The sequence below is a fragment of the Lactuca saligna genome, chromosome 7, assembly GCF_052625555.1.
Source record: "Lactuca saligna cultivar CGN05327 chromosome 7, ASM5262555v1, whole genome shotgun sequence".
Taxonomy (NCBI): domain Eukaryota; kingdom Viridiplantae; phylum Streptophyta; class Magnoliopsida; order Asterales; family Asteraceae; genus Lactuca; species Lactuca saligna.
Genome location: NC_136423.1, coordinates 94,877,135 through 95,021,313, shown reverse-complemented (window position 1 = coordinate 95,021,313; position 144,179 = coordinate 94,877,135). Strand labels below are relative to the sequence as shown.

Here is a 144,179-nt window from a genome sequence, read left to right as displayed (position 1 = left end):
CCCAATCAAAGTCAAAGTCACTGGTCAATAGTCAACATTCCATGTTGACCTATTGTTGAGCGTAACTTCCCCCATTGAGTCCTTACTGATTCAAGAATTACCCGACTTGACTCGTCGAGTCTCTAACAGACTCGTCGAGTCAATACGTGACCCAATGCTTGAAAACCCAAACTGACTCACAGAGTCATCTCCCAGACTCGCCAAGTCCACATGGGACCAATTCAGACGAAAACTCTATTCGACTCGTCGAGTCATCTCCGAGACTCGCCTAGTCCATATGATTATTCCTATGATCAAGCGATACAGAACCATTTTTTCATTCCAACTAGTAGATCTAGGTCCCTAGAGTGTATTAGCAACGTAAAGTTGCTACCTTTACGTATTTTTATGCCTCTAAATCCGAATCCAAACTTGAAATGAAGCTCTACTCATAAGGGAGGGTTCTTTAATGGCCATACAAGGATCTTTATGAACTTAGGACCCAAGGGAGGTTTAGATCTAAAGTTTCAACTTCAGATCTAGCTCATACACCACACTCCCTTCATGAATATGCAAAAGAAAACCCTAACTCCATCCATGAACGGTTCTAAGAAGAAAGAGATCGAAATATCAGTTGGTTACCTCCAAAACGTGTCGAAAGTGAGATGTATTCAAGATCTACACGAATTTCCTTGATGCTAGCTGCTTTATCTTCAAGTTTCCTTCACTAAATCACTTCCCAAAGCTGCAAAACACTCACAAAGCTCACAAACACGAAATTAGGGTTTCTGGCTCTCAAGGGGTGATAAGGGACAGTGGGAGGCGCTAATGGTCCAATATATAGGGTGGAAAAACCCTGAAATTTAGGGTTTCCTTTGCTAGCTCCTACTCGTCGAGTCCCCTTCCCGACTGGTCGAGTCAAATCATTAAATGATGTGTCCCAACCCGCTTCTACTCGACGAGTCATAGCATCAACTTGTCGAGTAAGTCTTAAAACATAAAATTTAAATTGAACCATTATGATACCTAACAATTGGGGACTTACAATTCTCCCCCACTTACTATAGACTTCATCCTCGAAGTCTGCTGCAACGAACATCTCTGGGTAATCCTCCCGCATCTCCGCATTCGGCTCCCACGTCCACTCGGATCCCCTCCGACGCTCCCACTATACCTTCACCAAAGGTATATCCTTGTTCCGCGAAACTTTCATCTTCCTCTCCATAATAGCCACCGGTATCTCTATATAATTCAAATTATCATCAACCTGAATGTCATCTAGTGGTATAACCGCCTCCTGATCCATAATGCATTTTCGCAGCTGCAAAACGTGAAAAGTGTTGTGAATGTGAGTAAGCTCATTTGGTAGATCTAGATTGTACGCTACCTTGCCGACCCTGGCAATGAACATGAACGACCCAATATATCTGGGGACCAATTTTCCCCTTTTTATGAAACGAATCATGCACTTCCATGGTGAGACCTTCAAGAGCACCATATCATCAATCTGAAACTCCAAATCCGATCAGCGTCTGTCAGGGTAACTCATTTGCCGACTCTGAGTAGTCTGCAGCCGTTTTATTATCTGCTGAATCTTTTCGGTAGTCTACAAAACTACCTCCGTCTGACCCATTACCATGTGCCCCACCTGACCCCAACAGATTAGGGTTCTACATCTCCGACCATACAACAACTCAAAAGGAAGGGTGCCTATACTGGAATGATTGTTGTTGTTGTAAGTAAATTCTGCAAGAGGTAGGTGGGAATCCCAACTCCCTCCAAATTCGATGACACTCACCCTCAACATATCCTTGGGGGTCTGAATGGTCCGCTCACTTTGCCTGTCGATCTGAGGATGAAATGTTGCACTAAGGTGCAACCGCATGCCCAGTTCCTTGTGGAAGTTTTGCCAGAAACAAGAAGTAAAACTGAAATCCCGGTCAGAAACAATGGAAACTAGTACTCCGTGCCGAGCAACGATCTCCCGGACATACACATCGGCCAATTTCTCGGCTGAAGAACTTTCCCGAACAGCCAAGAAGTAAGCACTCTTGGTCACTCGATCAACAATAACCCATATAGTATCAAATCCCTTCGCCGACTTCGGCAACCTAGTAATGAAATCCATCGATATTTGCTCCCATTTCCATATGGGAATCTTCGAGGGTTGTAACAGACCATGTAGTCTTTGATTCTCGGCCTTGACCATCCTACAAGTCAGGCACCTATTGATATACCCAACGATTTCTCGCTTCATATACGTCCACCAGTAACTCAAAGTAAGGTCTCTGAACATCTTAATGGCCCCTGGGTGAATGGAGAAATGAGACTTATGAGCCTCCTCCAAAACAATCTGTCTGACTCCCCCAGACATCGGGACCCATACACGACCATAACGGGTCATCAATCATCGTCCATCCTGCACAAATCGGTTGCTTTCACCTTTAATCATTTCCTTATTCCAATTCTGTGGTCTCATACCCTGAACCTGCGCATCCCTGATCAAACTCACAATCGGAGGATCCATGGCAATCCTCATACATCTCGCTGGGGTGGAAGACCCCACTACCTTGTGGCTCAAAGCGTCCACTACCACATTTGCTTTACCAGGGTGGTAAAGGATCTCACAATCATAGTCCTTGAGTACATCCAGCCACATGCGCTGCCTCATGTTCAGGTTGGGCCGATCCATGATGTGCCTCAAACTCTTGTGATCTGTATATATATATATATATACATATATATATATATATATATATATATATATATATATATATATATATATATGATACAATGGACCCCATATAGATAATGTCTCCATAACTTGAGGGAAAAAACTACCACCCCCAACTCCAAATCATGGGTAGGATACCTAGTCTCATGCGACTTCAACTTCTGTGATGCATATGCAATCACCCATCCCCTCTGCATGAGGACCGCTCCCAACCCTGTGATGGACGCATCACAGAATACCATAAAGTCTTCAACTCCTTCAGGGAGGGTCAACACTGGAGCTTCACACAACCGCTGCTTGAGGGTCTCAAATGCACTCTACTGCTCGGGGTCCCACTGGAAATCCACCCCCTTCCTCGTTAGATGAGTGAGATGTACTGCAATATTACAAAAATCCTGTATAAACCTACGGTAGTACCCTGCCAATCCTAAGAAACGTCTGATATCTGAGGGAGATTTCGGAATCTCCCACTGCATAACTGCCTTGATTTTGGATGGATCGACCAAAATCCCTTCCCGATTAATGAGGTGTCCAAGAAAATAGACCTCTCACAACCAAAACTCACACTTAGAGAACTTGGCATAAAGCTGCTCTTGCCTCAAAACTCCCAATAACTCCCGCAGATGCTCTTCGTGCTGATCCCTGGTCTTGGAATACAAGAATATATCATCTATGAATCCAATAACCGATCGATCGAGCATCGAACTGCATACTCGGTTCATCAGATCCATAAACACTGCTGGCGCGTTGGTGAGCCCAAACGGCATAACCACAAACTCGTAATGACCATAACGAGTCTGAAACGGGTTCTTCTCCACGTCTTCCTCTCTCACCCTGACCTGGTGATATCTGGATCTCAAGTTGATCTTGGAAAACCAAGATGCACCTTGCAACTGATCTAAGAGATCATCTGTCCTTGGGAGTGGATAACGGTTTTTCACCATTAACTTGTTCAACTCTATATAATCGATGCACATCCGGTGTGAACCGTCCTTCTTCCCGATGAAAAGGATCGGTGCTCCCCATGGAGAACTACTCGGATGACTAAACTGCTTACCTAATAGCTCCTGCAATTGATATGACAACTCCTGCATCTTTGGCGGTGCCAAACGATATGGCGCCTTAGCGATAGGGGCCGCACCCGACACAAGATCAATCCTGGACTCAACCTGTCTCTTCGAAGGCACTCCGGGTAACTCCTTCAGAAACACGTCAACGAATTCTCTAACCACTGGGATCTCTGAAACTGAATTTTGGTCCTTGACCTGCATATCCACCGCATACGTTAAGTAAGCAGAGCACCCGTGCTGAATATACTACCGAGCTCAGGCTGCTGAACAAAACCCTGATCCTACTCTGGAGCCCTCACCATATACCACCAGTTCTCCCCTACTTGGGGTTCGAACTACAACACACTGGCCTTCACAATCAATCGTGGCACCAAAACGGCTGAGCTAATCCATCCCCACAATCACACATACTTCTTCTATGGGAATAGGAATCAAAGCTATCGGGAAAGATACCCCTAAAATCTCGAACTCACATCCCCAGTAGACTGAAGAAGCAGAAACCCCGAGTCCGTTGGCGATAGAAACTCGCAACCGACACTCAAGGTCACCTACTGGCACACTGAACCCCCTACTGAAAGTCTGAGATACGAACGACCAATTCGCCCCCAAGTCGAATAAAACCGATGCAGGCAAGGAGTTTACTAAAAACGTACCTAAACATAGGTATAACAGATAAGCATAACACATATATAATGACTGAAATAAGAGATAGAAACATTCTAGCAACCACATCCGGTGCTGCCTTGGCCTCCTCGGCCGTGAGCTCGAAAACACGCCCCTGAGCCTTCGGAGGCTCGGCCCTGACCAAACTCCCTTCTACAATCCTCAAAGTAGCTAGCGTGGAAACATGCGCTGGTTTGGCGGCGAGCTGCGGACAATTGGTCTTTATATGACCAACCTGATCACAACGATAACATATCCTCATTTCTTCTGGAGGGGCGGACTCGCAACAATCCCTGGCATTGTTCCTCTCCTTACCATATTTGTGGCACCCACCACCTGCTCGACAAACCCCTGAATGACCCCTATCGCACTTTCCACAAACGCGACTCTACTGACCCCCGGTCCTAGAATCAGCGGTCTTAGACCGCTGCGGTGCCGATTGAGACTATGCCGGAACCTGACGTTGCTCCTTCAACTGCAACTCTAACTCCAACTCATGCCGCCTACCGAATTCCTGAAGTTCCAGAAGAGTATCACAACGTTGCATGGCAACAAACTGATGAATATCGGTCTTGAGCATGCTCGGATAACGAGTCATCTGAGACTGCTCGGAAGCAAACTCCGTACAAAACATAGCTGTAACATCCGGATTTTTACCAGGTATCTTGTAAATTTAATTTTGTGGTATTATGAGGGGGACTCGGCAAGTTGGAGCTCAGACTCGCCGAGTAGGGACGCGGATTTGGACAATGGAGCGCGCCTGGACTCGGCGAGTCCAGGATATGGACTCGGCGAGTCTGCGCTGTGTAATGAAACCCTAAATTTCCGGGTTTGAGGCCTATTTAAGGGGCCTTATGGCCGTCATTTGTGCTCACCCAACCCTCAGTGAGAGACCCTTGTGTTCTTGAGCGATTTGTGAAGAGAAAGGAGCATTTCTTAACCTTGTGTGTGTGTTATTTAGCAAGAAGAAGGAGACTCTAGGCAAGAGGAAGCAAAGGAGGTTGCTATTTCATGGATTTGGGGCTTAGATCATCACTCTAGAGGTATGATCTCGGACTATTTTCTATTTGGTGAAGCATTATGCAATTTAGGGCTCATGATGGTCATTTATGGGATGATTTGGTGCCCATTGGTTCCCTCTTTGAGTTGAGGTTATGGATCTGGACCCATAGAGGTCCAGAGAGTCTCACTCATCAAGCTTTATGTATGGCAATGGAGTCCATGACCTTGTGTTGTAGTAAATGAGTCAAAAACATCATATATGGCCATATAGAGGTTGTATGTGCATCAAGATTGTAACTTTACGTGCTAAATAAGCTTGGAGGGACTGGATCTATGGATTAATGGACTGGATCTGACCTTTAGAGCAAGATTGAGTCAGTGCATGGCACGGACTCGCCGAGTCCGAAGAACAGACTCGGCGAGTAGCATGAATGTTGCCCGACCACACAGTGAGTGGCCTCGCCGAATTGGGGAGGGTGGACTCAGTGAGTCAAGGGGGAGTCAGAATGGACCGGTGGATTGAGTCAAACTGGACTCGCCGAGTTGTTTTGAGACTCGGCGAGTTGAGTCGTGGTGGCCCCACAACTCATGCCAGGTGGAACTCGTCGAGTTGAGTGAATGATCGACGTGTCAAGGGAGGATTCCAGGGAAATTGGTGTATATGCCCAGACTCGCCGAGTCGCCTTGGTACTCGCCGAGTCCGGTCAGAGTTGACCGTTGACCGTTGACCAGAGTTGACCAGTGTTGACTCCTTTGATAGTCAACCTTAGAGATATAAAGTGTTAATTAGAAGCATATAATGTTATAGGAGGATTAGAGCTCGGAGGATCGAGTACGAGGGATTTCCAGGATTCGTGAGATACCGAGATACGCGAGGTGAGTCTTCTCACTATACTTTACCTTGAGTAGGTAACCAGAGTTATGTGATAGAGTATTTGTATGCTATGTATGTTATGTGTTGTACTGCATGATTTCTATGTGATTTATGTGGTGCATGTTTATCAGAGCCAGAACCTGAGGGTTCACAGAGTTTGGGTGCACGGACCCACAGAGTTATAGCCTAGAGTGGCTAATATGTGTTATATGTGGTATTTTGGGGAACTCACTAAGCCTTGTGCTTACAGTGTTGATGTTATTTGTTTCAGGTACTAGTGATGACCGCCGCGGGAAGGCGCCGGCTTGATCCGTATACACACACGTTCGGAGCTTGATATTATGATCTTGGGATTTTGTACTGTTTTGTTGGATAATTAAAATGGTTGTTTTTATGAATATCGATGGAATTATGTTTTATAAAAATTGAATTTTTTTTTTGAAATTTTCGGTGTTACAAATTGGTATCAGAGCCTTGGTTTGAGGGATTCGGGTACACCTTCGGGGGTATTTGAACTCAAACTGAGGAATTGAAGAGATATTTCAAAATAAAACCAAAATTTTCTAAGAGTAAAAGATTTTCCAGGAAGAAACGTGTGTATGATCAGCCAGCGCCCGAACGGTGAATTCCCAAAATACCTTTATATTATGTGATAATTATTATTAATGTGATGTGTTTGCATGCTAGAGTAGGCTAGGTGTTGCTAATAGGACTAGAGTGGCCTGTTTTGTGATGCCTTAGCCTAGGGAGGGGTGAGCTGCTATGAGATGCTGAGAGTAATTAGGTAGCAGCTAGGGCTTTGTGAGAGATCTATTTCAAAGTGATTTAAGTATAATAGAGTACTTGGGGATTGGGATCCGAAGAGGACGATTTTGGGGTGTGTACTGTAACGGTGCGGACAGTAGTATTGGGCCCGTACTACTGAAAGCACCGGTGCGGTACACAATCCAAATAAGAATCTTGGGATGCCAAGAATCAAGGAGGGGTGGATTGTCGAATGTAAGAGTGTTCGAGTGAATTCTAATTATCGCATGTTGTATTTCAGAGGTTGATCATGGTAAGGACACGTCACATGCCGGAGAATGCCGGAGCTAGTGATGAGGAGATTCGACAGATCATTCATGAGGAGGTGGCTGCGGTCATCAGAGCTGAGATACCCGAGATGTTCGGGTCTATTAAGACCGCGTTGATTGAGACATTTGACGAGCGCTATGCCGCTCTTTCTGAGGCTGCGGTTGCAGCGGCTACCGCAGCGATTGCTGCGGCAAGACCCCAGGGAGGTGATGCGACATTGTTTAGGGAGTTCAGCAACACCAAGCCACCAGAGTTTGATGGTACGCAGGATCCGGTGGCAGCTATGAGGTGGATATCTGATATGGAGGGATGCTTCTTCACTTGCTCGTCCCCTGAGCATTTGAAGGTTCGGTTCGCGCTGAACCAGCTTCGCTTGGGAGCGAAGGACTGGTGGAAGTTTGTGACGGCGCACTTCACACCTACTGAGCTTTCGGCAGTGACCTGGGAGAGGTTCACTACCATGTTTCGAGATGAGTACGTTCCTCAGGTGGAGAGGGAGCGTCTGATACAGGAGTTTCTGACCCTCAAGCAGGGTACCGAGTAAGTTACAGCGATTACGAGGATGTTTCATGAGAGGGCGATGTTCTGCCCTGAGCACGTGTCCACCGAGCAGGCACGTATGAGCCGTTACCTGAGCATTCTGAGACGGGATATTCGGGAGTTCGCTGCGAACTCCTCGTATCGGACATTTGCCGAGCTTCAGGCAAATGCTCGGAAGAGGGAGATTGAGCTTAAGACTCAGGCCAGGGAGGAGGCGGAGTCTCTAGGGAGGGATCGGCGGCCGGCACAGTCCCAGTCGGCAGCCAAGCGGGCCAAGCCTGCTGATCCCAGACCCGGGAGCTAGAAGGGCCGCACTTGTGGAAAGTGCGGCAAGGGTCACGATGGAGTCTGTCGAACAGGGTCTTGCTACAAATGTGGCAAGGAGGGGCATATGGCCAAGGACTGCCCCAAGGGATTTGCAGTGTGCTTCCACTGCAACCAGACCGGACACCGGAAGGCAGAGTGTCCACTGCTGCGCGGAGCATCTCAGGGGTCTGCTCCCGCCGCCATCAGAACTACTGCTACTGAGAGTCGGCCCGTGAAGGCCGAGGCACCGAGGGCTCGGGGGAGAGCCTTTCAGCTGACTGCGGAATAGGTCCGCACTGCACCCGATGTTGTGGCTGGTACGCTTCCTTTTCATTATTTATTTATGGTGTTGAGATATTATGCTTATATTATGCTATGCATAGGTACCTTCCTTGTGAACTCTGTACCCGCTTTAGTGTTATTTGACTCGGGTGCGAGTCGATCTTTTGTATCTTTGATATTTAGTCAGCATATCAGTGTTAGTCGTGGGGCACTGAGTCGGCCCCTGCGGGTTTCCATAGCCGCCGACAGAGTGATTTGTGTCACGGAGGTCCTCCGGGGATGTGTATTGGAGATTTTTGGGGTTGAGTTCCCGATCGACCTGATTCCTATTGCGATGGGTGATGTCTGTGTTATAGTAGGCATGGACTGGTTGAGCCGATTCGGTGCGGTTATCGATTGCGAGCGTCAGCTGGTGACTATACGAGATCCTAGTGGGGGTGTTCTTTCGGTTTACGGCGAGAGTACACGTTCTGGATAAGCCTTTTGTTCGGCTGCTAGGGCGAGGCAGTGTTTACAGTAGGGCTGTAAGGGTTTTGTGGCGTATGTGATGGATACGCGAGTGATCTCTGAGAGACCGAGTTCGGTGGATGAAGTTCCGGTGGTGCATGAGTTTCCAGATGTCTTTCCCGAAGAGTTACCAGGTGTGCCTCCCGTGAGGCAAGTGGAGTTTGGTATCGATTTGTTTCCGGGAGCCGCGCCTATCGCTAAGGTGCCGTATCGCCTTGTGCCTCCAGAGATGCAAGAGTTATCCTCGCAGCTTCAGGAGCTGCTGGGGAAGGGGTTTATTCGGCCGAGTAGCTCGCCGTGGGGAGCACCCATCCTGTTCGTGAAAAAGAAAGATGGCTCGCATCGCATGTGTATTGATTACCGGGAATTGAATAAGCTGACGGTCAAGAACCGTTACCCATTGCCGAGGATCGACGATTTATTCGATCAGTTACAGGGAGCATCTTGGTTCTCCAAGATTGATTTGAGGTCGGGCTATCATCAGGTGAGAGTGCGGGACGAGGACGTCCAGAAGACAGCATTCAGGACGCGTTATGGTCATTATGAGTTTGTGGTGATGCCTTTTGGTCTCACCAATGCCCCGGCTGTGTTCATGGACCTCATGAACAGGGTATGTCGGCCGATGTTGGATCGGTCGGTGATTGTGTTCATTGATGATATTCTGGTATATTCGAGATCTAGAGAGCAACACGAGGAGCATTTGAGGGAGGTTCTTGGAGTTTTGAGATCGGAGAAACTTTATGCAAAGTTTTCCAAGTGCGATTTCTGGTTGCGGGAGGTCCAGTTTCTGGGACATCTCGTTAACCAGAAGGGGATATTGGTCGATCCGGCCAAGGTTGACGCAGTGATGAGGTGGGAGGTGCCAAGGTCACCTTCTGAGATCCGGAGTTTCCTTGGGTTGGCAGGGTATTATCGGAGATTTATTAAGGATTTCTCCAAGATTGCGGTTCCACTCACCAGATTGACCCGGAAGGGTGTTACATTTTTATGGGGTCCCGAGCAGCAGGCCTCCTTTGAGACGCTTCGCCAGAGGTTGTGTGAAGCTCCGGTATTAGCTCTTTCGGAAGGGATGGAAGGTTTTGTGGTATTCTGTGATGCATCGATTTTAGGACTGGGAGCGGTGCTGATGCAGAAGGGACATGTGATAGCATATGCATCGAGGCAGTTGAAGCCTCACGAGACGAGGTACCCCACACATGATTTGGAGTTGGGGGCAGTGGTGTTCGCCCTCAAGATTTGGCAGCACTACTTGTATGGGGTTCGTTGTACGATTTACATGGACCATAAGAGCTTGAAGTACTTGATGGATCAGCCTAACCTTAATATGCGGCAAAGGAGGTGGTTAGATGTGGTCAAGGATTATGATTGCAAGATCTTGTACCACCCGGGCAAGGCTAATGTGGTAGCCGACGCGTTGAGTCGCAGGGTGGAGAGTACTCCACTGCGAAATGTATGTTTGAGATTGACCGTTATAGCTCCAGTTCTGGACGCCATTCGTGGGGCACAGGCCGAGGCTGTGCGTCCGGAGATGCAGAAGAGAGAGCGGGTCGTTGGGTTGGTTTCTGAGTTTGTATCGGATAGTCGAGGGCTTATGACTCATCAGGGCCGGATCTGGGTACCGTTTGTGGGCGGTACGCGTACTACATTGATGGAGGAGGCTCATAGATCGAAATTCTCGATCCATCCCGGGGCTACAAAGATGTATTTGGACTTAAGAAAGGAGTATTGGTGGCCTTGTATGAAGAGGGATGTCGCATGGTTTGTCGAGAGGTGTTTGACCTGTCGAAGGGTAAAGGCCGAACACCAGAGACCGCATGGCAAGTTGCAGCCATTGGAGGTTCCTGAGTGGAAATGGGAACAGATCACTATGGATTTTATCACCAAATTGCCGAGGACTGCCAGAGGAGTCGATGCAATTTGGGTGATTGTGGATAGGTTGACAAAGAGCGCTCACTTTCTTGCCATCAGTGAGAGTTCTTCAGCGGAGAAGATGGCGGAGATTTATGTGAGAGAGGTTGTATCTCGGCATGGAGTGCCGATCTCGATTGTTTCAGATCGCGATGTGCGTTTCACTTCCCGTTTCTGGAAGAAATTTCATGAGGAGTTGGGTACTAAGTTGCATTTTAGTACCGCATACCACCCCCATACCGACGGCCAGAGTGAGCGGACGATTCAGACACTTGAGGACATGCTTCGAGCATGTGTATTAGACTTTGGGGGTAGTTGGGACACGTATTTGCCCTTGGCAGAGTTTTCCTACAATAACAGTCATCATTCGAGCATCGGCATGCCGCCCTTTGAGCTGTTGTATGGTAGGAGGTGTCGGACTCCCATATGTTGGGGAGAGGTTGGGCAAAGGGTAATGGGTAGTACAGAGATCGTGAATCAGATGACAGAGCAGATACAGCTGGTCAGACAGAGGTTATTGACCGCTCAGAGCCGACAAAAGAGTTATGCGGATAGGCGCCGGTCCGAGCTGGAATTTCAGGTCGGCGACTTCGTTCTCCTGAAGGTTTCTCCTTGGAACGGAGTGATCCGGTTCAGGAAGAGGGGCAAATTGGGGCCCCGGTTTATAGGTCCGTTTCGTGTGATTGCAAGGCTAGGCCGGGTAGCCTATCGGCTGGAGTTACCAGCAGAGTTGGGGCAGATTCACAGCACTTTTCATGTATCGCAGTTGAGGAAATGTATAGCCGATGAGTCGGCAGTGGTGCCATTAGAGGATATTCAGGTGGATGCAAGCCTGAATTATGCTGAGAGACCAGTGGCTATTAGGGATCGGAAGATCAAGGTTTTGAGGAAGAAGGAGGTACCTCTGGTTTTGGTTCAGTGGCAACATCGAAGGGGATCAAAAATGACCTGGGAGCCGGAGGGTATGATGCGGGAGCAGCATCCGGAGCTGTTTTAGAGCAAGACTTCGAGGGCGAAGTCTAGTTCTAGTGGGGGAGAGTTGTAACATCCGGATTTTTACCAGGTATCTTGTAAATTGAATTTTGTGGTATTATGAGGGGGACTCGGCGAGTTGGAGCTCGGACTCGCCGAGTAGGGACGCGAATTTGGACAATGGAGCGCGCCTGGACTCGGCGAGTCCAGGATATGGACTTGGCGAGTCTACGCTGTGTAATGAAACCCTAAATTTCCGGGTTTGAGGCCTATTTAAGGGGCCTTATGGCCGTCATTTGTGCTCACCCAACCCTCAGTGAGAGACCCTTGTGTTCTTGAGCGATTTGTGAAGAGAAAGGAGCATTTCTTAACCTTGTGTGTGTGTTATTTAGCAAGAAGAAGGAGACTCTAGGCAAGAGGAAGCAAAGGAGGTTGCTATTTCGTGGATTTGGGGCTTAGATCATCACTCTAGAGGTATGATCTCGGACTATTTTCTGTTTCGTGAAGCATTATGCAATTTAGGGCTCATGATGGTCATTTATGGGATGATTTGGTGCCCATTGGTTCCCTCTTTGAGTTGAGGTTATGGATCTGGACCCATAGAGGTCCAGAGAGTCTCACTCATCAAGCTTTATGTATGGCAATGGAGTCCATGACCTTGTGTTGTAGTAAATGAGTCAAAAACATCATATATGGCCATATAGAGGTTGTATGTGCATCAAGATTGTAACTTTACGTGCTAAATAAGCTTGGAGGGACTGGATCTATGGATTAATGGACTGGATCTGACCTTTAGAGCAAGATTGAGTCAGTGCATGGCACGGACTCGCCGAGTCCGAAGAACAGACTCGGCGAGTAGCATGAATGTTGCCCGACCACACAGTGAGTGGCCTCGCCGAGTTGGGGAGGGTGGACTCAGTGAGTCAAGGGGGAGTCAGAATGGACCGGTGGATTGAGTCAAACTGGACTCGCCGAGTTGTTTTGAGACTCGGCGAGTTGAGTTGTGGTGGCCCCACAACTCATGCCAGGTGGAACTCGTCGAGTTGAGTGAATGCTCGACGTGTCAAGGGAGGATTCCAGGGAAATTGGTGTATACGCCCAGACTCGCCGAGTCGCCTTGGTACTCGCCGAGTCTGGTCAGAGTTGACCGTTGACCGTTGACCAGAGTTGACCAGTGTTGACTCCTTTGATAGTCAACCTTAGAGATATAAAGTGTTAATTAGAAGCATATAATGTTATAGGAGGATTAGAGCTCGGAGGATCGAGTACGAGGGATTTCCAGGATTCGTGAGATACCGAGATACGCGAGGTGAGTCTTCTCACTATACTTTACCTTGAGTAGGTAACCAGAGTTATGTGATAGAGTATTTGTATGCTATGTATGTTATGTGTTGTACTGCATGATTTCTATGTGATTTATGTGGTGCATGTTTATCAGAGCCAGAACCTGAGGGTTCACAGAGTTTGGGTGCACGGACCCACAGAGTTATAGCCTAGAGTGGCTAATATGTGTTATATGTGGTATTTTAGGGAACTCACTAAGCCTTGTGCTTACAGTGTTGATGTTATTTGTTTCAGGTACTAGTGATGACCGCGGGAAGGCGCCGGCTTGATCCGTATACACACACGTTCGGAGCTTGATATTATGATCTTGGGATTTTGTACTGTTTTGTTGGATAATTAAAATGGTTGTTTTTATGAATATCGATGGAATTATGTTTTATAAAAATTGAAAATTTTGTTTGAAATTTTCGGTGTTACAAATTGGTATCAGAGCCTTGGTTTGAGGGATTCGGGTACACCTTCGGGGGTATTTGAACTCAAACTGAGGAATTGAAGAGATATTTCAAAATAAAACCAAAATTTTCTAAGAGTAAAAGATTTTCCAGGAAGAAACGTGTGTACGATCAGCCAGCGCCCGAACGGTGAATTCCCAAAATACCTTTATATTATGTGATAATTATTATTAATGTGATGTGTTTGCATGCTAGAGTAGGCTAGGTATTGCTAATAGGACTAGAGTGGCCTGTTTTGTGATGCCTTAGCCTAGGGAGGGGTGAGCTGCTATGAGATGCTGAGAGTAATTAGGTAGCAGCTAGGGCTTTGTGAGAGATCTATTTCAAAGTGATTTAAGTATAATAGAGTACTTGGGGATTGGGATCTGAAGAGGACGATTTTGGGGTGTGTACTGTAACGGTGCGGACAGTAGTATTGGGCCCATACTACTGAAAGCACCGGTGCGGTACACAGTCCAAATAAGAATCTTGGGATGCCAAGAATCAAGGAGGGGTGGATTGTCGAATGTAAGAGTGTTCGAGTGAATTCTAATTATCGCATGTTGTATTTCAGAGGTTGATCATGGTAAGGACACGTCACATGCCGGAGAATGCCGGAGCTAGTGATGAGGAGATTCGACAGATCATTCATGAGGAGGTGGCTGCGGTCATCAGAGCTGAGATACCAGAGATGTTCGGGTCTATTAAGACCGCGTTGATTGAGACATTTGACGAGCGCTATGCCGCTCTTTCTGAGGCTGCGGTTGCAGCGGCTACCGCAGCGATTGCTGCGGCAAGACCCCAGGGAGGTGATGCGACATTGTTTAGGGAGTTCAGCAACACCAAGCCACCAGAGTTTGATGGTACGCAGGATCCGGTGGCAGCTATGAGGTGGATATCTGATATGGAGGGATGCTTCTTCACTTGCTCGTCCCCTGAGCATTTGAAGGTTCGGTTCGCGCTGAACCAGCTTCGCTTGGGAGCGAAGGACTGGTGGAAGTTTGTGACGGCGCACTTCACACCTACTGAGCTTTCGGCAGTGACCTGGGAGAGGTTCACTACCATGTTTCGAGATGAGTACGTTCCTCAGGTGGAGAGGGAGCGTCTGACACAGGAGTTTCTGACCCTCAAGCAGGGTACCGAGTCAGTTACAGCGATTACGAGGATGTTTCATGAGAGGGCGATGTTCTGCCCTGAGCACGTGTCCACCGAGCAGGCACGTATGAGCCGTTACCTGAGCATTCTGAGACGGGATATTCGGGAGTTCGCTGCGAACTCCTCGTATCGGACATTTTCCGAGCTTCAGGCAAATGCTCGGAAGAGGGAGATTGAGCTTGAGACTCAGGCCAGGGAGGAGGCGGAGTCTCTAGGGAGGGATCGGCGGCCGGCACAGTCCCAGCCGGCAGCCAAGCGGGCCAAGCCCGCTGATCCCAGACCCGGGAGCCAGAAGGGCCGCACTTGTGGAAAGTGCGGCAAGGGTCACGATGGAGTCTGTCGAGCAGGGTCTTGCTACAAATGTGGCAAGGAGGGGCATATGGCCAAGGACTGCCCCAAGGGATTTGCAGTGTGCTTCCACTGCAACCAGACCGGACACCGGAAGGCAGAGTGTCCGCTGCTGCGCGGAGCATCTCAGGGGTCTGCTCCCGCCGCCATCAGAGCTACTGCTACATAAAGTCGGCCCGTGAAGGCCGGGGCACCGAGGGCTCGGGGGAGAGCCTTTCAGCTGACTGCGGAAGAGGTCCGCACTACACCCGATGTTGTGGCTGGTACGCTTCCTTTTCATTATTTATTTATGGTGTTGAGATATTATGCTTATATTATGCTATGCATAGGTACCTTCCTTGTGAACTCTGTACCCGCTTTAGTGTTATTTGACTCGGGTGCGAGTCGATCTTTTGTATCTTTGACATTTAGTCAGCATATCAGTGTTAGTCGTGGGGCACTGAGTCGGCCCCTGCGGGTTTCCATAGCCGCCGACAGAGTGATTTGTGTCACGGAGGTCCTCCGGGGATGTGTATTGGAGATTTTTGGGGTTGAGTTCCCGATCGACCTGATTCCTATTGCGATGGGTGATGTCTGTGTTATAGTAGGCATGGACTGGTTGAGCCGATTCGGCGCGATTATTGTAGGAGGATTAGAGCTCGGAGGATCGAGTACGAGGGATTTCCAGGATTCGTGAGATACCGAGATACGCGAGGTGAGTCTTCTCACTATACTTTACCTTGAGTAGGTAACCAGAGTTATGTGATAGAGTATTTGTATGCTATGTATGTTGTGTGTTGTACTGCATGATTTCTATGTGATTTATGTGGTGCATGTTTATCAGAGCCAGAACCTGAGGGTTCACAGAGTTTGGGTGCACGGACCCACAGAGTTATAGCCTAGAGTGGCTAATATGTGTTATATGTGGTATTTTGGGGAACTCACTAAGCCTTGTGCTTACAGTGTTGATGTTATTTGTTTCAGGTACTAGTGATGACCGCGGGAAGGCACCGGCTTGATCCGTATACACACACGTTCGGAGCTTGATATTATGATCTTGGGATTTTGTACTGTTTTTTTGGATAATTAAAATGGTTGTTTTTATGAATATCGATGGAATTATGTTTTATAAAAATTGAAAAATTTGTTTGAAATTTTCGGTGTTACAATAGCCATCTCTATAAACATGCAGTTGTTCTCCATCACCGACTCTCCATCCTGCTTTAAAGTTAAAAACTACTGAGCAAGCCGCTCCCGCTCCACACGTGGAGCGTAGCGAGCGCGGAACATATCCCCGAACTGCTCTCAAGAAGTAGTTGCTCTCTGATCATCAGTATACGACCCAGTCATCAGCCTCCACCAGTCCTTGGCCCCAAGCCTCAGCAGGTTCAGGGCGCACCTGAACTTTTGGTTAGTAGGACATGAGCACGTGAAGAAAAAACCCTCCACGTCAGATAACCACCTCATATCCTTGATCGCATCCTAGGTACCATCAAATGTCGGGGGCTTTGTATTATCGAAGTCCCGGTACAAAAAAGCTCGGCTGGCTCCTCCTCCACCCCCTGCCGTGGTTACAACCGATGTGGTTGTAGCGGCGGCCGTCTCTAATAAGGCTGCATAGCACTCATCAATGTACTCGACCATAGTAGTCTTAATTGACCCAGGCATCTCTGGTAGTTGTGGTCAAAACACCATGACAATCTCATCATGCAAGATCTCCCGAATATTGGCATACAACTCCCCTGTCCCTATCTGCACCACCGGCTCAGGTGCTACGGGCACACCCTAACCTCCATCTCCTGATCCTGATCCTGATCCTGACCTGGATCCAGTCGCAAAACATCTCTTCACCACCATACTGAAAATATACCAAAGACGTCAGATAAACAACTTAAGATTGGGAGACCAATTCCCACAAACTCTAGGAGTTGTGACTTCCTTGCTACGCGTATGGGTCATGCGCTTTTAGTGGCCCATACTACCTTCCACACTTACCCATATTTTTCCCAAGTATCATCACAAACCCTAATAATATACATAATCATAATGAACTCCCCATCCTCACCTCTAGAGGAATACTAAACATCTCACTACTGATCTACTAACCGTTCATAACCCCACCATCCATGAGACTGTCATAAACCCTGTAGCACAAGTGTATGCTAGCTATACATAATGCTAGACCTCATAGACTTTCGAATATCCAACGTGGCCCTAATCATAAGACCAAATCAAACATTCTCAGACTATAAGATCTTAATTATATACAGCCATGATACATACATAAGGAACTATAGTAATGATGTCAATCTCCTACAAAGAAGACCCTAGGCTAGTAGGCATCAAGTAATCAAGAAATTTCTATCGTGCGATCCCTGAAGATCCCTAGCCTAGTACTACCATGCTGTCCGAACATATCGTAATATCAAATAACTGTATGGTATTTTGGGGTCTACTAACTGGCTCCGACTGATCATACACTTCACATCCTCCATCCTTTATTTTGAAAACCATTTAAGAATTTATCATTAAAAATTTCCTTGATTTGAGACTGGATTCACACGAGTCTTCCTCCAATTCACTAAAACGAAGGCTCTGATACCAACTTGTAACATCCAAAAGTCTAAGCCAAATTTAAACTTTTCCAACCATTAAAAACCAAATAGTGTTATACAAATTGTTTTCAAAATATTATTCATCAGAGTGTCCCAGAAACTAACATCATAAGGATGAGGAGCGGTATGGTCACGCCTTTTCCTTTCCACGATCTCCTAATGTACCTGAAACTATAAACTGAAACTGTAAGCCCGAGAGCTTAGTGAGATACCCCCAAAATACCAATACTACACCGATAATACCATATCAATAACAGATTACAACAACATGCATACTTGACCTTTAGCGTGACTGGATCGCCTTGCAAGGCCTACAATCTAACTATATCTATCCTGAGCCTTCTGTATAACTGGACCGTCATGCAGGGCCCACAGTCTATCCGGACCACTCATCGAGTGTGTTGACCTTCAGCACAAAGCAGGACCGCCTCAACCTAATCATCAAACAAATAATCATGTGCACATAAATGACATAAACTGGCATACATATATCAGATATGACTATCTCACAGGTCATCTAGCATAGCAATCACTTATAAACAGAATACAAACCTAACCAGGTCACTAACATACCGATCCTAACGACTCACAATGCATAACAACATCCTGTCTATTCGGATCATAACCATATACATCATACTATAATTAGAATAACAACCTAAAGTGACGGCCTTGGTGCCTTAGAACCTAGTGATATAGTGAGGATAACTCACCTCGCTAGTTCCTCGGAATAATACCATCCACTCTTCCAGATATAGCTCCAGCAGCCTCGCCTCTACCCATGAGTGACCCACTAAATAATTACTCAATTACCAAAATGTCATTGGAAGGCACAAGATAATCCCCAATCAAAGTCAAAGTCAAAGTCACTGGTCAATGGTCAACAATCCATGTTGTCCTATTGCTGAGCGTAACATCCCCTCATTGAGTCCCTACTGATTCAAGAATTACCCGACTCGACTTGTCGAGTCTCTAATAGACTCGTCGAGTCAATACGTGACCCAATGCTTAAAAACCCAAACCGACTCACTGAGTCATCTCCCAGACTCGCCGAGTCCACACGGGAACAATTCGGGCGAAAACTCTATTCGACTCGCCAAGTCATTTCCCAGACTCACCGAGTCCATATGATTATTCCCATAATCAAGCGATACATCACCATTCATTCGTTCCAACCAGTAGATATAGGTCCCTAGAGTGTATTAGCAACGTAAAGTTGCTACCTTTACGTATTTTCATGCCTCAAAATCAGAATCCAAGCTTGAAATGAAGCTCTACTCATAAGGGAGGGTTCTTTAAAGGCTATAACAAGGAGCTTTATGAACTTAGGACCCAAGGGAGGTTCAGATCTGAAGTTTCAACTTCAGATCTAGCTCATACACCACACTCCCTTCATGAATATGCTATAGAAAACCCTAACTCCATCCATGATTGGTTCTAAGAAGAAAGAGATCAAAATATCAGTTGGTTACCTCCAAAACGTGTCGAAAGTGAGATGTATTCAAGATCTACACGAATTTCTTTGATGCTAGCTGCTTGATCTACAAGTTTCCTTCACTAAATCACTTCCCAAAGCTCCAAAACACTCACAAAGCTCACACACACAAAATTAGGGTTTCTGGCTCTCATGGGGTGATAAGGGACAGTGGGAGGCGCTAATGGTCCAATATATAGGGTGAAAAACCCTGAAATTTAGGGTTTCCTCTGCCAGCTCCTACTCGTCGAGTCAACTCAATAAATGACGTGTCCTAACCCACTTCTACTCGACGAGTCATAGCATCAAACCGTCGAGTAAGTCTTAAAACATGAAATTTAAATGGAACCATTATGATACTTGACAATTGGGGCCTTACATTTAAAAAAAGAAAAAAAAACGTTGAATATAATATGATCCAAAATGGAATGATTAAAAATATTTATGATTTATAAAAGTTTTGATTCAAACATGTTGAACAAGAATATATGTATATATATATATATATATATATATATATATATCTATATCTATATATATATATATATATATATATATATATATATATATGTATAGACACACACACACAGACACACTAAGTGTAAGACCCGTGTATTACACAAGTTTCTTAAAATAAATAATATAAAATTTTGAACATCAAGAAATTATTAAAATAATACAACATATATAAGTGAAGACTTTATTGAATAAGTATGTAATTGAACCCAAAATACAAAAAAAATCATTAATGAAATATTCTAAATAAGTTTTAGAAATCATAAATTTCCAAATACTTATTTGAATACAACATTAGATGTCTTATTGGTAGGGTTTCCTTCGTTGTCTAAAATTAATTTTTTCAATCTGTCTCCGGTTTTAACTCTAGACAATGCAACATACAACTGTCCATGAGTAAACAATGGTTGTCTAAAAAACAAACCAACATTTGATAGCGATTGTCCTTGACTTTTGTTTATTGTCATCGCAATGCATACATCAAGTGGAAACTGTCTTAGCTGAAAGGTGAAAGGAATCCTTTTATTCGACGGGGTCAGTGATATTCTTGGAATAAACGTATGTTTTCCTATATTATTTCCAGAAATTATCTCTGATTCTATTACATGCTTACCCAATGCTATAACTCGCAACCTTGTTCCATTACACAAATCGTATTTCTGGTCAATATTCCTCAATAACATAACCGGAACACCGACTTTTAATACCAATTTATGAATTGGCAAACCTAAAGGTCTAAGGCCATTTAGAACATCATGAGAGTATAAAGATTCATCAAAGTCATCTTTTACAAAATTCGATTGACAAATACTGTCCGAACTTAAGTATTCTTTTTCATCTCTAGGAAATTGTAACAACCCGAAATTTCCGTATCATTCTTGTAACTCTCTTGTAGTACAATTCACGCAACCAATCGTCGTTTCCAAATTCGATTTCCGATCTTCCGTTTAATTAAGTCATTAACTAGTACGTATTTAAAATGACTTAATGGGTGTCTTAATACATTTAGAAATCATTTTAACACCCAACTTTAGTGATCAGAATATTTCTAGAAATTACCGTATCGGGTTACGGCAACCTAATCGGGTACGACCAAAAGCCTCGTCTAATGCCGGTATCGGGTAGAATTCCACCGTGTTCAAAACTTAAACACTATATAATGTGTCTTAAGCCTCCATTTGAAGCATTTGGCCATTTTCTCATAGAACTCTCAGGACCTCTCTCCTCATCCATAATCAAAGGTCCAAAACAAAGATTTAAGGCTTCCAATCAAAGAGGTAACACCCCTAACTTGTTATTCAACCTCTTTAGCCTTCAAATTGATGTTTAAATTATGTTTTGGGACCAAGAACATGAGTTTACAGCCAAGGATCATGCTTGGGCCGTAAACTCCTCAAAATGGGGTTTTTGAGCCAAATTACCCTTCCAAATCATAGTTGGGACTTAGATATGACCCTAAGGCTTGCTAATTGGGACTTGGAACACATTAAATTTACATTTTGGGGGACAAACAAGAGTTTATGGCCAAGGCATGTGCTTGGGCCGTAAACTCCATTGAATTGGGGATTTAGAGCCTTAAAACATGTCAAAATGCTTTGAAACTCAACCAATGGCCTTGTGGTAGAATCTAGATACATCTAAAAATAGTTTAAGGGTTTGTAACACATCAAAAATGTCACTTATAGGAGTTTACGGCCTAGGAACATACCCTTGGCCGTAAACTCATAAAACCTAGTCAAATGATGCTTTAAACCACCCCAAAGGCTTGGATAAATTCCTAGAATCACATGTGATTGTTCTTAGCATCAAAAAACTAATTTTTCTTACTAATATTGGAGTTTACGGCCAGAGATTATGTATTTGGGCCGTAAACTCATATAAATGTGTTATTTGAAGCCTAAAACTGATACCAAACCTTAGAAAATTAGTTAGAATCACATGTGATTGCTCCTTAGGCCTTAAAACAATTTCTCTTGACCATGGGTAGTTTAGGGCTGTAAACTCCAAGGTGATGGCCGTAAACTCCCTTCTTTGTGGTATAATTACATTTAATTCATTCCAAGGCATTTTAGAAATCCATTCCAACGATCACCATGTCCATTTAAGCCATTAAACCCTCCAATTGACACCAACATGAGTTTATGGCCGTAAACTCATGTGTGTGTGTGTGTGTGTGTTTTATGGCTATAAACTCCTTATAATGTTTACTCTTAGGGAGTAAACTCAAGTCCCAAGTCCCTAGTTCCATTACACGTCCGAAGATGTCACCCGTGTCACTCCAAACACTCGTTTTTCAGGTGTTTAACCTCGTTGGAGTGTAATGTTCCATATGATTAGTGAATGTATCCCTAACTGTATATATATGGACATTATTTTATTTTACATAGGGACATCGCGAGTAATCAAACCCTTAACCAACATCTAGTATCCAAAACCGATGCATTTCTGAGTCCGGTGAGTTCATACCCCTACCCTTTTTCATTGTTTTCACTGTTTTCAGGGGGGGGGGGGGAACACAAGCAAAGTACAAGGGAATTCTTGTACTCAAAACATGTTTTCAAATGCGTGTTTCATATTTCATATGCTTTTATTACTGATTACCACAACTGATAACCATTTGAACATGCAGATCACGTAACATATATTTGTGAAATAGGTATTTAAACTGTTATGTTTTACATATATTTCACAAATGGTTTTCCACATTTTATCAGTTAAAAGCATGACATTAGACATTTGAATATAATACCTGTACACTGTTTTGTCCTCGGTAACATTCCACATATATACGCGAGTGGAGGACTATCATATTATTACTAGTAAATTTGTTAATCCTGTATGATTGGAGACAGGTTCTCGGTGAACACTCCACAGAGATACGTGAGTGGAGGACTACACCCATAACCAGAATCTCTGGTATTTAGAGAGCGTGACTTGAGTGTATAGATCTATACGGGGATGACTACCCCACACCTGGCTGCTAGCTACAGCCGAACCGAAATGGTTCAAGGGTGACGAAAGTCATAAGTATGTGGACTACTTATTGCCACATGTGGACTACTTATTGCCACAGGTTTTAGTCTATCGTATGGTTATGGAACTTGCAATTAGGATAACAGAGATTTACTTATAGTAATAATAACCCACTTATACATCTTTTACATCTTTTACATCTTTTACATCTTTTACATCTTTCACGTACAGTAATCAACATTCAGGAAAGTATGGGACTTTCCTGGGGAAAACATGGAACTTAACCACGTTTACATCTTTTACATCTTTTACATCACTCACATTGGAAACCAACATGCAGGAAAGCATGGGGCTTTCCTGGGTAACTCTTACATAACTAGAAAGAGTAACAAATTGGATAACATTACATCTTTTACAATTGGTAATATACAATAAGGAAAGTATGGGACTTTCCTAGGAATACATGATAAGTAAACAGAACAATTTAACAAGTCGGATAACCAACTATACATTTTCACATGAGCAGACATGTTTTCAGTGTACAAACTTACTATACTTTACATTTGTGAAACAATAACCAACTTTTAAGAAAATACAGGATTTTCTTGGTGTACATAACATTTCAGAAATAGAAAGGAAACTTGAAACATTTTTCACAAACAAAAACTGCTTATGAACTCACCAGCTTTATGCTGATTTTTAAACCGCTTGTGTTCTCAGGTCAGTGTTAGAACAGGTACCTGAAGATCCCTTTTGCTTGAAGACGGTGTACATGAAGATCCGTTTCATTTTATTTTTATATACTATGTATCACAATTGTACAAACTTTACTTGTGAAACAACTGTAAAACTTTTCTTATGTAATGTAATGGTTGTTTTACTTTACTTACTATGTGCATTGGATTTGATACTCAACGTGGAGTCAACCCCGGAAATGTTTCCACCTTCGGTTTTTGGGGTGTGATAGATTGGTATCAGAGCCCTTGTTTATAGTGAATGAAGTATACCAAACCTTACATGGTATAAAACTATAAACACTAAAGGGCCTTAGTGCTCTGAATTAAAAGTATCTTCAAACTACAAGTATTTTGAAAAGTATACAAGTATACCAAACCGTCATCATCCGTAACCAAAAGTAGAACAAAACATAAGTAATTGGGTGTTGTGTGCTATGGTTAAACCTGGGCAGTTATGTAGTCGTGTCTAGGGTAAATATAGCCTGGCCAACTATATTCATTCGAGACACGGCCAACATGTGCTTGGGAGTGACTATGGTATACGGCATGCCTAAAACTTACCCTAATATCCCGAACATCGAATCATTGTCGTAAACAATTCATGAAATACTATGGGAGTATTTCCCGATCCCAATCCTCTGTAGAAATCCTTATTCGAGTGGCTATCTTTGATTATTATGAATGATAAATTATCTGTTTCGATAACTCTTTCCTGCTTTATCGCTTATTCGAATCATATAACTGCCATATCTATCGATTCAATGTAGAGGACTTACCATCCTCTCTTTCTTGATCTTATTAGATCAAGATGCCTCCCCGAAAGAGACCCAGCTCAAAGAGCAACAACAATCCTTCTTCGCCGCCACCTCCTCCCCAATTTGACCTAGCGTCACTCCAGACGGTCATGACAGCTGCAATGGTGGTAGCCATGTCACAAATGAACCCTAGTGGTTTAGGAGGTGGTCCTCAATCATCAAAACCCCGAGGTTAGCCAGGGACACCAAAGTGGGGGTTCCTACAAGGATTTCATGAACGCGAAACCAACATCTTTCAGTGGCGCTGGAGGTGTCATTTCCTTATCTCGATGGTTCGAGAAAATCGAGTCCATCTTTGAAATCTGTGCTTGTGCGGAGTCCGATAAAGTTAAATTCGCGGCCTGTACCTTCGTTGATAAAGCCTTGACTTGGTGGAATGGCCGAGTCAAATCTCCGACCTTACCCGTAGCCAATGCCATGGGCTGGGAAGCCATGAAAGAACTCCTCATTGCTGAGTACTGCCCCCATGGTGAAATGCAGAAACTAGAGCACGAGCTCTGGAACCTGAAGATGAAAGGTTCCGACATTGTTGCATACACTTCCCGATTCGATGATCTCGCATTTCTCTGCCCAGGATTAGTCACTCCTGAAAACAAGAAGATAGAAAGGTTCATTTGGGGGTTATCCCAACCGACAAAAAGTCCTGTTTTGGCTGCTCGTCCGGATACTTATGATAGTGCCAAGACTTTAGCTCAAACTCTAATTGATCACAGCGATGACGTTAAGGAAATCACTACCACTTCTGAACTGACTCAAAGGAGTGGCGAAAAGAGAAAATTCTGGAAGAAAAAGAAGGGTCAATCTTCTCAAGGATCTTCCAAGAAACAGCAGACGGTAGCAGTCCATGCTGCTACTACCCCTGTTGCTGCTGCTTCTGTCATGGGATCCACAGCTCCAACTCCTACCAGTAAATATGCTGGTAATCTCCCTCTATGTGACAAGTGTAAATACCATCATCATCCTGGTCCCTGCCGAGAACTATCCTGTACCAACTGTGGTAAGAAAGGGCACACAGTTCGATTCTGCAAAACTCCTACCCAATCAGCCAACCAATCATCTGGAGCAGGTGTTAGCCAAGCCTGCTACAACTGTGGAGAAGTTGGGCACTTTAAAAGGAATTGTCCCAAGAAGTCAACTGGTGATAACACTGGAAGGGTTCTAACCATGGGACGGGAGGAAGCAGTCGCTGATCCCACTGTTGTTTCGGGTACGTTCCTTCTCGACAACTCATATGCTAGTATTCTTTTTGATTCGGGTGCTGAAAAGAGTTTTGTTAGTCATGCATTCAAACATAATCTAAAACGTAATCCCCAACCACTAACTGAAACGTTTACCATCGAGATGGCTAACGGTGAGAAAGAAAGCGCTAACAATGTATTCATAGGCTGTACGCTTACCTTGAATGATCACTCATTTCCTATAGATCTCATGCCCGTTTCCATTAAGAGCTTTGATGTTATCATTGGCATGGATTGGTTGAGTCCCAATCATGCTGATATTCTATGTTACGAAAAAGCCATCCGTCTCAATCTTCCTTCAGATCAAGCTCTCGTAATCTATGGCGATAAACCCAGTTCCAATCTTCGTATCATTTCTTGCATCAAAGCTCGAAAGCTCCTACGAAAGGAGTGCATTGCATTCTTAGCCCATGTGATCAACAAGAAACAAGAAGTTAGAGACCTCGCGAGCATCCCCGAAGTCTGTAACTTTCCTGATGTGTTTCCCGAAGAGCTTCCAGGAATCCCTCCCGAACGTCAGGTCGAGTTTCGTATTGACCTAATTCCTAGAGCTACCACCGTAGCAAAGTCTCCGTATCGCTTAGCTCCAGCAGAAATGAAGGAGTTATCCAATCAACTCAATGAGTTGCTCAGTAAAGGATTCATTAGACCGAGTTCCTCACCTTGGGGAGCTCCGATACTGTTTGTCAAGAAGAAAGATGGATCCTTTCGTATGTGTATCGACTACCGCGAACTGAACAAGTTGACCGTTAAGAACCGATATCCTCTTCCACGAATTGATGACCTCTTCGATCAACTCCAGGGAGCCAGCTACTTTTCAAAGATAGACCTTCGGTCAGGGTACCATCAGTTACGAGTCCAGGAAAATGATGTTTCCAAAACAGCTTTTAGGACTCGGTATGGACACTACGAGTTCGTAGTGATGCCCTTCGGTCCAACCAACGCACCGGCTGTGTTCATGGACATGATGAACCGGGTGTGCCGTCCCTTCTTAGACAAATTTGTCATCGTGTTCATTGATGACATCCTCGTCTACTCTCGAAACGAAGAAGACCACAAACAACACTTGAGGTTAGTGTCGGAGACCCTCAGATCCGAAAAGCTTTACGCGAAATTTTCCAAGTGCGAATTTTGGATACGCAAGGTAATTTTCCTCGGTCACGTGGTAAGCGAGGAGGGTATTCACGTAGATCCTTCCAAGATTAAAGTGATAGAGAACTGGTCGACATCGAAGACACCCACAGAAATTCGTCAATTTTTGGGTCTCGCCGGCTACTATCGGAGATTCATTCAGAATTTCTCCAAAATCGCCAAACCTTTAACCACTCTAACACAGAAGGGTGTACCCTTTTGTTGGAGTGATAAACAAGAAACTGCATTCCAAACATTGAAGAAAGCCCTATGCAGCGCACCTGTTCTGTCTTTGCCCGAAGGAACAGAGGACTTCGTTGTCTACTACGATGCGTCTAACCAAGGTTTAGGCTGTGTGGTTATGCAAAGAGGAAAGGTGATTGCCTATGCCTCAAGACAGCTGAAAGCACACGAGGTCAACTATACTACACATGATTTGGAACTAGGAGCCGTAGTCTTTGCATTGAAGATTTGGAGACATTATCTCTACGGAACCAAGTGCACAATCTTCACTGATCACAAGAGCCTGCAACATATCTTTGATCAGAAAGACTTAAACATGAGGCAACGGCGATGGGTAGAATTACTCAGTGATTATGAGTGTGAAATCCATTACCACCCCGGCAAGGCCAATGTGGTAGCAGATGCCCTTAGCCGAAAGGATAGTACAGGCCACAAAGTGAAGAACCAGACGATGACCATCCATTCCAACTTACCCATACAAATCCGAGAAGCTCAGTTAACAGCCCTCAAACCCGAGAACATGTTGAATGAAGCCTTGAGAGGAATGGAAAAGAAACTTGAGATCGGAGGTGACAGAGTTCACTGTTTCATGGATCGAATCTGGATTCCCAAGTCCGGAGGATTCAGGGAAATAGTCATGGAGGAAGCGCACAGAACCAAATACTCTGTTCACCCAGGTTCTGACAAGATGTACCTGGATATCAAGAAACAATACTGGTGGCCAAACATGAAAGGTGAGATAGCTACATTCGTGGGCAAGTGTCTGACTTGCGCCAAAGTCAAAGTTGAACATCAGAAACCCTCAGGTCTGCTCCAACAGCCTGAGATTCCCGAGTGGAAATGGGAGATGATTACCATGGACTTCATCACCAAACTACCCAAGTGTTCTAGTGGGTACGATACCATTTGGGTAATTGTCGATCGTTTGACAAAATCCGCTCACTTCATTCCTATCAAAGAATCATACAAGATGGAAAGACTCGCGCAAATTTACATCCAGGTGGTAGTACGTTTACACGGTGTACCTGTATCCATTATCTCTGATCGAGATAGCAGGTTTACCTCCAGATTCTGGCAGTTCCTTCAGAAAGCCCTTGGAACCAAACTAGATATGAGCACAACATATCATCCTCAGACCGATGGACAGAGTGAGAGAACAATCCAAACCCTGGAGGACATGCTTAGGGCATGTGTCAATGACTTTGGAAAGGCGTGGGACACACATCTATCCTTGATCGAATTCTCATACAGCAACAGTTACCACACCAGCATTAGGGCTGCTCCGTTTGAAGCCCTATACGGTCGTAAGTGTAGATCCCCTCTATGCTGGACCGAGGTGGGGGATACACAGTTAGTCAGGAGTCGAGTCCCCGACAGTGCTCTCACTGGTCCTGAAATCATCCGCGAAACCACCGAAAAGATCATTCAAATCCGTAACCGACTGAAAGCCTCACGTGATTGCCAAAAGAGTTACGCTAGTAATCGTCGGAAACCACTAGAATTCCAGGTTGGAGACCGTGTCCTATTGAAAGTCTCGCCCTGGAAAGGCACTGTACGCTTTGGTAAGTGTGGGAAACTTAATCCAAGGTACATTGGACCCTTCGAGATCCTCTCCAGGATCGGTCCAGTTGCCTATAAACTTTGTTTACCTCACGAACTCAGTAACATTCATCCTGTCTTCCATGTTTCAAATCTCAAAAAGTGCCTATCCGATGAAACCTTAATGATTCCCATAGACGAGATTGAGATCAATGAAAACCTCAACTTTGTGGAGGAACCGATCGAAATCATGGATCAAGAAGTCAAACGTACAAAACAAAGTCGCATCCCGTTAGTGAAGGTTTGCTGGAATGCCAAGCGGGGACCGGAATTCACTTGGGAACGGGAAGATTCAATGAAACAGAAGTATCCACAACTCTTTCCAGATCCATGATTTGTATCTTGTCTTGCATTTTTAAACTTTGAATTTCGGGATGAAATTCCCTTTAACGGGAAGGATAATGTAACAACCCGAAATTTCCGTATCATTCTTGTAACTCACTTGTAGTACAATTCACGCAACCAATCGTCGTTTCCAAATTCGATTTCCGATCTTCCGTTTAATTAAGTCATTAACTAGTACGTATTTAAAATGACTTAATGGATGTCTTAATACATTTAGAAATCATTTGAACACCCAACTTTAGTGATCGGAATATTTCTAGAAATTACCGTATCGGGTTACGGCAACCTAATCGAGTACGACCAAAAGCCTCGTCTAATGCCGGTATCGGGTAGAATTCCACCGTGTTCAAATCTTAAACACTATATAATGTGTCTTAAGCCTCCATTTGAAGCCTTTGGCCATTTTCTCATAGAACTCTCAGAACCTCTCTCCTCATCCATAATCAAAGGTCCAAAACAAAGATTTAAGGCTTCCAATCAAAGAGGTAACACCCCTAACTTATTATTCAACCTCTTTAGCTTCAAATTCATGTTTAAATTATGTTTTGGGACCAAGAACATGATTTTACGGCCAAGGATCATGCTTGGGCCGTAAACTCCTCAAAATGGGGTTTTTGAGCCAAAGTACCCTTCCAAATCATAGTTGGGACTTAGATATGACCCTAAGGCTTGCTAATTGGGACTTGGAACACATTAAATTTACATTTTGGGGGACAAACAAGAGTTTACGGCCAAGGCATGTGCTTGGGCCGTAAACTCCATTGAATTGGGGATTTAGAGCCTTAAAACATGTCAAAATGCTTTGAAACTCAACCAATGGCCTTGTGGTAAAATCTAGATACATCTAATTAAGGGTTTGTAACACATCAAAAATGTCACTTATAGGAGTTTACAGCCTAGGAACATACCCTTGGCCGTAAACTCATAAAACCTAGTCAAATGATGCTTTAAACCACCCCAAAGGCTTGGATAAATTCCTAGAATCACATGTGATTGTTCTTAGCATCAAAAAACTAATTTTTCTTACTCATATTGGAGTTTATGGCTAGAGAGTATGTATTTGGGCCGTAAACTCATATAAATGTGTTATCTGAAGCCACCTTCTCGGTGAAGTATTAATGGGAGACCAACTCCGGGTACTAGTAATAGACTTTCTTACAGGTCTTATATCCGAAGCTCGAGTCAAAGTGGGAGGAATTGCTTTCTAGTTCGACGAGAGCTAGATATTTGTTATATCCATGTTTATCTTACTATACCACTTGATATTAGATATTCAAAGATGGTCACTCTATTCTTTTTGCTATTCACTCACTACACACTAATAGAATCTAAACACTTTCAAAGTGTGGTGGATTTATAAAGGTAGGTTGGCTGTGTTTGGGTCTCCTTCTCTTGTGTGTGTCTTAACTATTATTGAAGGGACAGGATCAGTATGACCTCTGGCTCAAGGCCTTTAGGCTGAGCCCATTCATTCCATTCGATCGATCTGACCTATTAAGCGATAATAGTAGAGGAGGATTTTTTTGAATTGAATAAAGCAAGACTTTCCCTGAGTCGCCTATAGTAAGGAGCTCTGAAGCCCCTAGGAAAAAGCTTTGCCCAAGCTCGTCGCAGAAGCCATGACCCAGTTTATATTATAGGGTAGGCAGAAGCCCATAAGGCCCCATGTCCACGGTCCAGCGCCCGCAATGGTTTCTTTGAGAGCAGTTCTAATAGAGAAAGTAGGCGTGGAGGAATACCAAAGGTAGCTAAAGGCGTTGAAAAAGCCTGACTCTCTTCTTCAGCAGCACTTCAAGCTTCTCTTCCGTCTACCGATCCGCGGTTTGATCAATGGTGTGCCATGAGATGCTTCGCCCGGAGGATCATTCATGGTGAAGATCCCAACATGATCTACTCGGTCAAGTCTGATTAAAGCACTCCAACCAACCCAACAAAAGAAGCAACGGGTACTACTGGAATGAAATCGGCATCTAATTTCATTTCTTAGGTCTGGGTCGGGATCCAATTCTCTTATAGAAGAAATGGATTTATATGGATTTTTCCCAGCCGCATTGTCATCATCTCACTTCCTCTTCATGACAGAAAAGGAGAAGTTGCTTGACTCAGTGTACGAGGTTAATGAGGGGCTACTTAATGAAAAGATAAACCCGCCACTAAAGCGGAAGAAGGATTCTATACTCTATTTGACGATACCAGCAAGTCCGTCTTCTCGGCTGACATGACGGCTGAATGGATTGATGATTCATCAACGGGCACAGGCCAATTCAAAGCGGCTTAGAAGCATCAAGGGAAAAACTGGGTGAAAGTCTCCCAGGTTAGTGTGCAGATAGAGGACTTCTTTCACAAGGGGGAGCATACCAACCAAGACAAAAGCAATCAGACAAGACGAACATCGTGAGATGAGCCTCAAGCCCCAAAGGAAGGGCACTCACAAAAGATCTTGCTGCGCGAGAATCAGGTCTGATACAAGCAGTTCCTCGCCTGGGACAATAACTGACGATAGATAGCAAGGGGGGGGGGTACGAGTTCCAACTAGGACTATCATAGGAGCGTCAAGCCACTCAAGTTAGAGGAGCAGTTTTCCACTCTTAACCGTTGCACACGAAAGAGGATCGGAGGCCCCCTCAACCTCTTAATCAAGGCGCCCCATCTACATCTATGTCAGCAGCATCAACCGAGACTCTACCCATTTACTATTCATACTAGGTCAAAGGAAAATCGAAAAGACCAACGACTTGTCTAAAAGAATCAAAGATCCACAAGCTGAGCTTGATCTTACAAACGCAATTTATTGATTAGTGATTTTTATCAGTCTACCAAAAAGAAAGCGAGTCCTCTGCTCGGTAAAGGAGCATTCAGGCATTGGGGGAAGAGCTCAAAGCCGAGGAGAGCCCTGTGTCCCGCTGATAGAATGGAAAGGGAAGGGCCAGCATCGATAGACGCTCGAAAACCATCGGCGGAGGGGGTCCCCCTTTTCACCAAGGAAGGGACGAGCCGCATTGACGATGAAGAAAAGGTAACACGAAAATAGAACAGCGGGTCTTTCTTTTCGGTCTTTACTGAAACAGATACACGAGCTTCATCTCATGCATGATCTTTTCAGAGCACGGGTCGGGAGGACATTGCAAAAATGCCAGTGGAGGTCTGGTCTCAAAGTCTAGTCTTTCTTCTCCTATCCAAAATTGATACCAAACCTTAGAAAATTAGTTAGAATCACATGTGATTGCTCCTCAGGCCTTAAAACAATTTCTCTTCACCATGGGTAGTTTACGGCCATAAACTCCAAGGTGATGGCCGTAAACTCCCTTCTTTGTGGTATAATTACATTTACTTCATTCCAAGGCATTTTAGAAATCCATTCCAACAATCCCCATGTCCATTTAAGCCATTAAACCCTCCAATTGACACCAACATGAGTTTACGGCCGTAAACTCATGTGTGTGTGTGTTTTATGGCTGTAAAATCCTTATAATGTTTACTCTTGGGGAGTAAAGTCAAGTCCCAAGTCCTTAGTGCCATTACACGTCCGAAGATGTCACCCGGGTCACTCCAAACGCTCGTTTTTGAGGTGTTTAACCTCGTTGGAGTGTAATGTTCCATATGATTAGTGAATGTATCCCTAATTGTATATATATGGACATTATTTTATTTTACATAGGGACATCGCGAGTAATCAAACCCTTAACCAACGTCTAGTATCCAAAACCGATGCATTTTTGAGTCCGGTGAGTTCATACCCCTACCCTTTTTCACTGTTTTCAGGGGGGGGGAACACAAGCAAAGTACAAGGGAATTCTTGTACTCAAAACATGTTTTCAAATGCGTGTTTCATATTTCATATGCTTTTATTACTGATTACCACAACTGATAACCATTTGAACATGCAGATCACGTAACATATATTTGTGAAATAGGTCTTTAAACTGTTATGTTTTACATATATTTCACAAATGGTTTTCCACATTTTATCAGTTAAAAGCATGACATTAGACATTTGAATATAATACCTGTACACTGTTTTGTCCTCGGTAACATTCCACATATATACGCGAGTGGAGGACTATCATATTATTACTAGTAAATTTGTTAATCCTGTATGATTGGAGACAGGTTCTCGGTGAACACTCCACAGAGATATGTGAGTGGAGGACTACACCCATAACCAGAATCTCTGTTATTTAGAGAGTGTGACTTGAGTGTATAGATCTATACGGGGATGACTACCCCACATCTGGCTGCTAGCTACAGCCGAACCGAAATGGTTCAAGGGTGACGAAAGTCATAAGTATGTGGACTACTTATTGCCACATGTGGACTACTTATTGCCACAGGTTTTAGTCTATCGTATGGTTATGGAACTCGCAATTAGGATAACAGAGATTTACTTATAGTAATAATAACCCACTTATACATCTTTTACATCTTTTACATCTTTTACATCTTTTACATCTTTCACGTAGAGTAATCAACATTCAGGAAAGTATGGGACTTTCCTGGGGAAAACATGGAACTTAACCACGTTTACATCTTTTACATCTTTTACATCACTCACATTGGAAACCAACATGCAGGAAAGCATGGGGATTTCCTGGGTAACTCTTACATAGGGACATCGCGAGTAATCAAACCCTGAACCAACGTCTAGTATCCTAAACCGACGCATTTCTGAGTCCGGTGAGTTCATACCCCTACCATTTTTCACTGTTTTCACTGTTTTCAGGGGAGGGGGGGAACACAAGCAAAGTACAAGGGAATTCTTGTACTCAAAACATGTTTTCAAATGCGTGTTTCATATTTCATATGCTTTTATTACTGATTACCACAACTGATAACCATTTGAACATGCAGATCACGTAACATACATTTGTGAAATAGGTCTTTAAACTGTTATGTTTTACATATATTTCACAAATGGTTTTCCACATTTTATCAGTTAAAAGCATGACATTAGACATTTGAATATAATATATGTACACTGTTTTGTCCTCGGTAACACTCCACATGTATACGCGAGTGGAGGACTATCATATTATTACTAGTAAATTTGTTAATCCTGTATGATTGTGTATGATTGGAGACAGGTTCTCGGTGAACACTCCACAAAGATACGCAAGTGGAGGACTAAACCCATAACCAGAATCTTTGGTATTTAGAGAGCGTGACTTGAGTGTATAGATCTATACGGGGATGACTACCCCACACCTGGCTGCTAGCTACAGCCGAACCGAAATGGTTCAAAGGTGATAAAAGTCATAAGTATGTGGACTACTTATTGCCACATGTGGACTACTTATTGCCACAGGTTTTAGTCTATCGTATGGTTATGGAACTCGCAATTAGGATAACAGAGATTTACTTATAGTAATAATAACCCACTTATACATCTTTTACATCTTTCACGTATAGTAATCAACATTCAGGAAAGTATGGGACTTTCCTGGGGAAAACAAGGAACCTAACCACGTTTACATCTTTTACATCTTTTACATCACTCACATTGGAAACCAACATGCAGGAAAGCATGGGGCTTTCCTGGGTAACACTTACATAACTAGAAAGAGTAACAAACTGTATAACATTACATCTTTTACAATTGGTAATATACAATAAGGAAAGTATGGGACTTTCCTGGGAATACATGATAAACAGAACAATTTAACAAGTCGGATAACCAACTATACATTTTCACATGAGCAGACATGTTTTCAGTGTACAAACTTACTATACTTTACATTTGTGAAACAATAACCAACTTTTAAGAAAATACGGGATTTTCTTGGTGTACATAACATTTCAAAAACAGAAAGGAAACTTGAAACATTTTTCACAAACAAAAACTGCTTATGAACTCACCAACTTTATGCTGATTTTTAAACCGCTTGTGTTCTCAGGTCAGCGTTAGAACAGGTACCCGAAGATCCTTTTTGCTTGAAGACGGTGTACATGAAGATCCGTTTCATTTTATTTTTATATACTATGTATCACAATTGTACAAACTTTACTTTTGAAACAACTGTAAAACTTTTCTTATGTAATGTAATGGTTGTTTTACTTTACTTACTATGTGCATTGGATTTGATACTCAACATGGAGTCAACCCCGGGAATGTTTCCGCCTTCGGTTTTTGGGGTGTGACAGAAATAATGATAACAAATGATTGTTTATATCTTGAACAACTTCATTTTTCGATGTAAGGATTGCTCTTTCTTGAAAAAACATCAGATTATTGGCATTTTCAACAATAGAAGGATAGACAAATGTAATTAATGAGCTAATAGGATCCGATGAATCTATAATGAGAATATCATCTGGTATATCAATAATTGTGTCGCCTTCATTTAAGCCACCAACCTTTCCTTCACCTATATTCAAAATCCAGTTTGCAAATGTGGCTGTTTCTTCAATATTAGATGTTTGAAGACTTAACCTCATGTTTTTTTGTTAATCTTAAGACCTTGCAATTTGACCAAATATAGGAGGAACTTATTGAAGCATTGATGATGTCTTGTCTACTTCCATTAGGAACAACAGGTAGAATTTGTCTGAAATCACCTCAAAAAACAATTGGTTTTCCTCCAAATGACAATTTTGAGTTGCTATGAAGATGACAACCCAATATATCCTTCAAAGATCTATCCAAAGCTTCAAAGGCATGCTTATAAATCATGGGTGCCTCGTCCCATATAATCAATGATGTTTTTTTTAACAATTCAGCAACATCACTTTCCGGCGTTATAGAACAAAATGAATCCTCGGTAATATTTAAAGGGGTTATAAATAAAGAGTGCACTGTCCTACCTCCTTTCAATAATAAGGAAGCAATACCGCTTGAAGCAACATTTAACACGATTTTACCCTCCGATCTTAAAGCGGCGGATAATGTTTTCTAGAGAAATGATTTCATTGTACCTCCATAAGCGTAAACAAAAAAGACACCTCATTTCTTTTTTAACATTTGTGATAATATCATCGAAACACCTCTTTGTTCATCTGTTAATGAACCAAGTAGCTAATAAAACTCTTGTCATAGAGTCGTCCTGTCAAAATCTAACTCCTCAGTAATCAATCGATTATTTGAAGAAGATATAGACTCATGATCCGGGTAAGGCATTCCATCAAAATCTTTGAGGCTTGAATTGTTTTGGAGTAAAATTTTTTCAATCTCATAAAGTGTCAAGTTCTTAACTTGAGCCTCATCAAGCGATAAACCTGTAGAAATTTGCAAGTCAATTTTTATAGATATATAACTATATAAAATTAAAGTTTACCGATAATAATAAGGTTAATAAGATTTAGTTAAATAGATAAAAAATATATAATATATTTTGTTGAATAAATATAATATATTATGAAAGAATTTTTATGTAAAACATTAATTTAAATAATGAAAATTAGCATATTACCTGGTGCCTTTAATCATAGTTGTTGATTGTAGAGAATTCGATCTGATAAGTATTGCCAAGTTTTTTCCAAGACAAAGTATGGTCTCGACAAACTATTAGACTTCAGCATAGTTGCAAATAAATAACGCAAATAATATCCAGAACCTGAATGACTTGCTTCCTCAATTGCATCAATATATTTCCTATCATCTTCCAAAAGTCCAAGAGCATAACATGCCTCTCTAAAGGTAGCACATGTAAACAGAAGAAGATTAGATAGGAACATAATATTCAAATATTTAAATGTTGTATAGATAACTTATATTTCTTGGGATTATCTTTGTATGTAACCTCTCTCTCTGTGTGTGTGTGTGTGTGTGTGTATATATATATATATATATATATATATATATATATATCAGATAGACCTACAGGTCTTTTGTGTGGCAAATACATTTGTTAATTTGGTATCAGAGCTAATCCTAGGGCTTTCATTCCCATTTCTTCTTTCATCTTCGGCTGCTGGTAACCCCTTCCCAATCTTGCCATGTCTACTTCTGTTTCAAACATCAACTCCTATAAGATCGCCACAGCTATCACATGTAAGCTAAATCGATAAAATTTTTGCTTTGGAAAGCACAAGTGGTGCCCATTCTTAAGGGTGTTCAACTATTTGATTATCTCGATGGCTCAATTAAATCTTCCCCTGCCAAAGTAGCCTTAGGGATGGCATTGAAGTACGGGAAATAGATAATCCTGAGTATAACTCGTGGATGGGGATAATCTTCTTTGGTGCTATACAACCGGCTTTGCTCCTTCTTACAGATTTATCTTGTGAGAGCAATAAGAGGGGCTTATTCCCTTGATGTCGGTGATGCTCCATGCTATAGCCCGCTTTTGCTTCTTCAAAACTTGCACTAGTTCTTCCTTTTCATATTTGGAAAGGTCGTAGGCTATGATTACTGGCTTTTGATGGCCATCTTCAAGGATGGCATACTCCAAATGTTCTGTAACTTTTTGAGCTCAGTTTTTGGGTTCTGTTTGTAGTACTCGCCGAGTGCAGGTAAGGGACTCGGCGACTTGGTAGTTGAATTTACGAATTCTGTCTTTTCCAAGCATGAACTCGGCTAGTAGATTGGCCCTACTCGGTGAGTAGAGCTGTAAGATTGCTTCACCAATTCTTCATTAAGTCTTTTTCTGCATCAAATTCTTCATCAAAAATTTTGGACTTGTTGGAATCTTCATTTATGCATTCCTCCATTAATTCATTAAGCATGTCAATTGAGAATGTCGTGTCGTCACTGTTCCTTGCATACTTCATGGGTTGATCAACCCCAAAAGTGACTGAATCTTCTCCTACCTGCAAAGTGAGCTTTGAGTCCCTCATGTCTACTATAGAACTCGCAGTGTTGAGGAAGGGTCTTCCGAGGATGATTAGGACTTGAGGATCCGCCTCCATATCTAGAATTATGAAATCAGCGGGAAATACAAATTTGTCCACCTTGACCAGTAAGTCTTCACATATGCCTCTTGGGAAAGTGACTGTCTTGTTTGCTAAATGAATCGCCATACGAATTGGTCTTGGTCCCGGGAGATCCAGCTTCTTGAAGAATGAATATGGCATGAGGTTTACATTTTCTCCCGAATCGGCCAAAGCATGAATGGTAGCCAAATTACCAAATTGGCAAGGTAAAGTTAAGCTCCCTGGGTCACCCTTCTTCTTTGGTAGCTTATTTAGCATAGCAACTGAGCAGTTTTCATTAAGGACTACCTTTTTCACTTCCTCCATCTTTTTTTCTATTAGTGAGAAGTTCTTTAAGGAATTTTGCATATTTGGGCATTTGTACGACATCTTTGATGAAGGGTATGTCGATTTGAAGAGCTTTGATATGATCTAGAAACTTCTGGTACTCCTCTTCATGATTCTCTTTCTTAGCTCGGGCTGGGTATGGCAATGGAGGCTGGTAAAGCTTTTCAGGGGTCTGCTCCTTCGGATTTGGCAGTGGACTCGCCGAGTGCAGGTTCTGGACTCGGCGAGTAGGCTTTGTATCTTGAAGATTTTGATTTTGGTCTTGATTTTCTGCTTCCTCCTTCTGTGATTCTTTGGGTGCTTCATTCTGAATAGGGGCCAGAGGAGTGATTATTTTCCCACTTCTTGTTGTGACTATATTTATGTGCGCGCTTCGTGGGTTATTTTCGGTTTTACTAGGAAGTTCGCCCGGTGATCTTTGGTTTATTTGTTGAGCAAGTTGCCCTAGCTGCGTTTCTATGTTGTGGATAGATGCTTGCTGGTTTCTAAGGATAGTTCTTGTTTCTTGAATTGCAGCATCATGATCACTATGTCTCTTTTCTAAAGCAGCTACAAATTTGGTAAGCATCTCTTCCAAACTTGGTTTTCTTTCTTGTGCCGGCTCCTCCTTTTGGTAAAAACCTCTTCCTTTCTGCTTGTACTTCTCGTCCTTAGCCTTCTTGTACTCTTCATACGGGAGCCACTCTTTCTTTGGTTTTTTCCAATCTTCATCATATCGGTCCCCACTTGAGTAACACACTTGCACCTTTTTGTTGCCATTTTCATCCAAGTCGCAGTCTCTAGTAAGATGAGGTCCATTAAAATTTTCACAACCCACCCGAATAGCATGGATCGTTTGATCCGTTTTATCCATCCTCCTATCCATGGTTTTTAGTATAGCCATGACCGCGGACAAGTCTTCAGTAGCTGCATATGCGGCTCCCCTAGTAACATCATTTCTTGGATTATGGTATTCTCTAGAGTGCTTAGAGAATTCTTCAATCAATTCCTTGATCACCGGGGCTGGCTTCTTTGTGAGCAGGCCTTGCGACTCAAGTAATTTCCTAGTTGTGACATTGACTCCATCATAGAAAATGGAGACTTCTTGCTGGCTATTAAGGTCATGGTGTGGGCAGTTTCTTAGCAAGCTCTTGTACCTCTCCCAAGCTTCATATAGCGATTCTCCATCTTGTTGTTTAAAGTTAGAAATGGCCTTCTTCAACTTGGCTATTTTGGAAGGTGGGTAAAAGTGATCAATGAATTCTTCTTTCATCTTGGCCTATGTGATGACTGACCCGGGGGGAAGTGACTTGAGCCAGTCTTTTGCAACACCTTTGAATGTCACTGGAAGCATGCGAAGTAGTTGAGTCTCACGAGGCACATTTGGAACATTAAAGTAATCAGCTACATCATTGACTTCATCCAAATACTTGTAGGCATCTTTGTGGTCTTTTCCATAGAAAGGAATTTCCTTTAGCTGGGCGAGTATGTGGCCCTTTAGCTCGAAAGTGGCAGTAGCGGGAATTGCGGGTTGCACAAGTCCCGGGCCGGTGTCATCGCGGATCCTCTTCTTCCACTCTCCCATGGGGATTTCATCAATGCTAGCCATGGTAAGTGCTAACTTGTTTCCGGAATCGGAGTCATGCCCATATGTAGGTTCTTCTTCTTCCTCGGTGTCGTACTTGGTGTCTTCCTTGATCGGGTCTTCGCTTGCTAAAGATGCGCTGCATGCACCTGCTTTGCTGCTCTTTTTCTTCCTAAAAACAGTCTTCAAATTGGACAAAGGTGACTTCTTAGGTGTATTCGAGCTCTCCACGTCCTTTCCTCTATTCCTTCTCAATGCGGATTTGGGATCTTCAAACGGGGGTATCAACGGAGTGTTTGATCCTCTAGTCATGAAAGCCCTACAATAAAACAAGATAAAAACGTAAAAAGAACAAAAAAATGAAACTAAAAAAAACGAAAATCAAAGGCAAAATACCGCTCTACTCGCCAAGTAGGTGTGAATGCACTCGACAAGTAGCAGTGTAATTTTGAAAGAAAACTAAGCTTAATATAAAAACTAAAACAGATGCTAAAACCTAACTACTAATTATTAAACTCCAATAAATTAACTTTGTGCCAGTAAACTCACACAAAGGATCGAAAAAATTAGGAATTAGATTAATTATTTAGAACCGTTCCCCGGCAACGGCGCCAAAAACTTGATGTGTGTGAAACGAGCAAGTTTTAATCCTACTTTTAGTTAATAAATTAAGCACACAAGGGCAGTGAACCCGTCTTTTAGTGGTATAGTTGGATAAGTACGGTGTCGAACTCAGGGAACGAAAATTAATCTAATAACTAGTTTTAACTAAGCAAGTAATAAGAGTAAAAGGGTTTTTCTCTAGTTTTACAAGACTAGAAACTTAAACACATCACTTAAGCACTTAACTTACTAAACAATTAAAGCAAATGACAAATTCACCAAATTTAATAAAAGGTTTCTATTTAGGTTTAACCAATTCACTCCTATGGTTATTTAAATGATAAATCAATTATTATTGGTTACCAACTATAGTGGTTAGGTTCATGTTCCTTACTCCTAACCCTTAGTCAATTAATCAATTCAAGCAGTGGCCAATTATTTAATCTAATTAAATCCCTAGTTCAATTGTTTAGATTAAATAAGATTTGTAATTGGTTAATCAAGTTGGTGTTTCAATTAACCTCTTGTTTGTTGGTTTCTCAAACAAGCTCACACATTAATTTACCCATTCTCTAATTAATCCTATTTTCATATTCATTATTCCTAAGCATATGATAAAGTGTTCCCATAACATATGAGGTTAATAATTAAGAGATGTTCATACAACTTAATTACCTTCCAATTAACAGAAAATATATCCAAGAAATGGTCAAGAAGGAAGTGGTCAAACTTTTAGATGCGGGAATTATATATTCCATTTCCGACAGTCCGTGGGTGAGTCCAGTCCAAGTGGTGCCCAAGAAAGGAGGGATTGTTGGAATAGTGTCTAAGGCTATAACTAGATTCGGTGGTGCATGGTCCTTTTGGGTTGCCTTCACCATAGCAACTTGAAGGATGATTTGTTAAGAGAGAGTAAATATTATAAGGAATAATATTTAGCTATTTGATTAATATAAGTCATAAATTAATTGGTATTAATTTGGTGACTTAAAGAGATTAATTAAATAAGAGGGTATAAACTGTCAATTGTTTGATAGTTAGACTTTAGACTATAAATCCATTAGGTTACACCTTGGATGGATTCTAAGAGCTTTAGGATAGCTCAAAATCGTCCATAGGGTTATCTATGGAATGGATTTGGATAGCCTTAAGAGAAGATTATCCAATTAGGGTTTAGGGTGAAGCCCTTAAGTAGTCTAATAGTATAAATAGACCCTATGGATGAGGGAGTTCGACACACAACCTTAAGCAAGGAACCTCTGGTCGAATTCCTCCCCTCTCCTCTCTCCTAAATCATCTTATTTGCTATTGGTGTTTGTAAGCCATTAGAGGAGTGACAATTGTGACTCTAGAAGCTCCAAGACAAACAAGATCAACAAGGGATTCAAAGGTATGATTCTAGATCTGTTTTAATATTGTTGTTTAACCTAATTAGCCATTAGAAGTCTTGGATTCAAAAGCATGTTTATTAGAAAGCCTAGATCCAAGCATTAGGGTTTTGCATGCGCACATAGGAAAGTTCTTATGGCTAAAACCCATCAGTGGTATCAGAGCCTAGATTGGTTTTCTTTAAATTGTTGCTTGAATAACTGAAACAAACCTGCAAAATTTATTTTTTTGGGTTTTGAGTCACTGACTCGGTGAGTTCCAAGGTGGACTCGTCGAGTAGGCCTGACTCGGTGAGTCCCCTTGTGCACTCGGCGAGTCCAGGCGTCAGGAAGGGCTAGATTCGGGATTTTTTCATAATTATCTTATGGAAACTTACCTTAATCATATTAGATCAATGTAAATCCGATTTTTTGATAAATATGACTATTATCTTGATCTAATTAAAGATATTTATCATCCAATAAAATATTTAATTTCCTTATATAATAATGATTAATTATTTTGGTAATTATCTTCAAAGAAATCAAGATAAATCAAATAAAGATAATTAGAATATTAATTGTTAATTGGAATTATTTGTTATTTGATCCTTCATGTTTTAAATGTTTAAAACCTACCCTAATGTTTTGAAATTTATATTTGTGATTAAAAGTTTTAATTTAGACAACTTAAATTTCAAACCCTAGATTTTGAAAAAAATTTAAAATGCAGCCCTATACTTATATGATATTACTAGAATAATATATATATGTATAACTAAATGCTAGTCTTACCGCTAGTAGGCCTCATTCACGAAGCCGATCTATAAGGTGGGTATAAGGTTGCGGCCTATAAAATGGTGCTTAATGGGTGTACACTCACACCCACCGCTTGCTTGATTGGTGGAGGGTCGTTAGCCGAACGGGTAGGATAGGGCAACCTCATCCTCGCATTAAAAGTATAATAAGAAATACGAAGTAACTAAATTTTTTTTAAAATTTCCCAATCTTAGTTACTTTAAGAAAAGTGAATTGATGCAATCCCATGAAATTACACTTTGCACCTTGCTAAGATGTTAGTGGAGCGTGTGTGGTTTACTGGCACACTAATTGGTTCTAAGCGAAGGTGGCAAAGGGTGATTCATTGTTCATCATAGTTCGATGGAGCGTGTGTGGTTTACCGGCACATCGAATAGGTGATCGTTACAATGAAGGCACCATGTGAATTTGCATGGTAATTCACACCCGCTTTGTGATCCTCGGCATCCCAGTCACAAACAAGAGGGGCATATCGAGATTTAAACATGCCATTGAATAGTTCAATGAATCTCATCCAAACCTAGGAATTCTAGAAAACACTTAGGACTAATAGTTTAAGTTTTGTGATGGAGAATTAGTGAATCGTCATTCACTTACCTTCAATTTATTTGCATGTTAGATTATGGCATCCCTTTTCTAGTATCTAAATGTTATTGTTGGATCCTAGCCCTAATTTTTCTTATTGGGTGATAATTAGGGATTCTTATTCTAATCAATCTTTGTCCTTTCTATAGATGTCAAACGCAAACAATGCTGCTGCTAGTTCTTTCACGTTGATGAGCCTTTGCCAAAAGGTCACCTTCGATGGAACGAACTTTAGCGAATGGATAAGATACATTTGCACCATTGCTCGCTATGAGGATAAAGAGTATGTCCTCGATGAGAAGCTCGAGAAAATCAACCCCGTAGTTGCTACTCCCGAAGAAATCACCACCTTTGAAACTCATGAGTGAGATGCAACGAAAGTACATTGCATCATGATCGCCACCATGAACTCCGAATTCCAAAAGTCCTACGAGGACATGTATCCATACGAGATGCATCAAGACTTGTTGGAGAGGTACCACCAAAACGCGAGACAAGAGCGTTACGAGATTTTCACTAACATGATTTCCGCTAAGATGGGTCATGGAGAATCTCTTACCGTGCACTTGCAAAAGATGCAAAGGTATGTCGACCGCCTTCGCAAGTTAAATGTTGACTTCGGCGAAGACTTGGCGATCGACATGGTGCTTCACTCTTTGCCTCCGATGTATAATCAATTTAGGATGACCTACCACATGAACAAAGAGGAGGTCACTCTAAGTAAACTCCAAGGTCTCTTGAGGGTTGCTGAGAGCAATTTCAAGGACAAGTCTGTTGCACCAACTCCCAATCCATCCGCTGCTCCTGTCTTGGCTATTGGTCAAGGGAAGGGAAAGAAGAGGAAAGCTTCTTCGAACAACTATCGCAAGGTGAAAGCCCGAGATGGTTCCTCTTCTAGTGGGACCAAAGTTGATCCCTCTAAACCCTGCTCTAACCCGAAGGAGGCAGAGTGCCACCACTGCCACAAGATAGGACATTGGAAGAGAAGCTGCCCGGATTACCTGCAAGCCATCAAGGAAGGAAAGATCAAGCCATCTTTCGCAGGTATATATGCAATCAAATCTAACGATTCTAATCATGCTATTTCTTGGGTTCTTGACACCGGTTGTGGTTATCACATTTGTTCTAATGTGCAGGGACTAAGAAGAAGTAGGGATGTGGAGCAAGGAAGGATCAATCTAATCATGGGGAACAGAAGATCGTCGCCTGTGACCAAGATTGGAGTGTATCTTTAGTGCTTAAGAATAGTTTAGTTTTAGATTTGAACAATTGTTGCTATTCGCCAGAAATGGCTAGAAACATCATATCATTTCATGGTTTATATAGACAAGGATTTAGATTTTCTTTTAATAATGAGAATGGTTCTATTTTCTCTTATCTAAATGGTGTCTTTTACTTTGAAGCTATACCATGTAATGGAATATATGAAACTGTTATGATTGTTGATAACTTAGGAAATGATGTTTTGAATATTGATTCTTCCACTAGTATGGATAAAGCATCCTTGTGGCATTGTCGTCTTGGACATGTCAACAAGAAACGCATAGCCCAACTCCAAAAGGATGGAGTGTTGGAGTCATTCGACCTTAGGGAAGATGACACATGCGAGTCTTGTTTACTTGGAAAGATGACTAAGTCACCCTTCATGAGTACTTGTGAAAGGGGTGAGGGACTATTAGACCTAATACATACCGATGTATGTGGACCTTTTAGATCAACCACGAAGGATGGGAACCGCTTCTATGTGACTTTTACCGATGATTATAGTAGATATGGGTATATCTATTTAATCAAGCAAAAGTCAGAAACCTTTGAAAAGTTCAAAGAGTTCAAGAATGAAGTGGAGAATCAATTGGGCAGGAAAATCAAGATGCTTCGATCCGATCGAGGAGGAGAGTACCTAAGTCTTGAATTCCACGATTATCTCAAGGAGTGTGGAATAGTTTCGCAATTGACGCCTCCTAGGACACCGCAGTTGAATGGTATGGCAGAAAGGCGTAATCGAACCTTATTGGATATGGTTCGATCTATGATGAGTCGTGCTTCACTACCTATCTTCTTTTGGGGGTATGCCTTAGAGACTGCCGCCCATATCCTTAACCGAGTCCCTACTAAGAAGGTTGCCAAAACACCTCACGAGATGTGGACGGGGAAAGCTCCCTCGTTGGCACATATCAAGGTTTGGGGTTGCGAGGCTTTCGTAAGACGAGATACTCACGACAACCTTGAACCTCGAAGTGAGCGATGTATTTTCATCGGCTACCCGCAAACTTCCTTTGGATATCTCTTCTATAGACCGAAAGATAATGTTATCTTTGTTGCGAGGAGAGGAGTTTTCCGAGAGCGAGAACTCATAAGCCAAGGAGACAGTGGGAGGCAAATCGAACTTGAAGAGATTCAAGAGTCGATAGATGAAGGAACCTCTACCGCTGGCATTCAACCCGAGGAGGAAACTCCGGTTGAACCGATTGACGAATCCTTACCTCTTAGACGTTCCGATAGAGTTAGAGTTCATCCCCAGTTTTATGGTTTTCATATTACTACCGAAGGGGACACGTATATTAGTGATGGTACACTAGTAAATCTTGATGAACCTAATAGCTATAAGGAAGCCATGGCAGGCCCGGAGTCTGCGAAATGGAAAGAGGCGATGGATAGCGAGATCCAATCCATGTACGATAACCAAGTTTGGAATTTGGTTGATTACGTGCCCGAACGTAAGACCGTAGGGTGCAAGTGGATCTTCAAGAAGAAGACCGACGTGGATGGGAACGTACACACATATAAAGCGCGATTGGTTGCGAAGGGCTTTACTCAAACTCCCGGAGTTGACTATGATGAGACCTTCTCACCAGTTGCGAAGATTAAATCTATTAGAGTGATGCTAGCAATTGCCGCACTTCATGATTATGAGATTTGGCAAATGGATGTCAAGACCGCTTTCCTTAACGGAAAGTTGGCTGAGGATGTTTACATGGCTCAGCCAGAGGGGTTTGTGGATCCAAAGCATCCGAATAGAGTGTGTAAGCTTGAGAAGTCCATTTATGGACTTAAGCAAGCGTCTCGCAAATGGAATCTTTGCTTCGATGAGAAAGTCAAAGAGTTTGGATTTGTACGAAGCGAAGACGAATCTTGTGTATATGTCAAAGCCAGTGGGAGTATAGTAAGCTTCCTCGTTCTATATGTCGATGACATATTACTCATAGGAAACGACATCCCGACTCTGCAGGAGGTTAAGTCCTGGCTCGGGAAGTGCTTCGCTATGAATGACCTCGGAGAGGCTTCTTACATTTTGGGAATAAGGATAGCAAGAGAAAGAAGTAAGAAACTAATTGGACTTAGTCAGAATACTTACTTGGAGAAGGTACTAAAACGTTTTAGTATGGAAAACTCAAAGAAGGGAGAACTACCGATACAAGGAAATGCCAAGTTGACTAAGACTCAAAGTCCGAGTACCGAAGCTGAGATAGCAGAAATGAGCCGAGTACCATACGCTTCCGCAGTTGGCTCAATCATGTACGCTATGACTTGTACTCGCCCTGATGTAGCCTTCGCTTTGAGCATGGTTAGCAGATATCAAGGGAACCCTGGCAAAGCACATTGGATTGCGGTGAAGAACATCCTTAAGTATCTTCGGAGGACGAAGGAATGGTTCTTAGTCCTTGGAGGGAGTGATGACTTGAAGGTGCGAGGGTATAGTGACACCAGCTTTCAGACCGACAGGGACAACTACCGTTCGCAGTCGGGCTGGGTCTTTACCCTAAATGGAGGAGCAGTGACATGGAAAAGTTCCAAGCAAGAAACCGTAGCTGATTCAATGTGCGAATCAGAGTACATCGTAGCGAGCGAAGCGTCGAAGGAGGCAATATGGCTGAAGAACTTCATTGGTGATCTTGGAGTTGTACCGGCCATAAAGGAGCCCATGGAGATTTTCTGTGATAACGAAGGTGCGGTTGCCTTGACCAAGGAACCGAGGGATCATGGTAGATCTCGACATATCGACAGAAAATATCACTTCATTAGACATCGTGTAGAAGAAGGACAACTCGTAGTGAAGAGGATATCATCAGAAGATAACCCAGCAGATCCGCTTACGAAGGGACTGAGTAGGGTTAAGCACTTGCAGCATGCTAGGAGTATTGGGCTGAAGGATGATATTAGTATAGATTAGATAGTATTAGAAACGTATAATAGATAAATGTAATTAACATTTGATGATTAAATAAAGGAGTTTTATTTATGAGTAAAGTTACTGTCACATGTTAATTGTTTAACTATTGTTTCACTTTGCATGTTTTGACTTCCACAATAATTGAGTTTATTAGGAATAATCGAATTATTCAAATGGTCCACAATCGTTCATATGTTGGGAGTAGGTATGAATGAAGATTGTCATGAATTGGTGTGTAGAATGTCTAAATGGTGTTAGACATAGCAAAGGTTGCTGCAACGTTCATGAGTGCTTATGAACTGGTTTTGAGCATTGGAATAAACCCGCGCTTGCTGGAATCACCTTATGGGATACGATATAAAAGGTGATCGCAAGACGATAATATCATATGGTCTTAAAACCTAGATATATAGTTTATTATTTGTTAATTGATTGTGCATTGTGTCACACCCCCGAACCAGACGGCGGAAACGTCCGAGGGCTTGCCGTGACTCAATTGTATATCATAACATTGAGTATATATGAAACATAACAACATTCGTTACCATTCATCAACATAGTACAACCAGTAGTGTTTACATATCAAACATTGTTTAAACAGTACATTCCCAAAAATTAAATTGTTTGATTCGTACATAAATAAACTGCAACCTTCACTGAATGCGATTTCCTTTGATTCACTGGTTCCCTGAGAATACAAGTATTTTGAAAAACGTCAACATATGAAATGTTGGTGAGTTCATAAGTAGTGTTTAAAATCGAATGTTTGTATTGTTTGAAAAATCACCAGAAAATCCGATATTTCCTGAAAAGAAAAGTTTTTAAAAGATTTGTGAAGATCCATAGGTATGCTTTGTTTGTTTCTATACTTGTAAAGAAAACGTTCATTGAAGTTGTATGCTTTTCAAATTTGTGTGTATTGAAAACCCTAGGAAAACCCGATGTTCTCCTGGTTCCTTGAATTACGTGATGTTACATTGAAGCCATTACATAGCGTATAGTGTCAGTCCCGGGCGACGTTGGAAGGTTCTCGAGCATTGATTATTTACTACAAACCCGCGTTACACAAACACCCAGTTTGTAGTTATACTAACGACTCCGAAGGTGTCGTCGGTACTAATCACGTTATCCAATCGCCCTGACTATGAGTGGTCCCACATCCGAAGAGTAAGAGGTCACGAAGACCCCGGTAACTCCGTTAGCCGGTTGGGGATAAAATGTACGAGGGGTCCCAGACCCGCCTCGCATAAAATGTAGACCTTACTAGCAAGACCAAAGGACCCTTGGGGACCGGTGGTAAACAAGCCATTGAAAGTCCATTTACGTTGTGTCGGATCGGTAAAACCCAACACTCCGTAAAAAAAATGTCTTCGGGCCTTAAGATCAGGTCATTGAGCTAGCTAGGCTCAACGAACAAGATTTTACACTTGTGGGGCCCAAAGATGGTGCATAGACGTCTGCGCACACTCGTATGTGTATGTATAACCAAACGTTACTTGTATGAGTTGTAGTGTTAGTAGTTGTAGATTTTTATTGGCTCGAGACCGAGCCAATTCGTTTAACAACGACTTTTGGTATTGTAATGTTTTGTATTTCGTTGATAGTCACGATGCCATTATTTGATCAAATTGTGTATATTGAACTAGCCTTGAAATATTTCTGTTTTCAGCCCCTCATCATTTGTAAAAATTACATTTTTAACCCTTTATATAAAATACTTCCCGGTTTAGTCCTCAAACTATTTTTCTTGACATTTTAATACCAAAAATTATTGAAATTAATATTTTTCAACATATTTTTCATAAAAACAGTTTAAGTTCCTGGAAATGCAGTTTTTACGGTTTTAACCCCTTCTTTTCGCAACTTTTACAATTTTGGCCCAATTTGGAAAATTTTTGCAATTTTGGTCCTTTTTAAAATTTAAAAAAAAAAAAAAAAAACATTTTTAACCTTTGAAAAGGAGTTGGAACACTTATAGTCCACTGTTTTACAGAAGGTTACAGTTTTGGCCCTCCAAAACAGAAAAATTTGCATAATGGGCCTTATTGGGCCGAAAATTTCAATTTTAGCCCATTAAGCTTAAAATTTATGATTTTAGTCCACTAAATGAGTATATTTCCAGGAATTTACTTATGAAAACTGTTTTAGCACACTTCATCCATCAGAATCTGTGAAATGTCGTTTTGGACCCTTATTTTTGCATTTTTCACATTTTAGGCCCAAAATTTGTGTTTTTAACCCAAAGAAATTATCATTAACTACTTAGCCAATTTTTCTTGAAGCACTTAGTGTTTAGAAATATATTTGAAGTTAAAATCATGTAGCACAAGTTACATCTCGGTTTTGATGAGTTTTGAGGCTAGATCCAACATAAAAACACATAAAAGCATACATATAAGCATAAAAATCATACAAGGCACACAAATACATATAGATCTACACATATGACTTGTATTCTCCCCCCAAAAACAAGTGAAAACAGAAAAGAGGGGGTATGAAGCTCACCTTGGGGTGTTGGTTCGGTTTTTGCAAGGGAATGGAAGGAAAAATGAAGTGCTTTTGGCCTTGGTTCCCTTTGATGAAGATCTCGAGTTTGAGATGGTTCTAGGATGCTAGATCACGATTTTTGCATAGATTAGGGAAGGATTTTGATAATAAAAGAATTTAAACCATAGGTCTATGCATAATCTTACCTTAGGAGATGATTTACTTGCAAAATCCCTTTGGAAAGCCTCTAAATTTCGAGATCTTTGGAGAGGGGAAGGAGAGAGCTTCTTGAGTGAGTCTAGAGAGAAATGAGAATATTTTGTGTGTGTGTGGTGATGCTCTCGGCCGAACAAGGAGAGAAGAGGGAGAAGAAGTGATTTTGATATGATGTTTGCTTGGAAACATGTGTGGCATGCATGGGAATCCAACATGTAAAAGTGAGGTGTCAACCCAAGGTCAACTCCCCCTTTTTCCTTGGGCTTGGGCCGAGAATGGAGAGAGGAGAAGGAAAAATTTGGGCTTTTGCCCCTAAGCCCAACATTAGAGGTAGTTTAGGGTATTTATTGGACTTATAAAATAAAATTGTGATTTTTATGCTTTATTAAGCTAGGTTAGGTTAAATTATGGATCAAAACTTGTGTTTTATTTCATCCTAGGTTCTACCTAGCCCAAATTATTGAAATAAACGAGTGTGGGTCTAATTAGAGCCCAATTAGGGTCCTAAACCCATGATAGTCCAATTGGAAGGTCATTGGTCCATTTGGATCCAATAAGGAAGTCTTAGTCCAAAATGGACTTAACAAGAGCTTCTAGAGTCTCCAATTGTTTGATGACTACTTATAGTACTTGTATTTGATTGAAGTTTTTGATTCACATTAGGTTGAATGCATAGATTACACGGCTCAAAATTTACAGTTGTGACATCATCCCCCCGTTAGAGGGAATTTCGTCCCGAAATTCTGTTTGAAAGCTAGATTTGAGAAAACTAGAATAGGTGAGGGTACTTTTGCTTCATTTGATCTTCGCGTTCCCACGTGAATTCTGGCCCACGCTTTGCGTTCCACCGTACCTTCACGATCGGGATGCGACTCTGCTTAGTACGCTTCACCTCCCTGTCCATAACCTCGATTGGTTCTTCGACGAACAGGAGATTCTCATTGATTTCGATTTCGTCGAGAGGGATGACAAGGGTTTCATCCGACAGGCACTTTTTCAGATTAGAAACATGAAACACGGGGTGCACACCATTTAGCTCTGGGGGTAGTTGTAGTCTGTATGCTACTGGACCTACTCGGGCGACGATTTCGAAAGGTCCAACGTATCGCGGGTTCAGCTTTCCCCGTTTTCCGAAACGTATAACCCCTTTCCAGGGTGAGACCTTCAACATTACTCGATCACCGACCTGGAACTCTAAGGGCTTTCGCCGTTTATCAGCGTAGCTCTTTTGCCGGTCACGCGATGCCTGTAGTCGAGCTTTGATCTGGACAATCTTTTCTGTAGTCTCGCGAATGATTTCCGGTCCCGTTAATGCTCCGTTCGACGTATGTGTTCCTGCCAGCTGGGTGTCACCTACTTCGGCCCAACATAACGGTGATCTACATTTACGCCCGTACAGTGCTTCGAAAGGGGCCACCTTAATGCTCGAATGATAACTATTGTTATATGAAAACTCGATCAACGGTAGGTGGGTATCCCAAGACTTTCCGAAGTCTATCACACATGCACGAAGCATGTCTTCAAGCGTCTGAATGGTTCGTTCGCTTTGCCCGTCCGTTTGTGGGTGATACGCCGTACTCATATCGAGATGAGTTCCCATTGCCTTGTGGAGCGACTGCCAAAAGCGTGACGTGAACCTACTGTCCCTATCCGAGATGATAGATTTTGGTACTCCATGAAGTCTTACAATCTCTCGTAGGTACAACCGCGTCAGCCTTTCCATCTTGTAAGACTCTTTGATTGGCAGGAAATGGGCAGATTTCGTCAGTCGGTCGATTATTACCCATATGGTGTCCAAACCGTCTGACGTCTTAGGCAGCTTGGTCACGAAGTCCATAGAAATCCCCTCCCATTTCCACTCAGGGATTTACGGTTGTTGTAACAATCCGGAAGGTTTCTGGTATTCCACTTTTACTTTGGCACACGTAAGGCACTTACTAACATAAGTTGCGATTTCCGCCTTCATGTTAGGCCACCAATAGTGCTGCTTAATGTCCAAATACATCTTGTCCGAACCAGGATGAATGGAGTATCGTGTCTTGTGGGCTTCCTTCATAACGATCTCCCTGAATCCTCCGATTTTTGGAACCCAAATACGGTTCATGAAGTAGTATACCCCATTCTCTCTGACTTCCAGGTTCTTCTCCATTCCGCGTAATGCCTCGCTGGTTCTATTTTCCGTTTCCATAGCCTCGGCCTGGACTGATGCAATTTGAGCGGTCAGATGAGACTGGATGGTTATCGAGTGCGTTTTCGTACGGCGATTTGTGTACTCCTTCCGACTTAATGCGTCAGCTACCACGTTGGCCTTGCCTGGATGGTACTTGATCTCGCATTCGTAGTCGTTTAACAACTCCACCCATCTTCGTTGTCTCATGTTCAGCTCCTTCTGATTCAAGATGTGCTGGAGACTTTTGTGGTCCGTGAAGATGGTGCACTTTGTACCGTACAGGTAGTGCCTCCAAATTTTTAGAGCGAAGACCACAGCTCCCAGTTCTAGGTCGTGGGTGGTGTAGTTTACTTCGTGCGTCTTTAGTTGGCGGGACGCATATGCTATCACTTTTCCACGTTGCATGAGAACGCAACCTAAGCCTTGGTTCGACGCGTCGCAGTAAACTACAAAATCTTCCGTTCCTTCGGGTAGAGATAATACAGGAGCGCTACAAAGAGCTTGCTTCAGGGCTTGAAACGCAAATTCTTGCCGGTCTGTCCACTTGAATGGCACACTCCTTTGCGTAAGTAAGGTAAGTGGCTTGGCGATTTTTGAGAAGTTTTGGATGAATCTCCTATAGTAGCCTGCTAGGCCTAAGAACTGACGAATCTCTGTGGGCGTAGTCGGAGTTGCCCATCCTTCCACCGCTTTGACCTTAGAAGGATCCACATGAATTCCGTCTTGGCTTACTACGTGGCCTAGGAAATTCACACTCCGGAGCCAGAACTCGCACTTGGAGAGTTTGGCGTACAGCTTTTCCATTCGCAGGGTCTCTAGGATTTGTCGGAGATGTTGGCCATGCTCCTCTTTGCTTCGAGAGTAGACGAGGATGTCATCGATAAACACAATGACGAAGTTGTCCAAGAACGGTCTACAGATTCGATTCATTAGGTCCATAAATGCGGCGGGTGCATTTGTTAGACCGAAGGGCATTACGACGAATTCATAATGTCCATAGCGGGTTCGGAAAGCGGTTTTTGGGATATCTTCTTCTCGGACCTTGAGTTGATGGTATCCGGACCGTAGATCAATTTTAGAAAAATAGCTAGCTCCTTGGAGCTGGTCGAATAGATCATCGATTCGTGGAAGTGGGTAGCGGTTTTTAACAGTGAGTTTATTCAACTCTCTGTAATCGATGCACATTCTGAAAGATCCGTCCTTCTTTTTGACAAAGAGCACCGGAGCTCCCCATGGCGAGTAACTAGGTCGGATAAATCCCTTGTCCAGAAGCTCACTGAGTTGGCTGGACAATTCCTGCATTTCAGCAGGTGCCAATCGATATGGTGACTTAGCGAGAGGAGTTGCTCCTGGGACGAGGTCTATTCGGAACTCAACCTGTCTCTCTGGGGGTACTCCTGGAAGATCTTCAGGAAACACGTCCGGGAATTCGCACGCTACCGGAATGTCTTGGATGTTAATTTCTTCTTTGGCCTTGTCCACTATGTGGGCCAAGAACGCTAGGTTGTTCTTTCGCAGTTGTTTTTGTGCTTTGATGCACGAGATAAGACGAAGATTCGTGCTAGGTTTGTCTCCGTAAATTACTAGGGTTTCGTGATTCGGGAGACGAAGGCGAACGGCCTTCTCGTGGCACAAAACCTCAGCATGGTGGGGACTTAACCAATCCATGCCGATAATCACATCGAAACTCCTAATTGACACTGGCATCAGATCTACTCGTAAGACGTGTTGGTTAAGGGTTAGGGTACATCCAGTGTAGATTTCCCTAGTGGATTCGGTCTTCCCATTGGCCATTTCCACCGTATAGGTTTCATTTAACTTTTGGGGTTGTTGTTTTAATAAGTGTTTAAACTTATCGCTTACGAAACTCCGCTCCGCTCCGGTATCAAATAAGATGCATGCATAAGTGTGGTTTAGGAGGAACGTACCGGTCACAACTGCGGGGTCCTGAACTGCATCACTCTGACCCATAGTCAACATTCTTCCTGCTCCTCTGTTTCCTGAGTTGTTGTTGTTAGGGCAATCTCGGCGGACGTGTCCAGTTTTCCCGCATCCGTAGCAGGTGTAACTAGGTCCTGCGCTGTTGCCGCTGGCATGAGGGTTGTTGTTGTGGCGAGGGTTATTGTTGTTCTGGTTGTTTCCTTGGCTCTGGTTCTGAGAAGGATAAGTCCTGCAGTACTTTGCAGTGTGTCCCCTTCGGTTGCAACTGGTGCAATGGAACTCCCTACATTCTCCTTGGTGATGGAAACCGCACTTGTTGCATTTGGGATGAGTACCGGAATAGGGTCTTGAAGCATTTGCAGCAGCTGAGGCTGGAGCATGTGGTGTGGCTGGAACCGGTGCAGTGACAGCGTTAACTGCCACTGTTTGCTGCTTTTTAGAGGCCTCGGGGCCCTGACGCCCCTTTCTCTTGTTGTTCCATCCTTTCTTACCATCACCCTCCTTTTTCTTCTCAGTCTCTACCGGTTTCTCGCCCTTCTTGTGGTTATGATCATATAGCCTCTTTGCCAGTCTCTTCGCACTGTCAAAAGTTTCAGGATTCGCAGCTATCACATTTCCTTGGATGGGGGATGTCAGTCCCCAAATGAATCGTTCAATCTTCTTTCCCTCTGATGTGATCATACCCGGGCACAAAAGAGATAGTTCGCTGAATCTCGATATGTAAGCATCGATGTTCCCATTCTGCACCGTGAGATTCCATAGTTCCTGCTCCATCTTCTGTATTTCGCCTCGGGGGCAGTACTCAGCCGTCAGCATCTCTTTCATCTCTGCCCAGGGAATAGAGTTGGCTATAGGGAGTGTCATAGCTTCCACATGACCATTCCACCAAGTGAGTGCTTGGTCCACCAAAGTGCAGGCCGCGAACTTCACTTTCATCTGCTCGGGGCACTCGCATATCTCGAATACCGATTCTACCTTCTCGATCCATCGCTTTAGGGCGATCACTCCTCCGGTACCGTTGAAAGTTCGGGGTTTGGCGTTCGCAAAATCCTTGTAGGTGCATGCTCTAGTGAGTCCTTGGTTCGTCCCGTTGTTCGAACTTCCAGATCCTTGCCCGTTACCTCCTCCGTTGTTCCCTCGGTGGAGTTGTGCCATCTTTCGCAGGTATATATGCAATCAAATCTAACGATTCTAATCATGCTATTTCTTGGGTTCTTGACACCGGTTGTGGTTATCACATTTGTTCTAATGTGCAGGGACTAAGAAGAAGTAGGGATGTGGAGCAAGGAAGGATCAATCTAATCATGGGGAACAGAAGATCGTCGCCTGTGACCAAGATTGGAGTGTATCTTTAGTGCTTAAGAATAGTTTAGTTTTAGATTTGAACAATTGTTGCTATTCGCCAGAAATGGCTAGAAACATCATATCATTTCATGGTTTATATAGACAAGGATTTAGATTTTCTTTTAATAATGAGAATGGTTCTATTTTCTCTTATCTAAATGGTGTCTTTTACTTTGAAGCTATACCATGTAATGGAATATATGAAACTGTTATGATTGTTGATAACTTAGGAAATGATGTTTTGAATATTGATTCTTCCACTAGTATGGATAAAGCATCCTTGTGGCATTGTCGTCTTGGACATGTCAACAAGAAACGCATAGCCCAACTCCAAAAGGATGGAGTGTTGGAGTCATTCGACCTTAGGGAAGATGACACATGCGAGTCTTGTTTACTTGGAAAGATGACTAAGTCACCCTTCATGAGTACTTGTGAAAGGGGTGAGGGACTATTAGACCTAATACATACCGATGTATGTGGACCTTTTAGATCAACCACGAAGGATGGGAACCGCTTCTATGTGACTTTTACCGATGATTATAGTAGATATGGGTATATCTATTTAATCAAGCAAAAGTCAGAAACCTTTGAAAAGTTCAAAGAGTTCAAGAATGAAGTGGAGAATCAATTGGGCAGGAAAATCAAGATGCTTCGATCCGATCGAGGAGGAGAGTACCTAAGTCTTGAATTCCACGATTATCTCAAGGAGTGTGGAATAGTTTCGCAATTGACGCCTCCTAGGACACCGCAGTTGAATGGTATGGCAGAAAGGCGTAATCGAACCTTATTGGATATGGTTCGATCTATGATGAGTCGTGCTTCACTACCTATCTTCTTTTGGGGGTATGCCTTAGAGACTGCCGCCCATATCCTTAACCGAGTCCCTACTAAGAAGGTTGCCAAAACACCTCACGAGATGTGGACGGGGAAAGCTCCCTCGTTGGCACATATCAAGGTTTGGGGTTGCGAGGCTTTCGTAAGACGAGATACTCACGACAACCTTGAACCTCGAAGTGAGCGATGTATTTTCATCGGCTACCCGCAAACTTCCTTTGGATATCTCTTCTATAGACCGAAAGATAATGTTATCTTTGTTGCGAGGAGAGGAGTTTTCCGAGAGCGAGAACTCATAAGCCAAGGAGACAGTGGGAGGCAAATCGAACTTGAAGAGATTCAAGAGTCGATAGATGAAGGAACCTCTACCGCTGGCATTCAACCCGAGGAGGAAACTCCGGTTGAACCGATTGACGAATCCTTACCTCTTAGACGTTCCGATAGAGTTAGAGTTCATCCCCAGTTTTATGGTTTTCATATTACTACCGAAGGGGACACGTATATTAGTGATGGTACACTAGTAAATCTTGATGAACCTAATAGCTATAAGGAAGCCATGGCAGGCCCGGAGTCTGCGAAATGGAAAGAGGCGATGGATAGCGAGATCCAATCCATGTACGATAACCAAGTTTGGAATTTGGTTGATTACGTGCCCGAACGTAAGACCGTAGGGTGCAAGTGGATCTTCAAGAAGAAGACCGACGTGGATGGGAACGTACACACATATAAAGCGCGATTGGTTGCGAAGGGCTTTACTCAAACTCCCGGAGTTGACTATGATGAGACCTTCTCACCAGTTGCGAAGATTAAATCTATTAGAGTGATGCTAGCAATTGCCGCACTTCATGATTATGAGATTTGGCAAATGGATGTCAAGACCGCTTTCCTTAACGGAAAGTTGGCTGAGGATGTTTACATGGCTCAGCCAGAGGGGTTTGTGGATCCAAAGCATCCGAATAGAGTGTGTAAGCTTGAGAAGTCCATTTATGGACTTAAGCAAGCGTCTCGCAAATGGAATCTTTGCTTCGATGAGAAAGTCAAAGAGTTTGGATTTGTACGAAGCGAAGACGAATCTTGTGTATATGTCAAAGCCAGTGGGAGTATAGTAAGCTTCCTCGTTCTATATGTCGATGACATATTACTCATAGGAAACGACATCCCGACTCTGCAGGAGGTTAAGTCCTGGCTCGGGAAGTGCTTCGCTATGAATGACCTCGGAGAGGCTTCTTACATTTTGGGAATAAGGATAGCAAGAGAAAGAAGTAAGAAACTAATTGGACTTAGTCAGAATACTTACTTGGAGAAGGTACTAAAACGTTTTAGTATGGAAAACTCAAAGAAGGGAGAACTACCGATACAAGGAAATGCCAAGTTGACTAAGACTCAAAGTCCGAGTACCGAAGCTGAGATAGCAGAAATGAGCCGAGTACCATACGCTTCCGCAGTTGGCTCAATCATGTACGCTATGACTTGTACTCGCCCTGATGTAGCCTTCGCTTTGAGCATGGTTAGCAGATATCAAGGGAACCCTGGCAAAGCACATTGGATTGCGGTGAAGAACATCCTTAAGTATCTTCGGAGGACGAAGGAATGGTTCTTAGTCCTTGGAGGGAGTGATGACTTGAAGGTGCGAGGGTATAGTGACACCAGCTTTCAGACCGACAGGGACAACTACCGTTCGCAGTCGGGCTGGGTCTTTACCCTAAATGGAGGAGCAGTGACATGGAAAAGTTCCAAGCAAGAAACCGTAGCTGATTCAATGTGCGAATCAGAGTACATCGTAGCGAGCGAAGCGTCGAAGGAGGCAATATGGCTGAAGAACTTCATTGGTGATCTTGGAGTTGTACCGGCCATAAAGGAGCCCATGGAGATTTTCTGTGATAACGAAGGTGCGGTTGCCTTGACCAAGGAACCGAGGGATCATGGTAGATCTCGACATATCGACAGAAAATATCACTTCATTAGACATCGTGTAGAAGAAGGACAACTCGTAGTGAAGAGGATATCATCAGAAGATAACCCAGCAGATCCGCTTACGAAGGGACTGAGTAGGGTTAAGCACTTGCAGCATGCTAGGAGTATTGGGCTGAAGGATGATATTAGTATAGATTAGATAGTATTAGAAACGTATAATAGATAAATGTAATTAACATTTGATGATTAAATAAAGGAGTTTTATTTATGAGTAAAGTTACTGTCACATGTTAATTGTTTAACTATTGTTTCACTTTGCATGTTTTGACTTCCACAATAATTGAGTTTATTAGGAATAATCGAATTATTCAAATGGTCCACAATCGTTCATATGTTGGGAGTAGGTATGAATGAAGATTGTCATGAATTGGTGTGTAGAATGTCTAAATGGTGTTAGACATAGCAAAGGTTGCTGCAACGTTCATGAGTGCTTATGAACTGGTTTTGAGCATTGGAATAAACCCGCGCTTGCTGGAATCACCTTATGGGATACGATATAAAAGGTGATCGCAAGACGATAATATCATATGGTCTTAAAACCTAGATATATAGTTTATTATTTGTTAATTGATTGTGCATTGTGTCACACCCCCGAACCAGACGGCGGAAACGTCCGAGGGCTTGCCGTGACTCAATTGTATATCATAACATTGAGTATATATGAAACATAACAACATTCGTTACCATTCATCAACATAGTACAACCAGTAGTGTTTACATATCAAACATTGTTTAAACAGTACATTCCCAAAAATTAAATTGTTTGATTCGTACATAAATAAACTGCAACCTTCACTGAATGCGATTTCCTTTGATTCACTGGTTCCCTGAGAATACAAGTATTTTGAAAAACGTCAACATATGAAATGTTGGTGAGTTCATAAGTAGTGTTTAAAATCGAATGTTTGTATTGTTTGAAAAATCACCAGAAAATCCGATATTTCCTGAAAAGAAAAGTTTTTAAAAGATTTGTGAAGATCCATAGGTATGCTTTGTTTGTTTCTATACTTGTAAAGAAAACGTTCATTGAAGTTGTATGCTTTTCAAATTTGTGTGTATTGAAAACCCTAGGAAAACCCGATGTTCTCCTGGTTCCTTGAATTACGTGATGTTACATTGAAGCCATTACATAGCGTATAGTGTCAGTCCCGGGCGACGTTGGAAGGTTCTCGAGCATTGATTATTTACTACAAACCCGCGTTACACAAACACCCAGTTTGTAGTTATACTAACGACTCCGAAGGTGTCGTCGGTACTAATCACGTTATCCAATCGCCCTGACTATGAGTGGTCCCACATCCGAAGAGTAAGAGGTCACGAAGACCCCGGTAACTCCGTTAGCCGGTTGGGGATAAAATGTACGAGGGGTCCCAGACCCGCCTCGCATAAAATGTAGACCTTACTAGCAAGACCAAAGGACCCTTGGGGACCGGTGGTAAACAAGCCATTGAAAGTCCATTTACGTTGTGTCGGATCGGTAAAACCCAACACTCCGTAAAAAAAATGTCTTCGGGCCTTAAGATCAGGTCATTGAGCTAGCTAGGCTCAACGAACAAGATTTTACACTTGTGGGGCCCAAAGATGGTGCATAGACGTCTGCGCACACTCGTATGTGTATGTATAACCAAACGTTACTTGTATGAGTTGTAGTGTTAGTAGTTGTAGATTTTTATTGGCTCGAGACCGAGCCAATTCGTTTAACAACGACTTTTGGTATTGTAATGTTTTGTATTTCGTTGATAGTCACGATGCCATTATTTGATCAAATTGTGTATATTGAACTAGCCTTGAAATATTTCTGTTTTCAGCCCCTCATCATTTGTAAAAATTACATTTTTAACCCTTTATATAAAATACTTCCCGGTTTAGTCCTCAAACTATTTTTCTTGACATTTTAATACCAAAAATTATTGAAATTAATATTTTTCAACATATTTTTCATAAAAACAGTTTAAGTTCCTGGAAATGCAGTTTTTACGGTTTTAACCCCTTCTTTTCGCAACTTTTACAATTTTGGCCCAATTTGGAAAATTTTTGCAATTTTGGTCCTTTTTAAAATTTAAAAAAAAAAAAAAAAAACATTTTTAACCTTTGAAAAGGAGTTGGAACACTTATAGTCCACTGTTTTACAGAAGGTTACAGTTTTGGCCCTCCAAAACAGAAAAATTTGCATAATGGGCCTTATTGGGCCGAAAATTTCAATTTTAGCCCATTAAGCTTAAAATTTATGATTTTAGTCCACTAAATGAGTATATTTCCAGGAATTTACTTATGAAAACTGTTTTAGCACACTTCATCCATCAGAATCTGTGAAATGTCGTTTTGGACCCTTATTTTTGCATTTTTCACATTTTAGGCCCAAAATTTGTGTTTTTAACCCAAAGAAATTATCATTAACTACTTAGCCAATTTTTCTTGAAGCACTTAGTGTTTAGAAATATATTTGAAGTTAAAATCATGTAGCACAAGTTACATCTCGGTTTTGATGAGTTTTGAGGCTAGATCCAACATAAAAACACATAAAAGCATACATATAAGCATAAAAATCATACAAGGCACACAAATACATATAGATCTACACATATGACTTGTATTCTCCCCCCAAAAACAAGTGAAAACAGAAAAGAGGGGGTATGAAGCTCACCTTGGGGTGTTGGTTCGGTTTTTGCAAGGGAATGGAAGGAAAAATGAAGTGCTTTTGGCCTTGGTTCCCTTTGATGAAGATCTCGAGTTTGAGATGGTTCTAGGATGCTAGATCACGATTTTTGCATAGATTAGGGAAGGATTTTGATAATAAAAGAATTTAAACCATAGGTCTATGCATAATCTTACCTTAGGAGATGATTTACTTGCAAAATCCCTTTGGAAAGCCTCTAAATTTCGAGATCTTTGGAGAGGGGAAGGAGAGAGCTTCTTGAGTGAGTCTAGAGAGAAATGAGAATATTTTGTGTGTGTGTGGTGATGCTCTCGGCCGAACAAGGAGAGAAGAGGGAGAAGAAGTGATTTTGATATGATGTTTGCTTGGAAACATGTGTGGCATGCATGGGAATCCAACATGTAAAAGTGAGGTGTCAACCCAAGGTCAACTCCCCCTTTTTCCTTGGGCTTGGGCCGAGAATGGAGAGAGGAGAAGGAAAAATTTGGGCTTTTGCCCCTAAGCCCAACATTAGAGGTAGTTTAGGGTATTTATTGGACTTATAAAATAAAATTGTGATTTTTATGCTTTATTAAGCTAGGTTAGGTTAAATTATGGATCAAAACTTGTGTTTTATTTCATCCTAGGTTCTACCTAGCCCAAATTATTGAAATAAACGAGTGTGGGTCTAATTAGAGCCCAATTAGGGTCCTAAACCCATGATAGTCCAATTGGAAGGTCATTGGTCCATTTGGATCCAATAAGGAAGTCTTAGTCCAAAATGGACTTAACAAGAGCTTCTAGAGTCTCCAATTGTTTGATGACTACTTATAGTACTTGTATTTGATTGAAGTTTTTGATTCACATTAGGTTGAATGCATAGATTACACGGCTCAAAATTTACAGTTGTGACACATTGATAATGCGAAAACGCATCAGTAACTTGATGTTATAAAACGCATTGTTGTGTATAGTTGGTTAATGAATAAGTAAATGCATATAAGTCGAAGTTTATCTGTAAATTTTATCCTAAGAGGGTAGAAGAGATATCTTGGCCACTCGATGATTTGATTTGACTTATGTGCCGGGCCCGGTCAGAACTGAATTGATGTGTTCGATTAAGTTCTATGTCAAATAAATCGGAGATCGAGAAATCTAAATGCTAGACTAACCATTCCATAGGATTGTCAACATGATATCTAACAGAGGACTGTACGTTCCCTTATCTAAAGGACAAGATTGATTAGATCAGAGTTGACAGCGTCTTTGAGAGCTACGATTGCAAACCGTATTGTACTTGTATAGTTACTAGACTTATCCAAGTGGGAGACTGTTGGAATAGTGTCTAAGGCTATAACTATATTCGGTGGTGCATGGTCCTTTTGGGTTGCCTTCACCATAGCAACTTGAAGGATGATTTGTTAAGAGAGAGTAAATATTATAAGGAATAATATTTAGCTATTTGATTAATATAAGTCATAAATTAATTGGTATTAATTTGGTGAATTAAAGAGATTAATTAAATAAGAGGGTATAAACTGTCAATTGTTTGATAGTTAGACTTTAGACTATAAATCCATTAGGATACACCTTGGACGGATTCTAAGAGCTTTAGGATAGCTCAAAATCGTCCATAGGGTTATCTATGGAATGGATTTGGATAGCCTTAAGAGAAGATTATCCAATTAGGGTTTAGGGTGAAGCCCTTAAGTAGTCTAATAGTATAAATAGACCCTATGGATGAGGGAGTTCGACACATAACCTTAAGCAAGGAACCTCTGGTCGAATTCCTCCCCTCTCCTCTCTCCTAAATCATCTTGCTTGCTATTGGTGTTTGTAAGCCATTAGAGGAGTGACAATTGTGACTCTAGAAGCTCCAAGACAAACAAGATCAACAAGGGATTCAAAGGTATGATTCTAGATCTGTTTTAATATTGTTGTTTAACCTAATTAGCCATTAGAAGTCTTGGATTCAAAAGCATCTTTATTAGAAATCCTAGATCCAAGCATTAGGGTTTTGCATGCGCACATAGGAAAGTTCTTATGGCTAAAACCCATCAGGGATGACGGTCATAACCAACGAAAAGAATGAGCTTATTCCGACACGAACGGTAACCGGTTGGAGAGTGTGCATCGATTATCGAAAGCCAAAGGATGCCACTCGTAAAGACCATTTTCCCTTACCTTTTATTGATCAAATGTTATAAAGATTATCGGGCCATAGTTATTATTGCTTTCTAGACAGATTCTCGGGTTATTTCCAAATACCCATAGATCCAATGGACCAAGAAAAGACCACATTTACTTGCCCAATTGAGACTTTTGCTTATCGATGCATGCCCTTTGGGCTATGCAATGCACCCGCGACATTTCAAAGGTGTATGACAGCTATATTCCACGATATGGTGGAAAAATTCATGGAAGTTTTTATGGACGATTTTTCTGTTTTTGGATGTTCCTTCCATAATTGTCTCACAAATCTTGACTTAATGCTTGCTAGGTGTGACAAAACCGACTTGGTCCTCAACTGGGAGAAATGTCACTTTATGGTCAAGAAGGGTATAGTTTTATGCCATAAGGTTTCCAAATTGGGAATTGAAGTGGATCGGGCAAAGATTGACACCATTGCCAAATTACCCCCCACCAACTAATGTGAAGGGCATTAGAAGTTTTCTAGGTCACGCGGGTTTTTACCGGCGTTTTATAAAAGATTTTTCTAAAATAACTAGACCTTTAACACAATTACTCTTAAAAGATGCAACATTTAATTTCACTAAAGAGTGTTTAGAGGCATTTGAATTTTTAAAGGAAAAATTAACTAATTCCCCGATCATTATTGCACCAAATTGGAATTTACCATTTGAAATAATGTGTGATGCTAGTGACTTTGCATTAGGAGCTGTCCTTGGTCAAAGGTTTGATAAGCACTTTCGACCCATATATTATGCTAGCAAGACTTTAAATCTGACCCAAGAAAATTACACCACCACGGAAAAGGAATTATTAGCTGTGGTGTATGCTTTTGATAAATTCCGTCCTTATTTAGTTTTATCTAACACAACAGTTTTTACTGACCACTCTGCTATCAAGTATTTGTTTGCCAAATAGGATGCCAAGCCAAGATTGATACGATGGGTTCTACTTCTTCAAGAGTTTGACATAGAGATACGAGACAAAAAAGGAATGGAGAATTTAGCAGCTGACCACTTGTCAAGGCTTGAAAACTCGCGATTGCAAGAAGATAGAGTTGGAGATGATTTTCCGGACGAGTATATTATGGTGACCGTGGGAGAAGAACCATGATTTGCAAATATAGCTAATTACTTTGCTAGCAAATACATCCCAAAAGATCTCACAAGTCAACAAAAGAAGAAATTCTTTTCCGAGATAAAGTATTACTTTTGGGATGAACCATATCTTTTCCGAAGCTGCGCGGATGAAATCATACGAAGATGCGTGTTCGGGAATGAAAGTCGGAAAATATTGGAGCATTGTCATAGCGGGCCTACGGGTGGACATCATGGAGCACATTACACTTCTAAGAAGATATTTGACATTGGGTTTTACTGGCCCACAATTTTTAAAGATGCAGCCCAATTTGTCAAAGAATGTGATGCATGTCAAAGAGTGGGAAACATTTCATCTCGAAATGAAATGCCACAACATAGTATCCAAGTGTGCGAAGTATTTGATGTGTGGGGGATCGATTTCATGGGACCATTTCCCATGTCCAAAGGAAAAATACATATTGGTGGTGGTGGATTATGTATCCAAGTGGGCGGAGGCACAAGCTTTGCCAACTAATGATGGTCGGGTGGTGGTGCGGGTTTTAAAGAAGTTATTTTCAAGACTTGGGGTCTCGAAAGCTCTTATAAGTGACCGAGGCACTCATTTTGCCAATGATCAACTAGAGAAGGTGCTAAGGAAATATGGGGTAAACCATAAATTTTCTACATCCTATCATCCACAAACTAGTGGACAAACCGAAGTGACAAATCGAGCTTTAAAGAGAATCTTGGAGAAACCGGTGGGGAGCAATCGAAAAGAATGGTCGGATAAGCTAGACGATGAACTGTGGGCCTTTCGTACAACTTTCAAAACACCTATTGGTACTACACCATATAGGTTAGTTTATGGAAATCAATGTCATTTACCGGTGGAGATAGAGCATAAAGCTTTTTGGACTATTAGAAAACAACCCTTTAATGACGCGCAAACAATGACACACGCTGATAGAGGACGCGCATTTGTACGTGCCCTAAAAAATAATGTCAGTTTCATAAAATTTGAAGGATAGAGGATGCGTATTTGTGCGTACCCTAAAATTAGTGTCCAATAAAAAAAATTACAAACACGGAAGGAGCTTTTATTTTAAGTGTGTGTCGTCTGCAGATGTTGCTTTATAAGTTTTACTCAAACGCGTGTTTCTTATTACACTATTAATTTCTAGGGTTTTTTTGAAGAACATCTGAACACTCACTCACACGTTACGTGCTCTCTATAATCGATTCGCCGTCGACAACCTCAGGCTCACTTCTTCCCCTTCTCCGACGATCTTAAGTAAATAGAGAACATTTCAGAGCTTATCATCAGAATAGGAAAGTAGGGAGAAAGAGGGGAAAAAAAAGTACAAAATCCACTCTCTTCTCGCCCCTCTAGTCTCTCTATTTTATTCTCTTATATCTCCTTTCAATCCATGTCTCTGTCTCTGCGTTCCTCATCCACATCCACCGCCTCCAACCATCACTGCCAGAGCCGACAAAGAAGATGAAGAAATGCATTTCCTAACTTCTATCCATTTAGGTGTGAGTTGAGAACGACAGAAACTAGGTCAAATGAAACGCATCGGGTTCTAATGAGATGCATGGATACATTGAGAAGGTAGTCACATTGGGGTATTACTGCCGTGAACCAGATCGATTTGCCACAACATCCCAAAATTCTCATGTGAGAGAATCTGAACTAGGGTTTCTCGTTCACAAAATCTCACCTCACGCTCTTATAGTTCTCTGTTTTTTGTGACTCGTTTCAAGGAGGCTCTTTTGCTAGTAATGATGACGTCTTTCAGTTGATGTGTATTAATGCTTATTTGAAGAGTAGAAGTGTACACTTCTACTCTTCAATTTCATCATCAATTACTATTCTATTTCTACACTTTCTACTCCTCAATTTCATGTTTTTTTTGTTAGTTGTAACTGATTCTTGCTTTAGAAATTTTGAAGTACTCTCAAGGTTTGTCTAATTTGACTTTTTAATATCTTGTATACAGAGATTTGTGAAAGTTTATCTATCCAGTAATCGGAAAGAAAAGAAATAGATGAGGTCGGAGTCAAGATTCTGTATACAGAGATTTGTGAAAGTTTATCTATCCAGTAAAAGACGAGATTCAAGATTCCGTAAGTTGGCTTCTCCATTGAAGTGAAGTTTTATTGTTGCTTCTCCTAGAGCTCTTAATAAATAGGCTTTGTTTTTTTGAGGATGCGTAGAGAAAACATTATTGTCCTTTACATCAAGACACGGTAAAGATCCTGGCCTCTATTATCACACCAACTTTATGCCCATCAGCACTTTCATCAAAATTCAGGTTTGCTGTTCTTTTGTTTGGTTTACCTAGGTGTGGGAAGAGGACTTTTGTGAAGCATGTTGCTTCTCAACTTGGGCTGCATGTGGTTGAGTATAGTTGTCATGATTTACTTGCATCTTCAGAGAGGAAGGGTTCTTCCATGTTGGCTCAAGCTTTCAGAACAACTCGTAGGTATTTACAACCATTATGATGTGAAATGATCTACTTTCTTATTATGTGTTTCATAGTAATAATTAATTCATGATAATATGTGTATGACTGTGTTTGTGTTATTGCAGATATGCACCAACTATTCTTCTGCTACACCATTTTGATGCTTTCAGCAATTTGAGCTCTAATGATGGTTCACAAAATGATCAAGTTGGTATGAATTCTGAAGTTGCATCTGTCATTAGGGAATTCACCAAGACATTTAGACAAGATGATGATTATGAAGATGAAGAAGAAGAAGCAGAGGTTGATGTTTTGAGATGCTGATTTCTGCCATAAAAATATGTCAATTATCCATTGCTTACTCACTGTTTTACTCTCATTATGCAGCATATGAACACGATTAAAACCCATCCTGTGCTGCTAGTTGCAGCTGCTGATAACTCTGAAGGGTTGCCACCTACAATTAGGCGTTGTTTCAGCTATGAAATGAAAATGGAAGGTTTCACCGAAGACCAGAGAGTGGAAATGCTATCCCAGTCACTTCACCTTGTCCCTGAATTGGTTCCAGATGTAAGTAAAAATAAGAATAAGAATATTTTATTGTATACATATATTTATCTTAAAATCTAATGAATGATGTATGCTCCTTGCAGACTTGTACAGAGGATGTTGTAAAAGATATGGTTGGACAGACATCTGGTTTCATGCCAAGGGATATTAGGGCTTTGGTTGCTGATGGTAGTTCAAGTTTGATACCTATTAATGGCAGTACCTTTGAGAAGTTGGGTGACAACAAAGAATTCATGGTCAAAGCTTTGGAGCGGTCAAAGAAAAGGAATGCATCGACTTTGGGGACTCCCAAGGTGTGTAAAATAAAAATGGTTGGTGGCATTACATCTATTCTACAGGGTACTAAGTTTGAGTTGTTTGTGTGTGTGTGTGTAGGTCCCTAATGTTAAGTGGGAGGATGTTGGTGGGCTGGAAGATGTGAAAAAATCTATTCTCGATATAGTTCAGGTACATACTACATAGGAATGGAATCTTGAATTCCAGTTGGTTGTTTTAAGCTTTGGCATAAGTTGTGACATATTGGTAATGCATTTACAGCTCCCCCTTCTGCATAAAGATTTGGTTTCATCTGGGCTACGTAAGCGCTCTGGTGTTCTTCTATACGGTCCTCCTGATACAAGGAAAGTATGTTAATGTTTTTATCATCTTATAATCATTTATTTTGTGATTGATAGCCTCCAGGGTAGCTTTCATGAATGGGAACGCGACAGCGGGGAACAATACAGGCTGACAAAGGAACTCCTTTACAATTGCGAGAGCATTGAATGGCAGGTATGTATCTGAAATACAAGACAAATTAAGAAAGATGAAACCTCTTTAATTTGAGTTCTGAAAATGAATTTTTGTGATAGGTAAGGTGGATGAGCTAGAAAAGACTATTTTTGTAGCTGCTAGAGACCCTTCTTTGTATGGTATAAAACAAGTTGAGCTTGAAAAGCGAAGGAAGTGGACCACTACTGCTCCGATTCAGGTACAATACAAATCTTTTAATTTATTACTTTGGTAAATATGGATATGAGTCTTATTTTCTATGTGTGGTATGTAACCACTAACCAATCAGGTGGGAAATATTAAGAAAGTAGTGACTGTGACCAGAAGCAGTTCAAACTTTGGTGGGATGCACCAAGAATTAATGCGGATGCCAAAGTCTCATCAGCAGCAGGATAAGGACAGGACCAGAACCGGATCATATGCTGTTGTAGATAATGATGATTTTATTTCTTTAGAATCAGACACACGGATGCTTCTCATTAGGTAAGCTTTTTCTTTTATAATTTCTTTAGATATATCATTTTAAAGAGTGTCTTGTCTTATTTACTAGCCCTAAATGAATTGTTTTTTATACTCATATTTTATTGATAGATATACCTAAAAAAGCAGGTCCAATGGGTTGATCTAGCATAGATTTACTGATGGGTTTTAGCCATAAGAACTTTCCTATGTGCGCATGCAAAACCCTAATGCTCGGATCTAGGCTTTCTAATCAAACATGGTTTGAATCCAAGACTTCTAATGACTATTTAGGTGTAATAACAATATTGAAACAGATCTAGAATCATACCTTTGAGTTCTTTGTTGATCTTGTTGTCTTGGAGCTTCTAGAGTCACAATTGTCACTCCTCTAATGGCTTACAAACACCAAATAGCAAGGAGGATGATTTGGGAGAGAGGAGAGGGGAGGAATTCGGCCAGAGTATCTTTACTTCGGATGGGTTGTTGAATTCCCTCAACCATAGGGTCTATTTATACTTGTAGACTCCTTAAGGGTTACAACTTAAACCCTAACTGGATAACTTAGACTTTAAGTTAATCCATATCCTTATCTTAGATACCCTTTGGACGATTTTGGCTTATCTAAGCCCTAGAAATCGTCCAACCTATCTTCCATAAGGATATACAGTCTAAATTGCAACTATCAAGCAATTGACAGTTTATACCCTCTTATTTAATTAATCTCCTTAAGTCACCAAATTAATACTAATTAATCTATGACTTGTATTAATCAAACAACTATATATTATTCTTTATATTATTCTCATAATATACTAATAATATTTACTCTCTCTTAATAAATCATCCTATCAAGTTGCTATGGTGAAGGCAACCCAAAAGGACCATGCACAATCATGTCAAATACTTGCCTAATATAGTTGCAGGCTTAGACACTATTCCAATAGTTTCCCACTTGGATAAGTCTAGTAACTATATGCGCAGGTACATTCGTATTTGCAATCGTAGCTCTCAAAAACGCTGTCGAACTCTGATCTAATCAATCTTGTCCTTTAGATAAGGGATCGTATAGTCCTCTGTTAGATATCGTGCTGACAATACTATGGAATAGTTAGTCTAGCATTTGGTTTCTCGATCTCCGATTTATTTGACATAGAACTTAATCGAACACATCAATTCAGTTCTGACCGGGCCCGACACATAAGTCAAATCAAATCATCGAGCGGCCGAGATATCTCTTTTTCCTTCTTAGGATAAAAGTTACAGATAAACTTCGACTTATATGCATTTACTTATTCATTAAACAACTACACACAACAATGCGTTTTATAACATCGACTTACCAATGCGTTTTTGCATTATCAATGTACAATCATTTAACCAATAACAAACCATATATCTAGGTTTTAAGACTATATGATAGTATCATCTCGCGATCACCCTTTTATATCATATTCCATAAGGTGATTCCAGCAAGCGCGGGTTTGTTCCAATGCTCAAACCTAGTTCATAAGCACTCATGAACGTTGCAATAATCTTTTGCTATGTCTAACACCATTTAGACACTCTGCACACCTATTCATGACAATCTTCATTCATATCTACTTCCGACATATGAACGATTGTGGACTATTTGAACAATTCGATTATTGTTAATAAACTCAATTATTCTGTAAGTCAAAACATGCAAAGTGAAACAATAGTTAAACAATTAACATAAGACAGTAACATTACTTATAAATAAAACTCCTTTATTTAATCATCAGATGTTAATTACATTTATCTATTACACGTTTCTAATACTATCTAATCTATACTAATATCATCCTTTAGCCCAATACTCCTAGCATGCTACAAATGCTTAACCCTACTCAGTCCCTTCGTAAGCGGGTCTGCTGGGTTATCTTCTGATGATATTCTCTTCACTACGAGTTGTCCTTCTTCTACACGATGTCTAATAAAGTGATATTTTCTGTCGATATGTCGTGATCTACCATGATCTCTCGGTTCCTTGGTCAAGGCAACCGCACCTTCATTATCACAGAAAATCTCCATGGGCTCCTTTATGGCAGGTACAACTCCAAGATCTCCAATGAAGTTCTTTAGCCATATTGCCTCCTTCGACGCTTCGCTTGCTGCGATGTACTCTGATTCTCACGTTGAATCAGCTACGGTTTCCTGCTTTGAACTCTTCCAAGTCACTGCTCCTCCATTCAGGGTAAAGACCCAGCCCGACTGCGAACGGTAGTTGTCCCTGTCGGTCTGAAAATTAGCGTCACTATACCCTCGCACCTTTAAGTCATCACTCCCTCCAAGGACTAAGAACCATTCCTTCGTCCTCCGAAGGTACTTAAGGATATTCTTCACCGCATCCCAATGGGCTCTGCCAGGATTCCCTTGATATCTACTAACCATGCTCAAAGCAAAGGCTACATCAGGGAGAGTACAAGTTATAGCGTACATGATTGAGCCAACTACGGAAGCGTATGGTACTCGGCTCATTTCAGCTATCTCGGCTTCGGTACTCGGACTTTGAGTCTTACTCAACTTGGCATTGTTTTGTATTGGTAATTCTCCCTTCTTCGAGTTTTCCATAGTAAAACGTTTTAGTACCTTCTCTAAGTAAGTGTTCTGACTAAATCCTATTAGTCTCTTACTTCTTTCTCTTACTATACTTATTCCCAAAATATAGGAAGCCTCTCCGAGGTCCTTCATAGTGAAGCACTTCCCGAGCCAGGACTTAACTTCCTGCAGAGTCGGGATGTCGTTTCCTATAAGTAATATGTCATCGACATATAGAACGAGGAAGCTTACCACACTCCCACTGGCTTCGACATATACACACGACTCATCTTCGCTTCGTACAAATCCAAACTCTTTGACTTTCTCATCGAAGCAAAGATTCCATCTGCGACATGCTTGCTTTAGTCCATAAATGGACTTCTCAAGCTTACACGCTCTAATCGGATGCTTCGGATCCACAAACCCTTATGGCTGAGCCATGTAAACATCCTCAGCCAACTTCCTGTTAAGGAAAGCGGTCTTGACATCCATTTGCCAAATCTCATAATCATGAAATGCGGCAATAGCTAGCATCACTCTAATAGATTTTATCTTTGCAACTCGTGAAAAGGTCTCTTCATAGTCAACTCCGGGAGTTTGAGTAAAGCCCTTTGTAACTAGTCGTGCTTTAAACGTGTGTACTTTTCCATCCACGTCAGTCTTCTTATTGAAGATCCATTTGCACCCAAAGGTCTTACGTCCAGGCACATTATCAACCAAATTCCAAACTTGGTTATCATACATGGATTGGATCTCGCTATCCATTGCCTCTTTCCATTTCGCAGACTCCGGGCCTACCATGGCTTCCTTATAGCTATTAGGTTCATCAAGATTTATTAGTGTACTATCACTAATATACATGTCCCCTTTGGTAGTAATATGAAAACCATATAACTGGGGTTGAAACCTAAGTCTTTCGGAACGTCTAAGAGGTAATGATATGTCAATCGGTTCAACCGTAGTTTCCTCCTCGGGTTGAGTGCCAGTGGTAGAGGTTCCTTCATCCATCGACTCTTGAATCTCTTCAAGATCGATTTGTCTCCCACTGTCTCCATGGCCTATGAGTTCTCGCTCTCGGAAAACTCCTCTCCTCGCAACAAAGACAACATTTTCCTTCGGTCTATAGAAGAGATATCCAAAGGATTTCTGTGGGTAGCCGATGAAAATACATTGCTCACTACAAGGTTCGAGCTTGTCGTGAGTATCTCGTCTTACGAAAGCCTCGCAACCCCAAAACTTGATATGTGCTAACGAAGGAGATTTCCCCGTCCACATCTCGTGAGGTGTTTTGGCAACCTTCTTAGAGGGACTCAGTTAAGAATATGGGCGGCAGTCTCTAAGGCATACCCCTAAAAAGAGATAGATAGCGAAGCACGACTCATCATAGAGCGAACCATGTCCAACAAGGTTCGATTACGCCTTTCTGCCACACCATTCAATTTTGGTGTCCTAGGTGGCGTCAATTGTGAAACTATTCCACACTCCTTGAGATAATAGTGGAATTCAAGACTTAGGTACTCTCCTCCTCGATCGGATCGAAACATCTTGATCTTCCTGCCCAATTGATTCTCCACTTCATTCTTAAACTCTTTGAACCTTTCAAAAATTTCTGACTTTTGCTTGATTAAGTAGATATACCCATATCTACTATAGTCATTGGTAAAAGTCACGTAGAAGCGGTTACCATCCTTCGTGGTAGATCTAAATGGTCCACACACATCGGTATGTATGAGGTCCAATAGACCCTCACCCCTTTCGCACGTACCAGCGAAGGGTGACTTAGTCATCTTTCCAAGTAAATAAGACTCGCATGTGTCATCTTCCCTAAGGTCGAATGACTCCAACACTCCATCCTTTTGGAGTTGGGCTATGCGTTTCTTGTTGACATGTCCAAGACGACAATGCCATACGGATGCCTTATCCATACTATTGGAAGAATCCAAGTACAAAACATCATTTCCCAAGTTATCAACAATCATAACAGTTTCATAAATTCCATTACATGGTATAGCTTCAAAGTAAAAGACACCATTTAGATAAGCTAAAATAGAACCATTCTCATTATTAAAAGAAAATCTAAAATCTTGTCTAAACAAACCATGAAAAGAAATGATGTTTCTAGCCATTTCTGTTACAACTAGAAATTTTGTGTCTTGTAATCACTACACTCAAGTAAAATGTAGAATCAAAAACTTAAGAGCATGTATGATGCTTACTCTATGACAACAAAACTTCAATCCAATACACCATACAAGTACTACAAATAGTCAACAAGCAGCTGGAAACCCTAGAAGTTCTTGTTAGGTCCATTTTGGGCTAGGACTTCCTTATTGGACTCAATGGACCAATAAGCTTCCAATTTGACTATCATGTGATTAGAACCTTTAAATGGGCTCTAATTGGATCCACATTCATTTATTTCAACATTTTGGGCCATAATGGGCCTAGAATGAAATAAATTAAATATTATGAACCATAATTAACCTAAACTAGCCCAACGAAGTATAAAAATCTCACTTATATTTTATAGGACCAACAATCATTCAACTTAACTCCTATATGGGCTTAGGGGCAATAAAGCCCAAAAATCTCTTCTCCCCTCTCCAATCTCGGCCCAAGCCCAAAGAAAAGGAAGAGTTGACCTTTGTTGCCACCTCACAATTATTCAAGGATCTTCCATGCATCTTGTCCCATATATCCATGCAGACATTACTTCAAGATCTCTCTTCTTCTCCATCTCTCTCATTCTCGGCCGAACACACACACATACACTCACAAAAATTCATTTCATCCTCTCTAAGTTTTGAAGAACATCTCCTCCCTCCTTCTTCTAAATTTTCGAGATTTAAGGTTATTCCAAGGAGATTTTTCACAAGGACTACCATCCAAGGTAAGTTTATACTTAAATCAATGATCTAGGTTCCTTGATTTATCAAACCTCTCATCTTAACTCATAAAAATTTATGGTCTAACTCCCTAGAACCATCTGAGTCCGAAAATCTCCTCAAGAAGTTGCTAGGGCCGAAAACAACATCAAACTTCTTCCATTCTCCTCCAAAACGAAAACCACACCCAAAGGTGAGCTTCATACCCCCTATTTTTCGGTTTTTATAAGTTTTGTGTGTGTGGGGGGGGGGGGATACAAGCAAATGTGTAGATCTATGAGTATATGTATGCTTTGTATGATTTCTATGTTTGTTTACATGTTCTTATGTGATTATGGTGTTGAAACAAGTCAAAAAGTCCTTAAAATCAGGATTTGCATTATGATGTATGAAACAAGTGTTAAACATATTATTACACACAAATCATTTCTATAAAAGTAACCAAGTTGGTTAATATGAACTCATTGGGCTAAAAATCCCATTTTTAGACTAAAAATGTTAAAAATATAAGGTTAAAGGGCCCAAAATGACAAAATACAAATTCTGATGGATGAAATGAGTCAAAACAGTTTAAATAAGGTATTTTTCTGGAAATATTCTCTTTGAAGGATTAAATGTGAAATTTTTAAGCATTATGGGCCAAAAATGAATTTTTCGGCCCAATAAAGCCCAATACGCGAGATTTTCAAATTAGAGGGGCTGATACTGTGATTTTCGGTAAAACAGGGGACTACTAATTCTCCAAGTCCATTTCAAGGGTTAAAAATGCTTTTCATATTTAAAAGGGACCAAAAATGCAAAAAATTTCTATTTTGGGCCAAAAGTGTAAAAACTACGAACATAAAGGTTTCAGCCGAGAAAATTTTCAATTGGTGGACTAAAACTATTTTTTAAATAACTTTGAGCTGAAAAATAACTTTTCTACAAGTTTTGATACTAAAGTGTCAAGAAAAATGGTTTGAGGACTAAAATAGAAATTTATTTTATACAAAGGGTTAAATGTGTAAGTTATCCAAAAGAAAGGGGCTGCAATAATGAAACATCCTAAGGTTTTAAACAATAAATCCGTCCTAATGAAATACTAGCACCTCGACTATCGGCAAATTATAATACACCTTCAACACCAAAAATCGTATCCAAACGAATTGATTCGGTCTCGAATCAATAATGAATCCGAAATTACTAACACGACAAACTTCAATACACACGCAGAAATTTCGGGAAGTCAATACACACGTGAGAATACACCAGACGTTGATTCACCGTCTTTGGGCCCAAAAGTTTCAAATTGTGTTTGTCGGGCCTAGCTAGCCCAATGACATGATCTTTAGGCCCGAAGGAAACTCGCTTACATGTAGTTGGGCCTTATATGACCTAATTTCGTGTAAAAGGACTTTTACAGGCTTTATGCTGTTGGACCCCAAGGGCCCTCTGGTGCTGCTAGTAAAGTCAAGAATTCACCAAATGCAAGTCGGGCTAAGGGCCCTTCGCATTCACGATAGCCTTGAACGACTTACGAAAAATATCGGGGCTTCACACCCCCTTTTCATCCTTGGTTGTGGGGCTACACGAAGTCCAGGTGTTTGGATTAAGTGAATAGTGCGAGCGATGCCTAAGGGATCGTTTGTATGGTTATAAACTAGTCATTTTCATTAATGTGTGTTTATAACAATTCACAATCCATAATTAATCCAACGTTACCGGGACTCAACGAATACACCTGTCGTAACGAAATAACAAGACTTAAATCATTTGATGCAAAGTATTAGGAAAACATCGGGTTTTCCTAGGGTTTTCAATTAATACACCTACGAGTTACATACCGAGTTTTACAAACCGTACTTTTACATTTATAGAAACAAATAAGCATACTTACGGATCTTCACACTTTTTATACTAAGTTCTTTTCAGAAAATATCGGATTTTCTGGTGACTTTCAAAGCAATACAAACCACTATATTTCAAACATTACTTATGAACTCACCAACATTTCATATGTTGACGTTTTTCAAAATACTTGTATTCTCAGGTAACAGGTAAATCTAAAAGGAAAAATGTACTCAGTAACGTCTTCCTGTTGTCTTAATTAGTACCGAACAATTTACTTTTGAGCATGTAATATTATGGATCAATGTACTGAATGTAAACGCTACCAGTTGTAATATTCCAATGCTTGGTATTGTATGATGTTATGTTTCATGTATATTCATTGTGATGGTATTCAATTGAGTCACAATAGCCCTCGGACATTTTCGCCGTCTGGTTCGGGGGTGTGACAGGTTGATATCAGAGCTCTATTTATAGTGAACTAGCATATCTAACCATACATTGATATGCAACTATAAACCAAAAGAGGGACTAACATAACTCTGAACAAAACAAGTAAAATACAACAATAAAACACCTTTGCTTGCATTAGGGATAAGGAACATAACGCCGAACCAAACAAAATAATGCTAGTATCTCGGTTAATTCAGGACTGTTCTTAGTGTTACCAAGGAGTGGATGTACCCTGATCAACTACATTCTCTCCAAAGTACAACTAACACACGTTCTGATGTGATCAGGATAGCTAGGGAACCTAAAACTATGCCCCTTTATCACCAAAAAGAGAACATCTGTTTAGTATATATCATAGTCGTGGGAGTGATGATAGTTTATACTTTCCCCCAGTCGTCATTGAGGGAGATCAGCCGGGTATCCAGTTCCATCAAGTCCTAGTGGCTCACGGGATGCTTGAAGATGAACCAGAAGGGAATCCAGAGGAAGCACACGACGTCCGACCTGACGAATACATAGACACCGACTACGAATTTGGAGAGACCGATGATGACGCCGAGGAAGGGCAAGGCCGGGACAAGGATAACATCCCGTCGTGTGAGAACGAGGCGCAACCAGACCACTCCGCCCCACCAATGAACCCCCAAGGGATAACCATTCCCCCGAAGCTGAGATCACCACACTGAGACAACAGTTGTATGCTATGGAGGCTCGGGCAGTGCGAGCTGAGCATGAGAGGGATGAGGTTATTGGAGACATGACGGAGATGGCTCAGTTACTGGCGCAACATTTCGACATATGACCCCACCACTACGTAGGACGCAAATCATCGCGGTTAGGGATACACTTATCTTAGTAGGTCAGTAGGAACTATGCTATGTACCCCAACTCTATGTTTAAGTGACTACACTACTCATAGAGTCGTTATGCTGTCAAACTAGTATCACTCATGTATGCTCTTACGAGCAAATTTTTCATATATCAAATGCGGATAATATTAGTAAACTTTTACGTGCCTTGTTATGATATTACAAATTGCTATGTGTTGAGAATCTATGATTGTATGTTAAATGGTAGGAGTGTTTAGGTTCGTACCTTGCACCTAGTCAGTAGGGTCACAACCTCCCAGAAACCCCAAACACTCAACATATTTCCGTTTCATGACATAAAGATGCCTCGCCGACCTACTCGTGGAAACCCTGGACCAACCCCACCTGAAGTTGACTCCACTGCATTCCAGGTAGCCGTGTCTGCTGCGGTCACCGCGACTATGGCACAATTTCACCAAGGGAATAACGGAGGAGGCAACGGGCAAGGGGCCGAGAGTTCGAACAACGGGATGAATCAATGACCCACAAAAACATGTACCTACAAGGACTTTACAAATGCCAAACCATGAACTTTTAACGGCACTGGAGGAGTGATCACTCTGAAGAGATGGATCGAGAAGGTGGAATCAGTATTCGAGATATGCGATTGTCCTGAGCAGATGAAAGTGAAGTTCGCGGCCTGCACTTTTGTCGATCAAGCGCTCACCTGGTGGAACGAACATGTGGAAGCCATGACACTCCCTGTAGCCAACTCCATGCCGTGGGCGGAGATGAAAGAAATGTTGATGGCTGAATACTACCCACGAGGTGAGATTCAGAAAATGGAGCAGGAGCTGTGGAACCTCACTGTGCAAAATGCGAATATTGATGCCTACATATCGAGATTTAGTGAACTATCTCTGTTGTGCCTGGGTATGATCACCTCGGAAGGAAAGAAGATTGAGCGATTCATCTGTGGACTAACATCACTAATTCAAGGAAATGTGATAGCTGCAAACCCCGAAACATTTGACAGTGCAAAAAGATTGGCGAAGAAGCTGTATGACCATAACAACAAGAAGGGTGAGAAGCCAGCGGAGGCTGAAGGAAAGAAGGAAGGTGATGGAAAGAAAGGGAAGCACAACAAGAGGAAGGGGCGTCAGGGCCCCGAGACCTTAAAAAAGCAGCAGATATTGGCAGTTAATGTTGTCACCGCACCGGTTCCAGCCACACCACATGCTCCAGCCTCAGCTGCTTCAAATGCTCACAGACCTTATTCCGGTAATCTTACCAAGTGCAACAAGTGCGGTTTCCATCATAGTGGAGAATGCAAGGAGTTGCAGTGCACCAGTTGTAACCGAAGGGGACACACGGCGAAGTACTGCAGGACCTACCCTCCCCAGAACCAACAACAGGGAAACAGCAACAACAACAACAATCGCAACAACAACAACATCACTAATGGCAGCCACAATGCAGGGCCTAGCCACACCTGTTATGGGTGTGGGAGGACCGGCCATTTCCGCCGAGATTTCCCTAACAACAACAATCCAGGAAACAGAGGAACAGGAAGGATGCTGACCATGGGTCAGGGAGAGGCGATTCAGGACCCTGCTGTTGTTACCGGTACGTTTCCCTAAACCACACTTATGCATGCATCCTATTTGACACCGGAGCGGAGCGAAGTTTCGTAAGCAATAAGTTTAAACATTTATTAAAACAATAGCCCCAGAAGCTAAATGAAACCTTTACGGTGGAAATGGCCAATGGGAAAACCGAATCCACCGGGGAAATCTACATCGGATGTACCCTAACCCTCAATCAACATGTCTTTCGAATAGACTTAATGCCTGTAACAATTAGGAGTTTCGATGTGATTATCGGCATGGACTGGTTAAGCCCCCACCATGCTGAAATTATGTGTCACGAGAAGGCCATTCGCATTCGCCTTCCTAATAACGAAACCCTAGTAATTTACAGAGACAAACCTAGCATGAACCTTCACCTCGTCTCGTGCATCAAGGCACAAAAACATCTACGAAAGAACAATTTGGCGTTCCTAGCTCACATAGTGGATAAAATCAAGGAAGAGGTTAACGTTCAAGACATTCCCATAGCATGTGAGTTCCCAGACGTGTTTCCTGAAGAACTTCCAGGAGTACCCCCAGAGAGACAAGTGGAGGTCTGAATTGACCTCGTTCCAGGAGCAACTCCTCTCGCTAAATCACCCTATCAGCTAGCTCCTGCTGAAATGCAGGAATTGTCTAGCCAACTCAGTGAACTCTTGGACAAGGGATTCATCCGCCCTAGTTACTCGCCATGGGGAGCTCCAGTCCTCTTTGTCAAAAAGAAGGACGGATCTTTTAGAATGTGCATCGATTACAGAGAGTTAAATAAACTCACTGTTAAAAATCGCTACCCACTCCCACGAATCGATGATCTATTTGACCAGCTCCAAGGAGCTAGTTATTTTTCCAAAATAGATCTACGGTCCGGATACCACCAACTCAAAGTCCGGGAAGAGGATGTTCCAAAAGCCGCTTTCCGAACTCGCTACGGACATTATGAATTTGTTGTAATGCCCTTGGGTCTAACAAATGCCCCTGCTGCATTTATGGACCTGATGAACCGGATCTGTCGACCATTCCTCGACAACTTTGTCATCGTCTTCATTGATGACATTCTCGTCTATTCCCGAAGCGAAGAAGAGCATGGCCAACATCTCCGACAAATCCTAGAAACTCTGCGATCGGAAAAGCTATACGCAAAACTCTCCAAGTGTGAGTTCTGGCTCCGGAGTGTGAACTTCCTAGGTCATGTAGTTATCCAAGATGGAATTCATGTGGATCCCTCTAAGGTCAAAGTTGTTGAAGGATGGGCAATCCCGACAACACCCACGAAAATCTGTCAATTCATGGGTCTAGCAGGCTACTATAGGAGATTCATTCAAAACTTCTCTAAGATCGCCAAGCCACTTACCTCGCTTACACAAAAGGGCGTACCATTCAAATGGACGGACAAACAAGAAGTCGCATTCCGAACCCTGAAACAAGCTCTCTGTAGTGCCCCAGTACTATCGCTATCGGAGGGAACGAAAGATTTTGTGGTCTTCTGTGATGCGTCAAATCAGGGCTTAGGTTGCGTTCTCATGCAGCGTGGAAGGGTGATAGCTTACGCATCCCGCCAACTAAAGACGCACAAAGTGAATTATACGACCCATGACCAAGAATTGGGAGCTGTGGTCTTTGCCCTAAAAATTTGGAGGCATTACCTTTACGGTACGAAGTGCACCATCTTCACGGACCACAAGAGACTCCAGCACATCTTGAACTAGAAGGAGTTGAACATGAGGCAACGGAGATGGGTTGAATTACTAAACGATTATGAGTGTGAGATCAAGTACCACCCAGGCAAGGCCAACGTGGTAGCTGATGCATTAAGTCGGAAGGAGTACTCTAATCGTCGTACGAAAACTCTCTCAATAACCATTCAATCTCACCTAGCCACTCAAATTGCAGTAGCCCAGTCAGAGGCCATGAAGACGGAAAATAGAGCAAGCGAATCATTGCGCGGAATGGAGAAGAACCTAGAAGCAAAGGAGAATGGAGTATGCTATTTCATGAACCGTCTTTGGGTCCCTAAACTCGGAGGATTTAGGGAGGTAGTTACGAAGGAAGCCCATAAGACGCGATACTCCGTTCATCCCGGCTCAGACAAGATGTATTTGGATATTAAATAACACTATTGGTGGCCCAACATGAAGGCGGAAATTGCCACCTATGTTAGTAAGTGCCTTACGTGTGGCAAGGTAAAGGTGGAGTAGCAGAAGCCCTCAGGGTTATTACAGCAACCGGTAATCCTTGAGTGGAAATGGGAGGGGATTTCTATGGATTTCGTGACCAAGCTACCCAAGACGTCGGATGGACTAGACACCATATGGGTAATAGTCGACCGACTGACAAAATCTGCCCATTTCCTGCCCATAAATGAATCCTACAAGATGGAAAGATTGACACATTTATACATTCAAGAAATCATGAGACTCCACGGAGTACCTGTGTCTATTATCTCGGATAGGGATAGTAGGTTCACTTCACGTTTTTTACAATCTCTCCAGAAGGCACTGGGAACTCATCTCGACATGAGCACCGTTTATCATCCACAAACGGATGGTCAAAGTCAACGAACCATTCAAACGCTCGAAGACATGCTCCGCGCATGTGTGATAGACTTTGGGAAGTGTTGGGATACCCACTTACCCTTAGTCGAATTCTTATATAACAACAGTTACCATTCGAGCATCAAGGTCGCTCCTTTCGAAGCACTATACGGGCGTAAGTGTAAATCACCGTTATGTTGGGCGGAGGTGGGTGATACCCAACTGGCAAAAGCACATACATCGGACAAGGCACTAACGGGACCGGAGATCATTCGTGAAACCACGGAAAAGATTGTTCAAATCATAGCCCAATTACAAGAATCGCGCGATCGACAAAAGAGCTACGCCGATAAACGGCGAAAGCCCTTAGAATTTTAGGTCGGGGATCAAGTACTGTTGAAAGTCTCACTTTGGAAAGGAGTTATTCGTTTCGGAAAACAGGGAAAACTGAACCCACGATACATTGGACCTTTCGAGATCGTCCCCCGAATTGGTCCAGTGGCGTATAAACTGCAACTACCCGCAGAACTAAACAGTGTACACCCCGTGTTCCATGTATCTAATCTAAAGAAGTGTCTATCGGATGAAACACTCGTCATTCCCCTTGACGAGATCGAAATTAACGAGAATCAACTTTTCGTTGAAGAACCGGTTGAAATCATGGACAGGGAGGTGAAGCGTACGAAGCAAAGTCGCATCCCGATCGTGAAAGTACGGTGGAACGCGAAGCATGGGACAGGATTCACATGGGAACGCGAAGACCAAATGAAGAAAAAGTACCCTCACCTATTCTAACATTCTAAAATCTAGCTTTTAAACAGAATTTCAGGACAAAATTCCCTCTAACGGGGGGATGATGTCACAACTAGAAATTTTGTGTCTTGTAATCACTACACTCAAGTAAAATGTAGAATCAAAAACTTAACAGCATGTATGATGCTTACTCTATGACAACAAAACTTCAATCCAATACACCATACAAGTACTACAAATAGTCAACAAGCAATTGGAAACCCTAGAAGTTCTTGTTAGGTCCATTTTGGGCTAGGACTTCCTTATTGGACTCAATGGACCAATAAGCTTCCAATCTGACTATCATGGGATTAGAACCTTTAAATGGGCTCTAATTAGATCCACATTCATTTATTTCAACATTTTGGGCCATATTGGGCCTAGAATGAAATAAATTAAATATTATGAACCATAATTAACCTAAACTAGCCCAACAAAGTATAAAAATCTCACTTATATTTTATAGGACCAACAATCATTCAACTTAACTCCTATATCGGCTTAGGGGCAATAAAGCCCAAAAATCTCTTCTCCCCTCTCCAATCTCGGCCCAAGCCTAAAGAAAAGGAAGAGTTAACCTTTGTTGCCACCTCACAATTATTCAAGGGTCTTCCATGCATCTTGTCCCATATATCCATGCATACATTACTTCAAGATCTATCTTCTTCTCCCTCTCTCTCATTCTCGGCCGAACACACACACATACACTCACAAATATTCATTTCATCCTCTCTAAGTTTTGAAGAACATCTCCTCCCTCCTTCTTCTAAATTTTTGAGATTTAAGGTTATTCCAAGGAGATTTTTCACAAGGACTACCATCCAAGGTAAGTTTATACTTAAATCAATGATCTAGGTTCCTTGATTTATCAAACCTCTCATCTTAACTCATAAAAATTTATGGTCTAACTCCCTAGAACCATCTGATTCCGAAAATCTCCTCAAGAAGTTGCTAGGGCCGAAAACAACATCAAACTTCTTCCATTCTCCTCCAAAACCGAAACCACACCCAATGGTGAGCTTCATACCCCCTATTTTTTGGTTTTTATAAGTTTTGTGTGTGTGGGGGGGGGGGGATTACAAGCAAATGTGTAGATCTATGAGTATATGTATGCTTTGTATGATTTCTATGTTTGTTTACATGTTCTTATGTGATTATGGTGTTGAAAATACTCAAAAAGTCCTTCAAATCGAGATTTGCATTAGGATGTACGAAACATGTGTTAAACATATCATTACACACAAATCATTTCTAGAAAAATAACCAAGTTGGTTAATATGAACTTACTGGGCTAAATATCCCATTTTTAGACTCAAAATGTTAAAAATATAAGGTTAAAGGGCCCAAAATGACAAAATCAAATTTTGATGGATGAAATGAGTCAAAACAGTTTCAATAAGGTATTTTTCCGAAAATATTATCTTTGAAGGATTAAATGTGAAAATTTTAAGCATAATGGGCCAAAAATGAATTTTTCGGCCCAATAAAGCCCAATACGCGAGATTTTCAAATTAGAGGGGCTGAAACTATGATTTTCGGTAAAACAGGGGACTACTAATTCTCCAAGTCCATTTCAAGGGTTAAAAATGTTTTTCATATTTAAAAGGGACCAAAAATGCAAAAATTTTCTATTTTGGGCCAAAAGTGTAAAAACTTCGAACATAAGGGTTTCAGCCGAGAAAAATTTCATTTGGTGGACTAAAACTGTTTTTCAAATAACTTTGAGCTGAAAAATAACTTTTCTACAAGTTTTGATACTAAAGTGTCAAGAAAAATGGTTTGAGGACTAAAATAGAAATTTATTTTACACAAAGGGTTAAATGTGTAAATTATCCAAAAGAAAGGGGCTGCAATAATGAAACATCCTAAGGTTTTAAACAATAAATCCGTCCTGATGAAATACTAGCACCTCGACTATCGGAAAATTATAATACACCTTCAACACCAAAAATCGTATCCAAACGAATTGATTCAGTCTCGAATCAATAATGAATCCGAAATTACTAACACGGCGAAACATCAATACACACGCGGAACTTTCGGGAAGTCAATACACACGTGAGAATACACGAGACGTCGATACACCATCTTTGGGCCCAAAAGTTTCAAATCGTGTTTGTCGGGCCTAGCTAGCCCAATGACATGATCTTTAGGCCCGCAGGAAACTCGCTTACATGTAGTTGGGTCTTATATGACCTAATTTCGTGTAAAAGGACTTTTACAGGCTTTGTGCTGTTGGACCCCAAGAGCCCTCTGGTGCTGCTAGTAAAGTCGAGAATTCACCAAATGCAAGTCGGGCTAAGGGCCCTTCGCATTCACGATAGCCTTGAACGACTTACGAAAAATATCGGGGCTTCGCACCCCCTTTTCCTCCTTGGTTGTGGGGCTACACGAAGTCCGGGTGTTTGGATTAAGTGAATAGTGCGAGCGACGCCTAAGGGATTGTTTGTATGGTTGTAAACTAGTCATTTTCATTAATGTGTGTTTATAACAATTCACAATCCATAATTAATCCAACGTCACCGGGACTCAACGAATACACCTGTCGTAACGAAATAACAAGACATAAATCATTTGATGCAAAGTATTAGGAAAACATCGGGTTTTCCTAGGGTTTTCAATTAATTCACCTACGAGTTACATACCGAGTTTTACAAACCGTACTTTTACATTTATAGAAACAAATAAGCATACTTACGGATCTTCACACTTTTTATACTAAGTTCTTTTAAGAAAATATCGGATTTTCTGGTGATTTTCAAAGCAATACAAACCACTATATTTCAAACATTACTTATGAACTCACCAACATTTCATATGTTGACGTTTTTCAAAATACTTGTATTCTCAGGTAACAGGTAAATCTAAAAGGAAAAATGTACTCAGTAACGTCTTGTTGTTGTCGTAATTAGTACCGAACAATTTACTTTTGAGCATGTAATATTATGGATCAATGTACTGAATGTAAACGCTACCAGTTGTAATATTCCAATGCTTGGTATTGTATGATGTTATGTTTCATATATATTCATTGTGATGGTATTCAATTGAGTCACAATAGCCCTCGGACGTTTCCGCCGTCTGGTTCGGGGATGTGACAATTTATGGCGAATAGCAACAATTGTTCAAATCTAAAGATAAACTATTCCTAAGCACTAAAGAATACACTCCAATCTTGGTCACAGGCGACGATCTTCTGTTCCCCATGATTAGATTTATTCTTCCATGCTCCACGTCTCTACTTTTTCTTAGTCCCTGCACATTAGAACAAATGTGATAACCACAACCGGTATCAAGAACCCAAGAAGTATTGTGGGAATCATTAGATTTAATTGTATATATACCTGTGAAAGATGGCTTGATCTTTCCTTCCTTGATTGCTTGCAGGTACTCCGAGCAGCTTCTCTTCCAATGTCCTATCTTGTGGCAGTGGTGGCACTCTGCCTCCTTCGGATTAGAGCAGGGCTTAGCGGGATCAACTTTGGTCCCACTAGAAGAGGCACCATCTCGGGCTTTCACCTTGCGATTGTTCTTTGAAGAAGCCTTCCGCTTCTTTCCTTTTCCTTGTCCAATTGCCAAGACAGGAGCAGCCGGCGGATTGGGAGTTGGTGCAACAGACTTGTCCTTGAAGTTGATCTCAGCGACCCTCAAGAGACCTTGGAGTTTGCTTAGGGTGACCTCTTCTTTGTTCATGTGATAGGTCATCCTAAATTGATTGTAGCTCGGAGGCAAAGAGTGAAGCACCATGTCAATCGCCAAGTCTTCCCCAAAGTCAACATTTAACTTGCGAAGGAAGTCGACATACCTTTGCATCTTTTGCAAGTGCACGGTAAGAGATTCTCCATGACCCATCTTAGCAGAAATCATGTTAGTGAAAATCTCATAACGCTCTTGTCTCGCGTTTTGATGGTATCGCTCCAATAAGTCTTGATTCATTTCGTACGGATACATGTCCTTGTAGGACTTTTGGAATTCGGAGTTCATAGTCGCGATCATGATGCAATGCACTTTCGTTGCATCACGCTCGTGAGTTTCGAAAGCGGTGATTTCGGCGGGAGTAGCGATTTCGGGGTTGATTTTCTCGAGCTTGTCATCGAGGACATACTCCTTATCCTCATAGTGATCAATCGTGCGAATGTATCTTATCCATTCGCTAAAGTTCGTTCCATCAAAGGTGACCTTTTGACAAAGGCTCATCAAAGTGAAAGAACTCGCAGCAGCATTGTTAGCGTTCGACATCTACAAATAGAAAGGACAAAGATAGATTAGAATATGAATCCCTAATATTCACCCAATAAGAAAATTAGGGCTAGGATCCAACAACAATATTTACACATTAGAAAAGGGATGCCGTAATCTAACATGCAAACATTTTGAAGGTAAGTGAATGACGATTCACTGATTCTCCACCATGAAAAACATAACTTTAAGTCCTAAATGTATTGAGAATTCCTAGGTTCGGATGAGATTCATTGAAACTTTTCAATGGCATGTTTAAATCTCGATATGCCCCTCTTGTTTGTGATTAGGATACCGAGGATCACAAAGCGGGTGTGAATTACCATGCAAATTCACATGGTGCCTTCATTGTAACGATCACCTATTCGATGTGCCGGTAAACCACACACGCTCCATCGAACTATGATAAACAATGAATCACCCTTTGCCACCTTCTCTTAGAACCAATTAGTGTTCCGGTAAACCACACACACTCCACTAACTTCCTAGCAAGGTGCAAAATGTAATTTCATGGTATTGCAAATTCACTGATGGGTTTTAGCCATAAGAACTTTCCTATGTGCACAGGCAAAACGCTAATGCTCGGATCTAGGCTTTCTAATCAAACATGCTTTGAATCCAAGACTTCTAATGACTATTTAGGTGTAATAACAATATTGAAACAAATCTAGAATCATACCTTTGAGTTCTTTGTTGATCTTGTTGTCTTGGAGGTTCTAGAGTCACAATTGTCACTTCTCTAATGACTTACAAACACCAAATAGCAAGGAGGATGATTTGGGAGAGAGGAGAGGGGAGGAATTCGACAAAGTATCTTTACTTTGGATGGGTTGTTGAATTCCCTCAGCCATAGGGTCTATTTATACTTGTAGACTCCTTAAGGGTTACAGCTTAAACCCTAACTAGATAACTTAGACTTTAAGTTAATCCATATCCTTATCTTAGATACCCTTTGGACGATTTTGGCTTATCTAAGCCCTAGAAATCGTCGAACCTATCTTCCATAAGGATTTACAGTCTAAAGTGCAACTATCAAGCAATTGATAGTTTATACCCTCTTATTTAATTAATCTCCTTATGTCACCAAATTAATACTAATTAATCTATAACTTATATATTAATCAAATAACTATATATTATTCTCATAATATACTAATAATATTTACTCTCTCTTAATAAATCATCCTATCAAGTTGCTATGGTGAAGGAAACCCAAAAGGACCATGCACAATCGGGTCAAATACTTGCCTAATATAGTTGCAGCCTTAGACGTTATTCCAACATTTACCAGCTGTTTATAACCTCTTAAATTGTTTTTTTAACCAAAAAAACGAGCATGGATGATGATGTATTTTTCTTATAGCATCCTACTTTCGTTCCTTTGTGTTATAAATTTTTATTTTAAAAATTTTACCACAATGTCATCCAAATGGAAAACATTTAGGTCCTATTAAGAAGTTGAATGTACAATGCTAAAGATGAATAAGAAAAAAAAAGCTCAAAGTAGATTGTGTTAATGATAATAAAAATTGAAATCTATAAATATGTATTTGTGGATAATATGTAATTGTTGTATGTATGGTACAACATACAACAAGATGAAGAGTTAGACGAACCAAGTGCAAGTGTAGAAAGGATCGGATCTGTTGGGCTCACCATACATGACGAACTCCTTTCACAGGTGCACATCTGCTTTATGCATGGACATCATGATCTTCTTCTTCTTCACACTTCACAGTTGACATAGATAGATAGATATTTTATTTGATCACCAAAAATAAGCTTAGTTGTTTATTTCCCATTTCAGGAGAAAATTATAGCGGATTTAGGTTCAGAAATGGAAAGTACATCTAATCGTCTTGATTTTGTTCAGGTTAGTCTTCTCTCATTTCATTATGTGTTTGATACTACATAATAGGTGATAGATGGAACATGACTGGACCTCACTTAATAAATAATAATTAACAGAAGTTAGCTTACTTGTACTGCTTTGACGTCCATTGAGACCAGACAAAAAAGTTTGCAATATTTTCTTTTGTCCAACCCAAAAATTGAGCCCATTATGTTTGGATAACCAGAATCATATATGTCTCTCCGCTCATCCATTATAATAATACCTAAGAAGTAGAACCAAACCTTTCTCTCTCTATCTCGGGTAGGTTTTTCCTATCTTTTTTAATTGCTTACTGTCATATGCTTTACTTTTTTCATTTAACATGTGCAGTGGTTAATTTGTTTGTGTTTGATATAGTTTGATTGTCATTATATATAACAAGTGAGTTGTCCTATTTGAATCTGAAGTTTATTATTGATACGAAATAGGGATTTCATCATTCATATACCGGACTCAATATTATTAAGAAAGTGAAAACTGTAGGACTTTTTTTTCTTAGGTTCTATCTTTAGACTATGAAGTGTTTGATTTGTTGCGTAGGTGGAGGGTCATAATCTTTTTATCAGAACACAATGTCAATTGATTGAGAGTTTTTATAACAAGTCTTATCTTTTTGTTAAGCATAGTTTATGAGTCATGAAAGCACCATCGAGAATTCGAGCACCACGAGAGGTCTACATAGAAATATTGCATAGACACAGGTTGGACTAATGAGATAGAAATTGCAATTTTTTGTCACTCCCAACCAAAAAGGTAGAACAAGTTGGGAAATTTTCTCTCTCTGTGTAAATTACATGAATACCCTTCTCATTATCTCTTGGAAAATAGACCTAAAGAGCTTGTCTAGTCCCATCCCTTTTTACAAATGCAGACTAGGTGTTTGCTGTCTTTCTGTGTGTGTGTGTGTGTGTTCTTGTAACAAGGATGTTTATATGTAAGAAAGCCTTGGTTTCTACTTTGTGGTAAGTTGTGTTACTTGTGTGTGCATTATTAGGTCAATGAAATACACACTTATATAATATAGCTTTACCAGATTAAGGGGTTGTTTCTATTTCTTTTGACTGACCGAGCTTAATCTAGACACATGGTTGTTCTTTATTTGACTTAATCTATATAGCATGACATAACAGATTAAACCAAAAAACATGGTTTAATCTATTCTGATACACACTCTTTACCTATTTGTTTTTCTACTTTTTTCTTCACGTTAAAATTGATGAATATTATTTGTTAGATTGCAAGGGTAAAATGGTGATTGAAATGTTGTATAACATATCTCATTATATGAGTGGTGATTCTTAATATTGGTTGCATATGACGTTCATAGTTGCATTCTGTCAGGCAGTTAGTAGGAAGATGAATACAGGCTACAATATTGTTTTCGATTGAAATTTCAAAGTAGGATCTATCAGTCTCAGTCTCAGTCTTTGATGAGAGCCACACCATGGAGATGGATGGAGAAAGAAATAGAGGTATGTGTGTACATAATTTCTTCCCATCTCTCCTTTCCTTTGTTAAAAGATTTTGTTTATTTCTCTCATATTTTTGGAACCTATTTTATTAACTAATGCCCCTTTAGTAGTAGCAGTAGTAATAGTAGTAGGGGTATAGTTGTCATTGTTGTTGGCCAAACCAAACCAAATCAAAGCCTAAGCCTGAGGTGGGGTGGGGGAATTATGTAAATACTGCTAGTTGTTTTAGTGTGTAAATCCATGCAGAACAATGTTGTGTTACATTACATGATATCTTTGTTGTTGTAACCTGTTTACAATTGGCTTTCTTCCACATGATGAAATAGTAACATTTAGGAGAGGGTTTTTATTTTTATTTCTGAAAATTTGATCATCAACAAGAGCAAGGTTGTCTTGTATGTGTTATTTCATCAAATTGCATAAAATAGCAATGTACTTGAAATATAGAGCTTGAAACTTAAAAAAGCTTACAAGTTTTGATTGGTGGATTGATTCTTTTTGAGGCTTATTCTGCATGAAGTGGTTATCAGGATATATCATACTTGATAAGGTTTGTTTAAAGTTTTAAAGGATTAAAGTACACTAAAAAATGTCAATGGCTAACTTTTTGGGATTTTTCAGTTAAAATTGTGCAGAAGCATTTCTTATGTTGCAGTTGCTGCTCATGCAGATCAGACTAGTAGGAGGAAATTAGCACTTTTCTAGGTTCCTTTGTTACTAGGCATTGGGGAAGATGATACAACCCTGACTAAGGCAACTGAAAGTGGCGATAATGATCTTGTTTATCTTGTTCTCTTTCATATATGGCAGAAGGTATTTATTGTTTTCTTATTTGATTAATTATAAAATAATGGTAAAATTAAGTTTTCAATTTATTGGCTTGTATAGAGACCAGCATTGGAATTATTTGGAATGATACAAGCTAGACCTATTGCACGCGATCTATTCATATGAGACTCAAGATATCAAATTTTGGCATGGATAAAAGCTTCGGAGGAAATGTGACTCAAGCAAAAGTAAACACACAAAGAGTTGTTGGCACATAGTAAGCTAGATGATGCAATTGTATATAAATGAGTTCATTTTTTTATAACATTTACTCACTTTTGGAATAATTATTTGTATTTGACATAATAGTGAAATGAATTATCTTTGTTATTTATGGTATTTTATTTTGTATTATGTGATTTTAATGTATTATTTAAATTAAAAATTAATAAATCTATAAATAATATTTTTTTTAAACATTTAAAATTATGATACACAAAAATGTGTGTCATCTTCATTGATGACATGGCCTTTCTTGACAGAGGCTTTCTTGATACGCATTGTGTGTCATTAACATGCGTGTTGTAAGGTTACGACACGCGAATGCATGTCGTCTTCCTTTATGACAAGGCCTTCCTTGATACGCATTGCGTGTCGTAAACGCGCATCATAATTGCGCGTTGTAAATGCGCGTCGTCTATAGACGACGCACAAAAGCGCGTCATCTCTATTTATGACAGGGCCTTCCTTGATGCGCATTTGCGCGTCGTCTGAGCCTTTTACGACGCGTAATAAGCATCGTAAAAGGCTGTTTTTCTAGTAGTGTTGGGCTTTAAAGATGTGCACTTTCAACATGGAGGAGCTCAAGAACAATCGGTTAATGCAAATGAATGCTCTTGAGGAACTTAGAAATGAAGCTTACATTAGTTCTTTAATCTAAAAAGAGAAAACCAAGAGTTGGCATGACAAGAGGATAAAGGAAAATAAAGAATTTCATGAAGGCCAAAAGGTGTTGCTCTTTAATTCAAGGCTAAAACTCTTCTCGGGAAAAATCAAATCAAGATGGGATGGTCCTTTTCTTGTGAAGAAGGTGTTTCCACATGGTGCTATAGAGCTATTGTCAAAAGATGGAACACCTTTCAAGGTCAATGGACATTGGGTCAAAAAGTATGAAGAAGGAGTCCTAAGGAATGAAGGCATGGAAGAGATGATGCTGCTGGAAGGTATTGCAGCCACGTAGAATGGGAGGAGTCTAGCTAATGACTCCTTAAAAAGAAGCGCTTCCGGGAGGCAACCCGAGTTTAGAGTTTGCATTTCTTTCCTTTACTTTCTTTTTAATTTCTTAGGATCTTTTTCATTCATTTTCTTCTGAAAATATGTTCTAAATAATTGCTTGAGGGCAAGAAATTCCTAGAGTGTGGGGTGGTGGATTAAAAATTAAAAATTTTAAAAAATTCAATTTTTGTCAAACTACAAGCTTTACTCGCCGAGTAGGTACGTGTACTCGACGAGTACTTGCCAAAATAACCAGAAATACGCGTAAATGCAGTTCTACTCGGCGACTATATCTTTTCTACTCGGCGAGTAGCCAACTTACACAGACGATTTATAATCTGTGAAATAAGGGTTTTCAGCCATTTTACCGACTCACTCGCCGTGCACAGCAACCCTCAAGCGATTTCTGTGATTTTTGGTTCAATCTTCGACTTTCAGGAGAAAAGGTATGACTTTTACACTTAAAAATCATCAAAGGTTCAAGCTTTATCACTTATTTGCCCCTATTTTGTCAAAAATCGGATTTTGGGGTTTCCTCAAATTCTAGGGTTTTGATTTTACCATGAATTAGGAGGTGTTAGGAGAAATTTCTTTTGGATTAGTAGTTATTGGACTTAGTACAGCAAACCCCTGTGCAAAATTGGGTGTTTTAGATGACCCATATATGTTTGGTCTGAATCTAGGCCTAATGTTCATGCTAATCTCCGAGTAGGACATGAACTCAGCGAGTAGGAGGCTATACAAATATGTTTTATTCGATTTTAATTGTTGGGTGTTGTTTGTTTGTGCTTTCTTAATGTTGTTATGCAGGTACCATGTCCAGAAGAGGCCAGTCTTCAAGAGGGGGAAGCTAAGGGGACATCTAGTGGCTCTCGTTCCACCAAATCACATCCAAATCGTCTCAAGCCCGTGCCAAAAACAAGTTAGAGGCTTTGAAATAGAAAGAGATTCATTTACCCAATGCAGTGGATTGGGAGTAGATGGGGAAGGTTGGTTTGGAAGAAGAGCTGACACCATATTTGGTGAAAGAATGAAATTTAGGGGATTCAACCATCATATGTGATGGTTGGTTACAGTTATTCAAAATTCAAGAACCGGTCTACGCTGAATTATGTTGGGAGTTTTTTGCTACCATCTCATTCTGAGGTGGTAGTGAGTACTACAATCCCAATGTAAGTTCCTTTTCTCTTGGTGGGGAGCTGCGACAATGCAGCATGGCTGAATTTTCATGGAGGCTTGGAATCTATGAGCAAAGCACTATGTTGACTGAGGACTTTGAAGCTTTCTTGGAGAATTGCCACAAAGATCTCCCAGAGGCAGTGGTTGCTTCTACCTGGTGGAATACTATTGCTAACCGGGTGTACATCCCATCTACCGCACAGGAGGGTCACATTCGTTCTCCAATCCACTGTCTCATTCATCGTTTCATGGCCAGCACGATTAATATGCGGAAGGACTGGGACAAGGTCCCAACCCTTTACATCTTCTATCTGTCGAGTAGTATTACTCCCAATGTTTTCTGCAATCTCCCTTGCTGCATAGCCAAGTATCTTGCGGAAGGGGCTGTTAAGGAGAAGGTGAACTCCAAGATTAATGGAGATCCATTTGTGACAAGGCTTGCATGGTCATTTGGGATATTAGATTTGCAAGAGGCAAGGGCATTGACGATCATTTATCCCCTTCCATTCAACACAACATTATATAGGAGGGAAAGGATCGTGGAGAAGTTTGGAGATTCTTTTTCTATTCCTCATGCCGATGAGTCGGCTATCCCCGAGGAGTCGGGAAGGCGTGTGAGGCAACGAAGCGAGCGGGTACGAGAAGACCCACCGGTTATTCCGGTGGAGGAAGAGAACGATGGATGGAATCAAGTGGAGTACAAGCGCTATTTGGATGATATTGGAAGAGGGGTCAATTATAACAATCAATCATTTGGACACCTCTTCGAACAAATGAACATCGCACCGAGACCCAGTCTGGGATATCCCTACATTATGAGTTGGGAGGAAAGAATGATGAGGGGCAATGAAGGAGGAGGAAGCAGAGCTGGAGGAGCTGACATGGAGGAAGAGGATTGAAGATTTTATGTTTCATGTTTTGTGTTTTATGTTTTTTATTTATGGTGTTTGATTTGAATAAATGTTAAACTTGGATGATTTGGTTTCTTTTAGGACCTTTTATTGCTTTCACTTTTGGTTGCATATTTTTCAAGATTGGAAGGTTAGGAAGCATATTAAAGTGTTAAGGGGCAAGGTCCAAGTAAGGAAGTGAGGAATGTTCAAGTAAGAGTGAAAAGTTTTGTCCTTAGGATTGAGTCCGTTAGAGTTGAGAGTAATGGAGGGTGTTGCTACTGAAAGGTTTAGAGGAAGGGTCTATGTATTATTCAAATTCAAAACCTTAATTAAGAAGAACACAAGCTAGATCAGTTTTAGCAATACAACGCCTACTCGCCGAGTGCACAACTTCTACTCGGCGAGTACATGGGTCATTACACGTAATAATTGCAAGTTAAGAGCTACTTGCCGAGTACACGACACTACTCGCCGAGTATATCGACAATTTTCAAGTTCCAAAGCTATTTGGAGCACTTTGACTACAATACTTGTCCATTTTTCGTGAAGAGTTGTTACTGGAGATTTCTAAGAAGCTTTTTCCTTGATATTTTCGAGCTGTCAACCACACGAGACGAATGACACCCGAGACATGGATGAGGTGTTCCCATGTCTAAATTCAATTGAAGATGGAGCTGAAGAGAAGAGTTATCAACCTAGCGACTTCTACCCCAGGGGAGTTTGTTCCAATTCTCTCTATAGTTTGCATTTTTATTTTTGCATGATATGCAATGAGGCATTGCATAAAATAAGTGTGGGGTAGGGGGTTGGTCACATATTAGTAAATGTAGAATCTTAATTTAGTTTCATTTTAAAATTTTAACTCTTGCATACCAAAAATATTACTTAGGAATTAATTTAGAAAATTTTGGTAAAAAGCAATTAGGATTCCATCTTAGAATTGTGTTGATAATTGCATGAAAACCCATATGTTTAGTTGAGCCTATATACGTTATAGTGCATTTGTGGCTTCCTTATTCCAGTGAAATCATGGGACAAAAACACGACCTCGCTCAGCCTGAGAGATGCAATATGTTTAGCATCGTGTAGCAGAAATGTATCTAGGAAAATTATTATCGTTAACCAATAAAGGTTGAAGTTGAGCGCCCCTGCATAAGCATGTAGGGTTTTGAGTGAAAAAAAGTGAGGTGCATGTAAAAAAAGAGATACGACATTACAAGAAAAGTTTGAAGAGTTTTTGAAGCATCAAAGTCAAATGTGAAATTAGAAGATTAAAAATTCCAAAGAAATTCAAAAAGTTGAAGATACCAAAAACCAAACAACAAGGTGGTGAATTCAAAGAGATCAAAGATCAAATGTCAAAGAAATAAAGAATTCTAAAGAGCTCCAATGTGGTATCATAAACTGTAATTATCTAGATTATGTATGCGTGGGTTGCTCAACCAAAAATACCTTGAGGTTAAGAGGTTTTCTGAGGATGGATTTGGAGAGATGCAGAAAATGAGCATAGTTCGGGGTGAGTGGGCGAATGTTTATGAGGATTGTGAGTATTTGGAGTATGGGGGTATTTAGGACAATTTTAGACACAAATGCATGCGTTGCAGTCTTGGCATAATGGTTGGGTTAGATTGGAGTTATCATATGTGGTTCTAATATGTTAAAATTGAGTTTTGCTTGGGGGCAAGCAAAAGTCAAGTGTGGGGTATTTTAATATTGGCATAATTAGTCATATATTTAGCATACATTTTTATTCATTTTTAACTAATTATGTATATAATGTGGACAAAAGGTACTTAATAATGCTTAAATTTTGTTTTCAGTCCAAAAGACATGCTTGGGAGTGAAAGGGAACAAGGGGAAGCAATTAGAGACTAAAGAATGAAGAATGAGGGACAAAAGCATAGCTACTCGGCGAGTTCTCGAGGCTACTCGATGAGTACCCAAGAATATTCCAGAAGATAAGTCAAGACTCCTGGTATAAGACGGATTTTAAGCATCTACTCGGCGAGTTGGGTCTGCTACTTGCCGAGTACACCCTGTTTTGTGATAATTATAAATAGCGAACCATTATCCGAATGGAAAGGACTTTTGGCAATTTTGAGAGTTGCACCTGCGAAAAAGAACCCTTTGAGGAGCTGAAGAACCCTAACCTTCAATCCTTTGAAGAATCAAGGTAATTTAGGTTATTCATTCCACTTAGCTTTAGGAATTAAGCATGTTTAGCAGTTGAATTTGTTTTTGAGTTTGTTTTTGCTATGATTATGAACTAAATTTGTTTTGTTTCTGTTGGGGAAGACCAAGTTACTCCTATGGTTTAATTATACTTTTTGATTGATGGTTATTTGGTGATTTTATTAAATTAAGTTTGTTAAAGAACCTTATGCATTAATGACAACTATGTTCTGTTAATTGGAAGGTAATTAAGCTGCATGAACATCTCTTAATTATTAACCTCATATGTTATGTGAACACTTTATCATACGCTTAGGAATAATGAATATGAAAATAGGACTAATTAGAGAATGGGTAAATTAATGTGTGAGCTTGTTTGAGAAACCAATAAACAAGAGGTTAATTGAAACACCAACTTGATTAACCAATTACAAATCTTATTTAATTTAAACAATTGAACTAGGGAATTAATTAGTTTAAACAATTGGCCACTGCTTGAATTGATTAATTGACTAAGAGTTAGGAGTAATGAACATGAACCTAACCACTATAGTTGGTAACCAATAATAATTGATTTATCATTTAAATAACCATAGGAGTGAATTTGTTGAACCTAAATAGAAACCTTTTATTAAATTTGGTGAATTTGTCATTTGCTTTAATTGTTTAGTTAGTTAAGTGCTTAAGTGTTGTGTTTAAGTTTATAATCTTGTGAAACTAGAGACAAACACTTTTACTTTTATTACTTGCTTAGTTAAAACTAGTTATTAGATTAATTTTTGTTCCCTGAGTTCGACACCCTACTTATCCAACTATACCACTAAAAGACACGCTCACTGCCTTTATGTGCTTAATTTATTAACTAAAATTAGGTTTAAAACTAGCTTGTTTCACACACATCATCTATACTCCGCTAGATGACTGGATCAACAACAACAACATCGAGGCCTCTCATCATTTTATCACACATCACCTATTACATCTACCCATGTTTTACCCCAACATTTTTGTAGATATAAAATACATATACAGTTTAAATCATTAAAAACATTTATAAAAACGTTCATCCAACATAGATAGCAAGTATTCAGATAATATGCACACATAGCACATAATTTATATAAAATACTTCATATCTATGTGTAAGCTGAAAGTAACTATGTACTCACCTGAAAGCTGGCGACTTAGCACTCGGATAGCGCTTCGATACTCTCAAAAAAAAATTCCTTCGAGAAAACCTAGTACCAATACCACTAGGGTTTAGCCTAACGATAACCGTGACAAATTAATTGTCTGACTATTATTATTATATAAGCGTTAAATAGCACTCAATATAACTCATAATAATATCCTAAATAATAATTTTAAGGACCTACTAACATTACTATAATTATTCGAAAGCTATATTAAAAATTGTGTAAGCGTAGATCACTTACAACGGATTTTAAAGAAAACCGGGCTTTATTTGGAGCAGCGTTTCGAAACCGAAAGACCCTTTTTCTTGGGACTCCGGGAGCCTCGGGGCTTCCTTAGTGTGCTAGGGGATCATCTAGGCTTAGGGGAGGGTTAAAACCCTTAGAGAGAGAAAGTTTAGAGAGAGATATATGAGAAAGGTGTGAGAAATTCGGATGAATTCGCACCCTTTATATAGGGGTGGGCTTCGGATTTTACGTTGGGCATACCGAGGGTACGCTGCGCGTACTCTCGGATAGGGTTGCCACCCCGGATCCAGCTGTCTCGCATTCGTCAGAAGGATAAGGCCAGAGGGTACGCTGGGCTTACTAAACTCGGATGCGGGGCGTAGGGCGAAGCGACATGTCCTTCATCCGAAGCGAGCCGTGATCAGCAAGCGACGGTCCAGATGCTGCCCGTCATCAACTTCACAATCAGCTTCGCAAATTCAAGTGCAAACTTTAAAATTTTGTAACTTTCATGTACTAGCTCCGTATTCGACGTTTTTTATATCCACGCGAAGGTGGGAACGTACTCTACAACTTTCGTTTAGACTCTGTCAGCTAATTTTGAATCTATTTTAAAAGTTATATTATTAAAAGGCCGAGACAGGATTGGTCTGTTAAATTCTCATAACTTCTTTATCCGATGTCCGTTTTCGCCCATCTTTTTCTCGTTACGTTAATCTTAACGAGATATTTGATTCTCATTTAGGTTGTGTCAGCTAAAAACCGCTCGATCTAATATTTCAATTTCGGGTTGTACACTGCTAATCCGAAATTTCGAAAAATCATAACTTCCTCATACGAATTCAGATTTGGGCATTCATTTTATCAACGCTCTTAGATTAACATACAATAAGACTTTCGTTTAGATTGAGAAGGCTAAATCGCGCTCTATCGTAAATTCACTATTTACGCTTCCCGATATCCTGCCTATTTTGTTGCAAAACTTCAACGAGTCATAACTTCTTTGATATAACTCGGATTTCAACGTTCTTTATATCCCCGAAATCCTTGTTTCGACCACTAAAACTTTATATAAAGATATCAGGCTTATCTCACACTTTAATGTTTATGCTTATTTTTATTTTTTATTAATTATACGTTTTATAATTAAATAATAAGCACATAAATACACATAATTCACATAATACTCAATTATTTAATCTTCATTACTTAAAAAAGAGTTACAATAGTTGACCTAGACTATTACATTGTCTAAAATACTTAGCCCTAAAACCTAGGCGTTACAATAGCGACTCATCATGTTATCCTCTGTTTCCCAAGTGAGATTCGGCCAATTCGAATGCTTCCATCGCACTAGCACTAAGTCGACCATCTTGTGTCGTAACTTCTTAGTCTTACGGTCAACAATTGCCTCAAGCTCTTAGATCAACCTTTTATTCTCATCCATCCTTAACTCTGAGATTGGAATTATGTCGAGAACTTCTCTCGTGAATTTCCTCAAATAACACACATGGAAGGTGTTATGTATACCATCAAGTTCTTCGGGTAATTCCAGCTTGTAAGCTTGGTTCCCAACCTTCTGAAGAACTTTTAAGGGTCCAATGAACCTTGGACTCAACTTCCCTCGTTTCTCGAATCTTATAAGTCCCTTCCATGGTGAGACTTTAAGCAAAACGAAATCCCCAAATTTGAAGGTTATCGGTCGTCTTTTCTTGGCAGCATAGCTCTTCTGAAGATCCTGAGCTGCTAACATTCTTTCCCTAATCACCTTCAACTTCTCAGCAGTATCATGAACTATCTTGGGGCCCATAAACAGATCTCTCCTGCTTCAAGCCAACAAGATGACGTACAACACTTCTATCCATACTGTTGTTGTAGGAGAATTCTACCAGAGGTAAGTGCTCATCCCAGTTCCCTTGGAACTCGAGGGTACATGCTCTCAGCATATCTTCTAATGTTTGAATCATTCTTTCGCTCTGGCCATCGGTTTGCGGATGGTAAGCAGTACTCAAACACAACTTTGTACCGAACTCCTCTTGTAGATTCCTCCAAAACCTCGACGTGAAACGACTATCACGATCAGATACAATCGTAAGAGGAACACCGTGAAGTCCTACAATTTCCTTCACGTAATCCTTTGCAAGCTTATCCATAGACCACTTCTTGTTGGTGGCTATGTAGTGTGTACTCTTGGTGAAACGATCCACGACCACCCAAATCATGTTGTGTCCGTTCTTCGTCCGGGGTAGTTTAGTCACAAAATCCATGATGATGTCCTCCCATTTACCCATGGGTACATGCAAAGGTTCTAAACTCCCATATGGTTTCTAATGTTGTGCCTTAACTCTCGCACATGTTACACACTCAACCACATACTTCGCAACATCGAGCTTCATCGTCGGCCACTAGTAATAGGGTTTTAAGTCCTTATACATTTTAGTGCTACCAGGATGAATTGAGTACATGGTCTTGTGTGCTTCTTCCATCAGAAGATCTCTTATTCCTCCCATCTTAGGTACCCAAATCCGATCTTGGAATACCTTCAATCGTCGACTGTTTGTACCGAACACTAACGTTTTTCCCAAACGTTCTTCCTTTCGGCCATTCTTCTCTAAGCTTCTTCTTGAGCTTTCTTGATACTTTCCATAATCGTCGAGATGACTTCGATTCTCAACACTCTTGGCCATTTACGTTTAAGTTTGACTTTCCGACTGAGAGCATCAACAATAACATTTGCTTTACCAGGGTGGTAAAGTATCTCATAGTCGTAGTCCTTGAGTAACTCTAGCCAGCGTCGTTGCCTCATGTTCAATTCTTTTTGATTAAAGAGATATTGGAGACTCTTATGATCAGTGAACAGCTTGCACTTCGTGCCTTAGAGGTAATGCCTCCATATCTTTAGAGCAAATACTACCGCTGCCAACTGCAGATCATTAGTGGGCTAGTTCTTTTCGTGCTCTTTCAATTGTCAAGATGCGTATGCTATCTGCTTTTCTCTTTGGGTCAGAACACAACCCAACCCCACTCCAGAAGCATCACTGTAGACCGCGAAGTCTTCAACTCCATCAGGTAGAGAAAGTATCGGTGCTTCACATAACTTCTTCTTTAGCTTCTCGAATGCCTCATTGTGTTTCTCATTCCACATATATGTAGCTCCTTTGTGGGTCAACGTTGTTAATGGAGCAACTATCGAACAAAAGCCTTGGATAAATCATCGGTAATATCCGACTAATCCTAGAAAGCTTCGAACCTCCGTGGGACTCTTTGGACGTTCCCATTTCATTACAGCTTCGATTTTTGTAGGGTCAACCATTATTTCCTCCTGGTTAACCACATGACCCAAGAATTGGACTTCTCCGATCCAAAACTCACACTTGGAGAACTTAGTGTAAAGCTTCTCCTTCCTTAACACTTCCAACACTTCCCGTAGATGCTGCCATGCTCCTCTTGGCTTTTCGAGTAGATTAGAATGTCGTCGATGAACACTATCACAGATTTATTGAGGAATGGTTTACAAAGCCTATTCATCAAATCCATGAATGCTGCTGAGCATTGATTAGTCCAAACGACATAACCAAGAACTCTTAGTGTCCATATCTTGTCCTGAATGCAGTCTTCTCAATATCCTGATCTCTCACTTTCAGCTGATGATATCGCGACCTAAGATCGATCTTTAAGAAGTAGCTCGAACCTTGCAGCTGATCGAATAGGTCGTCAATCCTTGGCAATGGATACTTGTTCTTCACTGTTGCCTTGTTCAGCTCTCGGTAGTCTATAAACTTTCTCGTGCTTCCATCCTTTTTCTGCACGAATAACACCGGAGCTCCGCAGGGTGATGAACTAGGTCGAATGAAATGGTTGTCCAACAGCTCCTAAAGTTGCATCATAAGCTCCTTCATCTCCATCGGTTCTAATCGGTAAGGTGCCTTTGATATCGGTGTTGTACCTGGTAAAAAGTCTATCCAAAACTCTACTTGTCTATCAGGTGGTAACCCGGGAAGATCTTCGGGAAAGACTTCCAGATAATCACATACAACCGGTATATTCTGCACCTCTTTCTTTTCTTTCTTAGCATCGATTACGAATGCCATGTATGATGCACATCCTTTGGAAAAACACTTTCTGGCTTTCATCAGGGAGATGATTCCAGAATTCACTCAGCGTTTGTCCCCGTACACCATAAATGATTCTTTTCCGGGTGGGTTCACCCTTACTATCTTCTTTCAGCATTGAATCTCAGCATCATTGGCGCTAAGCCAATCCATACCCAAGACGATGTCGAAACCGTTTAACTCTGTGGGTAATAGCTCTTCGTGGAATTCGTTTCTGTTTAGGTTGATGACTACGTTCCTAATACGATTACTAACATGTACGAATTTTCCACTAGCAACTTCTACAATCAGGGCATTATCAAGTTTTTCTATACACAATGCTAATTTCCCACCAAATTTATGCGACACAAAGGAGTAGTTGGCTCCAGAATCAAATAGTATATTTGAAGGTAAACCATTTACAAGAAAGGTACCTGAGGCGACGTCTGTTGCCTCCTTCGCAGCCTCGAGCGTCATCTGGAAGGCTCTTGCCTTCGGCTTCGGTGGTATGCTGGGTCTTCTTGCCACATTCTTCTTCGGGTAATTCTTTGAAATGTGCCCTTCCTCGTTGCACTCATAACAGACATTCTTAGTGAACGTGCATTCATTAGCATAGTGTCCAGGCTTTTCACACTTGAAACAAGTGACCCCTCCATCACACTTCCCAGAGTGCTTCTTCTTGCACTTGTCACACCACTTCGCTTCTGATCCTCCTCTTCTCGAACCAGATTTCAAGAATTCACTATTCTTTTCGAACCTCGAGGATCTGTCAAACTTCCTTTTCTCTCCCACCTCCGCTCTCTCTAGACCCTTCTCTCTTATCTGGGTCTCCACATTCTTAGCAGCCCAGATGGCACCTTTCAAAGTGGTAGTTTACCTAACCATTGGACCGAAGTCTGCTGGTAATCCGAGGGCAAATTTTTTAACCTTGGAGAGTTCAGTTGGGACGAGGTGAGGAACAAGCTTCATTTTCTCTGTAAAGCTTGCAGCGTATTCAGTAACGCTCATTCTTCCCTTCTTCAGATTCTAGAACTCGTTGTTGATTTCCAGAAGATCCTGTTCAGAGCCGTATTGCATCTTCAACTGTACCAGAAAATCCTCCCACGACATGTTGCTTGCTTCACCTTTGGGCATTGAATCAACTAGTAGCTTCCACCAGCTTAGTACTCCAGATTTCAACAGAGGAACCGCGAGAGCGGTGTTCTTCCTGTTGCTACACTCGCAACTCTCAAACATCGTCTCCATGTCAAAGATCCAATTCATGACTTCCACCGGCGTCGGGCTTCCAGATAGACTCGGTAGTTTGGATGCCATGAAATCCTTGTATTTTCATCCACGCCCGTCATTTCCTCCATCCTGGTGGTTCTGCCTAACTATCAGTGGGTTGGCTTGACCAGCAGTCCCACTGTAGTTTCCCTTCTCAGTATGCCCTACATTCAACTCGGGCTGTTCGATCTGTATGCTCGCTTCCTCTCGATTTTGCTGGAGCAAACGTCTGGTTTCCTCCATTTGATGATCCAACATCGCCTGGATCATCGCTTGCACTCCGGCCATCGTTATTGGCCTGGCAGCAGCTTCCACAACTTGTATTTGCTCAATCACTGGGGGTTGGTTTCTGTTCCCATTTGCATTCACGTTTCCGCTACGGGTCGTTGCCATCTTGATCTATACACCGAATAAGGTGAATTTAGATCTTTATTTAGGACTGATGTTTAAATCATCCTTATCTCTCCGAAACGTTTATATGCTAGTTCTAATATCGTAGTCGTACGTTTAGAATCCTAAACACATAAGGTTTCCAGATCCGGTCGGGAACAGACCATAGATCCGAACAATTAACAGCATATTAGGCACAAAGCATTAGCACATGAAAGCATTTTAGGCTTAATTCCTAAAATAAGCTAGTGCTCACACCTCACAAACATTGCTTAGCATTCTTAGTTTAAGTCTAGAAATCCTACAAATTCCTAGGTCACTTAAACTAATGCTCTGATACCAACCATAACATCCCAAAAATCACAGCCAAAATGGATCGGTTTTTTTATATTTTATTTCAAAATCAGAGTAACCTTTTCATAAAAGAGTTGCGAAATTTGTCCCAAAACAAAAATATGATAAAGATTTATCCAAAGCATTTCTTTAGAAATGTATTTCATTAAAAGACTCGGGATGTCATGTTCGATACAGTACATAAGTATAAACAATACAATATAAGCCTTACTACATTATTTCATATCGACAAGCCTATATCCATAATCCCTCATCCCAACACATCACAACTATGCTCGAGCGCCACTACCTGTAATACATAAAACTGAGTAGGTTAGGCTTGGGATCATGCTGAGCACATAGGGTTTTCAACCCACAATAAATAGTTTATTAATTTCATCAAGCAACAATAACCCGATTACCCGTTCCCATTATCCTCACATTACGTCCCTAAGCACCTATCATAAAGGACCTATCCTGAGGATCATCATCGGGATGGACACTACTGCTAAGGGGGTTCCTTAGCAATAAATGTCCTAAAGGCAACCATGTGGGGGATGGATTACACCAGTGAACACATCATTCACAAACACCTACAGGTTACGAGCCTGCCAGCGTTCCAGTGGACTGTCTAGAAGAGTCCGTGGTCGTCATCTATACTCCGCTAGATGACTAGATCAACAACAACAACACCGAGGCCTCTCATCGTTTTATCACAAATAACCTATTACATCTACCAATGTTTTACCCCAACATTTTCGTAGATATAAAATACATAAACAGTTTAAATCATTAAAAACATGTATAAAAACGTTCATCCAGCATAGATAGCAAGTATTCAGATAATATGCACACATAGCGCAATTTATATAAAATACTTCATATCTATGTGTAAGCTGAAAGTAACTATGCAATCACCTGAAAGGTGGTGACTCAGCACTCGGACAGCGCTTCGATACTCTCAAAACAATTTTCCTTCGATAAAACCTATTACCAATACCACTAGGGTTTAGTCTAACAATAACTATGACAAATTAATTATTTGACTACTATTATTATCATATAAGCGTTAAATATAACACTCAATATAACTCATAATAATAGCCCAAATAATTATTTTAAGGACCTAATAACATTACTATAATTATTCGAAAGCTATATTAAAAATTGTGTAAGCGTAGCTCACTTACAACGAATTTTAAAGAAAAACCGGGCTTTATTTGGAGCAGCGTTTCGAAACCGAAATACCCTTTTTCTCGGGACTCCAAGAGCCTCGGGGATTCCTTAGGGTGCTAGGGGATGACCTAGGCTTAGGGGAGGCTTAAAATCCTTAGAGAGAGAGAGAATGTTTAGAGAGAGAGATATGAGAAAGGTGTGAGAAATTCGGATGAATTCGCACCCTTTATATAGGGTTGGGCTTCGGATTTTACGATGGGTGTACTCCTGGATAGGGTGGCCACCCCGGATCCAGTTGTCTCGCATTCGTCGAAAGGATAAGGCGAGAGGGTACGTTGGGCGTACCAAACTCGGACGCAGGGCATAGGGCGACGTGATATGTCCTTCATCCGAAGCGAGCCGTGATCAGCAAGTGTCGGTCCAGATGCTGCCACATCCTCAACTTCGCAATAAGCTTCGCAAATTCAAGTGCAAACTTTAAAATTTTGTAACTTTCGTGTATGAGATTCGTTTTAGACGTTCTTTATATCCACGTGAAGGTGGGAAGGTACTCTACAACTTTCGTTTAGACTCTGTCAGCTAATTTTGACTCTATTTTAAAAGTTATACTATTAACAGGCCGGGACAGGATTGGTCCGTTAAATTCTCATAACATCTTCATCTAATGTCCGTTTTTGCCCATCTTTTTCTCGTTACATTACTCTTAAAAAGATCTTCGATTCTCGTTTAGGTTGTGTCGGCTAAAAACCGCTCGATCTAATATTCGAATTTCGGGTTGTACACTGCTAATCCGAAACTTCGAAAAATCATAACTTCCTAATACGAAGTCAGATTTGGGCGTTCTTTTTATCGACGCTCTTAGCTTAACATACACTACGAGTTTAGTTTAGATTGCTAAGGCTAAATCTCGCTCTATCGTAAATTCACTATTTACGCTTCCCGGTATCGTGCCGGTTTTGTCGCGAAACTTCAACGCGTCATTACTTCTTCGTTATAACTCGGATTTCGGTGTTCTTTATATCCCCGAAATCATTGTTTTGACCACTACAACTTTATATAAAGATATCAGGCTTATCTCACACTTTAATTTTGACGCTTATTTTTATTCTTTATTAATTATACATTTATAATTAAATAATAAGCACATAATTACACATAATTCACATAATACTCAAATATTTCATCTTCATTACTTCAAAAAGAGTTACAATAATTGACCTAGACTATTACATCGTCTAAAATGCTTAACCTTGAAACCCGGATGTTACATTGTAACCAAAGTGCATGAATACACATATATGAGCATGATGTAGGCCATACTTTTGAAACTCCACCGTATAAACAACTGAAAATTTATTTACATAGAGATGCATTATAAGATTTTGAAAAAAATAAAAAAAATATTAACAAAATATATAAAAAATACTTTAACAATGAATTATTAATATAAATTACCTACTTCGACTGAACCCAAAAATGAAATTTTCTTGTAGTCTTTAATAAATGAATCTAGCTTCATTTTGAACAACCTAGATAGGACATCCGGTCAGTCTTCGGGTTTGAGGTTTGTGTCAGCTATAAATCTTTGAATCTCGAGCCACTTTGGATTGCATGTTACAGTTATGAAATAAACTGGGTAGCCAAACCACTTACAAAGTGACATGGCATCTAAATAGTTATGCATCATGTAGCGTGCACCACCAGTAAAAGAAGAAGGCAATATCACACGCTGTCCAATATTCGAAATATATGTATTTCCATTATTTTCACGCATTGTAAAGTTTCAAAGGACTCACATCGAAGAACTTTTTGTTGGTTGTGTATGTAATACAGTCTCTCGCTTTCAATCATCGTATAGGCATCAACCATAAATTGTTGAAAAAGCCTTCTTGAATTCAGAATTAATGAGAAAATATTAACTATGTCTTGAATCCTATAAGAAAAGAATTCTCTCATTGTACAATTACGTAGTTTGTTATTCGTTGAACACGTAAGACCTCTATGCGGGATGTTAACTCGATATCCATCATCCGCGTAAGGAAAGAGTAGTGGGTATTGAAGAGCAAGGTAAGCAAGATGCAATTCATTTATACGTTGTAGACTACATGATTTAGTTGTTACGATGATATCTCTATTATTAATTGAATTACAAATGTCACCAACAATTAAAGCAACAACCTCAGAAGCAGTAAGTATGTTATATGTCCTTCCGTATTGTTGTCTTCTTCCTATAAGACGTAACTTTAGATCTATATTAGGACTTGCATTAAAACAATCTCTTGCCATTCTATAACACTTAAGCAACGGATTTGTTGAGTCCAACACAACCTTCAAAAATCTTATGATTTCGATATCAAGTTGTTGAGAAGTTGATTTGCACCCATCTTTTTGTGTATTGTTAATAATGACGATTATATGTAATATTTAGTATGTAAATAAGTATAATGAAAAAAGGATTGTTATACAAAATAGACATGAAAATATACCTGAAAGCATGTTGCCTATTTGAAAGTTCGTTTTCAGTATCATATATGTATAGTTGAAAGAACTTTGGTTTTGATCCATCTATAGGTAGAAGGTTGCCCATACAATGGTAATTTTGACTACTAAGTCTAAGAATATATGGACCTTTGCCTTTGTTAACAGAAGAATCAAATTTTCCACCCATCAATGTAAATGAAAACATCAAATTGAAAAGATGAATGCTGTTCAAAAAATGTTTCATTTTGGGATGAACAGAACGATACAAATTTTGGTAATCTTCATGTGCTTCTTTTAATTCAAGAAGCTCGATATAACATCCAAAATTCTGGTATGCCTTGAAAACCCTAAGTAAGGATAATTTTGCATAATTGGTCCCTTAAGTACGTTGGGCGTACTTAAGAGTACGCTTAGTGTACTACATGATTGTGGTCGCGGAGGAATCAGGGTACGCGGGGCGTACCTTGAGTTACGCGGGGCATACGTATCAAGGATGCAAAACCCTAATGTGAGGTCTTGTCCCCTATGTAAACACCTCTAAGCCTTTGGACCCGACCTTATTTGCCCCTAGAGCCTCATTTTCGTCCCTTATCACCTGAGAATATTTGTGAGAAAGATTTTCAGCTTAAGGAGAGAGTTTTGTGGTCTTTGTAAAGTTCATTCAAGAAGAAGGAGATCCTAAGCAAGCTTGGAGTGGGTTGGATCTTCAAGAATCTGCACTTAGTTCACCTTGGGAGGTTTCTAGAGGTATAAAGTCGTGACCTTTCCATCTTGTTATTTAGATCTAGTTAGGGTTTCCATTTTGTCCCCTTTAGTTGGATCTAGACCTTCTCTTGGATGTGAAGCAACTCCAGAGACTGAGATGTCCAGATCTGAGCTTCGTATGCATGCTAAGTGCATAAAGTTACGAGCTTCGTGGGTGCTAAGACTCCATGGATGATTTGAGAGCTCTTACTTAAGGTCTTATAGTGAGAAATGAGGTTTTGTGGTCCTTCATAGCATGCAACGTCATAAAGTTGCCAACTTTATGACCTAGGTCATTAAGACGTGCTCAGATCTGATTTTGGGATGCTGATCTATTGAGTAATAAGCATTTAATGGAACAAGTGATTAATCTGCTCCTACGTTGGGCGTAGCATAGAGAACGCCACGCGTAATGTGCAGAAGCCCGATACACTGTGCGTACCATGGTGGTATGCATGACGTACGCACCCCTGATGGACTTGAACTTGTTTTGGTCCCATAAGCCTTTTGTGCCTTAATTTATCTTCGGCCTAACCATAATTCGAGTTAATGTGTCAACTAATCAGTCTTGGGCTGGAAGTATTATAGTTGGACCTTGATGGGCCATGTGGCCCATCAATAAATTTTGAACATGGACCTTAGGCCCATTAGCCAAGGAAGTTTCTTGGGCCATTAGGAAAGGTCTTTTGGGTTGATTTTTCAGTTTGGCCATGATCAAACTCTAATCTTGGGTTAATATTGTTATTGTTTAGTACTAGTGGTTTCGGACTGTTAAGAGAGTAGCTATTGTATACAACAGTTGGAGGGGAGTCTTCTCACAATACCTATGGGTCTACGGCACCAAGGCCTGCCCATTATGTGATCATGTTATGTGTGTGTTATTCGTTTATGAATTGATATGTTATGTGATATTATGTTAGTATGGAAGACTCCGGGGGAGCCCACCACATTAGATATAAGACTATGTAGGGTAGCCCATGGCATTCCTAGGTAAAGACCATGTGGGGTAGCCCATGACATTGGATGTAAGACCATGTGGGGTAGCCAATGGCAGTCCTAAGTAAAGACCATGTGCGGTAGCCTATGACATTCTTGCTGGATTATATTGCATGGTTTCTATAGCATGTTATTGCTTTATTAGCTAATAATATTATGTATCTGTGAATGTGTGTGGTATGCTCTAGGAAACTCACTAAGTATTTCTCTTACAAGTTGTTGATTTGTTTCAGGTACTTCTGAGCCCAAGGGCAAGGGCAAGGCGTGATAACGTGGCGTGCACTCTATCTCTCTTTTTTTTTAAATGTATTTGGGACCCTCTGATGTCTAAAAAGGAAAAAATGATGTAATGAATGTTATTTTGAGAACATATGTTGGAAAACTATGGTTTATGAGATTAGCTTTGGTTAACGAAAAAATGAAAATTTTTCTTTGTAAACATTGGGTCGTTACAAGTTGGTATCAGAGTCTTGGTTTGAGGGATTCAGGGACATCCTCGGGTGTGTCAGGACTCAAACTAAGTAGGTGAAAAAATGTTTTCAAAAGTAACCTAAAAGGAATTTAAAAGAAACCCGAACGATGAGCGTGTGACGCACGTGATCAACTGAGCCAACTAAGTATTTTCCCAATTTGAATAACCATGTGATACTGATATTGAGCTTTGTTGATTATATGGAACCTGCTAAGTGTATGTTTTTAAAATTGTATACGGTTAGGAGCTTATAGCCTCAAAATGATTGATTTGGCCTTATTTTCTTTTCCTTGTTGGATATAGTCTTAGGCAAGAATCGCTTATTCAAAAGTCTATTTGATCCAATCTGTGTATAAGTTGCATGCATAAAAGCAGTCTGTCATGATTGGTTTGGTTGATATGAGTAGAGCGAGTCTTAGAACAGCCTGAGGCTGATGTATTTGGTAATTTCTTGTAGTGACAAAGAACATGTTTTGGCATGCGGAATTACAGTTTGCACAATTGAACATGGTGATTTGGGTGTTCAAGAGATGTGTTGATTGTATATGGTGTTAGAAAAAGGATCTACATCTAGACTACATAAATAACACACACTTACACAACTTTTACATCTCTCAAGCACACTTCTATAAGTGGACTAAACCTACTTATATAGAAGTATTTACATGTCTCTCTCTCTCACTATCTATCTTTCATGTGTCATAAGGCTAATACTCCACATGAAAGTGGGTTTTTCAAAAGTCAAACATTTACAAAGTCAATCATGAATAACTTTGTACCCTAACATTCTCCCCCTCAAAGTTAGGAATGAATGACCCACTTCAATTCTTCCAAAGTCGAGCAACAACGCGGTTCGAGCCTCAAAGGTGACACATGTCGAAACGAATTTCAATCTCCAATTCTTACATGATTATTCAATTTGGGCTCTAGGATGTGAGACATACAATTCGAGCATCAACGAATGATTAAGAGTATCCCAAACTCCAAATAATCACCCAAAAGTTGAGCATAAAGCTCACCCCAAAAATCTTCAATAAACCCAAGCCCATTTCGAACACATCACTTCTGAAATTCCAATTGCATCATTCCGTAAGGTTCGAAACTTCAAGATCACTTCGGTTTTCAAATCCACATAATATGAAAAATTAAAGTTTGAATTTCCATATAAACTTCTCCCCTTTTTTATAATAGAAATTTGATTATAAAACTCCCAAGGAAAAAGAACATGCTCTATTCAGAATTTATCGTGTCAAAACTCCCCATTAACATGTGGTATAAACTTTATGCTTCAATACGGAAAATCCAAAAACTATTCAATTTTTAGCTTCGTTCATGGATCGCCTTTGACAAAATTTCTCAAAAATGGGTGGAAATTGTCAATTTCAAAATTCTACAGTGACACGTTGCGCCAAAAACAGTAAAATATGCAAAACTCTCCCCATTTTTCAAATCTGGGTAAAAAGCATCAATTTGCACCAAACTGCAGGGGGCCTGAAATGCACTTTCTTTAATTTTTAGTAAAAGCAGTCCTTTTTTGAATTTGGGTGCAAACAGCCAAACATTCGAAACCTTAGGAGCATTTTTAAAAAATTTGCCCTTTGTGCTCAAATCATACGAAAAATCCCCCAAATATACGAAGCTTCAAAATTTTTTGAATTTAGGTGAAAAGTGTCAAATATACGAAACTTTGGTTAATTTTCGAAATGTCAAATATTCGAAGGTTCAGGGGCTGAATTCAAAAAATTTGCTTTTTGATCAAAACATACGAATCTTTCCAATTCATACAAAGCCTATCCAGTAAATAGTAACTCTTCATTCAATCAGAGCACCCTTCGTACAAATTCTAAAATACCCTTCGTATCACAGTATCACAGCCTTCAAACAAAATCCTCACAATAATCAATTCTTTAATTCAACTGCTTCACTCTTCGAATGAAAATCACAAACGCCCTTCGTTACAAACACCATATCCTTTGACTGTTTTAATAATCAAACAGTTATCAAACTTAAAGTCAAACATTCGAAATCAACTCCAAAGCTCAAGCCACTGACTCTTGACTGCAATCCAAATCTTCAACCACTCAAAACTCCATTCTAAATCACATAGTACAGCTTCAATCCATCGATCGGATCCAAACATTCGAAATTAGCTTTTCATTCAAGAACCCAAACACCATCACTTTACTCTTCGTCAATTGACACTTGATTCTCGATTTCAAACCAAATCAGTCGCACATTGAACAAACACACAAAAACGATTTGGACTTCTGAGTTTGACTTTTCGAGTATGTTAGTAAACAAATACAAATCGGAAAAAAAATTAGAAGAAGTTCAGATTAAAAAAACTGTTCTAAACATGTTCTTGACAAGAATTTGAAATTTCTTGATCAATTGTACAAAAAAAGTTGGATCGATACTTTCTTGGTCATTATCGATTTTGAGATTGAATATATCAACTGAAATCGATTCACAAGTTTGACAATCAAATCAGTAATTGATTCACAAGAACAACATGAAATTATCGATACTCATGAATACAACTCAAGAACTCAGAAACAACAGATGAATCACTTTGGAATGTGAAAAAGTAAAACTCATATATGCACAATATGAAGAACAGTAAACCATTGAGTCGTATATCCGATTGATTAACGGGCCTTTTGTTTTAAGATATTTGATCAAGAACTAACAAATAATTGGGCTTAAAACATTCATGAATATTTTCGAATAACAAAACATGGACTCAAGATATAAATTGCAATAATGGATTCATAACATGATTTTTGGGCCAAACACTACTAGAAAATAGCCCTTTAATGACGTGCAAACAATGACACTCGTTAATAGAGGATGCGCATTGGTGTGTGCCCTAAAAAATAATGTCAGTTTTGCAAAATTTGAAGAATAGTGGACACGCATTTGTGTGTGCCCTAAAATTAGTGTAAGAAAAGAAAGAAAAAAAAAATGTGGAGGGCGCTTTTCATAAAGTGTGCGTCGTGTAAATGTGTCGCTTTATATATATATATATATATATATATATATATATATATATATACATATATATATATATATATATATATATATATATATATATATTGCCTAAACGCGCACTTTTAAAGGGAGAAAACGAAATCTTCTGAAATTCTAAAATTTTAAAAACCCTGCTTCTACCCTGTCTCCTCAGTATCTCCCTTTTCATTCATTCCCTCCTTCTCTCTGTAAACCGTAAGCCATCGCCACTGCCACCGCCATTGAACCTTAAAAACTCAATCCACACTAGAATCCTACAATAGAACCCTAATAATCCTTTTGAATCAGCAAATCCTTTTAAATCGGCTCGTCTTCCTTTACCTCTGCATTCTCTCTCTCTCTCTCTCTCTCTCTCTCTCTCTTTCTCTCTTTCTATTTCTTTCTCTCTCTCTCTCTCTCTCTCTCTCTGCAAGCCCTAAGCTGCCACCACCAACATCGAACCCGATAAGCTTTAAGAGTTTGGAGTGCATCTAGAAACCTAAGCACACACTTCCGCCATCTCAAGATACCGGCCAGTTCAAGATCGGAATGCGATGTCGTAGTCCACGATACCATCATCGTCTCCACAAACCGCCGTCAATGGCTGAGAAAACGAATGCGACTGGGTCTGGAACGAAATCAAATCCGAAGATTGCCATCAACCTAAGAACGCACTTCCTCCTTCTCCTCCAACCTATCTCTCCTCTCCACCACTGTCACTAACCTACGTGCCGCCCGTCTAGGAGACCCATCTGATCCTACTCCTTCTTGGTTCACTCCCAAAAGGTACATTCTTCATGTGTCTTCTCTCACAAATAAATTGTTTCTTCTTTCTGTCTTTAGTTTGATGTCCCTGCAACTTCAAGGATTCAATCAGGTTTCATTATCTCTCCGTATATAACAATTTCTTGTTTTTGTTTCTTCTACATTCTACCCTAGCTCCAGAGCAACTTGTTTGGTGTGGAATGGACAGTGTATTGCTGTATTGGAATGATATGCTCTAGAGCAACTTGTTTGGCGTGTGGAAACTGCCAGACGGTGTTGTGCCAGCCGAGTGCAAGACTCACTGAAGGATGTTCTTTTAGAAGCAAGGGAGACTGATCATGTTGCTTGCTTTTATGGCTGGTTAATCAGAAGCTGCTTTGGTGCTACTACTTAAAAAGTTACAAGTTGAGTATTTTATTCTAGTTTTTCTTGTTGGACCCCAGCTATCATCTTTTAAAATTAGGGCTTGTGTTTGAATCATTTCATTGAACGACAGGTGAATCAGACCGTCTTCTCACTGTTAAGCTTCTATTAGTATAGATTTTTAAAAGTTTCTCTGAATATTTTTTTGGTGACTGGTGGTATCGGATCCAAGAATGGATTTTTAAACTTTCATGTTCATGTGTATGTTTTCATAAAGCATATTCTGCTATGTTTATCAGTTGGTTTATTTTGCCTATCATGTCTGTTACAGTTAAGGATTGACTGTAATAGAAAGTTGCTGGAATGATGTATGTGATCTATAAGTGCAAACATTTGATCAATGAAAACACATACATATCAAAGTAAGAATTGGTTTTCGTCAGATTATCTTAGTATGTTTCAAGGTTTTCATAGCAAGCTGAATGTTTATAGTCTCACATTTGTATTGATAATTTGATGTATGCATATATAATTGTAATACATGTAACATTACATCTGTTAATATACATGACATTAAAGAGGTAACAATGTACTTTTGGGTTCTGATTTTGCATGTTCTGATGCAGGGGTATTTTAGTCAAGTGTGTAACGTCATAAAATTTCCAACCAAAAATTTTCATTTTTACAACCATTAAGACATAAGTAATTAGTTTAGATTTCCAAAATAACGTCGTAGTCTCAAACGATTACATAACAAAAGATAAAATAGTTTCCCCGAGTGTGTGTACGATCACGCTGGCGCCTTTCCACGGTCCTCACTTGTACCTGAAACACATAAGCAACAACTGTAAGCATAAAGCTTAGTGAGTCCCCAAAATACAACATACGCACATACGCCTTTCCAGGCCTTGACCTTCCGGTCCATGTGTTTCAGGGGACTTCCGTCCCGACTGGGTAAACCTTCCGGTCCTACCCACATCGACCTTTATAGTCCATATGACCACGCCTTCCGGCCCATATCAAACATATCATACATGACACATATAGCAAATAACTTAACACACATAAAGCATGTATTCCATATCATATTCGACCTTCTGGTCACATAGTCAAAACCCTTCCGGGTACAGTATAGTGAGAAGACTCACCTCGTATGCCTCACTAAGTTGCTAATCGTAAATCCTGGAATCACTCGGGCTCGAACCCTCGAGCTGCAATCCTCCTACGATATATAAATCTATAAATATTACTTGTACCACTAAGGTGGACCATCCAAATCAAGTCAACACAGGTTGACCCGGTCAACAGTCTTTAGTTAATTTGGACTAGACTCGGCGAGTGCACAATAGTGACTCGGCGAGTCTACGCATCTTTACCAACTCTCAAAATTTTCCCTTTGACTCGTCGAGTACTCCCCCGACTCGACGAGTTCCACCTGGGCCTGACTCACAGGGCCACTGCGACTCAACTCGCCGAGTTGAAGGTCAACTCGGCGAGTCCCATCCTGACTCGGTCCACCTGACAAAACCTTTCCAACTCTCTGCGACTCACTTAGTCGCCCACAACTCGATCCAGTCTACACACAAGATGGTCTCAAGGACAATCTTCAAGTGACTCGTCGAGTCTGTTCTTCAGACTCGGCAAGTCCATGCCATGCACCAGCTAAAACTGGCTTTTGCGGTCAGATCCGTTCCATAAATACATAGATCTGGCCTTCCCAAGCTTATTTGTCACGTAAAGTCTCAGTCTTGGTTGCCATGCAATGCATACAAGGCTTATTTTGAAGAAACAACCTTTAATATGGCAAGTATAACTTCTAACTCAAAAGGGTGGGCATAAAGCTTGTCATAAGGGGTCTCCTGGACCTGCTAAAGTCCAGATCTAGGTTCCATGTCTCCATAGGACCTCTCATACTTCTTATTCAAGCCAAGAAAGGCAAGAAGAAACCCTAGATTTGGCCCACCAACACAAAACACGAAGATTGGCTCAGAAAGTTACCTCAAGAAGACCCCCTTGATGAAATAGCAACAGATCTAAGCTCCCCAACACTTCAAGCTTGCTCCTCTCCCTCCTTTCCTTGCACTATCACACAAAATGAAGAACAAAAGGCCTTCAAACACACACACAAGGGCTTACAGACGTATGGAGGCTCTTAGGGTTCAAGGTGGCCGCATATGAGGGCCATAAGGTCCTTTAAATAGAGCTTAGGACCGGGGAATTAGGGTTTCATTAAACAGTGCGGACTCGTCGAGTCCATCCCTTGGACTCGTCGAGTCCGGACGCGAACCCCCGCTAAAAACCGCGACCCGACTCGGCGAGTTCAACCACCGACTCGCCGAGTCCCCTCACAGAATGTCAAAAATATAAAAGGAATGAAGATACTTGGAAATCCGGGCTGTTACAAATATCCCCCACTAGAATAAGACTTCGCCCTCGAAGTCCGCTTAGGCAAAAAGCTCCGGATGCTGCTCCCGCATCTCCCGTTCCGGCTCCCAGGTCATCTCTGATCCCTTCCGATGCTGCCACTGAACCAATACCAGGGGCACCTCCTTGTTTCTCAAAACCTTGATCTTCCGATCCTTGACGGCTACAGGTCTTTCAGCATAGTTCAGACTTGCATCCACCTGAATATCCCCTAATGGAACCACCGCTGATTCGTCGGCTATACATTTCCGCAGTTGCGACACATGGAAGGTGTCGTGAATCTGTCCCAACTCTGCTGGCAAGTCTAAACGGTAGGCTACTCGACCTACCTTTGCGATCACACGGAAAGGACCAATATACCGGGGCCCCAACTTGCCCCTCTTCCTGAACCGAATCACTCCTTTCCAAGGAGAGACCTTCAGGAGCACGAGATCACCAAACTGGAACTCAAGCTCGGACCGTCGCCTGTCTGCATAACTCTTCTGCCGGCTCTGAGCGGTCAGCAACCTTTGCCTAACCATCTGGATTTGCTCGGTCGTCTGAAGCACGATCTCCGTGCTACCCATAACCTGCTGTCCCACCTCACCCCAACAGATGGGGGTGCGACACCTCCGCCCATACAACAACTCAAAGGGCGGCATACCAATGCTCGAATGATGGCTGTTGTTATACGAGAACTCTGCTAAAGGTAGATAGGTATCCCAGCACCCTCCGAAATCCAACACACATGCCCGAAGCATGTCCTCGAGTGTCTGAATGGTCAGCTCACTCTGGCCGTCTGTCTGAGGATGATATGCCGTACTGAAATGTAACCTGGTACCTAACTCTTCATGGAATTTCTTCCAGAACCTGGAAGTGAAACGCACGTCGCGGTCCGAAATAATCGAGATTGGCACCCCGTGCCGAGATACTACTTCCCTCACATATAACTCATCCAACTTCTCCGCAGAAGAGCTCTCACTAATAGCTAGAAAATGAGCGCTCTTGGTTAGTCGATCCACAATTACCCAAATCGCATCGACTCCTCTCGCCGTTCGCGGTAATTTGGTAATGAAATCCATAGAGATTTGTTCCCACTTCCATTCGGGAATCTCCAGCGGTTGCAGCTTACCGTGCGGTCGCTGGTGTTCGGCCTTGACCTGCCGGCAAGTCAAGCACCTCTCGACGAACCAAGCGACATCCCTTTTCATACATGGCCACCAGTACTCCTTCTTGAGATCCAAATACATTTTCGTAGCACCAGGGTGAATCGAGAGTTTCGATCGATGTGCCTCCTCCATCAAAATAGTGCGCGCACCGCCCACAAACGGCACCCAAATCCGCCCCTGAAAAGTCATAAGCCCCCGACCCTCGAATAATGTCCAGAATCGGGGTCAAAACCGTCAACCTCATACAAATGTCTCGGATCGGTGCGCTATCCGCCCTACGGCTCAATGCGTCGGCTACCACATTAGCCTTGCCCGGGTGGTACAGGATCTCACAATCGTAATCCTTCACCACATCCAACCACCTCCTCTGACGCATATTCAGATTTGGCTGATCCATCAAATATTTCAAGCTCTTATGGTCCGTGTAAATCGTACACCGAACCCCGTACAAATAGTGTCGCCAGATTTTGAGGGCGAACACCACCGCCCCCAATTCCAGGTCGTGCGTGGGATATCTCGACTCATGAGGCTTCAACTGCCTCGAAGCGTATGCTATCACATGACCCCTCTGCATAAGTACCGCCCCTAAACCCGATATAGAGGCATCACAATATACCACAAAATCCTCCATCCCTTCCGGGAGTGCAAGCACTGGAGCCTCGCACAATTTCTGACGAAGCGTCTCAAACGAAGACTGCTGCTCCGGTCCCCATGAAAACGCGACACCCTTCCGGGTCATCCTAGTAAGTGGCACAGCGATCTTGGAGAAATCCTTAATAAATCTGCGGTAATATCCAGCCAAACCTAGAAAACTCCTGATCTCGGTGGGCGATCTCGGCACCTCCCACCTCAACACCGCCTCAATCTTGGCCGGTCGACCAATATCCCCTTCTGGTTCACAAGATGCCCGAGGAATTGGACCTCTCGCAACCAGAAATCACACTTTGAGAACTTGGCATACAGCCTCTCCGATCTCAAAACCCGAAGAATCTCCCGCAAATGCTCCTCATGCTGGTCCCTAGTCCTCGAATATACCAAAATGTCATCGATGAATACGATCACTGACCGATACAGCATCGGTCGGCATACCCTGTTCATGAGATCCATGAACGCAGCCGGGGCATTGGTGAGCCCAAAATGCATCACTACAAACTCATAATGTCCATAACGAGTTCTGAAGGCAGTCTTTTGGATATCCTCCTCACGAACCCTCATATGATGATATCCCGACCTCAAGTCAATCTTGGAAAACCAAGATGCCCCCTGCAACTGATCGAACAGATCGTCGATCCTAGGTAACGGGTATCGGTTCTTAATCGTCAACTTGTTTAACTCCCGATAATCGATACACATCCGATGTGAACCATCCTTCTTTTTGACAAACAAAATCGGCGCTCCCCAAGGCGAGCTACTGGGTCGAATGAATCCCTTCCCCAACAGCTCCTGAAGCTGCGAGGATAGTTCCTGCATTTCCGGTGGAGCGAGACGGTAAGGCGCCTTGGCGATGGGCGTCGCCCCCGGAACCAAATCGATACGAAACTCCACTTGCCTCTCCGGAGGCACGCCTGGTAACTCCTCGGGGAACACATCCGCAAACTCGCATACAACCGGAACGTCATCAATCGAATTGGGCCTCTCCGTGGTCACACGAGTATCCATCACATAAGCTATGAATCCATCACAACCCTGCTGCAGACTCTGCCTTGCCCTTGCCGCTGAACAAAACGCTGACCCACACCGGGTCCCTTCGCCATAAACCGTGAGCACTCCCCCACTAGGGTCTCGAATCATCACCAGCTGTCTCTCGCAGTCAATGACTGCTCCAAACTTACTCAACCAATCCATGCCCACGATAATGCAAACATCCCCCATAGCTATAGGGACCAGGTCTATAGGAAACTCGACCCCAAAAATCTCGAGCACGCATCCTCGAATCACCTCGGTGGCGTATACTGCTTTCTCGTTTGCTATAGCAACTCGCAGGGGACGACTCATCGTCTCCCGATCGATATCGATGTACTGGCTAAAAGCCAGCGAAACAAAGGACCGACTCGCACCTGAGTCGAATAATACCAAAGCAGGCACATGATTCACAAGGAAAGTACCTACGCATATAGTAATATAAGCATAATGTTTCAGCATAAATGTAAATACGTGAAAGAATACATACCAGCCACTACATCAGGCGCCGCGCGGACCTCCTCCGCAGTCAACTGGAAAGCTCTCCCATGAGCCTTCGGGGCCTCGGTCTTTACTGGCCGAACCTCAGGAACCCTGGCAGCAGGCGAAGATCCCTGGCGAAGCTGGGGGCACTCGGCCTTCCGATGGCTAGTCTGGTTGCAATGGAAGCAGACCATAAATCCCTTGGGGTAATCCCTCGCAATGTGCTCCTCCTTGCCACACTTGTAGCAAGCACCCGATCGACATGCCCCCTCGTGACCCTTGCCGCACTTCCCACAAGTACGGCTCTTCTGTCCTCCGGATCTCAAATCAGCGGACTTGGTCCGCTTGGCTGCCGGCTGCGATTGAGCCGTACGCCGATCCATCCGTTGAGACTCGGCCTCCTCCCTGGCCTGGGTCTCCAACTCGATCTCCCGCTTCCTGGCATTCTCCTGAAGCTCAGCTAAAGTCTGATATGATGAGTTCGATACGAACTCCCGGATATCTCTCCTCAGCACTCCCAAATACCGGCTCATCCGAGCCTGCTCCGTGGACACCTGCTCGGGGCAGAACATCACCCTCTCATGAAACTTCCGCGTGATCACTGCAACCGAATCATTACCCTGCTTGAGGGTCAAGAACTCCTGAACCAACCGTTCCCTCTCTACCGGGGGAACATACTCGTCTCTAAACATAGCAGTAAATCTCTCCCGAGTCAAGGCTGAAACCTCCGCGAGAGTGAAGTTCGCCGTCACGAACTTCCACCAATCCTTCGCTCCCAGGCGGAGCTGGTTCAGGGCGAACCACACCCTCAGATGCTCCGGACATGAACAAGTATAAAAGCATCCCTCAATATCGGCAATCCACCTCATCGCAGCAATCGGATCCTGAGTCCCGTCAAACTCTGGTGGCTTCGTGTTGCTGAACTCCCGGAACAGCAACGAGTCACCCCCCTGTGGTCTGACAGCAGCCACAGCTGCGGTAGCTGCAGCAGCGGCAGCCTCAGATAACGCGGCATACCGCTCATCAAATGTCTCCATCAGCGTGGTCTTAATAGACCCAAACATCTCCGGGATCTCGGCCCGGATCGCTGCAGCTACCTCCTCATGAATCATCTGACGAAGCTCCTCGTCAGTCACCCCACTCGTGCCAGGTCTGTGTCGTGGTCCGACCATGATGTCTCTGAAATACAACAAAAGAATATCAGAGACCCTATCGGGCAAAAATCGCACTCGATAACGCAGTCCTGCTCAGTTTTCGATACTCAGGGGTTCCCACTTGGCTGCCTACTGACCCGGTGTCCTTGGTAGTACGGGCCCAATACTGCCAGTTACACCACGTCGGTATTCACCCAAGTCATCCTCCCCAACCTCGAATCCTGAGCACTCTATTCTTTTCATACTCTTGTTACTCACTCGCTCTCGAGCACCTCATAGAAGCAAGTTTTCCTAGACTAAGGCATCACAAAAATCAGGCCACTCTAGCCCTAATATGTATACCTAGTCTACTAGCATGCGTATCATATCATATCATATATCGTAACACATATAATAAGAGTATTTTGGGGATTTTTACTTTTCGGGCGCTGGCTGACCGTACACACTTTTTCTTCTTTGGTCGTCTCACCTTTCAAAATTTAAATTTTAATTAATTAAATTAAATTTTTTGTAAAAACAATTTTCTCCAATCCCCGGTTTGAGTCCAGTTACACCCGAAGGTGTACCCGAATCCCTCAAACCAAGGCTCTGATACCAACTTGTAACGTCATAAAATTTCCAACCAAAAATTTTCATTTTTACAACCATTAAGACATAAGTAATTAGTTTAGATTTCCAAAATAACGTCGTAGTCTCAAACGATTACATAACAAAAGATAAAATAGTTTCCCCGAGTGTGTGTACGATCACGCTGGCGCCTTTCCACGGTCCTCACTCGTACCTGAAACACATAAGCAACAACTGTAAGCATAAAGCTTAGTGAGTCCCCAAAATACAACATACACACATACGCCTTTCCAGGCCTTGACCTTCCGGTCCATGTGTTTCAGGGGACTTCTGTCCCGACTGGGTAAACCTTTCGGTCCTACCCACATCAACCTTTATAGTCCATATGACCACGCCTTCCGGCCCATATCAAACATATCATACATGACACATATAGCAAATAACTTAACACACATAAAGCATGTATTCCATATCTTATTCGACCTTCCGGTCACATAGTCAAAACCCTTCCGGGTACAGTATAGTGAGAAGACTCACCTCGTATGCCTCGCTAAGTTGCTAATCGTAAATCCTGGAATCACTCGGGCTCGAACCCTCGAGCTGCAATCCTCCTACGATATATAAATCTATAAATATTACTTGTACCACTAAGGTGGACCATCCAAATCAAGTCAACACAGGTTGACCCGGTCAACAGTCTTTAGTTAATTTGGACTAGACTCGGCGAGTGCACAATAGTGACTCGGCGAGTCTACGCGTCTTTACCAACTCTCAAAATTTTCCCTTTGACTCGTCGAGTACTCCCCCGACTCGACGAGTTCCACCTGGGCCTGACTCACAGGGCCACTGCGACTCAACTCGCCGAGTCGAAGGTCAACTCGGCGAGTCCCATCCTGACTCGGTCCACCTGACAAAACCTTTCCAACTCTCTGCGACTCACTGAGTCGCCCACAACTCGGTCCGGTCTACACACAAGATGGTCTCAAGGACAATCTTCAAGTGACTCGTCGAGTCTGTTCTTCAGACTCGGCGAGTCCATGCCATGCACCAGCTAAAACTGGCTTTTGCGGTCAGATCCGTTCCATAAATACATAGATCTGGCCTTCCCAAGCTTATTTGTCACGTAAAGTCTCAGTCTTGGTTGCCATGCAATGCATACAAGGCTTATTTTGAAGAAACAACCTTTAATATGGCAAGTATAACTTCTAACTCAAAAGGGTGGGCATAAAGCTTGTCATAAGGGGTCTCCTGGACCTGCTAAAGTCCAGATCTAGGTTCCATGTCTCCATAGGACCTCTCATACTTCTTATTCAAGCCAAGAAAGGCAAGAAGAAACCCTAGATTTGGCCCACCAACACAAAACACGAAGATTGGCTCAGAAAGTTACCTCAAGAAGACCCCCTTGATGAAATAGCAACAGATCTAAGCTCCCCAACACTTCAAGCTTACTCCTTTCCCTCCTTTCCTTGCACTATCACACAAAATGAAGAACAAAAGGCCTTCAAACACACACACAAGGGCTTACAGACGTATGGAGGCTCTTAGGGTTCAAGGTGGCCGCATATGAGGGCCATAAGGTCCTTTAAATAGAGCTTAGGACCGGGGAATTAGGGTTTCATTAAACAGTGCGGACTCATCGAGTCCATCCCTTGGACTCGTCGAGTCCGGACGCGAACCCCCGCTAAAAACCGCGACCCGACTCGGTGAGTTCAACCACCGACTCACCGAGTCCCCTCACAGAATGTCAAAAATATAAAAGGAATGAAGATACCTGGGAATCCGGGCTGTTACAAAGTGCATAGTTAGCAGATATTCAATTTGTATGTATAGGAACAGCTCGTCTCCTTGTCTCATCTGATCAAACTATAAGAACAGAAACTAGTGCTCAGATTCTTATTATGAAGGATAATCATTTAGTTCTTTCATTTACAACGGTATTACTTGTTCCCTCTTCTCGTATTGACTCCATAATTTTTGAAATGAGGCGAATCACTCAAGCTAATATTTACAATCGTTCAAAACAATACCTTCCAAAAGTGGCCAAACTTGATGATGAAATGTTGATGGTAAATATTTATTCTATATTTAATTAAAATGTCAGCAAATTGCAGGAATTAGCAACTTTTTTTTTACTCTTTTCACCAATGTGAGCAATTAGCTTTATATTTTATCCGTAATATTTCTAAACTAAAAAGTAGAGGGACCAAACCTATAATTATGCCATATCTTGACAATTAAAAGGTATATATAATAGCAATATATAACTCACAAAAGAAACGTACTTACATTTCAATACCTATAAATGCCAAATATCTGTAGGAAAATGTAAGTACATTGCTATTTGCGGGAAACAAAATAAAGTGCATTGCTAATTTGCTATTATTTGTAACGAAATATAAGTATACCACCATGTTTATCTCTCACACACACACACACATACACACATCATCCTATAAATAAGATTATGATTTTCTTTTCCATCCATTAACATGACAGGTTAAAAAGTTGGCAGAAAAATTGAAGACGAACCCTGATAAGGGAATCCATGAAGATGATTCGAGCATATTAGAGAGAAAAATTGTGTTTGGGTCAAACACATACCCAAGAAGAAAGGGAAACAACTTTTGGGTAATTTATCTGTATATTTTGTTAGGGTTAGTACTAAGTTATTACTTTTTGTTGATTAGTATTACTTCCCTCTCAGGTGTGTATTCAATTGTTTGTCATTTTGATGAAAAAACCTGAAATTAAGAATTAGTTTTATCTGATTAGGGTTGCTACTTAGTTATTTCAAATTTCTATTTTTATTTGGGTAAGTTTATCTTATCTAATTTTGTCTAAAAACTCATGATAAGGTGTGTATTCTAATATTGTTTAAAAACTATTTATTAAAGTTTTTAACTTCATGTTTGTTCATGTTAGAGTCATTTAATTGCACTAATTCAATGTCTAAATTGTCCTTTGTTTGTTAACCACTTTGGATGTAGGAATAGACAGTTACAGTTTAAAATTTATCAAGAAGGTTGGTGATGACTGATGAGAGAGATGAAAATGTAGGATTATCCAAACAGTTACTCTATCTCTAGTACTTTTTATCGTATAATAGTGGAGAGTAAATATGTCCAAGGGCAAAATAGTCATTACAACAGGTCAAAATCGAACCACATGACTGTTTTTGCAGTTTACTGATTAGGGTATTCTTTATTTTAGTAGTTCATTATTCCCTATTTCTTATATATTCCGTTTTTTTCAGCTGAAAAATGCAGACAAATGGTTAGAGAAACCAGATCATCCCAAAGTGGAAAGTTCACCATTTTCAATTGTTTAGATGGGGGTTCAGGAAGATTAGCATGTGTTGGTTCCGGAGATCCTCGGTTGGCAAATTTTAGATTCCGTTGTTGGCTTAGTTTTTCTAACTTTTATGAGTTATTTTACAAGTCTAACTGTTTTAGTATATTTTGGAATGTTTTTGTATCAAGTTGTTCTTGTTGGTGGATACAACTGCTTTTTAAATGTTATTATACAGGTTATTTTATTTTATATATAAAAAAAAATTAGTTCTACAAATCTCTTCTCACGTATCAATTTTAATTTAAAAAAAATCCTTTTATAATATTACAGTCTTTATGGCATTTGGGACGTTTCCGCGAGGAGTTTTTGAGCACGTCCAAGTCAGCACATGTCCATGTTGGCGATCCATGCGTGACATGCGCATTACATGATATATTTAAAGCTTTAAACACGACTTCTACAGACTCAAAATCTCAAGTTGTTGCACCTACTGCTCTTAGAATCGCTCTCAGCAACTTGTATCCACATAGTAGTTTTTTTCAAGAGGTAAGTGTTACTATTATTAAATAAATTATAAAGTAACAAACATTACATGTGTATATTTATATTTATATTATAAAATAAATTATAAGATTAATTGATGATGTGATTTGGCAGGCACAAATGAATGATGCTTCTGAACTGTTAGGAGTGATATTTGATTGTTTACACCATGAAGGTATGTTACATTGTTATGTTTCTCACTTTCTTCTAACCCTAACCCTTTACTTACTTTTCATGCATAGAATTTATTTATATATTATTTTATTTTATTTAGGTTATGTGTCCAAAGAGCTGTTTGGATGAGCTGTTGAATCCTGTTGAAATGAATCACCAATTAGGTTGCGATCCCCAGGATGGTGGCTGTGGGAAGCTTAACTACATTCATCATATTCTTTCTACTCCGCCTCATATTTTCACACAACAGGTATTTTTTATTTTTATTTTTCTTGAAATTTGTTTTTATGAATTTTGTTAAACAGTTTTATTTTGTTTGTGTAGTACTTGGATGGCAGAATACTTGTAAAAGTGTTGAAGATATAAAGGCGACATTGGCAGCCTTATCTACACAAATTGATTTAAGTGTTCTTTATCGTGGACTTGACCCAAACAACAGGCGCACCCTTGTTTCAGTGCTACAACTCCCTCATCTCTTTTTATAAATTATAATTAAAAAAAATATTTTTTTTATAAAGAATTATCTAACTATTGTTGTTCTTTTAAGGTATGTTATTATGGGCAGCATTATCATTGTTTTGCATACAGCCATGTTCATCAACGATGGGTCATGTATGATGACAAAACTGTCAAGGTATGTATGTATATATATGTATGTGTTTTACAATCATTAGACTTTCTTTCAAACATGTTGTTTGTGTTGGAATAGTGTCTAAGGCTACAACTATATTAGGCAAGTATTTGATCCGGTTGTGCATGGTCCTTTTGGGTTGCCTTCACCATAGCAACTTGATGGATGATTTGTTAAAAGAGAGTAAATATTATAAGGAATAATATATGGTTATTTGATTAATATAAGTCATAGATTAATTGGAATTAATTTGGTGACTTAAAGAGATTAATGAAATAAAGGGGTATAAACTATCAATTGTTTGATAGTTAAACTTTAGACTATAAATCCATTGGGATATGCTTTGGACAAATTCTATGAGATATAGGATAGCTAAAATCGTCCAAAGGCTTATCTATGGAATGGATTTGGATAGCCTTAAGAGAAGATTAGACCCTAGGGGTGAGGGAATTCAACACACCATCGAAAGTAGAGATACTCTGGCCGAATTCATCCCCTCTCCTCTCTCCTAAATCATCTTGCTTGCTATTGTTGTTTGTAAGCCATTAGAGGAGTGACATTTGTGACTCTAGAAGCTCCAAGACAACAAGATCAACAAGGAACTCAAAGGTATGATTCTAGATCTATTTCAATGTTGTTATTTAACCTAATTAGCCATTAGAAGTCTTGGATTCAAAGCATGTTTAATTAGAAAGCCTAGATCCAAGCATTAGGGTTTTGCATGCGCACATAGGAAAGTTCTTATGGCTAAAACCCATTAGTGGTATCAGAGACTAGCTTGGTTTTCTTTAAATTGTTGCTTGATTAACTGAAACAAACCTGCAAAATTCGATTTTTGGGTTTATGAGTCATGGACTCGGCGAGTTCCAAAGTGGACTCGGCGAGTAGGCCTGTACTCGGTGAGTCAGGACGTCTGGATTAGGCAAAACCGGGATTTTTTCATGTTTATCTTATGGAAACTTACCTTAATCATATTAGATCAACCCTAATTCGTTTTTTTATATATGACTATAATCTTGATCTAATTAAAGATATTTATCATCTAATAAAATATTTAATTTCCTTATGTGATAAATGATTAATTATTTTGATAATTATCTTAAAAGAAATCTTGGATAAATCAAATAAAGATAATTAGGATATTAATTGTTAATTGGAATTATTTGTTATTTGATCCTTCATGTTTTAAATGTTTAAAACCTACCCTAAAGTTTTGAAATTTATATTTGTGATTAAAAGTTTTAATTTAGACAACTTAAATTTCAAACCCTAGATTTTAAAAGGTTTTAAAATACAACCCTATACTAATATGATATTACTAGAATAATATATATATATATATATATATATATATATATATAACTAAATGCTAGTCTTACCGTTAGTAGGCCTCATTCACGAAGCCGATCTATAAGGTAGGTATAAGGTTGCGGCCTATAAAATGGCGCTTAATGGGTGTACACTCACACCCACCGCTTGCTTGATTGGTGGAGGGTCGTTAGCCGAACGGGTAGGATAGGGAAACCTCATCTTCTCATTAAAAGTATAAGAAGAAATACAAATTAACTACACGTTTTAAAAATTTCCCAATCTTAGTTACTTTAGGAAAAGTGAATTGATGCAATCCCATGAAATTACACTTTGCACCTTGCTAAGAAGTTAGTGGAGCGTGTGTGGTTTACCGGCACACTAATTGGTTCTAAACGAAGGTGGCAAAGGGTGATTCATTGTTTATCATAGTTCGATGGAGCGTGTGTGGTTTACCGGCACATCGAATAGGTGATCGTTACAATGAAGGCACCATGTGAATTTGCATGGTAATTCACACCCGCTTTGTGATCCTCGACATCCCAGTCACAAACGAGAGGGGCATATCGAGATTTAAACATGCCATTGAATAGTTTCAATGAATCTCATCCGAACCTAGGAATTCTCAAAAACACTTAGGGCTAATAGTTTAAGTTTTGTAATGGAGAATTAGTGAATCGTCATTCACTTACCTTCAATTTATTTTCATGTTAGATTACGGCATCCCTTCTCTAGTATGTAAATGTTATTGTTGGATCCTAGCCCTAATTTTCTTATTGGGTGATAATTAGGGATTATTATTCTAATCTATCTTTGTCCTTTTTCTAATTGAAGATGTCGAACGCAAACAACGCTGCTGCTAGTTCGTTCACGTTGATGAGCCTTTGCCAAAAGGTCACCTTCGATGGAACGAACTTTAGCGAATGGACAAGATACATTCGCACCATTGCTCGCTATGAGGATAAAGAGTATGTCCTCGATGAGAAGCTCGAGAAAATCAACCCTGAAGTTGCTACTCCCGAAGAAATCACCGCCTTTGAAACTCATGAGCGAGATGCAACGAAGGTACATTACATCATGATCGCCACCGTGAACTCCGAATTCCAAAAGTCCTACGAGGACATGTATCCATATGAGATGCATCAAGACTTGTTGGAGAGATACCACCAAAACGCGAGACAAGAGCGTTATGAGATTTTCACTAACATGATCTCCGCTAAGATGGGTCATGGAGAATCTCTTACCATGCACCTGCAAAAGATGCAAAGGTATGTCGACCGCCTTCGCAAGTTAAATGTTGACTTCGGTGAAGACTTGGCGATCGATATGGTGCTTCACTCTTTGCCTCCGATGTACAACCAATTTAGGATGACCTACCACATGAAGAAAGAAGAGGTCACCCTAAGCAAACTCCAAGGTCTCTTGAGGGTCGTTGAGAGCAACTTCAAGGACAAGTCTGTTGCACCTACTCCCAATCCGTCCGCTGCTCCTGTCTTGGCTATTGGTCAAGGGAAGGGAAAGAAGAGGAAAGCTTCATCGAATAACTATCGCAAGGTGAAAGCCCGAGATGGTGCCTCTTCTAGTGGGACCAAAGTTGATCCCGCTAAGCCCTACTCCAACCTAAAGGAGGCAGAGTGACACCACTGCCACAAGATAGGACATTGGAAGAGAAGCTGCCCGGATTACCTGCAAGCGATCAAAGAAGGAAAAATCAAGCCCTCTTTCGCAGGTATATGCACAATCAAATCTAACGATTCTAATCATGCTATTTCTTGGGTTCTTGATACCGGTTGTGGTTATCACATTTGTTCTAATGTGCAAGGACTAAGAAGAAGTAGGGATGTAGAGCAAGGAAGGATCAATCTAATCATGGGGAACAGAAGATCGTCGCCTGTGACCAAGATTGGAGTGTATTCTTTAGTGCTTAGGAATAGTTTGGTTTTAGATTTGAACAATTGTTGCTATTCGCCAGAAATGGCTAGAAACATCATTTCATTTCATGGTTTATATAGACAAGGATTTAGATTTTCTTTTAATAATGAGAATGGTTCTATTTTGGCTTATCTAAATGGTGTCTTTTACTTTGAAGCTATACCATGTAATGGAATATATGAAACTGTTATGATTGTTGATAACTTAGGAAATGATGTTTTGAATATTGATTCTTCCACTAGTATGGATAAAGCATCCTTGTGGCATTGTCGTCTTGGACATGTCAACAAGAAACGCATAGCACAACTCCAAAAGGATGGAGTGTTGGAGTCATTCGACCTTAGGGAAGATGACACATGCGAGTCTTGTTTACTTGGAAAGATGACTAAGTCACCCTTCACGAGTACTTGTGAAAGGGGTGAGGGGCTATTGGACCTAATACATACCAATGTATGTGGACCCTTTAGATCAACCATGAAGGATAGGAACCTCTTCTATGTGACTTTTACCGATGACTATAGTAGATATGGGTATATCTACTTAATCAAGCAAAAGTCAGACACCTTTGAAAAGTTCAATGAGTTCAAGAATGAAGTGGAGAATCAATTAGGCAGGAAAATCAAGATGCTTCGATCCGATCGAGGAGGAGAGTACCTAAGTCTTGAATTCCACGATTATCTCAAGGAGTGTGGAATAGTTTCGCAATTGACGCCTCCTAGGACACCGCAGTTGAATGGTGTGGCAGAAAGGCTTAATCGAACCTTATTGGATATGGTTCGCTCTATGATGAGTCGTGCTTCACTACCTATCTTCTTTTGGGGGTATGCCTTAGAGACTGCCGCCCATATCCTTAACTGAGTCCCTACTAAGAAGGTTGCCAAAACACCTCACGAGATGTGGACAGGGAAAGCTCCCTCGTTGGCACATATCAAGGTTTGGGGTTGCGAGGTTTTCGTAAGACGAGATACTCACGAAAAGCTTGAACCTCGAAGTGAGCGATGTATTTTCATCGGCTACCCGCAAACATCCTTTGGATATCTCTTCTATAGACCGAAAGACAATGTTGTCTTTGTTGCGAGGAGAGGAGTTTTCCGAGAGCGAGAACTCATAAGCCAAGGAGACAGTGGGAGGCAAATCGAACTTGAAGAGATTCAAGAATCGATAGATGAAGGAACCTCTACCGCTGGCATCCAACCCGAGGAGGAAACTCCGGTTGAACCGATTGACAAATCCTTACCTCTTAAACGTTCCGATAGAGTTAGAGTTCATCCCCAGTTTTATGGTTTTCATATTACTACCGAAGGGGACACGTATATTAGTGATGGTACACTAGTAAATCTTGATGAACCTAATAGCTATAAGGAAGCCATGGCAGGCCCGGAGTCTGCGAAATGGAAAGAGGCAATGGATAGCGAGATCCAATCCATGTACGATAACCAAGTTTGGAATTTGGTTGATTATGTGCCCGAACGTAAGACCGTTGGGTGCAAATGGATCTTCGAAAAGAAGACCGACATGGATGGGAATGTACACACATATAAGGCGCGATTGGTCGCGAAGGGCTTTACTCAAACTCCTGGAGTCGACTATGATGAGACCTTCTCACCAGTTGCAAAGATTAAATCTATTAGAGTGATGCTAGCAATTGCCACATTTCATGATTATGAGATTTGGAAAATGGATGTCAAGACCGCTTTCCTTAACGGAAAGTTGGCTGAGGATGTTTACATGGCTCAGCCAGAGGGGTTTGTGGATCCGAAGCATCCGAATAGAGTGTGTAAGCTTGAGAAGTCCATTTATTGACTTAAGCAAGCGTCTCGCAGATGGAATCTTTGCTTCGATGAGAAATTCAAAGAGTTTGGATTTGTACGAAGCGAAGACGAATCTTGTGTATATGTCAAAGCCAGTGGGAGTATAGTAAGCTTTCTCGTTCTATATGTCGATGACATATTACTCATAGGAAACAACATCCCGACTTTGCAGGAAGTCAAGTCCTGGCTCGGGAAGTGTTTCGCTATGAAGGACCTCGGACAGGCTTCTTACATTTTGGGAATAAGGATAGTAAGAGAAAGAAGTAAGAGACTAATTGGACTTAGTCAGAATACTTACTTAGAAAAGGTACTAAAACGTTTTAGTATGGAAAACTCAAAGAAGGGAGAATTACCGATACAAGGAAATGCCAAGTTGAGTAAGACTCAAAGTCCGAGTACCGAAGCTGAGATAGCAGAAATGAGCCGAGTACCATACGCTTCCGCAGTTGGCTCAATCATGTACGCTATGACTTGTACTCACCCTAATGTAGCCTTCGCTTTGAGTATGGTTAGCAGATACCAAGGGAACCCTGGGAAAGCACATTGGATTGCGGTGAAGAACATCCTTAAGTACCTTCGGAGGACGAAAGAATGGTTCTTAGTCCTTGGAGGGAGTGATGACTTGAAGGTGCGAGGGTATAGTGACGCCAGCTTTCAGACCGACAAGGATAACTACCGTTCACAGTCGGGCTGGGTCTTTACCCTAAATGGAGGAGCAGTGACATGGAAAAGTTCCAAGCAGGAAACCGTAGTTGATCCAACGTGCGAGTCAGAGTACATTGCAGCGAGCGAAGCATCGAAGGAGGCAATATGGCTAAAGAACTTCATTGGTGATCTTGGAGTTGTGCCAGCCATAAAGGAGCCCATGGAGATTTTCTGTGATAACGAAGGTACGGTTGCCTTGACCAAGGAACCGAGGGATCATGGTAGATCTTGACATATTGACAGAAAATATCACTTCATTAGACATCGTGTAGAAGAAGGACAACTCGTAGTGAAGAGGATATCATCAGAAAATAACCCAGCAGATCCGCTTATGAAGGGACTGAGTAGGGTTAAGCACTTGCAGCATGCTAGGAGTATTGGGCTGAAGGATGATATTAGTATAGATTAGATAGTGTTAGAAACGTATAATAGATAAATGTAATTAACATTTGATGATTAAATAAAGGAGTTTTATTTATGAGGAAAGTTACTGTCACATGTTAATTGTTTAACTATTGTTTCACTTTGCATGTTTTGACTTCCAGAATAATTGAGTTTATTAGGAATAATCGAATTATTCAAATGGTCCACAATCGTTCATATGTTGGGAGTAGATATGAATGAAGATTGTCATGAATTGGTGTGTAGAATGTCTAAATGGTGTTAGACATAGAAAGGGTTGCTGCAACGTTCATGAGTGCTTATGAACTGGTTTTGAGCATTGGAATAAACCCGCGCTTGCTGGAATCACCTTATGGAATACGATATAAAAGGTGATCGCAAGACGATAATATCATATAGTCTTAAAACCTAGATATATGGTTTATTATTTGTTGATTGATTGTACATTGATAATGCGAAAACGCATCAGTAACTCGGTGTTATAAAACGCATTGCTGTGTATAGTTGGTTAATGAATAAGTAAATGCATATAAGTCGAAGTTTATCTGTAACTTTTATCTAAGAAGGTAAAAGCGATATCTCGGCCGCTCGATGATTTGATTTGACTTATGTGTCGGGCCCGGTTAGAACTGAATTGATGTGTTTGATTAAGTTCTATGTCAAATAAATCAGAGATCGAGAAACCTAAATGCTTGACTAACCATTCCATAGGATTGTCGGCATGATATCTAACAGAGGATTGTACGATCCCTTATCTAAAGGACAAGATTGATTAGATCAGAGTTGACAGCGTCTTTGAGAGCTATGATTGCAAACCGAATTGTACTTGTATAGTTACTAGACTTATCCAAGTGGGAGACTGTTGGAATAGTGTCTAAGGCTGCAACTATATTAGGCAAGTATTTGATCCGGTTGTGCATGGTCCTTTTGGGTTGCCTTCACCATAGCAACTTGATGGATGATTTGTTAAAAGAGAGTAGATATTATAAGGAATAATATATGGTTATTTGATTAATATAAGTCATAGATTAATTGGAATTAATTTGGTGACTTAAAGAGATTAATTAAATAAAGGGGTATAAATTGTCAATTGTTTGATAGTTAAACTTTAGACTATAAATCCATTGGGATATGCTTTGGACGAATTCTATGAGATATAGGATAGCTAAAATCGTCCAAAGGCTTATCTATGGAATGGATTTGGATAGCCTTAAGAGAAGATTATCCAATTAGGGTTTAGGTTGTAACCCTTAAGGAGTCTACAAGTATAAATACACCCTAGGGGTGAGGGAATTCAACACACCATCAAAAATAGAGATACTCTGGCCGAATTCCTCCCCTCTCCTCTCTCCTAAATCATCTTGCTTGCTATTGGTGTTTGTAAGCCATTAGAGGAGTGACATTTGTGACTCTAGAAGCTCCAAGACAACAAGATCAACAAGGAACTCAAAGGTATGATTCTAGATCTGTTTCAATGTTGTTATTTAACCTAATTAGCCATTAGAAGTCTTGGATTCAAAGCATGTTTAATTAGAAAGCCTAGATCCAAGCATTAGGGTTTTGCATGCGCACATAGGAAAGTTCTTATGGCTAAAACCCATCAGTTTGTTATGTACAACTAGAAAAGTAAATGAAAGTAAATAAAGAAAAAAGAATGTAGTTTATTTTATTTATGTAGTTAAATTGCATACTTTATGAATTATGATGTTGGTTGAAATGAAAAAAGTAACGAGATATTGTAACATGTAAATGGAAGATAGGAGGATGTGGTTTCAATGTGTGAAAAAGGGCATTTGCAACCTCAGGTTCTCTTTCATGAAGCCGTAAATTAGCATTTTATATTTTATATATAATATATAATTCAGATCCTTTAACCTTTTTTTCACAACAATTTCATACACAATTATACAGCAACAAAGAGGCCTTCCTTCGTGAACTTATTAGGCAAGTTTCAAACTTTTGCAAATTTCTCGTTTACTTTTAAGCCCTTATGTTGATCATCTATTCATCTAACATTTACATAAATCAAAATCTTTCATACTTCCATCTTTTGATATATATATTTTTGTTTTGTTTTGTAGAGGATACTAAAGAGCAAATCTTGCAGAGGATATTTTTTGTTTTATTTTGCAGAGGATACCCCTCACATTTTCCCAAATTACCCCTTCCTCTACAATGATTTTTTTGTTTCTGTGTATTTTGTGCATCGGGTAATGTTGATGGAAGAAAGGAATATGAAGCCACTTGATTCAAATCTTGCAGCATTATCAGCAAGATGCAGTAAAGACTTGGAGTTGAATTTGGCTAAGTCATTCTTGAGTGAGATGGGCCAATGTACAACTGCTTATCCATATAATCAGCTGCTTGGGGCATTAGTTTTAAATAATTATGAAAGGCAAGATGCAACTTTACTTAGTTGGAATTTGATGTACAGAGTAGATTAAATGCTAATTTAGATATTGTAAGAAATACAATTGTATGACATTAAATTTTATGCAATTGATTGTATTTTTTGTATATGGTATTGTATTTTTATTATGAGACATTAAATGCAAATTTAATTTAAAAATTAAGAAATACATAAATAATATATTTTTTTAACATTTAAAATTACGATACGCAAAAACGTGTGTCATTTTCTTCTATGACATGGCCTTTCTTGATAGGGGTTTTAATGATAGGCATTGCGTGTCATTAACACGTGTGTCGTAAGGTTACAACGCTCGAATGCGTGTCGTCTTCCTTTATGATAGGGCTTTCCTTGATACGCATTGTGTGTCGTAAACGTGCATCGTAATTGTGCGTCGTAAATGCGCATCGTCTATAGACAACGCGCAAAAGCATGTCGTCTCTCTTTATGACATGGCCTTCCTTGACACGCATTTGCGCATCGTCTGAGCCTTTTACGACGCGCAATAAGCGTCGTAAAAAGCTGTTTGTCTAGTAGCGAAATATTTGATTCAAATGAATGATTGCAATTTGAAAATCAAATCAAACAAAATAATACGATTGAATCGAAATTTGATCAATGAAAAATTATTGGATCACAACAATGGGGGTTTTCAAGAAAAATTTGATCCAACGAGGCTAACGATCTTGAATAAAAAATGCAACACACGATTTAAGAGAGATCATAAAGAGAGACTCACCAAAATTGCTTTAATTGCGACAAAAGTTTCCAAGCCGAGAATCGTTCTTCAAAAATCACCTTGATCTTGAAGACCCTCTCTGATACCAATTGTAGTGACAAAGAACATGGTCTGGCATGCAGAATTAACGTTTGCACAATTGAACATGGTGATTTAGGTTTCAAGAGATGTATTGATTGTATATGGTGTTACAAAAATGATCTATATCTACACTACATAAATAACACACACTTACATACTCAACTTTTATATCTCTGAAGCACACTTCTATAAGTAGACTAAACCCACTTATATAGAAGTGTTTACATGTCTCTCTCTCACTTTCTATCTCTCATGTGTCATAAGGCTAATACTCCACATGCAAATGTGTTTTTCAAAAGTCAAACATTTACAAAGTCAATCATGAATAACTTTGTACCCCAACATTGCGGGATATGGTTGTGTTGTGGGACGAATCGAAGTTATCAGGTAGAGCAATGGGGAAATGTACAGGTAGGTGTGGAAGGTAGTATTGGGCCCGTACTACTGGAAGCACAGGACATGTACCTAAAGCATTGCTAGATCTGATGACCTCGAGGAGGACCAGTGTTGGAAGATCCCCTATATATATAGAATTCCTAATCATTTTATTTTATGATATTTCAGTTCAGCATGGTGATGACACGGTTGGGAATAAGGGGATCAAGATCGGGATCTGGATCCAGGGCTAGGTCAGGTGGTACTACTGATGGTATTGATGAGAGGTTGCGTGAGTTGATTGCAGCCGAGGTTACGAGGGGCATTCTTGACACTACCCCAGTCATCTTTGGGACAGTCAAGGAGGCTATGATGCAGATCATGGAGGAGAGACTTAGGGAATTCATGGCTGATGTTGATGCGGGTCAAGGTGGAGCCTAACCTCTCTCCTTTTGAGAGTTTAAGGCATGTGGACCTCCAAAGTTCTATAGGGTCAGGGATCCCATTGTGAGCAGATGTTGGGTAGTGGACATTAAGAATGCCCAACACACGAGTTCTTGCCCGGAGGAGGCAAAGGTTGTATTTGCTTCTTGTATGCTGAGGGATAGGGCCCGAGATTGGTGGGATGAGGTCACTAGCCAAGTGGGAGCAGTCGGTGTGGCTGAGATGTCGTGGGTTAAGTTTGTTCGACGTTTTGATATGGAGTTTGCACGACCTATTGAGGTGCAACAGTTGGTGAGGGAGTTCCATGGGTTACAACAGACCACCGAGACTGTGGCGAAGATCACCGCCAAGTTTCGAGAGCGATCTTTGTTGATTCCTCAGTATGCTACGGATGAGGAGATGAGGCGGACCCGATATCATGCTATGTTGAGGGACAATATTTGGGAGTTTGTGAGCTTTACAGGGTGCAAAACCCTGAACGAGATGGTGGAGAAGGCTCATGAGAGGAAGATGGAGTTGGTGTCCCGCACGAAGTGGAAGACTAAGCAGGTACAAATAGCAGGAGCTCAGGCTAAGAAGCCTAAGACCTCTTATTCTTCGGGTAGGGGCCAGAAGGGCCATAGCTGGTGTCCCAAGTGTGGGAGGTTTCATAGTGGGGCTTATCGGACAGCCGGGATATCAGGATGTTACTCTTGTGGCCAGCAGGGCCACATGAGTAAGAATTGCCCCAAGAAGGGATTGATATGTATCCACTGCAACCAGACAGGCCATAAAAAGGCCGATTGTCCAAGGTTGCAGGGAGGAGGAGGGTGATCAGTGGTGGTGCCCACGCCCGCCACTATGAGGATTAGTGACGGTCTCCCTGTCAAGGCGGAAGCTCCAGTGGTGAAAAGTTGCGCTTTCAGCTGACTATCGAGGACGCTCGGGCAACACCAGATGTCATGGCTGGTATGTGTTTATTCTTATCTATCTTGTGTTTGAAAATTTCTAATATGTATGTATTATGTTTTGCATAGGGACCTTTTTGGTCAATGGTATGTTGGCTCATGTTTTGTTTTATTCGGGTGCTACCTGATCGTTCGTGTCTCTTGCGATTAGCAAGAAGTTCCGGCTTGCGGCAGGGACTCTGGATACCCCACTCGAGGTGGAGATTGCGGATGATTGTACTGTAAGTGTTGTGAGGATATTTCAGGACTGTGTCCTGAATGTGCATGGTGAGAGGTTTCGCGTGGATTTAGTTCCTATACCGTTGCGAGGACTGAAGGTGATCATTGGGATGGACTAGCTGGGGGCCAACGGGGCCATGATCGATTGTGAGCAACAGTTGGTCTGGGTTCGAACCCCAAGTGGGGGAGAGTTGGTTATTCATGGTGAGAGGACCTCGTAGGGACCGACTGTAACAACCCGAAATTTCCGCTTCATTTTAATATAACTTTTTCATAAATCAACTCGCGCAACCGATCGTCGTTCCGATTTCCGATTTCCGATTTCTCCGTTTAATTAAGTCATTAATTAGTACACATTTGAAATGACTTAATGGGTGTCTTAATACATTTGGAAATCAATTTAACACCCAACTTTAGTGATCGGAATAATTCTAGAATTTACCGTATCGGGTTACGGTAACTTAATCGGGTACGACCAAATACCCCGTCTAACGCCGGTATCGGGTAGAATTCCACCGTGTCCAAAACATAAACACTATATAAACGTGTTTAAGACTTCATTTGAAGCCTTTTGGCAAGTTTCTCACTAAACTCTTACAACCTCTCTCCTCAAGCTAGAATTAAGGTCCAAATCACAAGTTTAAGGCTTCAAATCTTTAAGGTAACCTCCCTAACATGTTATTCAACACCTTTAGCCTTCAAATTGATGAAATAATTGAGTTTTAGGTCCAAGAACATGAGTTTACGGCCAAGGAACAAGCTTGGGCCGTAAACTCCATTTAATGGGGTTTTAAGCCCTTAAACTCCTTCCTAAACTCAATTGGACTTTAGATATGGCTATGGGACTTCAAGATATGGACTTAGAACATTTAAAACTATGATTTTGAGCCATTTAAAGGAGTTTACGGCCAAGGCATAAGCTTAGGCCGTAAACTCAAGTAAAAGGGGTTTTTCATGCCCTAAAACCCTTCCAAATCACTCCTATGGCTTAGATATGAATTGTAGGACCTTGGTTTTAGCATTTGGACACTTGAAACATGAATTTTGTGGGACTTATGTGAGTTTATGGCCAAGGATAGTGCTTGGGCCGTAAACTCCCCAAAATGTGACATAAACCCAATTCTAAAGTATTAGAAAGCCATCCAACACCACCAAAAGACTTGGAATAAATCAAGGGACCAACCAAAAATGCTTTAAGGGTCTAAAACACATCATTTGTGGGACTTATAAGGGTTTACGGCCAAGGCTTGTTCTTGGGCCGTAAACTCCAAAACTTTTGGTGTTAGAATGCAAACTAAACACCCCTAAAGCCTTTAGATGAATTTTAGAAGCCCTTCTATGCAAGTTTTAGACCTTGAAACACTTTGTATGACCCTACATTAGAGTTTACGGCCATGAGGAGGGTCTCATGGGCCGTAAACTCCATAACACCCCTCAAATGTCACATAAAAATCATACTAGGTCTTGGAATAATCTTATGAATCACATGTGATTTGTTTTAACAACATTTGACACCCATTTCATGAAGATTAAGGAGTTTACGGCCAGGAGCCTATATTGGGCCGTAAACTCCCATAAAATAAGCATTTTGATGATTTAAATTCAGTCCAAGCGTTCGAAGACAATTTAGAAAATCCATTCTAGCAACCTCTAGGTCCATTTGAGCCCTTAAACCCTCAAAACCACACCAACATGAGTTTACGGCTGTAAACTCATGTGTGAGTGTGTTTCATGGTTGTAAACTCATTTACATGTTTACTTATGGAGAGTAAACTCATGTCCCAAGTCCCTAGTGCCATTATAAGTCCGACGATGTCACCCGGGTCACTCCGAACGCTCGTTTTGAGGTGTTTAACCTCATTGGAGTGTAATGTTCCATATGATTAGTGAATGTATCTCTAATTGTATATATATGGACATTATATCATTTTACATAGGGTCATCGCGAGTAATCAAACCCCGAACCGACATCTAGCATTCAAAACCGACACGTTTCCGAGTCCGGTGAGTTCATACCCCTACCCTTTTTCACTGTTTTCAGGGGGGAACACAAGCAAAGTACAAGGGAATTCTTGTACTCAAAACATGTTTTCAAATGTGTATTTCACATTTCGTATGCTTTTATAACTGATTACCACAAATGATAACAGATCGAATATACAGATCACGTAACATATATTTGTGAAATAAGTCTTTAAACTAGTATGTTTTACATGTATTTCACAAATGGTTTTCCACATTTTATTAGTTAAAAGCATGACATTAAAACATTTGAATATAATACCTGTACACTGTTTTGTCCTCGGTAACACTCCACGCACATACGCGAGTGGAGGACTTTCATATTATTACTAGTAAATTGTTATTCCGGTATGATTGGAGACACGTCCTCGGAGAACACTCCACCTGGATTACGCGAGTGGAGGACTACACCCATAACCATAATCTCTGGTATTTAGAGAGCGTGACTCGAGTGTATAGATCTATACGGGGCTAACTACCCCACACCTGGCTGCTAGCTACAGCCGAACCGAAATGGTTCAAGGGTGACGAAAGTCATAAGTATGTGGACGACTTCTTGCCACATGTGGACAACTTATTGCCACAAGGTTTCAGTCTATTGTATGGTTATGGAACTCGCAATTAGGATAACAGAGATTTACTTACAGTAATAATGGATTACTTTATACATCGTTTACATCGTTTACATCTTTTACATCTTCTACTTACCGTAACTAACATTCAGGAAGGTACGGGACCTTCCTGGGGAAAACATGAATCTAATCACAATTACATCTTTTACATCTTTCACATTGGTTACATAAGATACATACATGCAGGAAAGCATGGGGCTTTCCTGGGTAACACTTACCTAACTATAAAGAGTCACAGAATGGATAACATTACATCTTTTACAATTAGTAACATACAATAGGGAAAGTATGGGACTTTCCTGGTAACACATGATAAGTAAACAGAACAGTTTAACCAGTCAGATAACCAACTATACATTTTCACATGAGCAAACATGTTTTCAGTGTACAAACTTACTATACTTTACATTTGTGAAACCAAAACCAACTTTTAAGAAAATACGGGATTTTCTTGGTGTACATAACATTTCAGAAACAGAAAGGAAACCGATACATTTTTGTAAAACAAAATCGCTTATGAACTCATCAGCTTTATGCTGATTTTCAAACCGCTTGTGTTCTCAGGTCAGCGTTAGAACAGGTACCCGAAGATCCTTTTGCATGAAGACGGTGTACATGAAGACCCGTTACATTTTGTCTATATATATATACTATGTATCACAACTGTACAAACTTTACTTTTGAAACAACTGTAAAACTGTTAATATGTAATGTAATGCTTGTTTTACTTTACTTACTATGTACATTGGATTTGATACTCAACACGGTAGTCAACCCCGGAAATGTATTCCGCCTTCGGTTTTCGGGGTGTGACAGATTGGTATCAGAGCCCTTGTTTATAGTGAATAAAGTATACCAAACCTTACATGGTATAAAACTATAAACACTAAAGGGCCTAAGTGCTCTAAATTAAAAGTATCTTCAAACTACAAGTATTTTCAAAAGTATACAAGTATACCAAACTGTCATCATCCGTAACCACAAGTAGAACAGAACATAAGTAAATGGGTGTTGTGTACTACGGTTAAACCTGGGCAGTTATGTAGTCGTGTCTAGGGTCAATATGGCCTGGCCAACTATATTCATTCGAGACACGACCAACATGTGCTTGGGAGTGACTGTGGTATGTGACATGCCTAAAACTTACCCTAATATCCCGAACATCGAATCATTGTCGTAAACAATTCATGAAATACTATGGGAGTATTTCTCGATCCCGATCCTCTGTAGTAGTCCTTATTCAAGTGGTTTCCCTGTGATCACTCTTAGCGATAAATTATCTGTTCGATAACTCTTTCCTGCTTTATCGCTTACTCGAATCATATAACTCTCATATCTATCGATTCAATGTAGTGGACTTACCATCCTCTTTTCCTTGATCTTATTAGATCAAGATGCCTCCCCGAAAGAGACTTAGCTCAAAGAACAACGACAATCCTTCTTCGCTGCCACCTCCTCCTCAGTTTGACCTAGCATCAGTTCAGACAATGATGACAGCTGCAATGGTAGCAGCTATGTCACAAATGAACCCTAGTGGTTCAGGTGGTGGTACTCAATCTCAAAACCCTGAGGGTAGCCAGGGACACCAAAGAGGGGGTTCCTATAAGGATTTCATGAATGCAAAACCAACATCCTTTAATGGCGCTGGAGGTGTCATTTCTTTATCTCGATGGTTCGAGAAAATCGAGTCCATCTTTGAAATCTGTGCTTGTGCGGAATCCGATAAAGTCAAATTTGCAGCCTGTACCTTCGCGGATAAAGCTTTGACTTGGTGGAATGGCCGAGTCAAATCTCTGACCTTACCCGTAGCCAATGCCATGGGCTGGGAAGCCATGAAGGAACTTCTCATTGCTGAGTATTGCCCCCGTGGTGAAATGCAGAAATTAGAGCACCAGCTCTGGAACCTGAAGATGAAAGGTTCCGACATTGCTACATATACTTCCCGATTTGATGATCTTGCACTTCTCTGCCCGGGATTAGTCACTCCTGAAAACAAAAAGATCGAAAGGTTCGTTTGGGGATTATCTCAACCAATAAAGAGTCATGTTTTGGCTGCTCGTCCGGATACCTACGATAGTGCCAAGACCTTAGCACAAATTCTAATTGATCACAACGATGATATTAAGGAAATCACTACCACTTCTGAGCCGACTTAAAGGAGTGGTGAAAAGAGGAAATTCTGGAAGAAGAAGAAAGGTCAATCTTCTCAAGGATCATCCAAGAAACAATAGACGGTAGCAGTCCATGCTGCTACTACTACTCCTGTTGTTACTGTTTCTGCCATGGGATCCACTGCCTCAACTCCTACCAGTAAATATGCTAGTAACCTTCCTCTGTGTGACAAGTGTAAATACCACCATCATCCTGGTCCCTGTCGAGAATTGTCTTGCAACAACTGTGGTAAGAAAGGGCACACAGTTCGGTACTGCAGAACCCCTACTCAATCAGCTAACCAATCATCAGGAGCAAGTGTTAGTCAAGCCTGCTACAACTGTGGTGAAGTCGGGCACTTTAAAAGGGATTGTCCCAAGAAGTCAACTGCTGGTAACACTGGAAGGGTTCTGACCATGGGAAGGGAGGAAGCAGTTGCTGATCCCACTGTTGTTTCGGGTACGTTCCTTCTCGACAATTCACATGCTAGTATTCTTTTCGATTCGGGTGCAGAAAGGAGTTTTGTTAGTCATGCATTCAAACATAATCTAAAACCAAATCCTCAACCACTAACTGAAACGTTTACCGTCGAGATGGCTAATGGTGAGAAAGAAAGCGCTAACGACGTATTCATAGGTTGTACGCTTACCCTAAATGATCACTCATTTCCTATAGACCTCATGCCCGTTTCCATTAAGAGCTTTGATGTTATCGTTGGCATGGATTGGTTGAGTCCCAATCATGCTGACATTCTTTGTTACGAAAAAGCTATCCGTCTCAATCTTCCTTCGAATCAAACTCTCGTAGTCTATGGCGATAAACCCAGTTCCAACCTTCATATCATTTCTTGCATCAAAGCTCGAAAGCTCCTTCGAAAGGAGTGTGTTGCATTCTTAGCTCATGTGATCAACGAGAAACAAGAAGTTAGAGACCTCGCGAGCATTCCCGAAGTCTGTAACTTTCCCGATGTATTTACTGAAGAACTTCCAGGGATTCCTCCCGAACGTCAGGTCGAATTCCGTATTGACCTAATTCCTGGAGCTACTCCCGTAGCAAAATCCCCATATCGCTTAGCTCCCGCAGAAATGCAGGAGTTATCCAGTCAACTCAATGAGTTGCTCAGTAAAGGATTCATTAGGCCGAGTTCCTCACCCTGGGGAGCTCCGATTCTGTTTGTCAAAAAGAAGGATGGATCCTTTCGAATGTGTATCGACTATCGTGAACTGAACAAGTTAACCGTTAAGAACCGATATCCTCTTCCAAGAATAGACGACCTCTTCGATCAACTCCAGGGAGCCAGTTACTTCTCTAAGATAGACCTTCGGTCGGGGTATCATCAGTTACGAGTCCAGGAGAATGATGTTCCCAAGACAGCTTTTAGGACTCGGTATGGACACTACGAGTTTGTAGTGATGCCCTTCGGTCTAACCAATGCACCTGCTGTGTTCATGGACCTGATGAACCGGGTGTGTCGTCCCTTACTAGACAAATTCATTATCGTGTTCATTGATGACATCCTCGTCTACTCCCGAAGTGAAGAAGACCATAAACAGCACTTGAGGCTAGTGTTGGAAACTCTTAGATCCGAAAAGCTTTACGCAAAATTTTCCAAATGTGAATTCTGGTTACGGAAGGTAACTTTCCTCGATCACGTAGTAAGCGAGGAGGGTATTCATGTAGATCCTTCCAAAATTAAAGCGATAGAGAGTTGGTCGACACCGAAAACGCCCACGGAAATTCGTCAATTCTTGGGCCTAGCCGGCTACTATCGACGATTCATTCAGAACTTTTCAAAAATAGCCAAACCTTTAACCACTCTAACACAGAAAGGTGTACCCTTTTGTTGGAGTGATAAGCAAGAAACTGCATTCCAAACATTAAAGAGAGCCTTATGCAGCGCGCCTATTCTGTCTCTGCCTGAAGGGACAGAGGACTTCGTTGTCTACTGCGATGCGTCTAATCAAGGCTTAGGCTGTGTGCTTATGCAAAGAGGAAAGGTGATTGCCTATGCCTCTAGACAGCTGAAAGCACACGAAGTCAACTATACCACACACGACTTGGAGCTAGGAGCAGTAGTCTTCGCATTGAAGATTTGGAGACATTATCTCTACGGAACCAAGTGCACAATCTTCACTGATCACAAGAGTCTACAGCACATCTTTAATCAAAAAGACTTAAATATGAGGCAACGGTGATGGGTAGAATTACTCAGTGACTATGAGTGTGAAATCCATTACCACCCCGGCAAGGCCAATGTGGTAGCAGATGCCCTTAGCCGAAAGGATAGTACAAGCCACAAAGTGAAGAACCAGACGATGACCATCCATTCCAACTTACCTACGCAAATCCGAGAAGCTCAGTATGCAGCCCTCAAACCTGAAAACGTGTCAGATGAAACCTTGAGAGGAATGGAAAAGAAACTTGAGATCAGAGGTGACGGAGTTCACTATTTCATGGATTTTAAACATGTGTCCCATTATACATAATTTTAAACATGGACCTTTGGCCCATTAGCCAAGGAAGACTCTTGGGCCATTAGGAAAAGACTTTGGGGTTGAGTTTTTAGTTGGAGGCGAGTCTTCTCACCATACTTATGGGTCTATGGCACCAAGGCCGGCCCATTATGTGATCATGTTATGTGTATGTTATTCGTTTATGGATTAATATGTTATGTGATATTATGTTAGTATGGAAAACCCCGGGCGGAGCCCGTGGCATTGGATATAA

At 41.0% G+C, this 144,179-nt stretch overlaps 2 protein-coding genes and 1 non-coding gene across 3 annotated transcripts; 2 read left to right on the top strand and 1 right to left on the bottom strand.

Annotated features, from left to right (window-relative positions):
* Positions 1 to 37,407: 37,407 nt before the first annotated feature.
* On the bottom strand, positions 37,408 to 37,860 carry LOC145007131 (uncharacterized). Its single transcript, XM_078966118.1, has one exon. The coding sequence runs from the start codon at positions 37,858 to 37,860 to the stop codon at positions 37,408 to 37,410; it is 453 nt and encodes a 150-aa protein (XP_078822244.1).
* A 1,283-nt stretch (positions 37,861 to 39,143) lies between these two features.
* On the top strand, positions 39,144 to 39,250 carry LOC145007692 (small nucleolar RNA R71). Its single transcript, XR_013663064.1, has one exon. It is a non-coding gene; the product is annotated as a small nucleolar RNA R71 (small nucleolar RNA).
* A 26,366-nt stretch (positions 39,251 to 65,616) lies between these two features.
* Positions 65,617 to 90,090, top strand: LOC145007130 (syntaxin-61-like). The gene is made up of 9 exons (XM_078966117.1): positions 65,617 to 65,703; positions 66,026 to 66,050; positions 66,130 to 66,160; positions 67,738 to 67,834; positions 67,920 to 68,033; positions 68,124 to 68,317; positions 87,610 to 87,700; positions 87,827 to 87,892; positions 90,007 to 90,090. The coding sequence occupies exons 1-9, from the start codon at positions 65,617 to 65,619 to the stop codon at positions 90,088 to 90,090; spliced, it is 789 nt and encodes a 262-aa protein (XP_078822243.1).
* Positions 90,091 to 144,179: the final 54,089 nt, after the last annotated feature.

Bases quoted from the DNA above. Each gene is read 5' to 3' on its own strand.
- LOC145007130 (XM_078966117.1), top strand. From the start codon at position 65,617: ATGCATGGATACATTGAGAAGGTAGTCACATTGGGGTATTACTGCCGT. The intron at 68,034-68,123 runs GTACAATACAAA...CTAACCAATCAG, and splicing joins CCACTACTGCTCCGATTCAG to GTGGGAAATATTAAGAAAGT. The intron at 87,893-90,006 runs GTTAGTCTTCTC...GGGATTTTTCAG, and splicing joins ATCGTCTTGATTTTGTTCAG to TTAAAATTGTGCAGAAGCAT.
- LOC145007131 (XM_078966118.1), bottom strand. From the start codon at position 37,860: ATGCCATATTCATTCTTCAAGAAGCTGGATCTCCCGGGACCAAGACCA.